At 40.7% G+C, this 144179-nt stretch overlaps 1 protein-coding gene across 4 annotated transcripts; it reads left to right on the top strand.

Moving 5' to 3' along the window:
- Positions 1-48344: 48344 nt before the first annotated feature.
- Positions 48345-142860, top strand: ZNF462 (zinc finger protein 462). 4 transcript variants are annotated; one of them, XM_033009238.2, is made up of 13 exons: positions 48345-48530; positions 88427-88678; positions 89269-94748; positions 95599-95763; positions 97545-97648; positions 100810-100928; positions 105082-105273; positions 120488-120752; positions 125209-125345; positions 131304-131527; positions 133887-134019; positions 138798-138912; positions 140119-142860. In XM_033009238.2, exons 2-13 carry the CDS (start codon positions 88459-88461, stop codon positions 140318-140320), a joined length of 7356 nt encoding a protein of 2451 aa, XP_032865129.1. In that variant the 5' UTR covers positions 48345-48530; positions 88427-88458; the 3' UTR covers positions 140321-142860. The 4 variants fall into 4 exon arrangements, with proteins under 4 accessions (XP_032865129.1, XP_032865131.1, XP_042643614.1 ...); XM_033009239.2 differs by lacking the exon at positions 48345-48530 and adding an exon at positions 75352-75408; XM_033009240.2 differs by lacking the exon at positions 105082-105273.
- Positions 142861-144179: the final 1319 nt, after the last annotated feature.

The raw sequence follows: 144179 nt of genomic DNA, 5'->3' as shown, positions 1-144179 counted from the left end.
GACATTAATGAATATGTAAAAACTCTTTATTAGTCTAGAGTAATCCACCAGTTACGTAGTTTTAAGCAAGCCTCAGCTGGCCATATAATGATTGCAATAAAACAACATGTCTTGCAAATCATGTAAGAGTTGTAGCTAGGATTCTTGAAAGATACAAGCTGATAGCTTGTATCTCTGTTGGCTTCTTGGGTAGTTCACCAGATTTATCAGGTTTTATGATCATATATGCAAGCTGTGATTATGCTTTTAAAAAATAAAGGAATTAAAATTCAAAATATTAAAAATGCTGGAAATCAAAAGTAAAAAATATTAATGTTCTTGCTCAACTTACAGAAAGCACTTAGGTTTTCCTTCTGCCACTTGAGTGGCGCACAGTTTAGAAATCTGTGTATGAATCTTACATGTGTCTGTCTCCCACTCTACAACAAAATACTTGGTGGTATTCTAGCTCTTAGAGAGCTCAGCAATTTTGTGTAGGGTATGTCAAGTTAAGGGAAATTTGGTAGGGGCTGAAGCCTACATAGGAAAGGAGACCACAGTTGTTGAGCCTTTTCTTAAATTGCAAAGCACAATACAGACTTACACAACACTGTGGTAAAGCAGTTCAACACTGTTTCAACCAGTTGACGGCATTTATGGGGTGCTTTAGCTTTGGCTTTATAAAAGCATATTGGGATTTGTTGACTAGCTCTAGCCAGAAAAAATGCACTGTGAAAAAACTGAGAGCCCTGGTGGATCTGCTCACAGCAAGCACTGTGGCCAGGATCTCTTCTGTGGACTTCCACCTCTGGAGGAGGTTCAGTTCCTGCAGATCTGGATGTAAGCACAACTTGGGGCAGGCAGCCTTGTCCTTCCCATGTGCTGGGGAAACTATATTGACCCCAGGAACAATGCAACTAAGCCCACCAGGTGTTTTGAAGGATGATGCTGGCAGTGCTCAGATTGGGGTTGTACTCATTGCTGGCTGTTGGCAAGCTTCAGCAGTGTGCTGGTACACCTTGTGCTTTTGGGCTGCATTCAGAGGTAAATGGGGGCTGACACAGAAGCATGTTACTTTTCCTCAGCATTTATGAACTCCCTTTAAGATGGTGGTAGGAGGTTTGCTGCCGGATGACAGAAAAGACAGAGTCATTACATGTCCCTCAAAATGCTGAGTGGAGGTTTCCAGAACAGGGTTTGCTCGAGAGAGCCATACTACCTGCTGTACAAACATGCCTGGAGGCAACCAGCCATAGCTATTTTGGGATTTCTTAAAATGTGAGAATTCAACAGTGAAACCACTTTTCTGTGTTTTAGTCACTTGTCATGGTGACTTTTGTAGGTTGTGACAAAATAGGAACACATATTAATGGAAACAAAGGACTTTCACTGGTTTGGTGGTTTTTTTTTTTTTTTCAAATATAGATTTATTTTTCTCTTCAGGCAGCAGTTTCTACCTGATTACAATATTCACCAGTTTGTCAGTATTTCATTTAATAAAAAAAGCCTTTTTCAAAAGTTGTTTTAACTGAGCTTTATAAACTTTACTGCTCAATGAAACTTAGTTTACAGGGTATGTGACTGGGAGTCATTTTTTAAATCCCAATTAAAAAATATATATAGTTTGGTATTTTTTAATTATCTAAATGTAAAACAAAATGGAGAGTTTATAAGTTTCAGATGGTTTCCTGAGGCTTTATAACTTTGATCTAAAGATGAAATTTCCCTCCTACCATTTTTTTAAAACAAAAAAAAAACAACCGAAAATGAGGAAAATGTTGTGATTTTAAAACTGATTATGGCAGGTATGCAGTAAATTTTGTCCACACTTTTTATAAGGATTTTTACTGGCATGGATCCAAGGCATGGCACCACATTGAAGTCTATAATCAGTCCACAGGTGCCGATCCATTCCCCCTACTCATACTGCACTCAGAAGACTTCTGGTAGTCTGTGGCTTCTGGGGCTGGGCTCTGCTGTCATGCCCAATGGTGCAAATCCACAGAAAGTTTAAGTAAAACCTAGAGATAGTTTATTCTTCCAAGAAGCAAAAACATGCAAAGCCACTGTCCTTGCTTTCCCTCAGATGCTGTCCCTCAGTGGAACAGACTATGGTGGTACAGTGGGGCACAAGGAGCTCTGTGTTATGCATCTATTCACTGGAAAAGACAGAAAATAGCCTTTGAAAGCAGGCCTTCACCTTCCATCGAATACCAGAGGTGAGGCTGGCAGATGTGGTGGATGAAGAGCTGGGCATGAGATGCGTGTAAGACAGTGGCAATTTTGGGATCAAGCCAGAGCAGTGTGTGTGAGAGGAGAGAAATGAAGAGCTGTCTGCTGGACCAAGCACAGGCTTTCCCATCAGACAAGAAATGAGCATCAGGAGGAATGCAGCTCATTCAAGAGTTTTTAATAGCCGGTTCCCAAACTGGCTGTAATTTTAGCAGCCAGTTTAACTAGACTGGACTGAGCTCATTCCAACATAGCCCTGTTCAAAGAGAGCTTAAGAAATCCCTTTGCCTGCTGTTCAAGACCAGATGAGAAGCACATTTCTCAAAGAAGCTTTTACAATAACACAAATGAGACCCAATACTATAATTACTGTAACAAGCTTCGTAGGTATCCTTCAGTTTGTAGCATTCATTTTCCCAACCTCCTAATCTCCTATATCTGAGATATACTCTTATGCCATGCATGCAGCAGTTTTAAGTTTCTGGTAGCATGCCTTTCAGGAGGGAATTTTTGGGAAATAAAGAAAACCACAGTCAAGGTTGGAGTATGAGATACAAATACTCTCCCATTTTGCAAGGGGCATAGTTTTACACCATAATCCTGTTTTGCCTGGAGAGCAGACACATTTCCCTAAGTCCTCTTTGGAGCTAACTAGAATCTTCTGAACATTTTTCAGAGTTCTGAATCCAAATGAAGTGTCTGAGAACACCCCTATGTGGACTAGGCTGCTCTCTCCTTATTCAACTTCATTCTCATGAGTTGGTATACCCATTTAAGTCAAAAGAATCTAGAAGTGACCAGATGATTACGATTTCGGTCTTTGCTGTAGACTTACAGCAAAGGTGGGAGGAAAGGGCATTTGGTAGAAGTGCTTGTCTATAAATGGGGCCAATACAAAGATGGTGGAAGTCTCGGCTCCAGTTCTTTTTTCAATATGGACAAAGGGCACAAAACTCACAGCCAGCTCATTTGCTGGTGGTCCCCAGCTTTGTAATTAATCTCATGATCTCCGAAGTTTTCAGTTCTCTAGAATGTGACTTGGCTGGTTGGCAGATCTAAGCCTGGGGCCATAGCCTGCATCTAAATTGCCATCCCAAATCTCTTTGGCCTATGTCTAAAATAAACACCTCCAACTGCATGTTTAATTAATGTCAGGGTCTTGGTACAAACTGATAAGAGCCAGAGAATTCAGACTAAAGGTGAATGACCCTGTTCTCTGTAACGTGTTATCCTCCTCCTCCTCTTTTTCTCACAACAGCCAAGTGTTAGCACATTACATCATCAAGCCTTTGAATTTCCCTGCTCTTGCCATGTTTAAACGCGATTGTCTAACACTCGCCTTTTACGCATTGCCTCTAAGCTCTTACAGTCAGCAAACCTACTGCTGACAGATGGTGGGGAAAAGTGGGCTGAGCTGGACTGTTTCCAAAAACTATGTCTAGCCACATGATATGTAAAACACAAGCTCTCATTTAAAATCTGGTCCATTTTTGTTTTTGTTGATCTTTTAGAACTATTTTTATTTTGGGGAGGGTTATTTTCTGTTGGGGATCGTTGTTTGTTTGTTTGGGCCAGTGACAGCAGCATACTTTCTGGCTTCTATGCCCTGCTTTTGGCAGTTTCTGAACTACCAGACAGGAAATTCTCCAAAGTATTGCAGCTGAGAATTGGCCCATTTTCCTGGAACAGAGATAAAACTGAATAGTTTTGTCAGGTTCTTCCTTTCATATGGAGAAACCCATAGTAATGCATATAAAAGTTTTCAGCCCAGAAATCCTCAATAAGGGCTACTGATTGATGAAATCTCTGTCAGCAGATGATTTGACCATTGTAAAGGCAGCATCTAGAGTTGTAGCTTATTGGTTCTGATTTTTTCCTAAATATTTCCCTCTGAACAGCATAATGCATCAAGCAGTTTCCGGTGAATCCTCTGAAAAGGCAACATTACTTCAACAGAAGGTATGACTTTCCATCAAACTTAGAAAAATATTTATGAGATGATTTTGTACGTATTTACTTATTTGTTCAGAAACATTTTTTTTTCTTTCCCAAGTTAAAATTAATACATGTATCATGAAATGTCAGATCTCACCTCCTTGAAAGACCTAAGGCTAGGAAGGAATGCAAGCATGGTAAATATTATATTGGCTACACTTTCATATTTTTAAAAGATCATCTGAACCCTCAAGATGAATGTATAAAATAAAAAAGAAAAAAAAAATCAATACATTACTAGTACAGTATACTGTAGGAGATAACCTTGAATGATGCCAGTTTTATTTTCTACCTGAGACAAGATGTGAATAGGACAATCCCCCTTTTACTTGTTCATAGGTACCTAATCGGGCCGCTGGATTGCCTCAGTGTGAACAAACATGATAGGTGAATACATATATTGGAAACCAACTCAAGGAGTAGATTGGTTCCTAAACAAATGAGTAATGAACAAGGCATTAATTAGTTGAGCCATCATTGCCCACTGCACTACATAAAAGATCTAACTTGTTGTAAAAATGTACATCTAGTGTAGGATTGTATGCTACTGTATATTTAATGATATCAGGCCATAAAAGTTGGTGCCATGACTAGTAATAATCAAACTTAACAGATATGATCAATTTTATGGTTCCTTCCAAAACAGCTGATTGTCAAGCAATGAAGGAGCAATAGAGATTTGGTGTGCTGAACAAACCACAGTTAAAGCTGATTGAAAAATGCAGATGGAGCAAAATATTCACAAACTTCTGTCCATTTGCAGAACATCTCTGCTTACTGTGTAGACAGAAGATGAGGGGTGGATGATATGGACATGGGGGAGCTTACTGGTGTACTGGTGATGGGTGGACAAGGCAGGTGGGGGCAGCACCAATGTCTGTTGGTCCCTCTATCCAGGGCTCTGCCTGCAGACCAGGCTGTCTGTCTCTGTGCAAGTGCACTATTGCCTGTTGATAGAATCCAAATCACAGATGAGCACCCTCAGTGCCAATACTCAAGGACTGGAGGGTCCTTGGGTCAGGGAAGTGACTGCAACACTGGAGTCTTGGTGCTTGGCTGGTCTGCTAGTAATATGGATATGGTCTTCTGGGAATATCATCTTTGTATAGAACTGGCTATGGAAGTAGAAAAGTAAGTACAGCTGGCAAATGTAGAGACCTTTAGTGTGGATAATGGACAGCTATGTTCATAGGGAAGCTCAGCATTTGTAGAAGGCAAGCTTGGCCTCTAACCATACTCCAGCAACACAGAAAAAATCACTATGATGGTATTACATTTATTCAATCCCTATTATAGTAGATGATAAAGGCCTGAGAGAGACTGGGACCCCACTGCATGATGCATTGAACACCAAGAATGTGATCCTGGGAACTTTTGTGCACTATTCATGCCAAGTAGAAAAGTCCTAACACCTAATTATGAAATACCTACATCATGTAAAAACAAAAACGGATCAGGAATTTCTCAGAAAAAAATGATTGCAAAGACATATTTCCTTGTTATTCATTTGAATGGTTGGAACTATGTCATTTTAAAAATAATTCCCAATGAGTAAAGAGCTTATTAGAATGTTTTCTTAAAAAGAAATCCAAACATCAAGCTTTTTAGTGAAGTTTTTAATGTCTGAGATCAAAATTATGGTGTTTCCATAAAAAATGAGAATCAAATTAATAATTAGCATAGTTTTCAAAACTTTTGACATTATGCTTTAGAAAGAAAAAATGAAGGTCTTAAGGAGTTTTGAAATAAATTCTAGAAATATTTTTCAAAATATTATTTTCAGAAATTTCTAAGACTTCTTGGATGACAGAATTAATCACTTTGTGAATGAATAATAGTGTTATAACATTCACCATTGTCTCCTACTATAGATGCAAAAAGCATGTTATGAAAAAAGGCATTATTTTAGAATTTAGATGTGTGTAGAACTGTGTTGTGTATGCTCTCACTTTTAAAGCCTCATTGGCCCTGGGTTGGATCCTGCGAAAAATTAAAATTGAGTGAGAGCTACTTTCAGAAGAATTTCCAAATTTAGAGGAAAAAATTAGGAAAGACATAGCAGTTTGAAGCTGCTTGAAAATTGTTAGTTTAAGTACAGATATGACGCAGGCAAAATCACAAAGCTCATTATTTATCCTCTGTGTGGCGATAAGATCTGTGTGATAATTTAAAGACCTGTACAATTGTAAAATGTATTCAGGACTTGCAAATACAGACACAGACAGTAAAAAATTGTGCTTTTTTAGATGCTGTTTTTAAATTTTATATTTTTTTCTGAATGTTTTTGGTTTATTTTCCCTTCTTGGTTTGCAAAAAACAGATGTTTTATTGGTAGTGAAATAAATTTTAAAAAAAGATTGCTTCAGAGGCCTAGACTCTGTTGCTCTCACATAACTGGGCTAATTTAAAGGAAAGTGTAATATGTAGGAAATGGAACTGTGGCCTCCATTACAAAGACCCTCACACACAGCTAAGAGAAATGGAAGAATTTGCAGAATAAAATCACTTCCCAGCTTGTGTCATGAGATGGCTTATTATATAGCTTTAAGTGCCTCATTTATCAGAAACTGAGGTGGCTTCTCTTTTCCAGATTGCCCTACTTGAACAGCTGGGTAAACAGAAGAGAAGGGACTACTGGTCTTTGTGGGAGAATTGTGCTGTGATGCCAGGAATGCTCTGCTATGGATGAGATCTTGGGCTAATGTAAATCAGGGAAGGTCCATAGAGAATGCACCTATCTGACTGTAGTGTAAAGTCCTTACCCTTTTTTGTGCTTCTTCTTCTGTTCTTACTGCAGTTAACCTCATGCCATGGTCCGAGAGGACAGGATCTTGTGAAAATAATTAATTACGAACATTTTTGTCTGTGTCCTTCAATCTTACCAACCACAGAGCACCATGAAGAGCGTTGTCTGGCAGCAGCACCCTGGTTGGATTTCATTACAGACTCTGCTTTATGGGCTGCTGCTTTTGGTGGTGAAGTAGCACCTTCCCTGGTGACATTTTTGTCCAACAAATACAAGTTCAACAAATAGAAGTTACAGAGCTCTGCTATATATTTGACCTATTGGAGCAAGAAAATAAAGATTGACTTGAGACAAAAAATGGACAAAGATATGTTTTAGGTCCCTCAGATTATCATCCAGACCTTCACAGTGGCCATTAACACTCCATGAAGCAGATCAGCAGCAGCACTTGACTATCACATGTGGTGTTGGATTAAATCACCTTGCTTCCTTGTGCCCCACATCATGGAATTCTTGCTGAATCATGGCCTTGCTGTGCATGAGCTGTGCTTTGCAAAGGTTGTGAAATACAAAGAGGGGGGAAAAGGAAAAAAAAAAAAAAAAAAGAGAGTAGTTGGTGAGTAACCAGAATCAGAAATGATCCTGTGAGAGTACAGAACAGAAAATAAATGGGGGAAGGGAAAGGTCAGGCAAAGAAACATCCCAGGGAGCACATGCATGTGTGTATTCCCTGTTTTTTTCACAGGCATCTGGCATAGGGTGTCATATGACCTTTAGCAAGTCATTTGAACTCTCTGTGCTTCTGTGTTCCTCCTCTTAGCTGTACAAACTGCAAATGCATTAGAGCAAGGGTTGTCTCTTACTCAGGGTCTGCTCAGTCACCACATAACCTTGGTGTGAGTCTGTTCCGTAGGTACAGATTGTAATTTGCTGGATAAACTGTCATTCAGTAGTGGAACACCATTAGGCTGCAGAAGAGTGTGCGTGAGTGTGAAAAAAGCAGCAGGCACATGCTTTCACCACTTTCACAACTTATTTCCAGTGCCTCAGTCATGTCATGTGTCAGGCTCATTGCAAGAGGAATTGGACCAACAGGACAAGTTTGTGTTGCTCAAAGCCAGCCCTAACATTCAAACCAGTCTTGCTGCCCATTCAAAGCTGTTTCTCCCCAACTCCGTCTTCACCAGCATCAGCAGGGACCCACCCTTGTTTCTCAGCGAAGGCTGCAAGGCCTGATGTCATCAAATTTTTAGAACAGGTGTGGACCTACTGCTAGAGAAGAGGCAGTGTGGGGGTTGCTGCACTCTGTCCTTTCTTATCAGCAGATGCTGCACATGGTGAAATGGCTGTGCACAGTGTCCCCTCGGCTGCCCTGTATATCACTGCATTGAGACCTGAAGAACCAATGGGAACATTATGATGCAAGGCAGGAAAATAAATAAAAAAAAAAAAAAAACAAAAAAAAAAAAAAAAAAAAAAAAACAAACAAAGTAATCTAATAAATAAATAAAATAAATAAGGGGTCTCAGAAGAACAGAGCTAGCTAAGGAAAAGTAGGCCCTGATCCAGCAACACTCTTAAGACACTGTAAATGACTCAAAGCATAGGAGGCAAGTACTTAGGAGCTGAAGTGTTTTGCTGGAGCAGGGTCTTTATACATAAAAGGACAGCTGGACCTTGAAGCTAGTGTATTATGTGTTTTTAGTGTAGGGATAGGTTAGCACTGAAACTTTCCATCTGAGTTATATATTATTTCCTCAGCTGGCTGGCTTTTGGCGGTCTGTTTGGTCCATGTTGTAGGAGATGCCTGAAGAAATTACTCTCCAGCAGGAAGCAGAAGGAGATTCAGCAGGATCAGAGGTCAGCTGCAGGAGAACAGCAGACGGGAGGACTCATCATCTTGCACCAAACTGCAGCTTTCAGCAATGCCAGTGAAACTCCTGCCAAGGAGACAGCCTCCCTCAGGGAATGTGGGAGGACTGATCCGTACAGCAGATTGCTGCACAACTGGCCTTGTGTCCCATTTCACAGGGACGGAAAAGGCAAATTCTTCAAATGGCCTTGCAATTCCTGTATTAGGTTTTTTGGTTTTACAGCTGACTGTTCCAGCTCTTTGATGGCACACTCAGATCAGTAATATTTCATGGGAAGCAAGCAGAAACAAATACACACTCGTCTAGTCAATGATTGCCAGTAAAACAGCCATCTCCCACTGCTTGCCAGCCATGTCCCTGGTGTGCCTGTCAGCAGCTATGTTGCTTGAGGAAACAGACAAAGAGGAAGGCAGGGAGGAGGATCCTCCTTGGTATAGTTTACAGTGATGCATCGTTATGAAACTCTCCTTCCAGTGCCAGAAAACTGACTTCAAGCTGGCCCTGTTGGTTACTGAAATGTTGGCAGGGTAACCCTGCTCCCATTGAGACTGAAAAGAGTTTTGCCATAGGCATGGGGAAGAAGAGAATAATCCCTTCATAGGAAAAGACATAGCCATAACTTAGATATGTTTTACAGAAGGGTCCTCTAGAAGCAGGGTTGTCCTCTGGTACTCTGAGGCTAGTGTTTACATGGTGGTTGGCTTCTGTAAATTAGAGTAGCTGCCATACCCTGGATCCTTGGTTGTGCAGACATTAGACTATGGAAAGTCTTTAGGTCACAGTAAGACGATCAAAATCTCTAGGGAATAACACTGGCTACTAAAGCTCATCAAATAACGGGCAAAAAACTGGAGGGCAAAAATTTTGGTACAAATCCAATAGCTTTTTCCGAGAGTTTGTTTGTTTCTCCTAGACAGCAAATGGAAAAACAAATTTCAGGCTGCTTCAACCCTGAATGCTTGATTTGCCTTGAAGAGGAAGATTTTGCTTAACTTCTTGGATCTTAGAAAGCTTTGGTGTGGCTGCCTCCTTTTTAATTTAGGTCAATGTTTTAAGTGACATTCACTTCTTCAAAACAAGAGATCCACCAGCTGCTTCTTCCTTGACCAACAAAACAAATTATTATAGCCTTTCTGGGGAAAAACAAAACAAAACAAAACAAATCAAAAAAAAACCCAGAAAACAACAAACCAAACCCAACGCAAAACCAAAATGTAATCAAACTGCTGGAACATAGTGTTACAACACAAAACACCCCAAAGAAAACAAAACCAAATCCTCTCTCACCCCCTTTCTCAGCCAGAATTATTTAACTGAATTTATGTTCTTGTGACCCAAGCTGTAAATGTTTCTGGTCACCTGTAAATTCCTAGTCTGGAGGGCAAAATTGCTATTGGTTTAGAGCTCTCCTCTCCGCTACGCTCTGGCCATTTTAATTTTTCCTGTGCCCATTGTGTGAATTTTACAGGGAGGGTGGACGCTGCCTCTCACCAAAAGGTGCTATACTGTGGCATTTGAAAAGGTGCTGCACTGCCTTGCCTGTCCATCAACAGCATTTCTGCCATGTGATCTGGACCTGCAAGTGCTGCCTACCTTGTTCCCACTGTGGGTCCAGCCTGCCCTCCAGGCTGGCAGCAGTGGTGGGAAACAAGCTGTGGAGACTAAGATGTTGCCAGAACCATTAAAAGGCAGGAAAAATTGGCTGACAAGTGAGGAGAGGCAGGCTTGGGCAGCTGTTGAAAGAGGGCTTCATCTCCTCCACTGCTTATACCTGGGGAGATTAAGGAGAGAGCAGAGAGGAGGGAGAAAGTGTTTTCTTAGGCTGTGAGAATGGAAAGCAAGGGCATCAAAGCAACAGGGGAGCGAGAGCCAAATTTTCTTGGCAATCATCCCTCAGCTTTAAATTCACTGAGAATTCTCATCCTCAGCATTTGTCGGCTTATTAATAGTTGTCCTGTAGTTGAATTTAAATCTGCATCCTAGGTTGTCAAGTCTGAATTAAAGAACCAAGTGGAAGAGGAGGAATGGCTCATGATGGGCCCTGAGCCAGCTTGGAGGGGTGCTGGTGGGAGGTTTCTTTGCCTCTAGCATAAGCTGGATCCATTTGATGTGGGAAGCATCTGCCGAGAGTCAAATGGATTGGGCTTGGGATGTCCCTGTCTAAAAATAACTGTCAATGAGCAGTTCATATCAGGGAAATTGCTCTTTGGTGAATTCTATTTTCATCTGAATTTGCTTCTTGGTTTTCCTTATTCAGCAGCAATTTCTGGTCATGTTTCAGCGCTGCTGATGGCACAGAGCAAGCAGACAACCAATCATCTGGGACATTTATTATATGTAATAATAGATATTGTTCATATATACTTCTTTTACCTATGTATGACCATTGTCAAGTGCCCTTTCTCATAGAACAAAGTACCTTAAACTACTTTATACTTCACAGTAGAAAGACACCCAGGATCATGTGTCTTAACCATCCAAAAAAGTTGTCCGGTGCCTGAATGTGGCCCCTACAGACTCTTCTATTCAAATCAGATTGTGGCATTTTCAGTCCACTTGGTAGAGGGCAGCAGGGCTCTTCGTCCCTTGAATCTGCTAGTCAGGGAGAAAGGGAATGAGCTGGACTTCACTTTGCCAGCAGCATCAGGAGAGGCATTGAAATGGTGCACACTGACAGAGAGAAACTGTATAGTGTTTTCACTCAGGAGCCAGCTCTGTATTAAAAACCACACTTTGCCTCTGATTCAGGGATAGTGCCAAAGCCTTCCCCAGAGAAGGTGTTTGCAAAGTCCTCGGAAAGCCTCTGACACAGTGCTGTTTAGAGTATGTGTTTTATTTGTAGAGAAAAAAAAAAAGAGAGACTGCACGATTGCTAAGGCTTATCTCTTTGGTAGAAAAAAGAAAAAAACAAAACAAACAACAACCCCAAACCACCTCTGAGCTAAACAACTCTACAAGAATCAGGGAGTGACCCAACACAATCAAATCCCTTTTTCTACATCCAGCAAAATGGCAAAGTTTCCTTCCTGACCGGCTGCATTCAGGATAAAATTACAAAGCATTGATCCTGCTAAAGCGATGTTCCTTCTTTGGGAAGCAATGGAAGGAATGCCCATTAATTCAGGTGAATAACTGATAGAATGACATTTCTTTCTAATCACAGCAGAGTTCCTTTGGAAGGCAAAAATTTTTGTTATGTTTGTGTGTTAGCGCAGCAGGTTGGTCATTCCAGATGCATTTTGGTTAATTCAAAGCCACAGACTGCCAGGATTCTGCTTCAGATTTGTAATGTTAGACTTCTCTGACACAGGTGGATGTCAGATCTGACCTGAGTGATGTTCACTGAGCCAATAATTTTCAGTCTGTGCCTGCACTCCATTTGATGGGACCTGGACGAGTTCAGGGCAGGCAGGCTTGCTGAGCACAGAGCAGCATATCTGTTTGATAACATAGCTGCCTTTCAGTAACTCAGGATAAAAAAGAAAAAAAAAGAAAAAAAAGAAAAGAAAAAAAAAAAACCCACCCCAAAAAAACCTCTCCAGGTTGAATAAAACATTCTGTTCAATCCAAAATATGTTACCTGAAATTTCAGAGTTTCTGAAACATTTCCAAACCAAGAAAAGGATGGTTGTTTGTCTTCACTTTGGGACTTTTATTTTACTGGGGTGCTTAGACTCAGAAGACCAAATGGAGGAATTAATGCCTTTACTCTCTCCTGTAAATCTCTGGGACAGTGGTCTATCCACAGAGCTATAAGGTGTTTGAGGTGGAGCGGTCTGAAGCCACAGGTCAATGAACTTTTCTTTCAATGGTAGTGCTGGCATAACTCACACCCACCTTCTGCTCTTCTCTTCCTCCTAGCTGCATCCTCCATTGTGCTATTACAATGGCTTGTGGGGTTAAGGATAAAAAAAAAAAAAAAAAAAAAAAAGGGGGTGTTTTTAACTGAGACAAATTTCCTTATTCTGTTCAGCTGCAACAAACTTGAGCTGGTACAATGGAGTGGGCAGGAGTGAGAGGTAAAGGACAAACTATGAACAAGTTGTCCTTTTTGGTAGAAGGGAGTGTTCATCAAATTACAGCCTTGTTTTTTTTCTGTTGAAGCTGTTCAGCTTTCTGCAAGTAGCTCGCTGTGTATGGGGACAAAAAGAGAGAAGGGCTTTGCGAGCTGGTGAGCAGGAAAAAGAAGAGAGGTGCATTTAAGCCTTTACTTGGCAAACCAGTAAAGCAGGCACTTGAACAGATCTTTTTCTGAGGGAAGAGAGGAATCACCTCTGGGATTCCTTCCCCTCTTCCCTGTGCCCAAAATAGATGGAAATTTGCCATAAGCAGCAAAAAAAAAAAAAAATATATATATTGAGAAAAACAGGTTTATGGAGGAAGAGATACTCAGAAGAAAGACAGAATCACAACAGTTTCAGTCATGTGCAAAAGCAGGCAGGCAGGCCTGCAGGTCTGTCACCATATACCAGTTTCTTTTACATACTTTATTTTACATGGCAGAGAAGGCAAAAAACAACACTGAGTGATTGGGACATGATGCTTGACAAAATTAGAGGAGAAATATGGGGAAGGACATCAGTGGAATGACTGTTTTAGAAATTTGCTGGTTTCTTCTTTCCAAAAAGGGTAAGCTACAGTTCAGGTTATGGATTTAATGGAGAAATTATTGGGATATACTCCTTGGATCATCTTAGGAGAAAGAAACAAAATAAATTGCTGTACTTGTCTTTGTGTGCCATAACATCCATGAGAAGCAATAATAAACAAATTTCCAAGAACAAAAGATGATTAAGAAAATCTTTCAGTTTTTCCAGTGCTTTCACTGAAAGCTCTGATCACATATGTTTTCTGCTTATGCTTGATAAACAGCAGTGGAAGCTCCCAGGAAAGCTTACGCCCAAGGTATTGGGACCTCCTTGCTCCCATATGCATTTCAGTACCTCCCTGCATTTACATTGCAGTAAGACACATTGCTGAACCTCCAGAAAGCAAGTTTTTTGTTTTGTTTGGATGTCTGAGTGTCTGGGTAGGATGGAGGAGGACAAGAAAGCCTTCTGGTGGGGGACTCATGAAAGGTGGGTTATGCAGCCTGTCCAGAGGAGAACTACTGGGTATATCTACTTAACAGACTGCAACAGCATGAGAAGACCTTCAGAGAAGATTACTCATACTAGAAAACAGAACTAGGTAAGGCCAGTGTGGGTGAGTTATATTTTATAACATATGACACTTAAAATAACTTTGTGATACTGCTGATAGGAAATTTTAGTGGTCCTTGCCCAGAATGCAACATTACTAGGATAATGTTTTTAGAATCTACACAGTATCAAATGAAAACATAAAGAAAAGAAGCTGCCTTTGTGCATCACCAGGGATTCATTTATGAAGAACTACATTTCCCCCCCCCCCAAAAAAAATACACTGACAAGTGTACATTTCACTCTCATTTAGGAGTTTACTTGCTTGTCCTCATATGATATAGATAGATGAACTGAGATCCCTAGTTTCAGTTTTGAATTATTTAACGCATATTTTCATATTCTCTTTGGCATTTCTGGTGAATAACATAAATACAGAGCATAATATAACAGTGTATGTTTACAGTTGGCACCGTAATGGAAAATCCAAAATGACTAATAAAATGGTATATGATTATAATTAATTATTAGTTACATTGTCTGTAGACTGAAGGAATTAATATAAGATGTCCATAGTGCCTGGAAGAGCTGCCAGAATACATAGATAGAAGGACAGACCAATTGTAAAGCCTGTCCATGTGGAATATTTTATTTCTGGTGCCTGCATAACTTAAATAGCTGCTTATTAGACTCCTTTTGCATGATCACAGATTTTTCAGGAAAGCTTACATGTAAGCTGTGGGAAAAGCCACCCTGCCCGTGAGGCCTTTTTGACTTATGCCCACTTCTAGCAGCACCCTTGAGAAGAAGGTATCTTTACCAACCACCTGAAGGGGAAGAAGTTACTTGGTGTAATTTGTCAAAGTCCTCATTAGTGACAACCAAAGCATTAGACTATGGATTTTTACTGGGTTTGGTTGAGGTTTTTTGACTACTTGAGGTCTTCAGTGTTGTAGGGCTGTGGACAGGACTCTCTAGAAGAAGAGTAGCTCAGTGGCAGTGTCTATTTGATCTCCCCATTCAGAGACCAGGAGATGAGGCATTTGCCTCTCATAATTTGTGGAGCGAGGTGAAACACACATGCTGGTTTCTTTCCTTTCACTGTTAACAATGACTTGCTGCTCTCAAAGTGGGTTAAAGTAAACTGAAAATGAGTGCTTATTCTGAATGAAAATATTTCTGCATGCAGCTGATTTGGAATAGATGCACGGACAGAAGCTCTTAATAGCCTGAGGACAAAAAGGAAAACAACCACTGGGAGGTGGTCTTATTCACTCAGAAAACCTATTCCTTAAAGCAACAAAATCAAAGAGAAGACCTGAAGTATCCTGACTTCCTGTTCACCTCCCAAATGCTAGCCCTCACCACCCTGAGGAAGAATGAACTGCAAGTATTTGTTTGCAAGCAATTTTTACAGAAAAAAACAATATGGCTGCCCATGCTTGTCCTGTGTAACACTAGCTTACATCAAATATGGGGTCCTCTTTGAACGATGATGTGCCTACCTAAAAACATACAGTTGACTGTGGTCAGATTTATATTCTGTCCCCAGCAGCAATCCCAAAGCTAACCCTCTAGCTAGCTCCATCTATCACAGCATGATTGATTTGCTATATATAAGGAGAGGAGGTAATTGTAGTATCTTAGCAGCTCAAATTCGCATATTTACCTTCAGGAAATCTGAACTGAAAATAATTGGAAAAATATAAATAATAATTCTGAATTCAGGACAGGGAGTTGTTAAATCTGAGTTTTTCCTTGATGTTAAACAAGTGTTCTTTGCCCAATCAAGTCAGCTGTGGTGTTTCTGTAGACCTTCATAGGCTTTCCTCTGGACCACCTCTGAACAGTATCCCAGTGCTAAGGGAAACCATATTCCTGTGATATACAATGCTGTCCTCCTAATATGTGATATTAACCTCCTCCTCTGTAATAAATAATACCAACAAATTGGAAATCTCTGTTGCTGGGAACTGTCAATGAAACAGTGCCTGCAGACTGATTAACTCAATGAACAAACCCAAATCATGCATAATCTAAGAATTTGACTGCTAAAAACAACACCATGAGTTATAATTTGAGAATGAGGAACACAGCTCTGAAGGGACTCCTCATGAGTCCACTTGAAGCAAATGATCTCTCAAGGCACTGTTGGGTTCTTTCCCCTGATCTCTGGTAGGTAGTTTTGAGCTAAAAAGAAGGGAGTTCATCTAATGAAAAGATGGATCTAACTGTCTAAAATGTTGAGTTATCAAAACAATCTTCTCCTTCTATCTTACATATTAAAAAGTCTCTGAGAATCCAAGCTGAATGAAAGAAACCGTATGAAATGCTTGGTTCAGCCCACAAAGCTGACCAATCTTAACAGTGGGGGAAAGAGGGGAGGATGGTTTTATTCTAATTTTTGGGTAAGGACTCTTCTTTTTAAGAGAAAGGAAACATCAATAAAAATTACTTCCTGACTGATGCTAGTGTGGGAACCATTGTGGGCCTTTTACTCTGGAGAAATTAAAACTAATTTCCCAAAATAGCTTTATACCCACTGCTATTCTAGGTGAATATTTTTACATACAGACAGGGAGCTGGCACACCAGACTGTGAATGGCAAGCATCACTGCAAACACTGCTGGACCAAAAGCAGGTCTGCTGGTGGTGTGGAAGGTCTCAGCATGGGGTGGAGGCTCTGCCATTCCTGGATACAGCTTTCCAAGTCTCTGCTGCAGCACGAGGAGTGCTTTTTCCAGCCTGTGGAGAGGAAGATTTGACATCTCCTGGCCTCTGTGCTTGAGGGATGGATAGCTGAGGAAGGAGCTACAGCTTTGCCTTTACTTGGTCTGGAGAGACAACCATAAAAAGTAGCATTTGGTATTCCGGCTATTTCTTAAACAAATGCCTCAAGCCTTTGTGATCTTGCCTGTAAGTTCCTTGTCACGTTTCTCTCCCTAGGGTTCAGAGGGGCCTAGAGGTGGAGATGAAACATCCTGGAGATACTTAATGGCCCTCTTAAACTCAACAACCAGCCCCATCCTCTCCCGCCTCCAATTGGGTCATTCTTAATTCATTCTAACCTCATCCAAATGATTTTGTCTCACAGACTCACAGTGATAAAAACACAGTACTTCCACAGTATTGCATAATTTCATGTTTGGCCAGGTATCACCACCCAGCAATCACCCTGACCCTCTGACATTACAGAATGAGTGGCTCATTATGGGAGCCAGTTTGGCACCCATTGTGAGAGAGAATTTGCAAAACAGCCTAAGGGAATTTGGTGCCCCATTCCTATTGAATTACAATGGAATTTGGGCATTGAATTTCCTTAGTTACTCCTTTTAAACTTCCCCTTCTTTTTAAAATAATAAAGGTGGGGTTTTAATAAGGAGTCTCTGTTGGCTTAACTTTTCTTCTTTTGAAGTTGATGAACATTTTACTGCTTACTTCAATCAAAGCATCATTTGGCCAGTGCTATGCAATTTTTAAAAACTCATGGTGGAGATTTTTAATTATTTGCTCTTAAATTTATGAGCTATAAGTTTATCCTAAAGATTAATTTAGGGAAAAATAAAAAATAAAATTAAAAAAGGTAAAGGGAGGAAATGAACACAGTGAAGAGAAGTGAACTTGATAAAATTTAATAAGTAAATTCCAAGGTGCTCTCCAAATGCAGTTTTGTTATCTCAGTCTCAAATAGCCTTGAAAGCCCTAATATTTATTTAACTGTAGAAAATATGAAGGGGTTTCCAATATACTTTCCAGCTACGGTACACCAGCATACTAAAAAACTCAGCTTTGAAGACAGAATCCAAATTAACTTTCTTCAAGATGCCTTATCAGCTTCATCTAGGTATTTGTTAAAAACCCTGTTTAAACTACATATATAGGTTATTAGCTATTAACTTAATTATGTGGCCTTTGGTCAATTCATGAAACCTCTTCTGAAATCAAATGCAAACCTGAGTCTACTTGCACAGTCACATATTTGGAAATAGCTTGAACTTCTTATTAATTCTGCTTGATAATATGGGACTTTCTTTGGCAGATGGGAAATTCTGTTTTGAAAGTAGGCAGTTATCCCTCCTGGTCATGTTTTTACCACCATTTTGAACTGAAATTGCACAGGGGGGTGACACATGGTTAACAATGGGAGATCAGTAACTTAAACTTCTTCCATTTATGAGAAAGCATCGGTAATGCAGTGGGAGTCTGTGGCCACAGTCCATGCCGAGGGCAGGCTCCAGGCAGTGGAATCTTCCTGGAGCCAGAACAAAGGAGCCAGGTATCAATGCAGCCCTCTAAAAAAACATAAGGGATAAGATGTGTGAAAGGAACTCCAAGATGAGGACCCCTGAGCAGGATGCATTTACTCAGCAGGTGGTTTTTGTTTACTTACAGGATCAGTCAAGGGAGAAGGAAGCTGGCTGGGCTGCCCAGAAAGCTGCTGCATGGTTCAGACAGAGGAGGACTTGTATGGAGGAGGGAACATCCTGGACTCCTTAATGGAGCCTAGAGCCAAAAAGGAGCAAGAAAGGTGAGGCAACCCAGCAGAACAGCATTTGTTTTGGTCTAAAGGTGTATTTTCCTCCTATGAGATAAAGTGTTGTAATGATGGTACGTAGCTCCCAGAAAGCAGGTGTATCTCATTGTCCTCATGTATCTCCAGTTCTAAACAATGCCACATGCTAGGAAATCAGGATGACCAGCATTGCTCCAGGACTCTGGACTGCTTGGATTGTATCTTCCATTTTTATGGAGATATGACATATGGAAAACTTCAACATTGTACCAAGCAAAGGGCCAAAAGAAGGGTGTTGTAACTTAAGCCACTGCAATTTTATGAGAGCAAAAGTCCAGAAATTCTATGAGCCCTAGGCAAGCAGCTCAATGAATTATCCAGCTCTGAAGAGTCCAACTGGGCCTCACTGATCGGTGTCTTCAACAATCAGAAAGTAAACTTGTTCTCTAATATTGAAATAAATGCTCCTGCATCTACTCAATTATTTTTCCCATACAAGTTGTGATTAGCATCAAAATGAACTGAGACTCATGGAGTGTATTCCATTATATGATCCTTCATATGCTGTATTCAGAGTTGGTGCACTCAGTTTTTTGAGTCCATTACCTCAGAAGACTATGGCCTTAGTTCTATCAGCATATTGGGTTTCTGGTACTACTAGTGTTTGGAAACAGGACCAAAGCAGGAAATAGTCTGCTTTAACTACATGCAGAAACCTCTCTTCTTTGTAGTGGACAGAAGCAAGCTCAATGCATAGGGAAATGTGTCCACTCTGGCAAATGTGCTCAAAAAGAAAAAAAGTGGAGGCAAGTATGAATTGCAAGAAGGTCCTCCAGAAAAAATTGAGCTAAAAGAAGAACCTTGAGATGAAGGAGAAACAACACTTTAGATGGGGGTGAAGGAAGGCAGGAGAACAATGTCTAGTTTTACACTTTTTCTTTCCTTAATTCTATAAAGATGAGAAATATAATAACTAAAAGTCTCAAGAGATTTTTAGAATTTAGGTTCAGCACCTCTCTTCAAGGCAATCCTTCAGTATTTAATGCTGCAAAAATACAGTCATGTGCAAACATATCCAGAGGAAGAAGAACAACTTCTCACCTACTGGCTGCCCTTCAGCTAACATGATTTTGTTTGTTAGCCTCAGATGCGTAGAGTTTCATCTCCTGTTTGGACTCAGCTCCAAAAAAAGAATTTGCACACAGGGAGAAACTGCAATTCAAGCAGAGAACTCTGATTTGGCACTAATGAACTCAGTTCTCTCTGTAGCTAGCAGTGAGGCACGTATCTACTGAATGTATGATACTGCAGGTTACGCTGACAGCAGCTCTCCTCCTGCATATTGCTGACCAGAGATGTTTCTTAAATTATGGCAAAGGCTGCTAGAGCAAATAGGACCCAAGGTCTGACACAGGCTGTCCCCTCATGGTCTCAGTTCAAGGCATTCTTCTCCATCTTCCATGTAGGTTTAATTGTCTGATGTGTCTGACTATGGATACAAGACATTAATTCTCTTTGATTCTTCCTAATGTGAGAGGTTAAAAAAAAAATGCACCAGCTGACAGTTTTAATAATTCCAGTTACATTGACAGTTTATTACAAGACTCCTTACTGTGGACAGCACAGCTCAAATAGGAGGCTATGCAGATTTCCTTACTAGTGCTCTGAGATGCCCAGAGATATTTAGTCACATTTAAGCTAAGACATATTAGTAATATATTATATGAGTAATATCTTTGACATATAGGTAGGTAGGTCAGCTGATATCTGTGTGTGTGTATAATGCTCCTCTATTTATAAATTGGATACAGTATTTACAGCCCTGGCAACCTCATTCAATATTTCAGGAGGACTAATGACTTGTAAGATTTTCTGCCACGATCTTGCTCCTCTCAGTGAAGTCACAATGTGTTAATGGGATCACGACTTCAGTCAGTGCTGCCTTATTTCCCCTCAGGTCTGTTAATTGTCCACTGCTGCAAAACTTTATGTTCAGGCAGCTATGGTTCTGACTCATTGTTCGGCACAAAGACGCTCTGTTCCTAACTGGTGTTTCTAGGTTCTTCTCCCATGCAAGTAATGCTGAGTAGATGCCATATCAGGTATCTTTTGCATAAACTTTTTCTTCCAGAACTCTTCTATGAGTTACTTTGCTCAGTCTTACATTTTCAGAGTCTTAGGATGAGAGGGCTATGTAGGGACCTTACTGCAGTCTTCAGGTCTTCAGGAAGCATATAGAGAGGATAGAGACAGACTTTTCCTGGAGTTGCACAGCAATAGGATGAGATGATATGGATATAAACTGCAGCAAGTTAAGTTATGATTACATATTTAGGACAAAAATAAAAAATTACAGTATGAGTAGTCAAACACTAGAACAGAGATACAGAGTTGTTATGGAACCTCTACCCTTGATGTTAAAAATTCAACTGATCAAGATCTAGGGCAAACTGACTCAACTGACCTTGGTCTGAGTAGGATGTTGAATCAGCAGATGACCTCCAGAGGTATCTTCCAACACAAATTGTTATTCTATCATTGTATGTCTACTTATTATCTTATGTATTTAGGCTGATAGGGTTTTATAGAATGTAATTATATTAAAAATTTGACAACAGAATGCACAAATGAATAAATAAACAGCTTTTTTTCTTATCCTAGCATTAATGCAGTTTTCTTTAAGGCTGAATGATGCTAATCCCGTTTTATAAAAACTGCAGACTGATAAAGAATAAGTGTGGGTTTTCCACCAACATACTTAAGAAAGATCTGCAGTTTCATTTTTTTCCAACTAGAAATGCTTTTATCTTGATTGGCATCATGTTTCATAACAGGACACTATGAAACCAGTCTGACCATTAAAATCAAAGGGAGCTGGATTTCTTGACACTTGTGGTTCGCAAATCAAATCTTGTTAGATGTTGTTTCTCAGTGGCTGTTAGGCACCTTTGGGATTTTTTGTTTGGCTTTCTTAAAGTGCATACAGAGTGGAAATGGCCATAGTAAATGACCATTTTTTCCATAATTTTTCATGCACCCTTCTTTTATTGGGAAATCCTAGTAGAAGTGAAAGGTTGCCCTTGAAATGAATGGGAGGGGCAGGATTTTTAAGACCAGTAACATGTGTTTGCTTTCTTAACTTCCCCTTTATGCCATTGCAGATTTTGCTCACTGGTTAATTTTAGTATAACCTGTTCCTCAAAGATACTATATATGCTAATTAATTAACTTCTGCTTTAATTTTTGAAATAGAAACTGAGCCAGCATTGACTTTGACAGTGATTCTCCCTGTGTTTAAAATGACAAAACACTAAACGATGGATTTTCATGGTGAAACTAATATGATAATGTTGCTAGGTGTTTTCCAAAACTCTTTGTAAATTGTAGCATAATAAACCCACAGCTTGCATACACTGAGAAATTGTTTGGATGTAACAAATAGTGATATTCATTTTGCTTTTCTTATCTCTAAAGGGGAAGAATCGGGACATTATGGTTGCTGGAAGTCTTGATAAAGTCTATTGGAATCAGAGGAATGACATTTACTGACCTCAGGGATCCATGAGCAAGAATAATAGTCATAATTTTGAATTTCTTATCTTTCTCTTTAATTTTTGTTTAATCTGGATGTTCTTAAAAGTTAGTATGAATTCAAACTATTCATTTGTCCCTTCAGTCTTAAAGCTTTGTTTTTTCCCCTCTCTTTGAATAGAAGAACAGACAACTTTATAAAAAAATAATTCACATAATTTGTGACATTCCATCAGTTGAACAGAGAGGTTAACTCTCATAAATTGCATGAAGCTGACTGCCTGGTTCCCCAAGATATCTTCTTTTTTTATTTGATAGAAACTGTACAAAATGAAACTAGATCCCCCCCAAAAAATTCTGTGGGAACCCAGCACTCCAGACATTGAGATTGTAGGAGAAGAATAAGCAGCCTATAGCCCTAGTCAGACCAAACCAATAGACAAATCCCTAGAGAACAGCTTTTTCATTCAGACAAGCTTGAGGAAGGGAGTATTTATACAAAAGCCAATTTACTTTGCTGGTAGCTGTTTTGTTTATTAATACCACTGAAGACACAAGTGTTTCATTTCTCCCAGCCCAGGTTTCTTTTCAGCCTGACCTTCTGTCACATGACTTGAATAGTATAATGTTGCAATGTGTTACCATGGAAATGATAGTGATGATGGCATGTGTTCAGCATAGCCAAATTTGAACCTAATGAGAGCAGATGTGACTTTGAGCTTTCACCTCTAAAGAGCAGACCTGGTTATATCATCATGTCTTTTCTTAGAAATCATGGAGAAAACTCTCTATGATGGCATTAACTGTGAACACCAATATGAATGTATGCAAATAATTTCTACTTGCTGTAAACATTCCTCTTATGAAGTCAAACACACCCACATCAGGAGAGCTGGGAAAGAGGACAAGCCATGAGGAAAACAAGAACTCTTAGCCATCTGCAGTTCCCATTACTGATGTGCATTATCTTCTCTAAACATAAGCAGATTCCTGTACGTCACTGTGTGTTATCAGTTTTGGTCTCTACACTTTCCTAAGAAAATAACTACTTCCAGTTGCTGCAGGCCAGTATGACATACTATGCAAAGCTGCATAGCACCATGAATAAATTATGGCTGTCACCAACTTCTCCGTCTAAAAAAGACTGTTACAAAAATAAATTAGCACTGCCCTTGAGCACTGCTAAGACTAAACATCTTACACATGACTTTGCTAACTAAAAGAGTAAGACCTCCATTTCACCACAGTGAAGCCTACACGAGCAATGCCTTCTCCACGTGAGAGAACAGTCACTGTGCTAACCAACTGCAGAATGAGAAAAGGTCCTAATGCAAGAATGGAGCATTCAAAACAAACATTTTAGAGCCAGTTCCAGCCCTGTTAACTTGGAGCAGGATCAAGAACTCAGCTGGATCACAATCAGGAGAGAAGTCTAAGGCTCCTTCGTAATTATTCTTGATGATGCCTTCTCTGTAGCTTCTCGGGGAGAGACTGAACCTCCAAAACTCCCCCTGCTCCCAGTGTGTTGTCAGACGGCGATGCCTGAAATGAAGTAGCTGTGAATCTCACCCATCACTGTGTGTGAATTGTCTTATATTGCAAGTATTGTGGCTTTATCTCTAGGTTTGTAAAAAACAAGACCAAGTTTGACTTCAGGAACACTACTTGAAAAAGTTACTTACAAACACTGACATATGTAACTGCATATTGAGATGGAATAAATCATCCTACCTTTGTGCGTGGAGCCCTCCTGTTTGCACCTTTTTTTTTTTCTCTTTGAGGTTTCCAAAAGTCCTGATTCTAAGACAGAAGTTCAGATGAAAATGTTCATTGCTGTATCTGTGAGAACTTTCTACTGGAACTCCCCACTTTCCAGCAGTGGTCAGACACCATCCAGAGACTATCTGAGAAACCAGTTTAATCCTCTTGGTATCACAACACTGGACCAAAACTAATTAGGGAAAATCTGGTACTTCCTCATCAAAAACTAAGGCACAAATGCTCCATACATGTTTCTAAACATAAAAAAGAGACAAGCTAAAAGAGGGAAGGAGAAGTACCATAGCATTGCCTACTCCCCTTAATGCCTATATGCATTATGTGGTAGAAAACATGCCTTTTAAAATGTGCAGCTTGGTCAAAAGACAGCTGAAACCCATGTTGTCCTTTCAAGCATCTGTTGCTGCTTTTCCTATTCTCCCTTGTATCTCTTTTCCCTGCCTTTCTTAAGAAATTAATCATAATCTTAAACCAACTCCTACTTCCAGAATCTAAACTTAAACTATAAAGTGATGTGTATCAGCAGAGGGAAGGCAGGTAAGCTGCACCTTCCCTTTGAAGCCTTGTCCCTCGCACTCCACTTCCCCATTCTCACAGCAGCTTCTGGGAAGATGCCCCTCTAATGCTGCTGGTAGTCATCCCAGAGAGCAGACTTCACTGTGCCTCTGCTGAGCTGCCTATCTGCAGCTCTCACCCAATCCATGAAGCTTTCACCATCCTCAGGTGGGATGGCATAGCATGGCATGGTGCTTGGTCAGAGAGCTGTCAGTGCATGTCCTGGACAGATGGAGTGCCAAAGACAGAATGCATGACCTGTAAAGAGGTTGCATTTCAGCACACTGGGGGGCCTGCCATCACCCTTCCTTAGTGCTGGCCAAAACCAACACAACTACATGTTCCCTGTGCACTTAATATTATACCAGTCAGGTGGATTATCCCATATGGTTCAGGATGATAGTGCTCTTTGCCTGAGTTTGACACCCCAGCGCCATGGTGAGCACTGAAGTATGATGAGTGATGACTGTAGCTAGCAGCCACAGAACTGCAGCAGGTGGGATGTATCACCAGCTACAGCTGAAATGTTAGCTGAAAGCTGGGTGAAAGGAATCTGTTTAACAGGTGTGCTAGGAGTCTGGCATGGAGACTTGGGTTGGGGCCAGTGCCACTGAATGTCTGCTGTGTTGATTCACTGGCTAGCTAGAGTTACAGCAGGGTGGAGGGAACCAAACGCAAATGCCTCTTCATCTGCAGTAGCTTCTCACTTGCTAGAAAATTCCCTCAGCTTTTAGAGTTACCTACTGCCCAGGAGCTGCAGGCCTCTTTTTCTCTAGTTTTCTTTTTTCCTCCAAGAACCCATACAGCTGTCCTTTGCCAGGGGTTGTTCCTCTGAAGTCCCAGTTTAAAACCAGAAAACACAGAGCAGCAGGGAGAAACAGTTCTGAGACTTGGCTGGCTCAGTGCAGCCATCAAAATCTTTCAGATATGACTTTGACTAGTAACAGTGGGCAGATCAATGTCTGTTGGTGAGATAACCTCAGACTAGGGATTTATGCAGCAGACTCATCTCTCCTGTCCAGTTACTCTCAGGATTGCCAGAACTACCTTAATCCTAGCAAGGAAATTACTCCAATTTCTAGACTGTCATTTCAAAGCTGCCAAGTCAACCTTCTCACCACACAACTAACAGATAACGATTAGAAGAGATCTAAACACGTTAGGCTTGATGGGTTGGGACAGTTTTAGATAGCAAGCTGAGTAAGAGCTTTCTGAGCCAAAGCAGTATTCTCTGCATTCTCATGACTTCAGACACATGTCAGCCAGCCCTAATGTGTGAGCATGTCTGACCGTGAGACAGAAGGCTTCCTGATGTCCTGTTGACCTCACTGAGAGTTCTGTGTGTCCATGACCAGGTGACAAAAGAACAGGGGAAGCTCTCTTTGATCTGGAGTTTTCAAATATACCATTACTGATTATTAAATAAAAACTTGACTTTGCATGCCTGAGATCAATAGGAGCTTTGCTTCTGATCTCAACGGCCTTTTGGAAGAGCGTTTAATAATTTCTGTGGTCCCAGCTGACAATTGCAAATACAGCAGAAACTTTTTGCCAAGTGCTAGTGCTACATTGAACAAATAGGGATGCTATGAAAGCATGGATTTGGTGTACAAACGGTCTGGTTGCCTCCAGAAAGAAGCTCAGAAGTGGGAAACAGCAAGTACCCCAGTATGCACAAATTCAGCTGAGTGTGGCTGGCCACAGTGTGATATATTCAGTCCACTGAAAATCTTTGGAGGACCAGAGCCATAATCACTTCAACTCTATGTGCTCTTACTCTCATTCTTACTATCCTACTTCTTTATTGATGTCCTAGAATGACGAAGGGTAGCAGAATCTGTACAAGAATTGTTAAAATCAGCACCTGAAAACAAGAACAAACGGAACCAGAAACAGGTTATACAGGTAAGTGTTCCTAAATGAGCTTCATTCCTTAATTCTTCAAAACAGCAAGCATGCAATCAGGTCAGAGAAAATTGCTAACCTGAAACAATAATTATGATTTGCCTTTTGTGATTTAGCAATTAATTAGCATATGACTAGTGAACATTAGGCTTATACAAGATTGCAAATCTGTAGTCCCAACCTCAGCTGGAGGCTCTGTTAGACTATACTGCTGACATAAGTCTTAATAAGTAGATTGGTAATCTTTGTTATGGGCTTCTTTCCTGTTCAGAGGGTAAGAAACATCCCATTCCTCTAGGTCTGAAGCAGGATTAATTGATTGGTCTCATATGAACCTGAAAGCCATTAAGAGCGTGAAGGATGAAAAGCAATTCAAACTGCTTTATTACCATTTTCTAGTAAAGTACCAGTTTAGACTCTGGACCTACTGTGAAGCAGCAGGTTTCCAGATATTGACTGTGCTGGCATGTGCTTCTGGAAAAGAGGAAACGACTGATTCCTAAAAGCAGAAACATCTGCTCAAGTCATGAACACACTTGCTGGCTGAGGCCAAACAGCAGGGTTGCTAAAGAAGTCCATGTGCTGCCAGCTCCATCAGCCAGTCATAGCAAAATGGTGGTAGGCAGTGAACTACACTAGCTGCTCCTTCAGCCTCAACACACAGTCAGATAAAAATTAGTATTATGGGGCTCACTGTAGTCCTTACCATGATGTCTTTTACAAGTAAGGCAAGGAGAGTGTTTTTTTCCCCCTGGTATAAGTGGAGGAGCAGAACTGTATGTGCAGGAGACTCGTGTACTTCAGAGAGGCAAAATTGGCCTAGTTGCCAGTCTGGGCGCTGCAGTAGGAGAGACCCCATCTTTGCTTACTGCAGTTCTCTTACACCACATTTTCACTTTTGGGGCTGTTTGTTACAGTTGTCTCACCATTTAAACCAGTATGGGTAAACTCTACTGAAGTCTCACTGATGGGGTAGTGACACAAGTAGAAGAGAAGTTGTCCCAGTGAATACAATACTGATATTAGGACCCCATTTAATATGTTTTCTTCATCTTTCCGGAGTTCAGTTTCATTATCAGAATGATGAAAGTAAATAAGGGAAAGTGACCATTCCTATTCTGGAAGACAGCTTTGCTCATAGCAACAGAGCTACAAAAATCGAGGTATAAATACCCAGTTTCTTTTAGTAGTTTAGCACCACCGGTAAGTGAATATGATTGAGAAACCTGACTACCATTGGGATATCAGTCTGAGGATCTTAGCAGGAGAACTCTCCCCATGTTTTATCCTGAATAAAAAGGGTGAGCTTTTCATTTGTGTCAGAAGGAAAACTTACTTAAAATCAAAAGAATGACAGCAAAGTCTGAAGAAAAGGAAGCAGACGGTAAAATGCAACCCTGTATCAATGAGCAGTTTGTGTAGACTTATGTTCTGCAAAAGCAGAGCATGAGTTGAATTTTGACCTGTGATTAGCTTTCTTACTGAAGTCATCAGTTACTGACCATAAGCATTTGTTAAGTCCTTGCAGAATGAGGGTCATAGGAATGAACACAGCCCAGAGAGAAAAAAACTGCACAACCTGTGGGGTATGCTTTGCAGTTTCTAGTACACCTTCCCTTACAAATTATTTACCCTTGTTCTCTGCTTCACAGTATTATGTGGACATTTCATGCTTCAAAATTAATACTGCAGTCTTTGATCCTGCAGTAAATGAGACCTACAGTAATGGTCTCTTTCTTCTTCTTGATTCCAGCACTCATGAAACCATTTCTCCATCCACACTTCAGCCATGCACTCAAGCACGTGCTTAACATTAAGGTCATCCAGGACTTATGTATGTGATTAAAATTAAGCATGCATTTAAATGCTGTGTGGAACTGGGACCTCAATGAGGATGGCTGTTGGATCAACCTGCTATGACCTCTGCTGAGCTGATTATAACTCAGCCTTTGTAGCATTCTATTTTTCCCCAAAAGTCATCATTTATTCACTGTCTTGTAACAGAAATGTAAACACTTTTAAAAAAAATTATTTTCTATAACACTATGAAAATTATAGTTATTTTTCTAGCCCTGTAAATATTTAAGATGACAGGAAAGATTTCCCTCATCATCCCCCAACACCCCCTGCCAATTCTGTAACATCTTTTGTGCACCAGGAAGGCATGTGAAGTTTAAGAATACTTTGGGTGCTTTTAAAGTTCTGGCAAAAAAAATAAAATCAATTTCTGTAAAAATTTCAAGTATCTGCAAACCAAGTATAAGAGGAAAAAGACAGAAGTTGGGTTTGTGTCTGCAGCAGAACAAAGAACAGCTAATCACCCACAGCACAGAGATTCTTGTATTGTCCACTTTTGGCCATTGAAAAATTTGAAGGCATAAATAATGAGGCAGATTTCCTTCACTCTTTATTCTGAAGGAACATTCCTTTCTTGCTGAGAGATCAGAGAGGACTCTGAATATGTTTGTAGGATTGAGAAGCAGAATGAGATTTTAAATTTTTGTTCTGCAGATTCAGATCTATGGATTATGCCAGTCTATTACCCCAAAGAAAAACAAAACAAAAGCAAAAACAAGCAAGCCATGAGATCATCTGCATCACTGCTGTAAACAGATTAGCCCCATGTCATGTGAAAACTCCTTATCACACAGCTGGGATTTAACATATGAAGACTCACCCCTTTCTGTGTGGCCTTGCATGTCCGTTCACCCTGTTGTTCCAACTGCAAAATATTTTAACAGTGCTTTTTCCAATTTACCTATCACCCATATTATGAACAGAGAGAGTTGATCTTCCTTCTGATTTTTAATCCTTCCCCCTTTCTGTCCAGAAGGACTGCTTAACCTAAAACCTTAATCCTTAAGCTTGGAAAGTCTGTAGTCACTTGTCTTCATAACCATGTTAGCTTTATCACTGCGTCATCAGAAGTACTATTTTTTTTAACAGAAAAGTCGATGTGTTAAGCCTCTCCTTCAGCACTGCAGCCTTCTGATATTTCACCCTGAGAAAATGCTAGTGTCTTTGCCTAGCCTCATAGCTGGGGCACTTTTTAATTTGAGATTATTTTAACTCATCCCCAGATAGCTGGGAAATCTTGGCTAATCAAGAATCAAAAGGCTATTAAATATTTCATATCTTACCCTGATGGAAAAAAGAAAGAGCTGTTTACTTTAAGCAGACAATTAAAAATAGGGATGAAAGCACAGTATTGTAAAGTCAATGAAATCTTTGCTATTCACATCAGCAGGCCATAATTTTACCTGGGATGTTTTATTTGGTTCCCGGATGTTCTTTGGTTCTACTCTGCTTCCACAGGCTTTACAATACCTTCAGCCCTTTTTTCCAGCGAGAAGCCATTCGTATAATCGAGTGTGTGATGTTTCCCTCCTCTCTCCCTGAGAGTGACTAATAACTTCACCCTTTATTAGAGATGGGAAAAAACACATAGGAAAGAGATACTGAAAACCAAAATTCATTATTTCTGCCACTCATGGAGGACTTTCTTCTTCATTAAGCAAAGTATCTTCAGGGCATGAGAAAGCTTTAAAATCCCTTTCCTCTGGTTCAGACTTCTGCTTATATCCTTTTACCACTCTATCCAACTATTTCTCCACTTACAGCACTTGCAATTCATATTTTGGTCCTTCCATTCTGCCTCTCACCAACTCACCCTTCCCCAGGACCTGTTCTTTTAAAGATATACAGCACTTCTCTACGATACACAACATGCTTCTGTTTATACATGATATACAAAATATATGCTTCACATTTTTATACTCCACTATCAAATTAGGTAATAGAAGACTAAATCAAGTGGGGAGCATGGGAATATTCTTATTTAGCTCTCTGGTATTCATGCTAATGAAAAGCTGAAACCTCTTTTTTTTTTTTTTTTTTTTTTCTGAATATTTACCTTCCAAACCTTAAACATATTTATAGCATAACTCTTCATAATTTCATTTCTTTCAGTCATGAAAAAAGCAGTAACAGACATTATATTCCACTTGTTTTGAGAAATGTTAACTTTTCATTAAAAATAGAGAAAGTCTGGAATATTGCTAACAAAGACTGGCAAGTTTAGATTTAAGTAGTTATTTCATGTGAACAACTTCATCTTGCAGAATTTCCATTTTTTTTTATTAAAAAGTCATGGGGAAAATGATGTTCTAGTAGTTAATATCTGACACTATAAATTTATCAAAAACTGAAGAAGAGTCTATAAAAAAATGGGAATTCATCACAGGACTTCCATGAGAAGCAAAGTAGTTAGATGTTCAGTCCTTAACATCTAGATCTTCATGCCTAATCAGTAGGGAAGGCATGCAAATATACAGCCTTCATTGCATGGAATTTTCTGGAATTAGAAATTATATGTTGCTGTCATGACTGCCTGCAGGCATCTGGGTTCCTGCAGTGGAACGAACAGTCACTTCATTAACCACTGCAATTAACTCAGCTCAGTTGAAGCCAATGTCACCACAGTTACATACTGGCCAAGGATGTGGGAACGTATCTGCAGACCTGTGCACTGTTGTTCCCTGCAGCACTGCCAGTGTGCCCACAACAAACATAGGTGGCTCGTGTTTCCATCACAAGGATGCCTGGGATTCCTCTGAAAAGATCCCTGGCTTGTTAGCTGCCTGGTAAAATAAAAACATAAGGCTCCACTTGCTAACCTATATTCTCAGCCTTACCTAGAGTTACAAAAGGACATGTTCTTCAATTTTAAGAGTTTAAGAACAAGGAATTTAATCTTGAACATAAGCATTCTTGATTAAATAAATAGCAAAGCATCAGGAAGCCTGTGTAACCTCTGAGGAAAAGGCCTACTTTGGCTTAGCTCAACATATAGATCAGTTTTGTATGTCAGTTTTGTTCCTAATGCAGAAAATCATGCCACAGAGATGTTGTAGTGCCAAGATTTTGGAATTTAGTATGTTCCCTCTTTCTGTAGTAATATTATTTATTTTAACAGCACCAGACAAGATCAAGACTGCATCTTGCTTGACCATTTATCAGAAGCAAAAAAAAAAAAAAAAGAAAATATGCAAATAGTTAAGGTATGCAAGATTTGTCATGTTAGGTCAGTTTGATCCTGCCTCTGACAATGACCAATAGCTGATTCTTGAGGAAGGAATATGAGGCCAGAATAGCTATCATCTTTTCCTGGTTCAGTCTTTCAGATTCTGAAAAAACCCTGAAAGTAATCTTCTACAAACCTGAATATATTACTACACACTGTGAGAATTAAATTGTGTACTTGCGTATACTTTTTAAGTATATAATTTAAGTATACTTGGTGTCATGCATGGTTGGTAAGAAGGGGCTTCCAGTCAATTTACTCCAGCCTCACACTTTGAACAGCAGCTGGCTTACAGGAAATCCAACAAAAAAATATCTGGCCTGCTGAACCCAGAACAGAGCTTTAAAACTGAAGTTTTTTGAATGTGGTATCAGATAATAGCACCTTGTGAAATCATTCACCTTTATTTGAACATAGCTCAAACTTTCAGCTCTGGCCAGACCAGTGATATTCACCTCAGGAAGCTTGAACACCACCACCACCTTCTCTGACCTCCCCTCTAAAACAGATTTAATTGAGAATGAGATAGAACACACATCTAAACAACAGAAGCAAAACCCACACGGGATCAGACTACTTACTGTGCAATGGAAGATCTAAATGCAGAGGAATCTGAGGGCCTCTGGGGGAGTTATCACCATGAGGATGGCAGTCACTCTTAAACCCAAGTGTTACTAATACTCAACCCTGTGAACTATTTGGCCAAAATAGAACAGGCAATCCCTTCATTTCTGTAGAACAATCCACACTATATTGAGCTTGGATTGAGGAGCCTGGAGCTTGCCAAAACTCTGACTTTATCAAATGTTCTTTAGTAGCTCAGCCAAAATCAACTTAATTTGACTGGCTGAAGAGCTTTCTGTTCTCTTCTGCTTGGGGTTCATATAGCATGTTCATCACTTGGGTCTCTGGATATTTCCAGTAGGGCATTAAGCAAGTCAGCTGAGGTCCGGTGCACATCTGTTCTCTTACTCTTCTCCAACAGGTTGTTTGGGCTTGCAGGTATAGTGCCTACAGAGTTATGTGTTTGCATGGATATAGCCTTCACATATGTATATGCTTGTGAACATATATTTGCATGAGACAAAGCAATTTCAAAGAAATGCAGTTTCCTTTTTAAACAGTGGTGCAGTTTGCAATTGTCCATATAAGGCCGTTTCTTATCATGGGCTCAAGCCCTGACAGGGTGCTCTGTTCTGTTTAGCAAGTGTTACCTTTGCAGTGTAGGGATCCACACTGCTACAGGAATGATGGGCACTTGTTTCCTGGGAAAACAGAGGAAAAGCGGATTGCGACCCCATGGAACATTGTTCCCCAGGTCAAAATCTTTTCTGAACTTAGGGATTGATGAATTCCTCTATAAAAGAGCAACGTGCAAGTGATCCTAAAAGGAAGCACATTTTTCACTCAGTTGGTCTAGAAGCACGTCAGGAAGGAGCTAATCTTTTAGAAAGAATCATCTGAAAATGCAACAAAACCCCAACAAGTAAGTGCAACAGGCATAAACTCTGCTCATCTTGCTTGGTTTTGTGCTGAAGCATTTGATGGCTTGCCTTGCTAGGTGAGATATGAAACAGAGTCATGGAGGAGAGAGAGGAAGCATCCTGTCTTTGCTTGTAAAGTTAAGGCCAAAACAGGCCTTACTGAAAATCAGCAAGGATGCTCTTCCCTCCCCAACTCTGCTCCTGAAGCAGGCTGTGCTTCCAGACCATGTGGCAGAAAGAGAAACAAGCCAGTGACTGAGGTGAGAAAGAGGTAGCAGAGGCTGTTAGCGAGGACAGCAGGACTGCATCCAAAGTGAAGCACCACTCAGTGCAAGAAAGAGCAGATGCATCAGGCCCTCAAGGTTTGAGTCAAACTCCATTGTGGTTGGTGGAAAGCTTTCCATTCATTTGAGTGAAATAAATAAATGATTCATGACAATTATTGTTTAGATGGTAGTGAGTGAAGAGTTCCCTAAGACAGGAATGAATCGGAAAGGTGAAAGCTCATGATGTGTATGAAGTCTTTTTTAGGTACAGATTGCACTACAGGAAGCCTTTGATCTTCAAGAAAAATCTTACTTTGCCTTCAGCAACACAGAGTACACCACAATGTAGCAGATACGTCCACTGCAAGCCATACTTTCTGTTATACTGACTTAATTTCTGCAACCAAACATGAGTGACAAAATGGCAGCGCTGAAAAATCTGGGGTGGGAGGAGGACAGGCATGCAGGTCAGGACACTTCTTTATTTATGAAACATGGCTTCCAGATTGATCAAATTTAACTAGGATTCATTTTCCCACAAATTGTTTCCTATTTTTGGCAATCCAATATCCAGCAAGCATCCTGCACCCAATCCAGCAAATTGCTAAAGGACAGGACTTGTAGGTATTCATGTGAGTGGGATTCATCAGGACCACTCACGTGTCAGAGGTAGCAAAAGACACTGGTGCTTTGCAAACTTGTACAGAAAGCAATGCAACTGCATTAGCAGTATGCAGATCAAGGATGGTTTGTGCCACTCCTTGCTACACATAGTAAAAGTAAAGTGCTTACAGCTGCCAGAGTTACAATAATTAGTGATTATTCCTCTCCTTCTTTATTCACTTACTCAGCCAAATCCATGTATGCCTTAAAGGAGGGTAAAGGGACACTTGTAGGTTGAGATAAAAATAGTTTAATAATTGAAATAAAACAATAACAATAAAAGAAAGTACAAGTGGGTAAAGCACAATGTGATTGCTCACCACCTGCTGACTGATATCCAGCTAGCAATCCCAAAAGACCAAGATGCCGAAATCACAATCCCGTAAGTGAGAGAGAACACCTCCTTCCTAGCTGACCCTGTATATACTGAACATGACGTTACATGATTCGGAATACTTCACTGGCCAGTTTGGGTCTTGTGCTCTAAACATGCTCCTTCCTAGATTCTTGTGCACGTGCACATGGACAGGACATGGGAAGTTGCGAAGTCCTTGATCTCTCAGCAACAGCTGAAAACGTCAGTGTGTTATTAACATTCTTCTCACACCAAATCCCATACCGAATCTGAAACACAGCACTGTTCTAGCTACTAAGAAGAAAAATTAACTCAATTCCAGTCAAAACCAGGACAGCCTTAAATCGAGTACAGACACTCTTTCCCTGCCAGCTGCATGTTTCCTCAGGCAACACTGGTATTGATAGGTTCAGTTTAGCTTTCTTGTTGTTTCACACATCACAGTTTTACGTAACTGTGGCCATTCATACTTTGCTTTGTTCACCTTCCTGTTTTACTCCTCTTCTCTCATTATTTTGAATATACTGGTAAGCAACCTCATTTTGACAACACTTGCCTCAGAAACTTTAGTTCCATGCGTATTAGTCTTCAGTATCTGCCCTACCTACCCAATTTTTCAAGGTACTTCATATTTATACTGAAGATTTTCATATAACTGTAATACAAATACTTCTACCAAACTTGCCATGATCAATGAAATACAAATTCCACTGAAATTGTTCTGCATATCTCAGTTATTGTGGTTACAATTTTCCTAAATTCATACTCTAGGGAATGAATCTGTTTAATAAACTGTGATGTTAATAACTTCTAAAGTGTTGTGATAAAAGTGGTGTGAAAATATTCAAACCATGTTTTAAAAATCTTTAAATTGCTACCTCTATATTCACAAAATCTTATTAAAAAGAATATATTTCAGTACAACTATTCTTCCATTCAGGCCTATGTTAGAGAAGACCAATAAAAAACAAAACAAAACAAAACAAACAACTATGTGGCTATCAGCAAGTTATTTGGATTCCATTTATATATCGCTAATGAATTATTTTTAAAATTGGATTGGCTAGAATTAGTTTATCACTTAGTGCTAGACACTTGCATAGATGCATACAAGAATTATTTAAATTACTTTTAAGTTAACAGTTTTCTTTGGAAAATACAATTTTACCAAAATGCTATGTTATGATTTTGGTTATTTTTAATCAGAAAATGAATCATTAAAATTAAATGTGTTGAAATATTCATAAGAATTTTTGACTTCATCTTCTGAATAAAACCAAAACCCAGTTTCAAAATATTTGAGCTCTCATGAAATCAGAAGTGTGTTTTGCAGCCAACTTTATTTAATGTTTATTAAACATAGCATACCCATTTATGAAAGGAAACCTAAAATAAGAAGTGCCAAAATTCATTGGTGGCCTTTTGTGGTGTGTTTTTTAAGCCTTTAGAATATGTTTAATTGGGTTTCATTGCATGACTGAAGTGTCCCAATATACCCATGGCTCTCAAAAAGATTAACTGAAAGCCACTGTGTCTTGTTCTCTTACATTTCTGAGGAAAGGAGAGACTAGAGAATGATTTATATTCCCAAGACCACAGAGAAGACAGTCATTCTGCCAATGGCAGGGAATGGGATTAACTGGATTTCTGTCCTCACCTGCAAGAGTATTTCTTAATAAACCAAAGAAAATAATCAAGAGTATTCAAGTTTAAAAATGTCAAACTTTTTTTTTATCTCTTATATACACTTTTTTGGGGATAGGAAATGGTTAGATTGACCTCTAGACACACAGTTCCTCATCTTTATAGCATTTGATTCCAACACTTTGTTCCAGGTCAGTTCTTTGGTCTTCAGAAACCCCTCCCAGGCCTGATTTCAACCTTGAATACTCTGTGGAGAAAAATGAGCTGCCCAAGAATGGTTGTTAGAGCAGGATGAAAAACGTTGTTGGAAGCAGGGAGACACCTCTTCCTGAAGTTCAAATGGAGAGTAAGTAGGTCCCTCTTAGGCTGTGCTAGCTAGTCCTGTTTGAAAGCAGATCCTTGTGAAGGACAAGTGAAGGCTGATCCTTGGTGTGATCCCTAAAGACTGGGTCAAATGGGAGAGGAAAGACCTGGCTGGCAGGCTTAAGCCTGGTGGCAGTCAGCAGTAGAGCTTCAGGAGATGTGGGGAATGCAGTAGAAGGCCCTGATAATACTATAGCTTTGCATTACTTGTATGATAAGGTTGAAATTTTGAGGAAAATAGCCTCGACTGTGATCTTGATATGGCGATAGTTTTTTTCTCCAGTAAGGGGACAAGCTGTCAGGCTGCAGGAGTTACCATGCTTGCTACTTGAGAGCATTTGAGCAGTTGGTTTCTTTTGTACTGGTGCATTTTACACAGCAAGAAGAATAATTACTGCTATACAGTGGAACTTGTGTGTTTATTGCAATCTTCTTTTTATAATGAATGTCCACAATGCTAAAATCTCCATTGATCTTGCTCTTGATATTCTGGCTGGGAGTCTAAGAAAAAAAAAAAAAAAAAAAAAAAAAAGAAGAAGAAAGGATAGTGTGTGAAGATCATTAAAACTGGGAATTACACTAAGTAAATAAAAAAAATCCACCCACCCTGTGATGTATACTTGCATTTAGGTGTCTTCATTAGATATATCTATCTACATCACTGCAACTCTGTTAGTATTTTCATGGTTTCTTCATATAATTTAATAACATAATGTGTAAAATAACCTAAAGCAAAAATAGTGGGATATAGAAAACTTTGAAATAAAGAATGCAGAAGAAAGGATGTCATCTTTGTCTGCTGTTTTCACAGAGGTAAGCTGATGAAATCAGTGTCTGGTGCTTAAACTATGAAAAGGATTGAAGATGAATGATGGAACTTCTTTATTTCATCAGGTCGTATTAGAGACAGTGGAGTATATCAGTGCCTTTATATCACACAACTCTCTCAGGAGCAGGGACCTCTACATCTATCTATGTAAAAGTTAGCAATGAGGGAAAGAAATAGACCTGTTCAACTTCAAATGTGCATTCTGGCCTCAAGCTGTCCATTGCTCAGCTTGTTCACATTTGAACAAGGTTAGATATCCATGGACAAAAGAACAGAGAAAGATTTTGAGCTTGGCAAAAACAGAAGCATCCTGGTGGCAGGATGTATGTGGCTTGGCTGAAGAGTCTTGGCTGGTGGGCAAAGATCTGGAATCAGATGGGTTCCAGGGCTGAAATGGCAGGAAGCCTTGGACGAAATGAAAAAGTTTGGCAGGCTTTATAATCTAGGAGTGGTCTAAGATCCCAAAACATGCTCCAGGGTTCCTGCAACTGGGGCTGTCGATCAAGCAAGAAGATTAGCCTAAGCTCTTGTCTACACAGAGAAAATTGACTGGTTATATTGAAATAATGACACTGATATAGCTTGGCTGGTCAGTTTTCCTGTGTAAACAAGTCCTTAGCAAGGCAAAGAGATCCTTGTGAGAGAGGAAAGACATAAGGTTGGCTAGGCTTATCCACTAGGCTAAACTGTGGCTATCTCAGAGATGGTTACACCAAAGATGGTTTTCAGTCCTTGTTGGGGAAGACCAAGGAAAACAACTTCTGACAGATGGACATGTTAGTTAGGAAACTGGAGTCCTTCTGGCTTGTGAACACTGAGACAAGAGACGCACCTTTCACAGGAATGGCAGTGTCCATCTCCTATGACTCATACTTCCTCTGTAGGTGTTCTTCAATCCTCATGCCCAAGGAATGAAGAGCAATTGTTTAACTTAAAAGAAGAGGAGGATGGATGTTTGTATAAACCTGAAGAATACTAATGCATTGTGAACTGATGTTTGGTCAGTGAAGTTTGGTAGTGTTTGATGGAACAAAATTTGTTAATACCAGTCCTCTAGCCCAGGGAGTGTAAGATCAAAAGCAAGAAAGACATTTAGAGCTTCATGCCTCCTCACCAGCAAACCACACTGGAGTTGGTATGCCAAAGGATTCCTGTTGCTGTGAAATTACACGGCAGCTTGATTTTACACTGAAGATATTGAAATCCATGATTAACTAGCTATGAAGGCAATTAATCATTCAGTACATTAAACCCAGGGACAATTAAGTACGTAGGCAAACCAATTAATTTATTGGAGTCCCTATGTTTTTTCTAGTACACCATGGGTTCTTGCACTGGCAATTCCCATTTGCAGCTTGAATGTTGTCAAGAAGTAAAATAGATATCATTGCAGCTCTAGACTTTCTCACCTGGAGGGCACAAGAAACACTTTGAAATTAGGGAATAAAAACTTCAGAGTGCTTTTGTGAAATGATCAAAAGAGAAACAGTTAAAAATGTGGGGGCAGCTCTAAAACTGATGATTAAGTTAGAAGGTGAAGAATAGCAGTTTAAGAACATATTGAGATGAATAGGAAGGTTCTAATCTCCTGGAGCTATTGCTCCAGGCTCTCTGCAGACTCAGAAGACGTACTTGCATCAGCTGGTGTTTGAGGTGCATTTATCAGAATTTCCTTTGCAGTCACAATGACTAGAAACACATGAGACAACATGCACACTTGGACGTTGGAGAACAACTGGGCATCAGGGAGAAACTTCCATAGGCAACAACACCTGCAGCAAAAATCACCACCTGAGAACAGAATAGTCAAGCAGCAACAACCATGATAATTCAGTCTGGAGTCAGGGAGCAATTTTCAGTGAAAATTCATCTGAACTGGATCCAACCTGCTGCAGCATAGGCCTGATTATATCCCTTGCATATGTACTCCACCTACTTTTCTTTCTGAAGAGATGTAAACTTGCTGCTGCCCTCAACTTTCATATCCAAAATATGAATCCGTACTGTTTTTCCTGAAGCTATTAATTTCTTTGTTGTTGTTCTGCAAACCTTTGGCTTGATTACCTTTGCTATAATCACTGTTCTGCTGGACTTCCTGATACCTGCTATGTCCCCTTCAATCTGTCCCAAATACTACTGCCAAATAAAAGCCTGTCATTCCAGCTACATCTCAGTGTTCTCCTAAATCCCCTTCTCTGTTTACAATCATGTAAAATTTGAACATTTATTTTCTTTTTTTTATTTTTATCTTTTTTCTCTTCTCCCTTCCCTTCCCTTCCCTTCCCTTCCCTTCCCTTCCCTTCCCTTCCCTTCCCTTCCCTTCCCTTCCCTTCCCTTCCCTTCCCTTCCCTTCCCTTCCCTTCCCTTCCCTTCCCTTCCCTTCCCTTCCCTTCCCTTCCCTTCCCTTCCCTTCCCTTCCCTTCCCTTCCCTTCCCTTCCCTTCCCTTCCCTTCCCTTCCCTTCCCTTCCCTTCCCTTCCCTTCCCTTCCCTTCCCTTCCCTTCCCTTCCCTTCCCCCCACCTCCCCTTCCCCCTCTCCCTCCCCCTCTCCCTCCTCCTCCTCTTCCCCTTCCCCTTCCCCTCCACCACCTTGCTTTTCTTTGGCACTTGTATGCTTTTCCCCTACCTCTACTTTATTTTTAATGACTACAGATGGCTGAACTCCTGTCTATTGCTTGCAGTACATTACCAGAAGGACTGTGGAAGTTGAACTGGATCCTGTCAAACTAGGCACTGTACATATGTCATAACAACCTCTTCTATCTGCCTACTTAAAATCAGGGCATTGTCCCTACATTGGCCATATTTCCTTTGTTTTCTCTTCCAAGACGTTCCTTAAGGTGCACTTTCCACAAGAAATGGTCTCACTCATCAAATGTGTGTGTTTGTCCCAGTTTCAGCTGGGTGAGAGCTAATTTTTTTTTTTTCCTTCTTAGTAGCTAGAATAGTGCTGTATTTTAGATTTAGTATGGGATTTGATATGAGAAGAATTTTGATAATGTACTGATGTTTTTAGATGTTGCTAGGAAATTGAGGACTTTTCAACTTTGCATGTCCTGCTAGTGTACAGGTAAACAAGAAGCTGGGGGGGAGTATAACTAAAGCAACAGACCCAAATTGTCCAATGAAATATTCCATATCCTATAACGTCATGCTCAATATATAGTTAAGGGTTGATTGGGTTGAAGCTCACTCTGGCTTCTGGGACTGTGGCTTCAGGAATCTCTGGTCTCTGGGATCACCAGGCGGGAACAGACTGGGCAACAGTCAGTGGGTGGTGAGCAATCACACTGTGCATTACTTGTTTGTATTTTCTATTCTTACTATTATTATTGTTGTTATTACTATTTTAATTTTATTTTATTTCAAGCTGGGTTTAAACTCTCTGTGTGTGTGTGCATGTGTGTGCATGTGTATGTGTGTGCAATCATGCTAACATAACATAACTCAAATATCTGCTAAATCTCTGCTCAATCATATCACTTTTCATTACATTCCATATCAACTTTTGATGCTCGGCATGTTTTACTATTAGAATAGTAAGTACCAGCTTGATTGCAGCAATATCTTTTGTAAGACTACACAGAAAAGAGTACCACCCACTTGCAGTTGTCAGATTTTCAGATAAATTAGTTCATTACTGAGGAAATGATGGCTTTTTTTCTGCCATCTTCTTTTGAAATTAATTCAAATATTAATATATTGATTGGACAGGTGGCATTTACATGGAGACTGATATGTATAAATAATTGTTACCTTTCTGAAGACACAATGGAATGCTGAAATGTTTTTGTAATTATAGGTGAAGATTTTTTTCAAGTGTACTAGTACTATTTATGGACTTCCTTTTGTGTTCTTTGTATCTTTCTTTTGTCCTGCCTTCTCCCTATTAACATGGTCCACCCCGTCACCTTGAAAGTTGAAATGTAGCCTAGGTTTTCATAAAAGAGCTTGAAAATTCTGATACTGAAATGGTGCTACGCAAAACACCAAGCCATTTCCATGTGTTAAGTGTAGAAACTTTATTATGGGCATTCTCAAGACAGATAAGAATGGCCATAGGTTATGAAATATATTTTGAAATCTGCACTATAGTACCTGCCTTCTTATATAGGCAGTTATCTTTCATGACAATATGACTGCCCACCTCTGACTAGATCAGTATTTAATGAGCATTGTAAATATAAATTCACATTGAAAACGGTGTCTCTTCAGTTCTAGAGAACAAAACAGCTAGTCGTAAATATGAAAACTGGAAACAACATCTTCATAAATGGCACAATACTGGTATAGATGAGATATTACAGAAGAAAGGCTTCTTTGAAATATACCATATTGAAATAAATTAATGCAGAGAAACTCAGCAAAATGCTACAGTTTAAAACATAGGAAGTGAAGGTGAGCGTTAGGAAACTGAATAGCTCTGGAGAGATCAGAAAGGGTTGCAGAAAAGAAATGTAAACTTTAAAAACAGAGTAACACGTTATGAGATACCAATGTATCATAGTGACAACATCAATGAAGAAAAACATGTAATTTCAATATGCAACAGCTACAAGTAAAAAGAGAAATATCTGAACTACTGAAAGTAATTGGTAAAGATTATTAACCCAATTAGATGAAAGAATGAGCCAGGCAGAAGGTTTAAATTAGCAGTTTATCTATTGGAGTCAATGAAGCCAGCCAAGTGACATCAGCTGAGGATTTGGCGGATCATGTGGAGATGTGGAACTGAAAGGAAAAAAAAAGTGCCATAAATACATGGGTGTAGGAAAAAAATCAATCTTTTAACATAGATATATGGACAGCAGATGGAAGAGGAAAAGCTTCATTTTGTGTTGGTCACAAAGTTAAGAGCATGAGAAAAGTCTTCAACAGCATTTGTTGAAATATCTCCAGATTAGCAGTAGCAGTGACAAGTTCACATATAGGAAAGGTGTGCCCAAAACAAATGACAGTATTAGAAGAATACAGTTTGGCACACACTTTAGCAGTGTTCAACTTTCTGCAGTGTGCATCATTATGCTCACAGGGAAAATGAACTGGAATTGACCCATATGTACAACTGGGACTTCAGCAAAAGCTGAAGAAGAGGCAACTTCATTAGGAAGTAAACTGTAGGCTGATGCAGTTCAAAAGTAGGAGATAAAATGCATTGTTTCCTTTTTATGTCTTCAAAGACATGCAAGATGGGAAATCAACTATGCCTGAAATGCTTCCACGGGAAATGAAAATACCTTCTGGAGTTGCTTCAAAAAATGAGACTTGGGCTAAATTTGTAATGTATCAATAAAAATGTCATCAAACTGCATATACCAGACAGATTATTCAGCAGTACCAGGCACTTCCCTACAAAGCCAGAGATGGCCTTGTTCAATTTTATGGTGGGTCTAGAAAAATTAGATACCAGAAATACTGGCTAGGAAGTGGAATTCAAATCTATCAGAGGTTGTATATTACACAGGTTGAATAGGACATACAGAATAAAAATTATTTGACTGGAATTTAAGAGTTTAAGTTTTAAAAATACTGGAGTGCTATAGAGACATATTAAGAGATGCAAGTGTTGCATTTAGACCTTAAAAAGGGAGGAAAATGCATTTTACAAGGGTATGCAAATAAGAATAGCTTTGTATTGAATTGCATAAATCTAGTAAAATATACAGGGTGGGGGCACTGAATAATGACCAGTAAATATAGCCACAAACCATTTGTATCTGACCAATAAATTAAAAAACAATTCACAAACCACTTAGTACCTATCTCTTCTGAAGACAAAATCAAACTGTTTCTCTCCTGAAGTCATCTTAGAAGTGAGTATGTTGGGATATAATGTTTCTATACTAACCAGCAAACAGTTGTCATGATCCAGAAAGTCAGATGTAAAGTGACTGCAGTTTCAATCTCATTGACTACATCTAAAACCACACGGAAGTTAAATGAAATCCAGCTGTGTCTTTGGAAGGACTGAATTTCACAAAACCAAAATTGCACTTATAGCAAAGAATATTTTTCTTCTAAAGATTTCAAAAGTGCAAAGTTAATATAATTAAGCTTCATGGTCACTGGTTTTTAACAGTAAGAAGCGAAGTCAGGATGTGTCTTTAGTTGCTTGGCAAACCCTCATCATGGTAGTTATGGATTTCCCCAAAATCAGTTACTTGCCTGTCTTCTGGTGATGGACAAAACACCCTTTTGACTAGACTACATTTCATTCTTTTATTAAATCAAATTGATCATCAAAAAGAGAATATATACTGATGAATTACTTAGTAAAGATCTAGGGCCATTTGCAATTCCTGTTTCGGTTATTAAGGATGTGCTCTGTTCAGTTCCAACCCAGTTAATTTTAACACTGAAGGAATTTTTTTCACTAACTCTACTGAGAGTTTGACTGGAGTCTCAACACAAGGTTTTTGCTGCCTGCACTATTTAGGCATGTTCTTAGCTTGGAGAAGTGATGATCTGTGGCACCCAGCAAATCTACCCTGAAGCTTACCATAGCATTCCAGCACCATATACCAAATATTCTTGACTCATGCCTAAATTAAAAGATTTTGGAGCAGGACTGTTCTCTTTGTAAAGTGAAGTCTTGGCTCCTGGTCCTAGTGTAGAGTTTCTGAGGAAGCTTGGGGACAGGTACTATAAACATAACTATGAGTTCATTCAAACATCTGACTGCTAGGGATTCAGTTTTCTCAAAGGAGCAAAAACTGTGTTTCTAACGGTTGCAACCTATACACCAATCAGTCAGATAAGGAAGTGACTTCCAATATCCAGCCTGGTCCTCACCAGTATACTTAAGTATTCCCAGCAACATAAAAATGTATCTTTCTATGGGTCTGCAACACGTGTACTACATTGTGAGGTGTCCTTGCAGATAACAAGGTGATCTTATAGAGAAAAGCTTGCTCTTGGACATTTCAGTCCAAGCTCTGCCAGAAATAAAACATTCCAAATTTTATTAGCAGGCTGAAAGTTTTAGGTTTTAATAGAATTTTCTGAAGGGTTCTTATGAGCCTAGATTTGGATTATTTACATGTAAAGCCTCCTGGATCCACTGTCCTCTGTAAGAGTATTTGCTAAAAGAAAATTTTGCTGTTTAGCTATCCCTTGTCTTTCATGGATCAGAATAGGATTTCTCTGCTTCCAACCAACCCCTTTCTCCTCAAAGTCCTTCACAATAAGGAAACCCTTGGAGGTTAACGAAATAAGCGAGTTGCCAGAGTAAAGGTCAGAACAGCACATTTCTAATCTTCTTAGATAGGAAAGTTAAATTCTCTCAATAGCTGCAGAACATAATATTCTAGAGAGGGAGTGATGCTCAGTTCTTCAGTTAGTTGATACAGTGCTTGTCTTGCACAAGGACTGAGAAACCTTGCTCTGGTAGGATAAAATAGCCATGAAGAAATGGAGAATAAATAGTAAATTCACCCAAACTTGTTGAAGGAAAAGGAAGAAACTCTTCCAAAATTGGGGAGGAAAAAAAGAAGACACTCACTTCTGTGAGTGTACATTAACAACATTGTCTCACTGTTGATTATGTATAAAGAAATGTGACTTCAGCATCTTATTTTCCACATTGCTTTCCTAATGTCTCCTGCTCACTAAGGTTGTGTTCACTGTCCATGCTAAATGTAGCAGTTTCCCATCCTGAGGAGCTAATTAGAGCCCATGGAGAAATGGGTTTGGCTGAAAAAAAAAAAAAAAAAAAAAAAGAAAAAAGGGGGGGGAGGAAGGCAAAATAGCACCATCCTGAGCTTGCTGTGGTCTTCTCATCTCTCTGCCTGTGGCCTTGCCTTCGTGAGGCTCACTGTTCAGCCCCCGTGGGCTTCCAGTCGCTGCAGGAGGGGGATGTGGGTGTCAGCCAGGGCCATGCAAACCTGAATCATTGCACACCAGCAAAGACCTGGCCTGAGGATGAAGTGCGCAGGCCCAGGTTGGTCAGGTTTTCTGGGTAAGGAAATGTTTTTTGCCCCACCCCGAGCCCTCCTTTCCCTGGATACAAGGTGAAACATCATCCACCTACCCCAGGTCCATGGGGAGGGTTTCATTTTTTATTTAAAACCAGGAACATCCCCTTCCTGTGGCTTCAGCCTACACGGCCGTGGGATACAATCCCTGCTGGGAAGACGGACAGAGGCTGAAATCTCTCGCCCCCGTCCCTCCCCAGCCCCGATTGGGGAGCGGGGTGCTAAGCCCCACGGTGGGGGCTCCGTCCAGGCTTCCCCACTCCCGTCCCGCAGAGGAGATGCCGGCGCCTTTGTCTACGCCCCAACGTCCCCCAGCGACCCAAACGCCAGCACCCAGCTGGGTGCCAACTACCTTCCTCCCCCTTAACGGGACTGTTAACCCGCCGGGGTAATTAGGACCAGGGAGATGTCAGCACGTTTAACCTCTTTATTGCTGGGCACGGTAGCGGGGCGAGCCAGGGGGACTGTCCCGCAGCTCAAGCCCTCCCCCGCCCGCCCAACACCCGTGGAAGGTCCTGCACGCCCCGCACTTGCCCGCTTTGCCTCCACTGGAATTGGCAGGCCGAAGTGCCGGTCCCTGCGCGCAACCAGACGGGGGGCTCTGGGAAGGCTTCCCCGTCTCTTTTCCCGGATGATTGCTTCTTGGTGGGGCTGTCCTAGCCCAGAGTGTCCACGTCCCTGGTGGCTTTCCCTGGAGGCGCTCGGAGCACGGTGGAGGTCGCAGAAAGACTGCGGGAGGAAGTTATGGACCACCCGACCCCCAGGGAGAAGCCTCCCTCCATGAGCCCCCGGCACTGCCCTCCAGCGCCGGGGTTCCTCTGGCCTCCCCGACCTCCTCCTCGGGACCCCGACTGGGTGCCCGGGCACCCGCGCTCCCCACCGGAGCACGAGGGTCCCCACGAGACCGCCGCAGGAGGGACACCCCCCCCCCCCCCATCTCTCCCCCCAAAAGGACGGGTGGATAGGGCGGGAAAACGTTTCTAGGCTACCTCCATAAAGATACATTTTCTTTTCCCCGCCCCCCACTCCCCCTCTACCCCCCCGAGGTTTGATGCCCACTCCTCCCAAGAGCCTTCATTTTGAAATGGGATTGTTTCCCTGGAGGGTGGCCGGTCAGAAGTCAGGTGTTTGGGGATTTGTGGTTGTGGAGCTGCTCTATTTTCCTTTTTTTTTTTTTTTTTTTTTTTTTTTTTAATTTAAAATGTAATGCTGAGAGACAAAGAGGTGAATTATCTGCCTCGGCGTTGATGGTACGTCAAAGATTGCAAAGCCCAGGCGCTCTCTTCCTGTGAAGAGGATGATTTATAGAAAATTGCAGGCAGAACACATGCACATTCTGGCAGCCGTAAAGACAGTCCCTCCCTTTTCCTTAATGTTCTTTTATCAGCTTCTTAGGAGGTGTCCGCTTCATTTGTCTGCATGAAACCAGTAGTCTTAGTAGGAATCATTGGTTTTGATGTTTTTTCCCCTTTTCCTTAAGCAGGATTCTCTCAATCCAACAGTGCTCCTTCTGTCCAGATATTATTCTTCTTCCTATTTCTCACAGCACTTGTTTGGGGCGAGGAGGGAGAGAGCGGGAAGAGGGGAGAGGAGGAGGAAGATCTTTCTCCTGTTCAGTGATTAACTTGCACGGCTCAAAGAAAGAGAAGATTTAATGGGAGAGATCCTGCCTAGATGCTTTGCATTCACGGCAGTCTTGCGTATGGTAAGATCAGAGAGTGTATGGGTTTAATATTTGACTATTACCTGGGCGACCGATTTTTGTTATTTTATTGCTATTAGCATTTCTGCATTTGGTCTTCAGCTGAGCTGAGAGAGTTCAGACAATGAAGTTCTAACATGCCTGACCTCTACCAGAGCCAGTAAAATCTGGACTCTTTTAAGAAGATCATCTCAGCTTCACCACTCACATAAAACTTCCTCGGAGTAGAGGAGGGATATCCTCCTTCACCCAAACTGGAGCTTTGTGGTTCTAGTCTCTCTTCCAACCATGCAAACTGCAGTGCTGGAGGGCTTGAGACACCCCAGTGATGTTCCAATACCAGTCATGCCCTTGCGCTCAAACTGATTTTGCCTCACTCCCATGTATTGATTTCCCGAGTCTGCACATAACCCCTAATCCTCGCCCCCCCCCCCCCCCCCCGCCTGCCCCCCGCCCCTCTGCAGTGCTAGACATAACCCTAGAAAGAATCTGACCTGGTGCTGTAGAAAGATTGGAGGGGGAGGGGGGAGGAGGGGTATCGAGCAAAAGAAGTAGCTCGGCACAATGCTTAATAGAAACGAGACTACATAAAAATTCAGGGTACAGCCGCTTTGTCTTTGCCTGCTTGCCTTCATCACCAAGATACCTTTCTTTGTGAGCCTTGAATGTTAGTTTCCACGGTTTTAAATAATCAGTCACAAAGGAGCAGACAACTAGGTGTTGGAAGGCATAAAAGTTATTTTAAGTAGAATTATTTATTTTATTTTGCAGCCAAAAACGTTTCACCAATGTAGGAAGTGATTTTGGTGCTCAGTAGTACAAGCTCTCTTTTCTCCTAAATGCTTGTGAGAAATAAAAAACCTGGAGATGACTGTCTTTATTACTGGGAGTAGACTTCAAAATATGTGCCAGAAATGGACAATTCTAGTGTCCTTTCTCCACATCAGATGCGAGCTGGAAGGGGGATTAAACACCAACCACGTGGTAGATCTAGTTTTATACTTTGCAACCTCCAGCTCCATTTATGTTCTTTACCCTGCTCAGGGAAGATTAGCCTCTAGATGGATGTGTCTGAGGGATCACCTCAGGGGCAGATCTGCACGCAGAAACCGGTTTTTGCCATGGCTGGAAGAGAGCTATGACCTAGCTGAGCGCTCCATCTGAGCAGCTCTCTGAGCATCGCAGGAGCTGCTGAGAGCTCCTGCACAGGAAGCTTTGTGAAGGCAACAGCTTGGAAGGGGAAGCTCTTCAGATCTTTCCCCCTTCTTCTCTTCCTCCCTGGCCTGTGAGTGATTCAGTGTCCCAAACCTTAACTTTTTGTTACCACCTTCCTCCTCTTAATCTCCTTCATCTTCAACACCTCCTCCTCTATCACTACCATCATCTCCTCCATCTGTCTGCCTCCTGGATCTCTCTCCTTTGCTTGCTTTCCCCCCTCCTCTTCCACCTCCCTCCCTCTCTTTCTTCTTGCCTTTTCCTCCTCTCTTTTCTTCTCTTTTCTTTCTCTTTTTCCTCCTCTTCCCCTACACGTTGTTGTTGTTGTTAGAAAGGATTCTTGCACCCCCTGGTGCTCTTGCGTTTTGTGTGGTAGGAGAGGAGATTGTCTTCTTTCTCTCTCTCCCTCTGGTTGCTCATTATTCAGAGAGAGACACAGAGGGTGAGTGAGAGAGAGAGAGAGAGACGGATATCTCAGGTCATCTGCAGCTGCAGCAAACCAGTGAAGGAGAGAGAGAGAGGGAGAGGGAGAGAGAGAGAGGGGGGGAAAAGCAGGGAAAGATGGCGATCCTCCATTGCTGAGACCTGGCAAGGAGCACATGAGACTCACAAAACAACTTCCACAACAATAACAAGAAGAAGAGCTAGGCAGAGAGGAAGAGGAGAGGAGGCAGCAGCAAGAGCAGCAGTGCCGGGACGCTCCTGTAAGTTCTTGCAATTAAAACCCATCTCCGGTTTGGCATTGGAGAGATCATCTCTCGTGTGTGTGTGTGTGTGTGTGTGTATGTGTATACACACACATGTTGTTTGGTCTTTTCTGTCTTTCTTTCTTTCCACCACCTTCCTCTGAAATCCATTCATTCGGTCAACGGAGGAAGAAGGAAGAAAGAAAGGAAGGGAAAAAAAAAAAGGAGAAGAGAGGGGAGCGAGAGCGGGGTGTTTTGTTTGAGCGAGAAGTCTCTTGCATGGAGGAGGAGAAGAGGAGGAGGTGCTGCTGGTGGTGGTGGTGGTGGTGGGAGGAGGAGGAAGGCGGTTAATTAATTTTTTGTTGTTGCATTAAGGGAGGGGGGGGTGATATGGGGAGATAAGTGAGATATCAGCCGAGCTTTAAGGGTGGGGGGGTGCCCGAGAGGATATATGTGTGTGTGTGCGAGGTCTGGATGGTGCTGTGCGTGTGGACTTGGATCAGAGACGGGAGAGACACGGAGGAGAGAAAAGCTCCGTGCTGGCACGACCCAGGCAATCGGGTGACCTCTTCCTTCCTTCTTTCCTTCCTTCCTTCCTTTCCTTCCTTCCTTTTTTACTTTCTTTTTTTCTTCCTTCCTTCCTTACTTCCTTCCTTCTTTCCTTCCTTCCTTCTTTCCTTCCTTCCTTCTTTCCTTCCTTCCTTCCTTCCTTCCTTCCTTCCTTCCTTCCTTCCTTCCTTCCTTCCTTCCTTCCTTCCTTCCTTCCTTCCTTCCTTCCTTCCTTCCTTCCTTCCTTCCTTCCTTCCATCCTTCCATCCTTCCTTCCTTCCTTCCTTCCTTCCTTCCTTCCTTCCTTCCTTCCTTCCTTCCTTCCTTCCTTCCTTCCTTCCTTCCTTCCTTCCTTCCTTCCTTCCTTCCTTTCTTTCTTTCTTACTTTCTTTCTTTCTTTCTTTCTTTCTCTCTCTCTCTCTCTCTCTTCTTCTCCTTCTCTTTCTCTTCGTCCCCTCTCTCTGCCCTCCTCCTCGCTGCTGGCGAGGCTGGTCCCTCGCCCCGGCGGTGGTGCCTCCACCGCGGCTCTCCTGGAGTTGGGATGCGGGGGTCCCCGGCTGTGTTGGGGCTGGGGGGCTGGTGGAGCCCGCAGGAGGTTTCTTGGAGGAGGACAGCGTTCGGCTGGAGAGCAGGAGCCATTACACACGCTTATGCTCTCCTTTGAGAAAGAGAGCGAGAAAGGAAGAAAGGAAAGGGAAGGAGCCCACTTCTTCTTGCTCAGTTCCCCGATGTCCCTACCTTTAAACCAGGCGAGGGAGAAGGCGCTTTCTCCCCTGTTCCTTTCTCAACCACCCGGAGCAGCTTTCTCCCTATCTCTCCCCCCTTTCCCTTTCTTTATCTCCCTGTCCTCCATTTGCAAGCTGTCTGCTTTGGTTCCAGTCCAGGCTCCCCAACACAAAGCTTCTCCTCACTCTCGCACACATGCACACACAGAGTCTACAGACTCTTTATGTCTTCTGGAGTAACCTTCTTCTCCCCCCCCCACCCCCCGCTCCTCTTAGCATTGTGGTTTCTATTCTCCACACAGAGAGATCCTCCTGGAGCTTCATGTAGTTGTGATCTGATAGGATTTCTCCCCCCTTCACCTCCCTCTTTTTGGGGAGAAAAGGGAAAAGTTTCATTCGTTTTTCTGGTGTTTGGAAGGAGAAAGACCTTCAAGTTTCAGTGCTTTCTGCTGCTGCTTTTGTGTGTGTGTCTGTGGGGGTCTGTTTGTCTCATGAAGCTGCTTGCATGTCTAAGAGGAAGTGACTAGTTTGGCAGAGAGCTGTGATCTGAGTCAGGTAAGCCATGTCATGTTCTCTAGCTCCACCAGAAAATGGAGGAGAGAGAGAGTAGACAAAGCTGAGATGGGAAGTGCTCCTAACATCGTGGATGTCTCTCCATGTTTTGAACCTTTGCTGGCAGTAGCTGGCTTAATCATGATTTTTTCCCCTAAGGTTTCTTCAGTTTTTTCAATGCACAACATTGTGATGGGTCTTCTCTCTGACTTCATGCTATCAGGAAATGAGGATTGGAGGAAATTGATCATATTCTCCTTCACTACAGAGAAACACATCCTCAGGCTTTTTTGCTCTTATGCTTTCATGCGGAGGTCACCTTTCTATATATTTTTCTTTGGTTAAAGACCACAGAATTTAGGAGGTTGATCAGTTGGCCAAAGAGATAGTGCATATATGCATACATTTATAGATTTTTGAAAGCATTTGGAGGTAAGTGCATGCAGCTTGAGGCTGCTCAGGTTCTTCCAGAGAACATCATGAAATGTCATTTTTTTTTCTAGGTGATGATGGTGATGCCTGATTTTTGGGATTTTTAACATCTGATTTTCAAGATCATTCCTTCTTTTGAATGTACTTTAAATTAAGATGGAATATTTCTCCCCACGAACTAGGTTGCATTAAAATGATACTGGCAAGCTTTTAGTAGGTTCCTCAGAGCATCATAACATACATAATTTCTCTTGGAAAAAACAAAGCAGTTTTCACAGCTGTCTTTTTTGGTGTCTTAAAATATTTTTTTCTGAAAACTTACGGCAACATTCTTGTTATGGTTTTAATGTCATTATGGAAACTTAAGATCTTTAAAGTGAGATAGCAGTTGGACAGGAATTTCTCTGCTCTTTTTTAACCCACCTTTTAATCTGAAATGCTTTTGAGTAGACTCTAAACAGGTCTCACTCTTTCCCCACCAGCCTAAATTTGCACATCAGTTGCATAGGAGATGCAGTTCCTCAAAAAATTGAAGCTACCTGCTGAAATGCATGAGGGGGGATACCACAGTGCAGTGCTACTGTGCTTGAAGGCACAGCTCCACAGAAGGGTATCAGTTATGTTCTTTCTTAGGTCACTCTGAAGAGTTTAGGAAGAAATGTGTGAGATATGGGAGGTGTGACACGACCAATGAATCCAAATCAGAAGATGCTCCCAGATGTGCAAAAATAATAGATTTGAGGATTGCAATAACTAGCAATGAACTTGAGATCCAACTGCTGCAAGGTTAAAGTCTGCCCTTGTTTTATTTTCATTACGAAGAAGTGGTTTAGTATGTAATTTAATATACTTGGGAAGAATACTGCATTATCAACTGTGCATTTCCTAAATTTTGGCTGCTGGTATGACACCAGAATTACTGAGATACTGTGCTCAGTCTTTCAGAAGTGGGCCATGGAACATACTGTTTCAGGTATTCTGACAAAGTAAAGAGGGAGGTTACATTTTGACAAAGTAAAGAGAGAGGTTAACTGTTTATGTTTTTTTTTTTTTTTTTTCCCTGAGGTGATGTTCTTTCATGCTCTTTGCAATCCCTGCACAGGTCTAAATCAGCAGCCACTGAAGAAACTGAAAAAGACCATGCTGACCTTTGCTTGTTTGTAGAAGATCCTAAATATTTGTCCCCTGTATGAGACTGTATGCAGTCTTCTTAAGTATCTGCTTGTATTTCATAGTTCAGAACTGTGAATTGCCTCTTCTTGAGAGGTCAACTCAGTGCTTGCACTACTATGTGCCCTACAGATACATTGGTTTTGAATGTGACATCTGCAATCCAAGAAGGAGTTTGAGATTTAAGATGAGGATCTTTATGGTAGGGCCTCTTTCTCATCTCCTGTTGTGACAGACACCATAGAAAACCAAATGTCATTGCAATAGTTTGAGTTGGAGTGAGAGTGGTATTATTTCTATGGGGGGGTTTCATCACTAGGAGACTGAAATCCCCTTAGAGAATGATGATCTTGTTAAGGATGTTTCTTGTAGTTCTGCCCAGACAGACTGAAGTTCACTTTGGTGTTAAAATACTATCAGAGGTACTTCTTTAATTTTTTGAAAATGAAACAAACCAGAACTAATGTAAAAAAAAAAACCAAACCCCAAAACAATGAGTCTTAAAGGAGCTCTAGAAAGATAATTAATCTTAATTCATGAGATGCTGGTGACTTGAGTGTTTCTCATAATCTGGCAGAAGTTTCTTCATTCTGACAATGGCTTTCAATTGCTTTTGGTTTGTGGACACCCAGAACTTTTTCATGGTGCAGGCTCTAACAGAAACTGCATTCCTAGCTTATTCTTTAGTATATAAACTTGCTTTTCCTAATTGCTTTTCTCAACCCCATTAAACATAGCCTACGGACCACTGCTTTAAAAATGTTTAAACAATGATTTGGTTTCCTTATACATTTTTACTAGGTTCATCATGGATTACATTGTTGAGAAATTTAAAATGTCATGTTTAGAATTTCCATCATTTTAAAAAATTATTTTGTAACAGGAGGAAAATTAAAAATATGTTGTGTATGCTCAGACTGTGAAGAATATGAGTACAGAATTGGATGCTGGAAATGGGAAGTAGAATAACTGTGAGTAGAGGTGGAGAAAAAATATTGTTTCAATTCAGTAAAGTTTATAACATTCTTTAGTGTTGTGAGCTTTGACTTAAAGGAGGATTACTTCTATGAAGACATGACTGATTGAAAAGAGAGTTGATAAGTAGATAAGTATTGGAGAAGAACTGTGTTCAACATAGCTAGCTGTCTGGACATCTGGCAGATGTTACTCTGGGCCCCAAGGAATGGACAAGTTTAATTTTAGCCTTAAAAAGGAAACGGGAAGAACTAAAGTCTTATAATAGTACAAGTTACAGTTTGAAGAAGGTTACCTCAGAAAAGCACAAAGATGTCTCTTGAAGTTTGGAACTTCCAGAAACAAGTGTAAATGAGTTTTTCCGATTGAGTTTTCCTCGTATTCCAAACAACATGTGTAGAGTTACAATATAGATTGAGATTGCTCCAGTTTGCTGTAACACCCTCTCTGCATGGTGTTGTGGATGACATCTGAAATTGAGCAGAAGAACACTGCTTTGTACTAAGAAACTGCAGAAAAAGGACCTCAAAGTGTGAAACTGGTGAATAGCTGTGTAGTAGTCATTAACATTGCCTTGTTATGAAGCTACCACTAAGCAAACATAGGGACAAAACCTGTAGTATCCAAAATCCTGCAGTGAAATGCTGAAAAGACTAATTTGAAGAAGCATATTGGTAGAGGAAGGAGATCCTGTTTTGACAGATCAGGAAAGGTCTATGAAGGCCAGTATATCTTTGTGTCTTTTCACATTTTGTTTCCATATCTTGTATTATACTTCCTATCTCTTTTAGTAGAAAAATAATGTAAATGCTATCTTCAAATATACTTCTCTATTTTGAAATTAAATAATGTATTTTGTGAACTTGTTCTGGATGAAAACGGTCTGCTGCTAGTGCCGGAACTGTATGATTTGCTTAACTTGCATGCTTGATCAACATGTGATCAAGTATGAACTTCTAATTGCTGGCTTCAGTAAAAATATTGAACCAGTCTAAATGCTTGCTTGGTTTTCAAACAGCTACCTCATTCTAGAATACTAAATAATCAAGCAATCCAGCCAAAAGGGTTTGTTTAATGGAAATCTTTCAGGTAGTGTTAAAATATGATATGGGCCCATAGGAGGTGAGCAGGAGGCCTGTGAAGTGTTAATTGAGGAGGGGGATGAGAAATGCTGCCTTACTCTTTGGAGAGCGAGAATAATTTTGAAGGGGAAAAAAAAAGGAGTATGATGAGAAGGAAGGCTGCTTAAACATCTGCTAACCTCTCAGAGAGAGGAACTCAAATTGTTTAATCAAGAGGTGCTGGAGAAGGTGGTGTGATGCAAGTCTTCAGCTGCTGGCAGAGACACAGTTAACATTGTAAACGGTTGAACTTCAGCATGGCACTTCTCCAAATGAGTTGACTGTTGAAAATAAAATGTTCCAGAAGAACTGGGAGAACAGGAAAGAAGTTAAAATAGCATGGTTTGTATGCCAGTGCTGAAAGAAGAAAAGGGGGGAGGAAGGGAGATAGCTCAACTTAAGATAATTATCTTGTTGGTTGTAGTGAAAAGGCTTTAGTAGAAGTTTCCAAATGAAGGGACTTAGATTTAATAGAATGATGTCTTCATTTGTGTCCTCAGTTTTGGAAGTATTCTTCAGCTTTCAGCTTGTGTTTGGGAAGTTGAACACACAGGTAAATAAAGAGTCACATGAAATTGTTTTGGGTTTTGGTCCATTTTGTTCTTTTGACTTTAAAAACAATACCAAAGATCTAAAGTTTGCCCCTCATTTTTTCAAGTTTTATGAAGCTGTGCCAGATGTTGCAGTACAAGCACAACTCCGAAGGAGCCTGAAAGAGAGGGTTTGAGATAGGGAAAGGGGAGTTATTATTTCTGGTGTCATATGTGAAATGCACAGTCTTAAGTACAATTTTAATTTTTTCCCATGTTCTCTTCAGCTATTCAGGAGGTGAAGATCTTGGTACAGTTGTTTTGTTCAGTTGAGGCGGCATGTGTTACTGCAGTAACTCAAAATATCCTTGCCTAATCACTACTTGAAAGAACTTTTCTTTAAGCTGTGTTTGGAAAAGAGTCTTCCCTCATTGGTTCTGATTGTGATTTGTAGTAATTTTTGAGACACATTGGTTATCACAACATCAGTCCCAGACCTAGCAACAGTGTTATGCTTTTTATTTCCCATAGATCTGAAAGACTCTTTGTTTTTGGCTAGTCTTTGTGATATAATTATGGACCTCCAGAGCTGCTGTCTGGAGGGAATACAACAGGTTTGGGCCAAAAGTGGCTTTTTGGTTAGAAGATGGTCAGATCCCTCAAAAAAACCATCAGTTTACATTTATTTGTTAATTTGAAGAAGATAGAAATGAGACATCTCAGGATGTGCAGACATTGCTCTTGAGTGGAGTCAAATACAGTCTCTTTAAGAATACCTGTTTAATAATGTCAGCATAAAGAGCTGTAAGCACAGCATCAATGTCATGAGTGATTAGGGAGGACTTACTGAGAGCTTATAGGGGTAGCAATCATTGCAAGGCCAGTGTGTTGGGGACAAATGTTTCTGAGAAAACACTTGGTTCACTGAACTACTGTTAGTTTTGAAGTAGTTAAATTAAGAATTTGGTTGTTGAAGTGTGTCACTTGTTACTTCATGGTGGAAGATAAAACAATCTAATTGGGATTGTGCAGAAAATTGGAGAGTTATTTAATGCCTTTGGGAGAAGAAGCTAAGTGCTTGCATTGTGTGCCTGTGTTTTTCCTTCTCCTTTCAATGCCAGGAATATGCAATTAGTAACTTGCTAGTCATTTAGATAATGGGTGGTCAACAGTACTGGATGGTGTGTTTGCAGCCCTTGTTACAGGTACAGCCTCTATGTTGACCTGAAGATTAAGAAGTGGGATGTTCAGCTGTGGCATTACTGTTGCTATTAAAAAGCTCTGGAAAGGGGCCTGAGAACCCCAGCTGCTGTTGTCGTGGAGGAAGTCAGGCCTTCAAAGGATACAAGGATTAGAGTGTCAGGAAAGTAAATGGTAGCATCAGCACAAGTAGAAAATAGGCAGTGCTATTCAGCAAACAGAAAAGTAGGCTAAGGCATGCCATAATTATGTGTAGTGGAAACTTGCTGCTAATAGAGCAATTGCGTGGGGTAGAGAGGCAGGAGAATGATTTTTCAAGACAAAACAAAGCAGACATTGCAGGGAATGATATAGGAAGACTGCGGATTCAGTGTGCTCGTGATATGTGAGAGAGAAGACTTTGTTTTGAAAGATGCTAAAAATGGAATCTTCTGATGTACATGTGGTCACTGTTTCCGTGGCCTTGTAGGACAATAGGGGCTTCTTTGCACTACCCAAATGAGCAAACTCTTCCTTCCCTCTTGTAGCTCTTAAGGTTCAAATAGTGCTGCTTCAGGGTGGTATCAGTGGTTGTGGAAAGAAGGCATCACAGGATATTCCTTTTGGAAGGAAGATGGGTCATGCTGGATTGGACTGTTGTCACGCTAATGGATTCAAAATACAATAGCTACTTATCACAGGAGCCAGGCAAACACATTCCTCCCACACATTGTCCCTAGACATTGCTGGCAAAGAAAAGAGCAGAATGAGGGAATGTGAGACACAGAACCTCTGATGCAGCAGCCCATATTTTGAGTTTTATTTTTGAGATAAACAGGGAGGCTAAGGGAAGACCACATGCGCTGGAAGATTTCGATCCAGCATGAGTATGACATGCAGAGTGGTGCATTTACCTTCTTCACTTTGACTAGCTGAAGACTTTAATTTAGTGTCTAGCTGGGTAACAAATCATTAATGAAGTCCTTGTTGTGGTCCGAATGTCAGAATTCAGCTGTCTGATGATGCTGAGAAGTGGTTTTTTTTTTTTCTCCTTTCTGCCTCCCTCTTGTTGATCTTAAATTGACAGCTCGAATAGATTCTAGGTCAAAAGCTATAGAGGGATTGGTGAAGGTGGCTTACATCAGCGGTGGTTGTTTAACAACTTCTTCCTTTGCTTTTTTTCTTATTTTTTTTCTTATTTTTTTGGTTGTGTTTTTTTTTTTTTTCTTTTTTTTTTTTTTATCCCTCCAACAAAGTGGACATTCCAGTCTGGGCTAAACTTGTGAGACATCTTGGAGGAGTGCTGGTCTTGAGGTGGATGCAGTGAATCAGGCATGAGTGTTCATCTCTAAATGTACAAACTGCTTCTGGAGAGAATTTAGAGAGGCCCCATAATATTTATTTATTTTAACTCAAACTTGGATTGTTTAGTTCCAGTCAGGCTCAGCTGTATTTGTTGGTGTGTGTAGCTCACAATAATGAGGTTTTAGACCTCTCTGACCAAACACTAAGGACACCAAAAAATTAGTGTCCAGGCCCTAAAATCTCATTCTTAGTTTTTTTAATTCATTCAACCACCCATCCCTCTACCCAGTAAAATAGACATAATTATGATTTAACAGGGATGTTGGAAATTGAGACCCGGATGCTGGATTCTGCCACTCTGTTGAAACAAACCATTATGTAGATAAGAAAAGAAAGATCTCCTTTTGGAAGTGGTTCTGATGTGTGAGACTGGAGCAGACCTGCTCTGTTTGCAAGCACTTGAGAGATGGGAAGTATTGTTACTTGCCTCTGTTTCTATGTCACTGCTGTCATTCTGACTGATCATGTGTTCTCAGGTGTGTTGCTGTCTGCGGTGAGTATAGAAGAATAGACTAAATATACAGTGTCTACACTTAGTTCAGTTGGTAATGCAGCAAAGTTTGGAAGGCAATGACCATATGGAGTTATCTTGTTTTCTTCTGTGTTGTGTGGCAAGTGGTGCTGTCAGAAAAATAAATAAATGTCAATATGAACAAATTTGGAATGACTTCTTTCCTTATTTGATTGGAAGCTCTTATCTTGCATTTCAGTTTTTCCCTCATCTACATTTGGGTGGCTCTGGCTGCAGGATATAGGACCTCCAGCACTGGTGGGCTCTGAAGCTGTGCTTCTATCATGCTCAGCTAAATAACTTGACAAGTGTAAAAATGTTACCAAATGGCTGATGGAAAATTGAGAGCAGCCAGACAGCTCTCAGCCTGGTTAATCAGCTTCTTGACTGCTGAATAGTTCCTGCCCTCTCATATGGCTGTGGCTTACAGCCCTAAGAGAAAGGGTTAGGGTTCCTGGCCAGGAGTGAATCCCAAAAGTTGAATTCATGTAACTTGAAGTCAGTGTGGACTGGTTCCTTGTTGGGGGGAGGGCAGTAGGGAGAAAGCATATCAGCTTTCAGCTATGTCAGGTCATATAGAGGTCAAGTTCTCTTGTCTGTGATCAAGCATATGGTGTAAAACAGCCCAATGTGCAATAGCACCAGGATCTGGGAAGAGGAGAACTTTATCAAGCCTCCTGGAGGTAAATACAACTGAAGGCCATGTCATGAATCGACATATATGATGGCTCTCAGCTCAGGGCTTGCAAGGTTCCTGCATTTAACCCTCCAGTGGTGCTGGCTCCTGATGTGTTTCCACCTTGTTAGGTTGAGAAGAAGCTGTTGTTTCTCAAGAGCATGCAGATTTCTCCTGTCAGGCTATCCATGCATGTGTGAGACCTTCTGAAATCCCTGGTTCCAAGGGCATAACTGAATTATTCACTGGAGCTGCTGAAAGACTGAGTCAATATACTTGGGTCTCCCAGCTGCATGAATAAATGAGTAAACCTGAATTATTTTTAAATGATCAGATTACAGATGTGATAACATACTACAATGAATTTTCCACTCCATGCCCTCTACAAGTGTGCTGTTCTCCTTCTGCTGTGGAGCAGGGGGAGAATACAAGATTTTCAGTGTGTTGTTCTCCCAAGGAACCACATAAAAACTGCTGAGGTTGCACTCAGAAAATATCCTTCAGACCAAAAGCCTTGAGTCAGAAGTTGCTTGGCAAGATGACAGGCAGGTTGACCAAAGGTTGCATGTGGTGTGCTCTTGCAAAACGAGCACAAAATGCTTGTCACCCTCCATGATTCTTCAGTGCTTCCACAGGTTCACCCATGTCGCTTGAGTTGTGTACAGGAACATAATTTGCTTGCTGGTATTCTGGTCTTATCTCTGAAGATACTTATTTTAAGAATTTGCGTCTACATAGGTTTGTTAATACTGTACTGTAATATCAGATGGGCTGCTGAGACCTCAAGGGGGTGAGGAATCTATTTTTAGTGTGTTTGAAGGGTAGATGATGTTTCAGGTTGTGGTATGACTTTCTGCGGGGCCTGTCACCATACACTGAAGTTTTGTATGTCATGGCAGTGGAGGCCAGTCATATGATGATGAGTTAGTAACTTAAATGGGACATAAAAAAAAATACTGCTCTTTGGGGAAATTTTGAAGATAGATGGAGCTAAAATGCCACACAGTCTGTTCTCATGCTTGTTTCCTTGATGTGCTGAAGACATCTAATCCTCTTTACAGGTGAAATAAGCAGTCTGCTTATGAGTTGAAGGCAATGCCTGCTGATCTGTTGACATCCAGATTGGAGGGTTATTTGTGTCTGAGTAAGAATTTTAGTAATGGGTGACCAGAGGAGTGTTTTAGTTGCCCAAGTCATGTGAAGAAGGTGGTTTGTGATCTCCTTCCCCATCAGAAATTAGTCACATGTGGGAAGTTGGATAATAGAAGTGCAGTCCTATTTAAGCATATTTGACATCCCAGCCGGCAGAGATTTGGAGCTTTAGGTTGAGAAGACGGCCTCAGACAAATGCGTGTGAAGCACTGCACTGTAATGGTAGCCATGAAGAACAAATTTTAGTGATTTATTATGGTTAGATTTTATGTGGATTGGCTTCCTATTTTCTTTGGAAGGCAGTAAAACTGCAACTTTCACAGGATTCTTCTTACATTCCTAGGATTTTGTTTTGTGTGCAGGCATGTATGTTTTATTTAATAAATCCTCACTGCCACTGTTAGGAGCATTAATAAAAGCTTTTTAATAGGTCAGACCTCAGCTACTATTGCATTTTCTTGTTACTGTAGTACATTTGGTAAATAATAGAAGATGGGGGCTAAAGCCCTTATACTGTAAAAGCTTATTCCTGTGAATAGTCACTATGATCTGATTTTGAATTTCACTGCAGCTACTCATGTGAGTAAAAATTTGAAGATCAAATCCTTAGCTGCATGGATTAATTCATGTGGAGTTTTGAGGGAGGCGTTTGGAAATTACATCTTGAATAGAAGATGCCCTCAGCTTTCAACAACTACCACCTACATACATGAGATGTTCATTTCTGGTTGCATGTGAGGGCATGGTTGTAGCTGATTTGCAAGATCCAACAGGAGCTTATGCATTAGATAATTCTTTCACTTTCATTCATGTGCTCCTTTTCTTTCATTCTTACTCTTTGTATTTTGACAGGGAGAGCATGTATGTTATAAATACTCAACTTTGACTTCATTGAATGCTGGCATGTCCCTGAAATACCATTTCATATGTGTTTGTGGGTGTTCTAGTGAGAATATTCATGTTGCTGTGCTGCCTGTAGATGATGGTCATGCATTCTGGAGTTCCATCAATAACTGTGGTGTTTTTGGAAGCCATGGTTTTTCACATTTTTTTTTTTGATTAAGGGATTGGTTTGAATAGATACTAATATGGTAATTACCTGTTCAAGACAGGTGCTTTGGATCAGGGAAAATGCAACCTAGGCCCTTCTACAATAACAGGAGCATGTATCTTTGCATATGTGTACATAACACAAGTTGCAACCCATGTGGTTCATACTGCTATGGTAGTTCAGCTGGCAGATCGTTTAAATATTTACTCTAAAAGATCTTGTTCTCTGTTGGTGTGAAGCAGCGTTTCCAGTTATTTTTAGGTCATTTTCATCTTAGCAACCCTGACGGAGATAAACCAGACACAAATGCTGTAAACTGTCCCTGCATTTTGGTAGAAATTAATAAAATACATTGTAACGGTTTGATCCCAAGTGGAGAACAGACCATATGGTTAACAGAAGCTTAGACCAAGTAATACGGTGCTGAGAGTGCCACAAACCAACCCAGAATATCTGGTAGTGTGTCCAGTTGCTGCATGTATTAAGCATTGAAATGGTGCTTTCAGATCTGCAGAGCCAGCAGTTCTGTTACCACTGCTGTGACGCAGGAGATAATTCTGTTGGGCAAGCATCAGCATGGGGGTGGATCTACAGTACAGGATGTGTAATGTCAACATGAAGCATGGGAGCTGGCAGTAAGAAGGAAAGCAGCCATTTCATGCCAGTGCAGGAAGCCTAAATAGATTTTTTTCCCCTCTGCATCTTGTCCTTTTATGCTACTTTCATACTTGGTATTAAACGATTACCTTCTGCTTTGTCATCTGAAAGCTTCAGCCCAGCAGGGTTTCATTTCTTTTTCTTTTTGAACCTGTTTGTTTTTTTTAAAACAAGTGAAGTGCACTCCAAAAGCATGTCTGATGGATTATAAAAGAAGCTGGGGGAAGGCTGAAGGGCTAAGCAGATCTGGAGAAAGAGAAGAGTTCAGTCATGTGAAAGTCCTGAGCTTCAGATGAAGTTTCATTGTAGATCCTTTTGGCTTTAGTGCAGAGACAGTTTGTTCAAAAGCTCTAACCATTTGAGAACATTGTAGTGAAGCTGCGAAATGCAGAAGGGTATGAAATACTGCAAGTGATACTGTGTAGACTTTGAAACTGTAATTACTAAGAAACTTGTAGAAAGCTATTGCAATTCTTTCTGCTTTCTCTTTAGCAGGAATGTCCTATTAGAATATCTTTTTCCTATTTGGTTAAAGCTAGTGGCAAATTACTGTGACACCATTTTTAAAAGAGCCAAATACAGTTACATGACTGTCTAAATCTGCAGAAAAAGAATTTCTAAATAAGCTTGCTAAGCATTCTGTGGACTTAAAAATCCAGTGGTATGTTTTCTGTCAGCTCAGTCACAGACTGGTCAACGGGTTTGGAATTTTTTGTTGTTGGGTGTTTTTCCCCAAAAAACATTTGGAGATATTTTCCTGTTGCTGCAGCCTGGGAAGCTCTAGGATACCAGAGCTTGCTTCCTGATGAGCATGGCAGAACTAAACTTCGTATTTGGAGCTCTCATGGTTTCTATTGCCTGTTCAGCAGGATTTTCAAAGAATAATATTACAGCTCCCCTTGAATGAATCCTTGTCTTAGATGCTGTTCTGTGGTAGCCCTGCAAAGGTTATGTCTTTCTTCATATGTTCCTAAGAACTGGAGTGGGAGTGTGGGAGTAGTCAACCCACAGGTATGTTTTCCCAGTTGCAATTTGGTGATGAGAGGAGGGGATGCATATAAAACACGGCTTGTGTGTGAAGACTGTTCGTTCTGTTCTGCAGTAACTTCATCCTTGCATAGTCCTTGCTCCATTGGCCCCATTCAGGAGATTTTTTTGGTTGAAGCTATGGGAGCCTAGCACTTCTGCACAGGGCACCTGCAAAGAAATGTCCCCGAAGAATTATGTGAAACTCGAACACCATCTCTCAAAGCAGAACTTTTTCTTGGTTCCATACATAACCCCATGTTTTAGCTGTCTCAGCATCAGAAATATTAAGGATGCAGGCAAATCAAGACACTTTTTCTAAGGTATGGTCACTCTTGTCATGTCTGTCCATGTAATCTCCCTTGCAGGTTTTATGTTCTAGTAGCTGGTAATTTTGTGTTTTTTCTAGTGGTGTTGAGCAGTTTTTAGAACACACTGGAGGACATTCATCAGAAGTGTTTCTTCATATGCAAATTAGTAATGCTTCTAGATTTTGTGTGCACCTTTTCTCATAGAACATCTCTATACTGCAAATAAAATACACTGTCCTCAACTTTTTCATACCGAAAAAGGTGCTACTTGCTGAAGATAGTTTATTATAAATAACTACTAAGATGATAATCTCACCACAGCATGCTTGGCAGTCTTCCACTGAGTTAGCCTATTTCAGCAAGGAGCTGTCGCTTAAGATACAAAGCAATCTGCAGGGACATATGATCACCCACACTGACTGTTTTCTCTGTCATCATGGATGCCTCATAATTTCCTGTGTCTGATAATTAGGAACTGGAATTATTATCTGGTAGACCAGGAGAATCTATCACCAGAAATATGGACTTGAGTTCCCATCTCATAAACATCAGGTTACAGAGAAGTTCTCAGTTATGGAGGCACTAGTAGGAGAATATCTGTTGGACATGGTTGTGGGGATTTTTGCTCTTTTGTTTTTTTGTTTTTTCTTTTGACGTCACAAGGATAGATGTGACTACTGGGGAAACTCTTGATATACATATTTTCTATTAGAAATCGTGAAGAAACATGAGTCTACCACTGCCAGTGGTGTAGAGAGGATTTTTTTTGTGTTAGCTTTGTTTCGGTAAATAATGACTTCAAGATCTCTGGATGTTTTGTTTTGTAGAAATATTGCCCAAAAGAAAGACTACAACAAAGAAAAGAGTCTGCATCCATTTTTCCGAGAGTATTGGAAAACTAATAATACCCATTTATGCTTAGTGTCAAGATTTCACTGCAGTCACATAGCTTGATAGTGACTTTTTTGAGTTTGAAAAACTGATACTGCCTTGTCATACCTAGCTGTTGAGTTATCATGTTATTGCAACAGTTGTGTGATGGATATCAGTGGCTGTTGTATGCAAACTTCTTTTCAATTAGAGTGCTGGCAAGTCTTTGTGTTTTATTTGTTTAGAAACAGTTTGATCAGGCCATCTCTACTGATTTGTTAACTCCATAATATGAATCAGAACTATTTCTAACCTCTGTGTTATGAATGGATTCTGTTCCTTGGGGCCTGATGCTTTTCGGAGTCCTAACAACTTCTATTTCAAGCCTGGGCATCTATGGTTGCTTGAAAGTATGGAATGTGGTTATTTAGTGGAAACAATTAGTAAGAACGAGATGGAACAAATGAAGGTATCAACAACAATGTTGGAATTTTTTTCTCCCTGATTTGACAGACCATGTTAAATCTTGTATGTATCTCAACAAGATTGAGAGGAAGACAGGGCATGAATAATTTAGTCAGACTTGAAAGCCTTGATATAAGTCCCTTTTTCAAACCTTACAAGTGCTAGGAGTTGACTCTCATCTGGGATGTAATGTGCCATCCTCTGAAAGGAAAGCATGGAATGAAGCAGAGAGATGGTAACTCCTTATCTAGTGATGGTATCATTCCCCACAAGGTTTACAAAGGCAAATTCCTGTGTTCTTTGCTGAAATTGTGGGAGTAGATTAATGATGGGATGGGTTCTGCTCACAGATAAGATGAAGACATTATTGGAACTGGTTCCTGATGTTCTGTGACCCATTCATGATTGTGGAGTGTTCTTCATCTCTTAACATCTGACCTAGATGTCTTTAAACTTCAGGATGGCTGTTCAGAGCCTGTCATGTCCAGAAGCCGCCTAATGTGAGTGACCTTGTGGCTTTAAAGAAAATCCTCTGGAACTGTTAGTTTCAACCTTACTGAAGGACACATTCTGAAGAGCTAGCTCATTAAGCGAGCTTTGAAGGGTGTGCTCTGCAGAGCAGCTTCCTGTTATTTGGTTAATGGTTGACCTAGTTCTATTGCCATATGCCTCCTGGAACGCATTCTAATATAAAATATGTGCTAAAGCTAGTCTGGGATAATAGAAGGAAAGTCAGAGCCTTTATGAAACAGAAATCATATAATGCTGTTGCATATTGGAAGGTATAGTAGTTACTAAATACGGCAGTATCTTCATGGAACTGTATTAATTCCAATGGCAAACTCAGGAGTGTTAATCAGACCCTTTTATGTATTTTTTTCAGACTGGCCTTGTACAAAACGTTTGTATCAGTAATTCCCTGTGCTCCATATGCGAAGCTAAAGTTAGGGAGTGAAGCGCTCAGTGGTATTATAGCTGCAAGGAAAGATTAGATTAGATTTGGCTAGAGGGAGGAGGATTTTTCCCCCATGGTAGGTGTTTTTTTTCATTGCAAACTATGGATTAGCATTTTTTTTTCCTCTTTAAATCCTGGCTAGAAGCCAGAAGTAGGGATTCAAGCTTTCACCTGGTATCAGACAACACCACATACATACTTAGGCAAAAATATAAGAAATTTGGAGGTACTAGATAAAGCTCAGCCTCCAGCCTGAATGAGTACTTTCTGAGAGGCTGAAGTTCTGAAGAACCTGTATGCTGCGTTTTCTGGTTAATTTGATTTTCTGCCCTAGGAAAAGGAAGGGTGTGTGATAACAACTGTTTTCATAAGTAGTCTGTATTATGGTAAAACAGGGGGAAGGCAAAATTGAAGCCATGCTTTGTAACCTTTCGGGAGCTCATGTCTCTATCAGTATACGTGGTGATTTATTATTCTGTCAATGTGGGAAACTGAACTGCTTACCAGACTTTACCACTTTGAATATTAATATAACCTGGCAGTGGCTAACCTGTGTCTCTTCAGCTGCAGATGGCTTCCAAGCAGTCCAGGTGTGAATTCTGGGCAAAGGTATGTCACCACAGCAGTGCGGGTGGCTGGGGCCAGCCCAGTTTGTCTGTGTGGGAAGAAGTAAGCTGTCAGGACCTGTAAAGGCAGCTGTTGCTGATCAGCATGGGGAGTGCCTAACCTGCAGAGAAGTCATGGGATGTCTTGTGGTGGGATCATCTTGTACCCCTGTAACTCCTTCAACTTGAGGCCCCTTCATGTGCTTCTTATGGCTCAGGGCTCATTTGGTGAGACTATGAATACTTTGTCTTACTTGGCTAGGATACGTGTAGTGGCAGCATTACACAGTTTCCCCGTCTTCCTTAGTGCGTAACACTGAATGGCATATTTGTAGGAGAACTCCTGGATCCGGGGGAAAACAAACTGCAACATTTTTAGTAGGGCACTATGTGTTGTGTGAACTGTAATCGTATTGGTCATGAAAAAAATCTCTACTCTGGGGACTGACACAAGCACAGCTATTTGTGCAACCTGATCAGAACAAAGGATAATGCTTCTGCTGCAAGATCAGACAGATCTGACGTTTCAGCAGGCTGAGCAAATGAATGGAGGAAGTGGTCCGCCTCCTCTTATCCATTGTCTCAAAGATGCAGGCTCATAGAGAAGAAAGGAAGGTTGAATAGAGTTTCTGAAGGAATATGTTCCTTTGTGTTCTGTGGGAAGAGAGCAAGCAGGAGTTCTAGAAGTTCTCTGCGTTGGCAGGCTGACAAGCCAGTAATAGGAAAGTGTGGCAATGGACTACTGGTATTGAATGAGTACTTTCTCTTCTGTAGCCCTCATAGAAAATCTTAACTGTTATTAGGGAGCTGATTAAATGTTCCAGGCCTGGAATATGGGACCAACCCTACCTTGAAGGAAGCTCGGGGGGTGTAGAAATCCAATTAACTCTGACCTCCTAGTAAATAATGATTTAAGACTTTTTCTATACACGAGGAAATGCAGAGTTTTTTCCTTTTTCCTTTTTCCATCTCCCCTGAATATCTCATCTGCATGTTCTAGGATACCTCTCAGTTGTGTTCCTGATGGGATTTTTACATATGGAGAGCTGGGCTGATCAAATTACTGTGACAGACAGAATCTTACTCTGCTTGGGAGAATTGTTCTGTTGCTCTTGCTCCAGCTGTCAAGCTGTCATAGCCAAATTAAACCAAGTGGATTTTTAGTAGCAAGCTCCCCTTTTAAAGGCATAAATGAGGCCAAGGAAACATGAGAAGAGAGGGAGTAGGACATGGGTTTTTGATAGGCTGGGCAGAATTGAGGGTTACTTCATGTCCCAGAGCTAGAATATTTGACTTCCAGCCTCAAGGGGGATTTCAGCTGAGAAAGGAATACTTTAGAGGGAGGGTTGTACAAGTTCTATCAGTATCATAGCTGGTTAGGTCTCTCTGTATTACCTTTTTGCATGGTCACTGGACTATAAATTGCTAGTAGTTAGATTTCTCATAATTAGGAGACTTCCATATGGAATCAGTTTTCTTTAAAATCAAGCTTTTCTTGGCTCAGGGGCTCATAGTTGTCATTTCTTTATCAAGCATGCTATTTTTCTTTAAGTTAATGGAGATTATATTTGTGTCTGTGATAACAGAACCAGTCTTGGTGATCCATGAGATCCCTTCCATCCGTTGTTCTCCCACATACTGTCTAAAAGGTTATGTCAATTCAAAAGAGAATTAGTTCCACAGGATGCTGAGAGAATCCATCACTAATGTACAGTGGGGAAGAAGATGCTGCTTTAGGGAGCCCACTTATAAAAGCACATTAGAAAGTCATCAGACGCCTTGAGTGGAAGCCTGTATTGAAGCTTTAAAGTGTGTGATGACTGGGCTACTGTGATTGGCATGTTTAGTATCCAAAAGCAATTGTGAAAATTCCCTCTGTTTGTTCTCAGGAGAGGGTTAAAATCCATCCCTGAGGATGTGCCATGCAGGATTTGACCCAACAGAACCTTCAGTATGGGTCTCCAGCCACTTCAATGTAGATGAAGTACTGTTGGGGAGAGGAAATAATGATACTAGTTGCTCTGCGTCTTTTGTTCAACTGCAGTTACACTGTGTCTAAACCAAATTGGTGTTATTTGGGCAGGGTGATCAAAAATGCATACATTCAAAAAATGCCTTATGGAAGAGTGCAGTGAGCTTTCAAACAATGCCTGGGTGTAAGGAAAAGAGGAAAAATCTCCAGTGTGGACATAAATATCACAAATAAATCAAGGAGCATTCTCCCATGTGCTAAAGATTTGGGTCTGAAAGCAAGTGCTTTCTGAAAGAACAGTATCAGTCTGGTGCTAAGCACAGATAAAAAGTAAATTGTCTAATGGTGAAAACTGCAAAAGAATTTGTTATCTTCTGCTTACTCACCTCTTCAGGAAATAGAAGGCATAGCAAAGGATCTTGTCTAGTTTTGGAGATCTTCAGAAAAGCATTCTTTGAAGCTGCTGTATTTCTCAACTTTATATTAAGCAGATCTTATCTTTGTTTTATGGAATGTTTTTTATTATTTTCAGAATAATAGAACTTCTTAAGATATAAGTTGGACCAATCACTGGTTTTTGAAAAGTCAGAATGCTGCACCAATCACAGAGTTGATGTTTTTACAAAAATGTCTATATCATTTCCTAGAGAAAAGAGGAACCACAAAGGGTTGGCTTGCATGAAACTCTGAACAAGAACAATGTGCTTGGTTTCTCAGTCATCTATCAGGTCTGAAGCTCCTGTGGCCAAATATTTAATTTTGGAATGTAACCATTATACTTAAAAGACAACAGCAAAGTTTTGGGCTGTCATCAAATGTTCACAATGGAGTAGAGCTGAAGAAGGGAAATCATCAAAACATGTATTTGTACAATCTTTAAATCTAAGTCCAACACTTTTGATGCTTTATTTATTCCAAGTAAAAGGGACTGAGAATTGGGTCAGTTCCTCAAGGATCATCCAGATGGAGGCACCTGCTTTTGCAGTTCCAGGAGAAGGGGACTGTGGGATGAGAAAACCTCATGCAGAGAGTGCAGATAAATCATAGGTCTCATTGACGGTTGGCTTTTCTAGTGTATCAGAAAAGGCATTTGAGGCTTTCCATGACCAAAGTAAATAATGACCTTGCTTTGGTCGATCAAACAAGTAACACCAGTTTTGTGCCTTTGAGAGCCCTTGATTCCAAAGAGAAAAGCAAGGGTTTTCCTTTTTATTTTGAACCCATTCCGTTGCAAACAAAAGCATCCCACAGGTCAGACAAGAAGGGTATCTGACAGAATTTAAAGTGACTTTTCCTTTTTCCTTCTGTTCTCTACACCAGTAATTTATATTTAAACACATACCAGATCTAAAAGCTCCTCATTCAGTTTGTATCTGTAATGCATGGAAAATGTGGAACGGAAAATGCTCTGTGACTCACTCAAGAAATTTCTTGGCTTTGTAGCCTATGTGGACTTCAAGAGTCCGGTCTTCCTTTTAAATCAGAAAACAGTGATCCTGCAAAGCGGTATATATAATTCAAAATGTTTAGCTAGGTGGACTAGTACAGCATTTAGATATATAAACACAGGAAATACTGTCGTACCTCTGCTGATCTGTGCAAGTACCTCTCTTGGAATACTAAACTTGTTCCTGAAGTTGGCATGTCTATAAAAATGGCTGTGGAAATGCTGGAGATAGTAATGATCTGAAGTCTGGAAAATTGTGTTTCACAGTGATAGCTTTCAGGTAGTCCACTTCTCCCTTTCAGGTTTTCAGAAGTGACATTTAGAGGACTAAAATCAGTTAATTTGCCAGGCTATGTCCAATATTGTAGAAATTTGGAATTTGTACCAAGCTGTAACAAGATGTAGTAGCTGGAATCTTAAGACTAGAAAATGTTTGCTATATAATTCGTTATTTCAAATTTAATAGTGGAAAAGGGTTAAAAGCTAATATATGTAACTATTGGACTCTGTAAAAAGTACTAAGTCATCAAGCCTAAGTGTAGTTTCTCTGCAGATGCTGTGGTGGGAGACAGGCTTTAGATTGTTACTTTTCAGTTGGATGTGGACAACTGTCTAGTTGTAGAAAGTGAACTTTCAGCAAGATGACTTCCACTGCCATTATCTCATGTCAGGTCAGGGATTAGTTGTCTTAAAAATCAGCTGATGGGAATGCTGTAACTTGGAGGTGTATGGAGTATAAAGAGGTGAGCTTTACCAGAATGCACACCTGGCAAAGAAAAGGGAAGCAAAAAACCAAGTTAAGTGAAATGATAAGGCTGACTGCAGGGTTGTAGTTACCAGTGCGTACTTGATCATCTGTAGCTGATGTTCCTCCATTTCCTTGGTTTAGGCTTAAAACTATGGACAAATGTCCATAGCATTTTGTTCTCAAAATGGAATCTATGCACAAGGTTGGTGGAAGCTGCCTTCCTCTTAAATTGGATGTATTTTCTTGTTTGTCTCAACAAAGAAGAAATGGAACAGGGTTTTTGTAGTCCTGACAGAGCTACTATTGACTTTCACATTGTGGTTTCCAAAGGATAAGTAAATCCCTCAGACAGAAGACTCTGGTTTCCTCTGGACTCTACAACCCAGCACTTTGGTCACCCAGAACTTTAGTCCTGGTTTTACAGACAGGAACTAGAGACTTTGGTCCTGCAGTTATCACAGAGGTGGTTGTGGCATAAAAACCCAATCAGAATTTCTCAACATGTCAATTTCCTAGAGTAACCTAACTTTCTATTAGCGATATCTCAGCAATTATATTATGAAAGCATTTCAGTCGATTCAAGGGTCTCAACACTTTCAGTAGTAATGTTTCATTTTTTTTTGTTAGACACCTCTCAAAATCTTAGACTTTAGTCTCCTAAGGATGATAAATCTAGGAAAATTAAGAGGTTAACTCTTTGTCTTCTGTGCTAATCAAAGCCTTTAAGAAGAAGCACTATCATTAGATATTCTTTTGATAACTGATGCACAAACAAGTCAGTTTCTGGGAAAAATAGTGCACTAGCTTGGTTTCAAAGGTCATGCTGCAGTAGAGGCCTCACTGTAAATGCCTTTGTTTTTAACTTTATGGAGCAATTAGTACGGCAGGATGAAGGAGAGTTTTGATTCCCTAATTGACAAATTATTTTCAGTTCTTAATTTGTAGTTTCAGTTTTGGAAGACTGCTTTCAAGACTCAGAACTCTGTATTGCAGTAGTCTAACTGAAGGAGTTAGAAGACAATGGGAGAACAAAGGAGTTCAGGAGTAAAGAAGGAGAAAAGAGGTCTGAGCCGTTTCCTGTTTCTTGGTTTTGGAATGAGTGACTATTTTAACCTGTAAGTAATGCTGAGATTAGTGGCTGTCTTCCATCATGAAATGCAAGTAAAGTTAAGATAAGAAGGTAACTTCCTCTTGGCAAACTGTTCCCTCTCCGTTTCTTTCCCATATTCTGTGTAAAATCTTTTCTCCCAGGCATGGGTGCAAAGTAACCTTCTTGTCTTTAATTTGAACGTTTCCTTTCTTCTAGTAATCAAGCCTACAGATATATCCTCTGTGTGCTTAGCTGAAAAGGAAACCACTTTTTTTCTGACAGTGAAGCTTCACTGCCAAAATGATCTTGTACTGCAGATGGCTAGAGGTATATGATACAAGTTAGTTTGTCAGCTTTGGAACACATCTGAAGGGCAGGGTCTCCAGGAAGGGTGAACGGTAGCACCAGTCCTATGATTAGCAAGTCTGGTTCTGCCTCCTTCAGCTTCTGAGACCTTGATGATCCGTTACAGGTTCTGCTTTCAGGTAAGGAGAAACTTATTCCTGTTTTGACCCTCCACTGTATTAAGTAGTGATCCACATAAAGGTCTGGTCCTCAGCTGGGGAAACTTGGCAGAACTCCAGCAACTTTCTAGAAATAAAAACCTGGAGAAATCTCTAAAAGCAGAGCAGTTATTGTGACTTGCACAATATTCTGCAGCTTGTAAGAATACAGCAGCAGGAAGTTGGAATGACACTGATGGCTTAATCTTTCTGTGATCTCTTGTTTTCTTATGAGGGAACGAAAATCTTTAGGAGAGAACTTTGCTCCTGTTCTCTTGGTGGTATTGGTTTGCATGGCTTTGTTTTTCTTTGAAAACTGATAGCAGAAGACTATCCAACCTTCAGGAGTGGAGCCATTATATGTGGGGCTGTGCAACAGGAGCCAGAGTTTAAAAATAAAATACCAGGCTGCCTTCCTGAGGATCCAGACATAGCATACACACACGCACACACATATGCAATATCTTGACTGACCACAGTTATATCAGTTACTGAGTTCAGAGCAACGGACAATGAGAACCAAAAAGGGAGTCTTGTTCCTCAGAAAGAAAGAGGAAGAAATGTAAGACTTCTGCAGTCTCAGATACCAGTTTCTGGAGTGCATGTGAGGCCCCTCAGCAGCAGCAGTGTTGAGAGACAGTAGGGCCAGATGACTGTTGGTCATTGGTGGTGGTGTCTGCTGTAGCCCCTTTCCAGCCCTCCCTTTTTTCTTCCTCATTTTCTCTGCCCTACTGAGCAATGGTTCTGGGCAGAGCAGTCTTCTTTGAAAATGTGCTCATTTCTTAAGAGATAAAAGCAGTGGATTTTATTTCATACTGAGTGGTGAGTGACCAGCACACCAGACATCTTTAGAAGAAATGAAAGAGCAACTCCTTTGACTTCAGAGCTACCTTATCGATGCACATCACCAGCATCATTCTCTGCTGGGCTGTGGAAATAGAAGATAATCAGTTTGCATCTTTCTAGAAGATGTGGAGAAGGAGGGGTCTAGAGAGAATGTAGTAGACTAGAAATAATTATGTAAGGCAGAAAAGCAGAAATTTAAGGTTTAGTGCCAGGAATACAGCTTGGAAGGTGAGGTAAGTTATGTTAGAAAGGAATTATCTTTGGAAAGAAATGGTGATACTACTTGGACAAACAGTGTAAGAAAATTGGAAGATACAATTCTTGATCATTATTGAAGGTAGACAAGGATGAAGGAGGTGAAAGGTTTAACACTTTTTTGCCTGCTTCCCCAAAATATCGATGTCATATCAACTTCCAGACTTCACTTGATAATTGTGAGCTGGGCTGACAAGGGTGAGAAATCAAGGTTCCTCCAGTGGCTTGGTGTGAAGCAGCAGGGAGTGTGCTTTTCTCAGGTGACATGACAGAACCTCTGTGCAGGTAGCAGCTGTGCAGAGTCTTACCTGCCTGTATGCTGCCTCAAGCTAGTGTGCTGAAAGATTGGAGCCTACGCTGTTGACTGCATGGAGTCGGCAGATGCAATTTCCAGAAAAAAACCCTGATCCCCAGGTGCACCTCATAGTAAACGCAAACTAGATTTTTAGCTAGGCTTCTTCCAGCTGCAGCAGTCATGTTTGTATATCCCAGTTGACAGCTAGAGGGGAAAAGGAAAAAAAAAAAAAAAAAAATAGAAGAGGTGTTACCACTTTATCTCTGCCCAGGCAAAGTAACAGTCACAGCTGCCCATGACACGCTTGCCTTTTAGCAGAGCTCAGGCTGGTTCTGCTCTGCAGACATAGGATGAAGCATGCTCAGTATGCTTCCTTCATCAGAAATGCCAGCAGTATCTTGGATAACTACAGAGGCTGCTCTGTGTCTGTGAACTCCTGCAGAGTTTGGGTTAACATTAAACAGGATCAGGAGTCCTTGGTAAGCTGTGCATGGCTCTTAGTACAAGCCAGTCACCTTTTTTGGAAAGTTGTGTTTTCTTAGACATCCAGACTGTTAAACTGGAACACTCACTTTATTGAAGTTTTTCAGAAGCACCATACTAGCTTTGCATACTAGTTGAGCATACACTGAAGGTTATGCTGTAGCTTAAGACTTTTGTAGGACTTGATTCTCTTACAATCTGAATGGTTTTTTTTTTTAAATCCATAAAATATCTGGGTCTTGTTTGTGGTGATGTCCTAACAATGAAGGGTAGGTGCAACTGTCTGCATGTGAAAACTAACTGCTTGGTTTGTTCTCATAAATTTTGTTAGCCAGGGTGGAGTGGAAGTGTGCACACACTTTGTGGCTCCAGCTAGCACGTGTGAAAGAGAGGTCTGATTAAATCAAACTTCCTCTTCTTCGGTCATGAATATCTCCTGCTTACAGAAGACACTGAGGAAGACCTTGAGTTTTCCTCTTACAGATATTTTTATAAAGGCGCTGTAATGAAGACTCGCTTTGATGACTTCTAGTAAGTTTTAATGTTTTTTGTCCAAATATTTGCTAGAAGAATTATTAATATGTTGCCTATTATTTAGAATAGTTTGAGAAGAGAGTAGAAGGATTCAGCAGTTTGGGCAAAGTCGTATTAAGAGAAAAGCCTCTCAGACCAAGTAAGAATTTCAGTTTTTCTAGCTTTCAGTCCTTCAAAACAAATATCCTTCCTCACCCTCATATAAAGCTCCCTTTCTGAATGGTCTCACTTTTTCCCATGTTCCTTGTCCCACTGTGATCTCAAGTAGTGTGAGGGTTAGACCATGTTCACCATCACTAAACTCTGTCTCCCTTGTTATTCTTCTCCTCAGCTCTGCAGACATTTTGCTGAGTTGACCTAAGTTCTTCAGCAAAAGTCCTGGACTCTCTGCAGAAAGCTGGAAATGGCAACTCCAGTTAAGAAGTAAATACAAAGAGAAATAAAAAGCATCAGTTAAACCCTCATGTGTAGTGTATGATTTACTCCTGCTCCTGAAATTTTATCTTTCACTGTGCTGGAGAACTTTTCATTTGTAGTTGTTATGGGAAGTTAGCACTGGGATATCAGGGACCATGGCACAAGAAGGTAGCACGGCACAACAGGAAAGGGTTGGAGTCTGGAAACCCACTTTCTGCTGCTGGCTGTGCCACAGATGAGCTGTGCAACCTGAAGCCAGGCTGCTTCACTTCCATGTGCTTCTCCATTACCCGGTAAAGGAGGAAGATTCTCCATGCTGCAGACTCACTGACATTGCTTTTCACATGGACAGAACCTACAGCAGTGTGGCCTGAAGCTTCATGAGTCAAATAAGTAGTAACTGCATAGAATAGAGCGTCAGTATTGCTACTCTGTATGTTTAATTCTGCCTTTTTGTTCCTTACATATTACATACAGATTGTGAAATTTTGTTCAGTAATTTGAAGCTGTTTGAAAACCAGGGGAATACTTCAGTCTTTTCTCTCTCTGAAAGCAAGTCACTTATGCTGATTTAAATGATACATTTGTGATAAAAGAATGGAAACCTGAAACATATGATACTGTCTTTTGTCTTGTTTTGGTGCTCCATAAACAACAGAAGGAAAAATAAAATTTCTTCAGAACTGATTATATACTTTTGGCATAGACTCTTTTGTCAATGAAGTCCTAAATTAATGTGAAACTTCCACTCTGCATACGTTCCTGCAAACAAAAACCCACGCTTGAATGAATGCTTGTTGCAAGAAACAAAGTACAAATGCCTTTTATTCAAATGAGTTTTAAAGGGAAGAAAAGTCTAGAATGTACTACAAAATACATTACGTCTTGCTTTTTTCTCATCCATACTGTTAAAGGATGTTGGCTAAGATAAATGAAGTGCCTCAAAATACTCTTTATATTTATTTTGGTGTCATAAGGTTCATGTATGCTTCTTTTGGGATGAAAAAACAGGGAGGAGATTCACCTGACTGGCAAGTGGTGTGAATGGTATGTCTGAAGGGCTGTTCACTTAGCTGGACTCTTACTGGAAAGAGACATGTGTTTATCTCTTTGATTGTCCATGTCTCCTCTTCATGTGTAGTTGAAAAGATGCATCTTGTCCCTTTCAGCCATCATAAATCTGAGCACATACAATTTGTAACAGTTGATTCTATGGTCTTTGTGGTTAAATTTTTTTTCTTTTTGCTTGCTTGTTTCCATCTTTGTTCCTTTAGTAAGAAGAAGAAAAAATAACATCTTTATATGGTTCTGCTTTAAAATAATCCTGCTTTATTTTAAAACCTCTTGACCTGGAGGATTCCATGACACTTGATCTACCTGAAGTATTATTTATGGCTACTTCTTGGAAAAGCAGCAAGTTGGGAGATTTGTAAGTTTCTTCCCTTTAAATCAAACTTTGGTTCCTTTTTTTAAGTGGTTCTATAGTCATCAATAAAACCAATTTAAATTATGTACCCCTTTGTTTTGTAACTGTAGAACACAGCATGTGTGTCTTTGTCATTACCATACGTGAATACTCTCTGTTGCAAACATTGTGAGCCAGACTACTCTTCCTTTGTTTTCTGAACATTACTTCTGAAGTTTTCAAATTAATTAAAAGGTACATTATATTATATAATTGATCAGGTTGAAAGTTCTGTTGGGTGTTTTAAACCATCACAGGTCTTGAATCTTCTGGGTTCTTTCAGGTATTTTTAAAAATGTTGTTGTCATCTTTATTAGCTTAAATATATATCTTAGCCACTTTCATCTACTTTATGCACAGAGTAAATGTCAAGGTTTGTCTACCCATAGAGTTATTTAGACAGAGCTATTACAGTTTCAAATCCTCCTTAAGGACAAAAGCATGTCCAGGTGAAGGTACAACCTCACTTCTGGTTCTTCTCACACATGGCTTGGTGTGACATGCGGGATGACCTGGAGGCTCAGTGGAAGTGTTTGCAGGAAGACATGCTGAGGTCAGTTACAGAGGGCTTCTAGTGAGAACGGTAACACTTAGTGGATCCTTCAGAACCAAATGGATCTGCTCTATATGCAGATACACAATGACCCCATGGTACTTCTGTGTTTTGGTTGTGGAGCTGTTGTCAGTCAAGATGTTCTGTCCCCTCTGTTCCAGAAAGGGAATATCTCTGGAGCAATTAACTCTCTGCAGCTAAAGCAATGGCTAGTGTACCAATGGGGAGAGAGAACTGTTGCCCAGACTGCTTTCCTAGAGCCAAATATAGATGGGCTTCTGGTTTTTGCCAAAAGCAGAATACCTGTTCTGAAGAGTTACTATCCCATGAGTTTTCAGCAACATACCTGCATTTGCAGTGAAAGTAGAGATTTTCTGAGGACAAAGCTTATGAGATAAACCATTTCTTAATTGTTTATCTAATTCTTCTCTTGAGGCTTCTCCTTGTCGCTTCTTGATGTTTATGTGCAAAACCAAAATCCTGATGAAGTCTAATATGCCACTGGGCTACCTTTTCTTAAAGTTGTTTAAGAATCTTGGTGGTTTTCTTCAGGGCACTTTTTTTCTATTTGGAGAAGGTCCCATTTTTGACTAGGCACATACAAGAGTGCTTTCTAAAAAGTCCTTCCACTTTGATTTTACAAAAGAAGTCTCTTCTTTTAGGCCAGGACAACTGAAAATCTCTGACTCTTCCCCTTGCTTTAGACAGAGGGCTCTGTGGGGTCCTATGTTGAGTTTTCTGCATCCTGCCTCTTACAAAAATCAAGCATTTGGGTTTAGTTTACAGGTTAACACAGATTCCCAAAGGTTAAAGAAACTAATTTATTCACAGACTTTCTCTGAAGTGGACTGTACTATGCTTTTATTTTTTCATCATGAAGATAGGGCATTTTCTTTCAGAGTGTTTAAATAAAACAGGATGGCCAGGTTTCATATGGGTGATTACTTGAGGTAGCTAAAATCTTTAATAAACTTTTGTAAATTATGAGAAGTTACTTTAATTCACTAGATTAAATAGGAGTGGGTGGCTGGAAAATAAAAGAACAGGGTGTTCATGGTCTCAATTTATTTTTTTTTTTCAGAGTTCTTTTTTATGTTGATGAACTAGCTTTCAACTGAACTTTCCTTGTGACAAGAGACATTGTTTTCTTTATATGTAGTTTGGCAATTGGTTAGGTATTCTGGGATAAAGTTTTGGCAACTAGTTTCTCTTTTATTAGCTTTCACTCTGTATCTTTAGGGTAAAGCGAGAATGGTTCCCCTTTCTTCAAAATGAGAGTAATCTTATGACAATGGGAAGTGATTATTTTGTTCTAAAATTGGATTTTGTTACCTTCCTAGTGATTTAAAATGCTCAGATTTTTTTTTGTTGTTTTAAATGGCTAAATGTAAAACATTTAGAACAGCAGAATAAACCAAGGTGTTGTGTAATGGACTTGCAGAAGAGAAAAACACTGCAATAGTTCTGTAATGTCTAAACACTTGCAAGAATTGTAGCTTTTGAAGGATGCCATTGGTTATAATCTCAGCTACTCTTAGCCATGGGCCTTATTACAATGAAAGTCTTAGTTATTTTTTATTCTTTATGGTCCATTTCCTGTTTGATTACTTTTTAGGAAGAAGAGACAGAAATTGGATCTTAGTGGCTAACTCAAACAGCTTATTTAAAGTAAAAGGGATCTATTAAGAGATTCAACATCTTACCCTTTTTGATACAACCCAGCTTTAATAATAGTTTTCTTCTTAATTTGAATACATCCAGAGTAGTCAGGGGAAAGGACTGTTTATTATTGGAAAGGCAAGACATAAGGTTAACAACAGGTTGGTTTTTTTCTTTTTGTGAGAGAGAGTGTTCTTAATTATTGCCTATATAACAAAGCATGTTGCTTTCATAGACAGGGAACAGCAGCTTTTTCCTGTTTTTAATGTAATAGTTTCTAATGCCTCTTTGATCCAAACACTTTCAGGCTGGAGAACTTCCATTAAACTTGGTCAATTCATAGATACTGTCATCCATAATCTTAGGATCACTCTGAATTCCTTGCCCGCCTCTGAAGTGCACTGTAGATGTTCCACTTAGTTTCCTCTAGAGACTGTCTGCTATCTGTGTATCATATAAATGATGACAACTGAGCCAGTATGCTATTTTAAATATTCTGTACTTGGACTTTATATATTATACCAACTGCAAAAACTTCTTTCCTGGAAGGACCAAGTGGGTGGAGATGGAGGTTGAAGGGGAAGTAAAAAAAGCAAAGTTTTAATGTGGACCCAGGATACTGCATTCCAGTGTGTATATATTGCATCCCAACATGTAATCCACTGGAATGAGATAGATAGAGAGAGAGATAGAGAGATAGAGTTATTTGGGACAAAGTAAAGTATTCTGGACAACATAAGTGTTAGCTGCAACTTGTTCCTTCTTTTCAGCAGTATCACTTTTCAGCCATCAGTGATAGGACCAGCATCTTTCTGCCACCATCCCAAACAGACAAGGGATCTTCACTTGCACAGGTGGAAAAGATCATTTGGGAGGGGTGGCAGCCTAGTGGTAATCTCTAGTCTGTCAAATACTGGAAAAGTATGTATTATGCTACCTGGGGCTGAGATGCTGGCTGCCATACTGTGAGTGAGTCAGTGGGCAAATAAACGTGTGTATTCTGTCTGGCATTATAAATGGGTCAGTGATGGATTTGTATTACCTGAGGAAATAAACTGGCTGACAGAGAGGCTTCTGCGTGCTGCCCAGCAAATGTCAAATATAGCAGGAAGCTTGGGGGAAGGGGAGACAAAACTGGAGACGAAGGTGGTGTTAAAATAGCTAGGATGTCAGTGGAGCACCTCAAACAAACGAGTGTTTCTGAGAAGTAGACCGGGAAAGCAGAACAATCTTTAGGCTTTGTTAGTCAGCATTTTCTTGTTCTCCAGTAGGGTTTCAGCCACAGACCCTGCTGGGTCTGCATGAGGTGATCTGCTGTTTTACTCAGCTTTGCTGGTACAGAACATGACTTCTGGCACTTTGATTTTATAGGGTTAAACTCATTCCTCTGAATGCCCTTCTTCATCCTCTCCACATGCTCTCTGCACAGGGTTAACCCTTTAAAGGAGTACCTCTGGAGCACGTAAGATCTCTGGATGGACTGAGGGAAAAGGCTGCATCATTCCCTGGGTCCTCACTAAGCTGAGCTCATATTCGTGATGAAAGGCAGGCAGTGGGCTCTGGCTCGCTTGGATCTGATCCATGCGACATTTCTTTGATTCCTGACTGCTCTGTGAATTTCTCTAACTTGGAGAGTCTTGAATGTCCATCAAACTGGGTGCTGTATTACGGAAATGATCTCGTGCTGAAAGATTACTCCTCTCACAAGCCTAGTTCAGTCTCTGTCACCACTGCTATGACACAGGTCCAGTCTCAGCACTTAAAAGAAAAGAACATTTGTCCAGGAAGCATCATTTCACATCCATCTTTCATGATGGTGATAATCTCTGTTTTGCCTTCTTTGAGACATATTTCAATAGCAGTCCCAAAGCAGAACTTTGCCCTTGGCATTTATTGTTTCTGAGTTCTAGTGACTTGATTTCTACTTCTGTGACTACACTAAGAGTGCCTGCTTGTGTTTTAAACCAGCTGTGTTGGCTGGTCTGATCTCGTATCTTTAAAATTCTGTGGCCCCTGAAATAATCCAGCACTTCAGATGTTCCCATGCTTTAGCTCTGTCACCAGTTTATAAGCTGTATTTAGTCTCTGAAAACACCGTGTTATTTGCAAACTAACATTGGTCCTCTCTGAAGCATGCTTGCAACTCACCAGCTACAGCACTGTAAGTGACCATAGAATGGAGCATGTTCGGGTTTTGGGTTGAATGGCAAGATTACTTTTAAAGGCACTGCAAGTTACACAAGTCTGATTTAAGGTACATTTAAAGGCAGAAGGCCATCAGGATATAATCTCTTCTGTCTGCAGTCACAACTTTGCTCTTTCCCACTTCATTTCATGGTCTAGCAGGGTATGTGGTTGAGTTTGTCATTTCTGCTTTGCTGCTGGCAGGACCCCTTTTATAACTGCTCTGACTTTACTTGGCAAGTAAGATCTTTGCTGGGGCTATGCCAGGCTGATGAGTCTGCTCCTCCCCCTGCTTCTTCTAGGGTGAGGCTGGTAATGCATCCTTTGTGTAAAGAGCTCCTAGAAGATGTTATTTGCAATGCATGAGAAAGAACTGGGTTGTTTCTGGAGTACCGAGGCAGAGTGCTGCTGTGTTCTTCAGCACCACCTACTGACATCTTCCTCTCCCAAGTCCAGGTACACAGGGGAGTTCACTTCTCTTAACTCGCAGGAACTGGATTTCTTGAGGTAATTAACAATACACTCTTGGCTGGAAATTAGAACCCCCAGACCCAGTGCTTTCAGTTGCATTATACCATATGGGGAATTGTCTTTGGTATCTGTTTTTGTAGGTTGAGCCAGCTCACTTTGCCTCTTGAACACGTATTTCTATGCAGAAGGACATTGAGAGAACTTGGGTTGGGTCAGTGGGGTGGATGATGGCTCATTTCCTATGAGCATTTAGTATGGCAACCAAGTGACAGACAACATCTCTACTGTAGAATTTTGCCCTATGCTGTTCCATCTTCCTGTTAAATCCTGGAAGGACTTAAACTGGTACTTTCTTTAAAGTTTTTGACTGGGAAAATGGTTTAATGTAGTGTGGGTTTTGTTTTGTATGTTCTCATTTTTTCCTCTTTGTCACCTTCTGGTAAGAAAGGAAACTTAAATTTATTCTGTAAAAAAAAAAAAAAAAAAAAAAAAAAAAAGTCTATCAGATCCAAATTCCCCATTCCTAGTAAAATTGTTGCATCTTCTCATAACACGTGGCCAAAGCAGTATTATGTTTACTGACTGGTGAACCACAGGAAGGCTTGACAGAACTGTCTGTGTCTGCATTTGTAACTCCACAACTACTTCCATGCAGTAAATTAAGTACCTGGCATACTTAATAAGGGAAAACATCCTACTCTGACCATATAGTTGTTCAGATTCTCACATAGAGTCTTTTTGATTTCTGTAGGAATTAATAACTTGCCATAAAAGCAATTATGATCATCAGAAAAAAACTATCCTAGTCTTTCTTGGAGCAAAAGCATTTAATATTTGAGAGCCTTCTCATAGGTGAAGTTCTTCATCCTAGGACTCAGTTGCTCATGCTCCATACCATGTAAAGCCTGTCACAGCTAACCTCTAGGAAAGAAAGAAAAAAATGTCAGAATCATACTTTGTGTGACACTGTCAGTTTATCTTTTGAGACATTTAATTTTCAATCTATTTTTATTTTAAAAGTTTGAAAATATACTTCAGACATTTAGATAGCCTCCTTGTGTATTTTTTTACAAAGAACAGAGATATATGTAGACTTCAGGAGCCCAAAGAAAGAACAAGAGACATTATTTGTGAGAAATAGAAAAAGAGTGATCTGCATTTAGGTAGCTTGAATCAGCAAAGTCCCAGCCTGATGCTCTTTGTAGTTTGGTTACTTATATCTGAATTATCTTTCAAATTTTATTTCCTTGCAAGTAACACGTGGATGTAAAATCAGGTATTCCATCTTGGACTTTTGTCTTCCTTGCTGTTTTCACAGTGAGACAACTATCAGTTTGCTGTGTCTACTTGAGGCTGGGGACTACAGCCTCAAGATACTCACAGAAGCTGACACTGTGCTCCTATCTGTGACTCTCCTTTATACTTCCTTGTAAAATCTATGCTGTGCCTTTATTCTCTTAGGGTCTTACAGTGAGATGGCTAATATGCATTAATGTTCAGTAACCATGTTTTTCTGTTTTGTTTCCCATTTTTTGAATAGTCATAGTCTTGGAGAACGAGTTGAGCTGATAGCAATGTATCCATTATCTGGACCCATTTCAGGGAATTTATGTATTAAGTTCCCAGAAAGAAAAATAACCACAGGTTCTGTAAGTCCTTGTTCTCTTACTGAACTGAAAAACCCATCTATCCTTCTGGTAGCTCTTAGCACTGTGTAGCCTCTCTTCCAGAAGTTTTAAGAGTAATGTGGTTTATATTTCCTTTAAAATGTAGAAGATTTTGCAAGCTATACGGTAGCTTTACAGTGATGCATATTATGGTGTCAGGTATGATAAATGAATGCAAGTATTCAGGAACATAAGCAAATAGTAACTGTATAGGGATCAACAAAATTAGTCATACTGTTTTCCACGATGGGGGGATTTCTGAAAAGTTTGGAGTATAGTGTACAAAGAACATGTAGTAGAAGACCTCCTTTTGTGGAATTGGACCTGGAGCCCACTTCAGGTTCAAACAATCTTCTGGGTGGCTGAATAAGTACATTTTAGGAAAAAAAATAGTGTGTCTCTGCTCAATTTAGATCATTGTTTTTACTGTTGAGTTGTAATGCATCTCTAATAGGTGTTCTTTCCTGAAATACCTTACACTGTAATAAGCATTTCCATGTAGGTCAACAGAAATATTTACTGGAAGAAATCAGTGACAGGATCACATGTATCAGCTTATGTATTTCTCTCATGGGTATAACTGTTGAGTTTCAAAATGTAATAAACGACCCAAAACTGGACATCAGTATGGAGATCTTGATAATAAACGTTGTAACTGGTGATAAAATTTTACTGTAGGTCCTTTACATGAAAATATGAACCACAAAGTAAATTGGACAGTTGCAACCTAACCCATGGAGTTCTATCAAAATCCAGTTTTAGCAAATTAAAAAAAAAGAGTGAAAAAAGAAATGGTATTTCAGTTTCATTTATTTTGATATCAGCTTGGAGGATTAACTGCAAAGACACCCTCAGAAGACCAAGAATCCCAGTAGCTTGACTGGAATTTGGTCATTGAAAAAGACCCATGAGTTGAGTAGGTTTGCCTGACTGTAGTTGAGAGTTGAATTAATTCTTCGAATTTCTCATGAATTATGATTTTTTTTTTTTTCATAAACAAAAGATGAGGCTGACCTCCTCCAGTTAGAATAGCTTTCACGTTTCCAGTTTCTCAAATGTATAATTTTTTGCACTGCTCCTATGATTGTACTTGGTTAGTCCTCATTTCTCCTGTGGTGATCTTAGGTTATAAAAAGTTTTTAATTAAAAAAAAAAAAATGGACAAAACAACCCCATACCCAAGGATATCAGAGCAGCAGCTCCATCATACTTGAGCTGAATCTGGCCAGGAGCCCACGTGGCGTGGCTGGAAGGTCCTCGCTGCAGCTGTAGGCACTGGTGCATCATAAAACCCAGACTTCTCTGGCAGGGAGTAACGCCTGCGGTGTTACTCATGAGAGTTTTGAAAACTTGTTATGTCTGTAATTAGCTGCTCGTGAATTGCACTGCCGTAGAGTTTGGTAGTTTATTTCTGGTAGGTTGATCTCCAACAGCAGGAAAAAGGCGGTGGGGAGATTAGATCAACAGTGAAGCTTGCTGCATGTTTTGAAGGGAAAAGATGACTCTAGTCTGTGATTCCAGGCCCTGCTAAGACATTTTGCTTGTGCTGATCTCTGACCCAACGTGCAGTGGGAGCCATGGGCGCTCCCCATGGAGAGGCAGGTCAGTGCCTGGCAGCCTGAGCCCCTCCCACCGCCCCAGCAGAGAGTGGGGCAGCCTGAGGAGCAGACTTGGCCCCTGATTTTGGGAGCCTCTGTGGGGCCCGGCTGGGCTGTGGGTCTGCAGGTGGGCCTGGGTTGCTTGGGCCCAGGGCAGGGGCTGATGGGGCCAGGGGGTTGAGATGGGGCCCTGGGACATGGGGGAACCCCTGACGGCTGTTCGGGAAGAGTGAGGTCTGTGGGTGCCCACAGGGCCCCAACAAATTTACATCACCAGGTCGACTTTCTGCAGGTGAAAGGTGTTTGGCAGTGTTTCTCACTGTGTGATGAGGTGTGTAACACCATAGAATTGTGGAATCATATAATCATTTAGGTTGGAAAAGACATTTAAGATCATCCAGTCCAACCACTAACCTAACGCGTCCAAGTCCACCACTAAACCATGTCCCTGAGTGTCACATCTACACATCTGTTAAATACCTCCAGGGATGGTGACTCAGCCACTTGTCTGTGCCTCCTGTTTCAGTTCTTGATAACCCTTTTGGTGAAGAAAGTTCTTTCATCTCCACTTTGGCACAGAGTAAAATGAAAGCTGTGTATGCAACCTGTGTGTGGGAGGTAGGGATGAAGATGCCTCTGATCATCTGACAGGAGGAAGGCTTGGAGAACTGCAGATTTCTTTGTTTTACATGTGATGTTACTGATACTGAGCTGGAAGTTCACGTAGTGTGTGTGGTCTGATTGACCTTTCCAGTTGTGGTTGTGCATGTGCATATTCTTCCAGAAGCTCTGCTGACTCCATCTCAAAACATAACGGATGGGTAGTCAAACCACAGAAGCTCAATTTTGAGGTCAGTGCCTTGGGCTTCACAATTAGTTTTGTTATTTTGAAGCTTTAAAACCAAATTTAAACATAATGATTTGTACTACTTTGCCTGCTGCCAAATTATGTAATGACTGTTGTTCAACAAGCAAAACTACCTTTTGTTCTTGATTTTTAAAAACCTAGAAATCTAATGCAACTGCGTCTCTGATGTTCTCACATGTTTATGAGTGTAGAGAACGATGTTGAAGTCAATGTGAGACTCCACCTTGGCTCTTTAAAAATGTGGCTTTGAGAATCTCTTGACTAATGTTTTGGAAGCTTTCTGCTCCTAAGGAAAATGAGAATACCTCCATGCTAAGCATTTAAGCCATATATTTTAAGAAGAGGTTGTAAATGCAAATTAGTCAGACAATGGCATTTTAATAATCTGTTTGGTGAGGCTAGCATTGCCTTAGTAAGAGTATTTTAGAAGTCACAGTATTTGTAAGCAACGTGGTGTCAAGAGATTGGCTGTGAATATATTAGAGGGCTTGTGGGATTTATGGATTCATTTCATGGTGGTTGTGTTTGATTGTCTTTAGCTTTTTTTCAGACTTCCTGTTCTGCTGTTAAATTAGTGGATTTGGTAACTCCTCTCACACTCCACTCCCCTCTAAATTGTCTTATGCTGTTTGAAAATTTAAAGGATTATTGGATGCGTTGCCTTAGCTGGTCGTGATGGAAATGTGCAAATTTTGCTTTGTCTCCTTTGCCTGGGGTGTGTGTCTTGCCAGTGTATTAATATTTGCACTTGAAAATGTAGGTGGGTCTCTCTGTTTCATATCCCATGCAGACAAAAAAGAAGAGAGAAAAATGCACATTGTGCTCCAGTTTCTTTTGATATATGAGCTCAAACTAACAGTTTATGTTTTTCTTCACCTCTGTGCAATGCCTGAATTTTAAAGGAAAATGTGGAAATGGTAGAGCTGAATGCCTTACAAAATGCTTCATCCTGCTTTCAGTATGATGCATGCTGAAAACATCAAATGGAAGTCCATTCAGCCATACCTCATGTTTGTTCCTCATAACTGCAGTAAGATTAACGTTTTCTCTGATTTGGTGCAGCCTTTGTGATACAGACCCTGCTGAAATTCAAGGTGGAACCAATAAGAATGTCTCCACCACTTTTTGTAATAAGCAGCTATTAAAGATATCCCAACTCTTCATTCTGATTTGTAGCAGAAGGGTACTGTTGGTTTGTCTAGACAGAAACCAGCATCCTTGAGGATACCTTCTCCAAGCATCAGTGTACGGTGACTGCTGGGGATGGTGATGGTGGTGGTTTTTACTTCAAGCGGCCAGGGTTATCTTTTTTCAGAACCTCAGGTTTGCTCTCCCTTCTGGTTTTCTGTAAGCCTGCCTGAAGTTCCCAAAAGAGAGCTGAAAGCGTTTTGCGGTGGTGTTTCTAAAGGGACTGAAGTTTTCCGGGGGGGTGATGGTGGTGGTGGTGAGGGGGGGGAAGAGCGATATTTGTGTGTGTTGTTTTCCCTCTCATCTACACAATGGAGCTTTCAGAGAACCTCTCTTAAAAGGCATAGCTACAGTCTTTGTGTGAAGGGTGTGTCTGCTGGCAGGGTTTGCTGATGCAGACAGGCTGGCTGGTGATTAACAAAGGTCATTAGACTTTGGAATCTGGTAGAGGAGTGGGGTGGTGCGTCTCCTGCGCCAAGCAGGAGGGCACTCCAGGGAAAAGGCAATCTTGAGGTCCCCCGCCTGCCTTTACCCCCCTTCTTCCCCCCTCCACATCTTTCTCCTCGGAGGCTCGGCTGTGTGTTGCCTCTGCCGGTAGGACAGCTTGGACCACTGTCTTTGATGCTGTAATGCTGTGTTTCTGGAACGAATGGTCACATTTGTCATCCATGGGACAGGGGAACCAACCCTAGGAGATGGTTGTGGGTGATCTGCTCAGGGAAAGAAGGTGCTGCTTGGGCAGTGCAGGGGGACAGCAGCGACGTGATTTGGGGAGCCAGTCATGCAAGAGAAGGGGAGATGTGCTCTGGGGATGCTGATTTTTCAAGTATCACCCAAGGAGGAGGAGGAAAAGACAAAAAGCCTGGTGTGCTTGAGATGAAGCTGAGATAAGTGAGGCCATGTTGTGCACAGGCAAGAAGCACTGAGTCTCTGAGTGCAGGAGTTGTCTGAGCTAAAATGGCTGCTCCCAAAGCTCAGAGGACTAGGGCAGCTTAGTGAGTCTTAAAGCTTCAGTGACGCAGGGGCTCATATCTCTTGAAAGTGTGATAAACACATTCAGCAGAGCTGTGGCTTGTTTGGCTGAGATGAAAGGACTACGCTTGGGGGATGGGTAGTGAAAACTGGATGATCTGCTTTTCTGTGAAGTGCTCTAAATGCAGGAGTCGTCTGCTCCATGGAAAAATTTGTTTTCAGGTCTAATGGACTGTGCTAAAGGAGACGTGGGGTGGGGCTTCACTCACTGCTGTAATTTGATCCAGAGCAGATAGCAACCTCTTCCACACAATTTGGTCTGGTGCTTGCACATAAAAGCTTGAGTATTTCGATTATTGTAACTTTGTTAGCTGAAGGGAAGCTGGTGCAGCGTTCATTTTCTTTATTGGTAGTGGGAGGGAGTGGGGGGAGAGAAAGGATACAGTGCAGCCTGCAAAGTAATGTAGGTAAGTATGTGGAGAGCCTCCGTGCTCAGACTGTCCAGAATTTGACTTGATAGAAGTTTATTTTAGCAGGCTATCAGAAGAAGCATTCTTTATATAAAATCCTGATGCAGTACCTTCTCTTGTTTCTGTGCCCTAATGTTTTGGAGCTTTCTTCTTGCTGTGGAAGTAGCTTCATACTCTACATAAAGTAATCATATGGAATTTTCAGTGCTTTGGGCTGCCCTTGTGTCTTGGACCTCTGAAACTCTCAGTTTATCATCCTTTGCCAGCGCAGCACATGAAAGCTGAAGGAAGTAATGCCTGTATTAACATAGGAAGGTTGCTATTGTGCCTAAATACTGCACAGGGTAGGAAGGTGTAAGTCTTTTGTCTTGCTTGTACTTTGTGTCTCCTCTCCTTTATGGCAGTGTGTAAACATAAACTTTCTGCTGCAGGATTAACTGATCACAAGCTGAACCACTATACTTCACGTTACCATATTTTATGCTGCTTTGTACGTGAAGCTGTGCAGGGCTTTTGGATACATCAAGGAAGTCACGATGTCTCTGAGTCTTTGTAACTCCTATTTCCATTGTACTTTCTCAGTATTCCCATGCCTGTTGCTGCCCATTTCTTCCTCCAGCCCTTTCCATCCCTCAGACTGTTAACACACAGAAGGTCATGTTCCCCAAATAGACTAAAATGAAACTGTAAACACTTTAATAAAGAATGGAGATAACCTTACAAAGCTTGGTGGAAGTAGGGCAGAGCAAAGCATTCCACCTTGGGTTCACATTGCAGTTATGTCTAGGTTTTCCACCAACATCAGGACTGATAGCATATTGAGAAAAAAAGGCACATTTGTTCATGTGAAGACTTTTCATCTATGGTAGTGAATCAGGCAGGACTTGTCAACTTCCAGGGAGGTTAGAGTAAGTCTGAGTCTCATAAAGGCAGAAGCCACTGTCTTGTGATCATAAATTTCAGTGGATCACTGGACGTAATGTGCTGTTTCTCTAGTATATGAGTTGTGGTCTTTGAACAAGACAGTCTTCTGAACAACAGCTCTGTCTTGTGTAAGGGAAAAGCTAGGAGGACAAAGTCCATTGTCTCAGTAGTCACTTGTCAGAAGGTTGACTGTTTGTAGAGTTGAGTCAGCAACTTGTGAGCTGCCTAGGTAGGATTTTATGTGAATCTGAATAGATGCTTCTTAGTATGGTAAGCAAAGGTTGAGTTTTATGCCACAGTATTTGTGGAATCTCTGAAAATGACTTGGTTGATCATAAGCTTGGTATTAACAGTTTCTAGGATTTGTTACAATGACATTGCTATAAAACACGTATCTTTCTTCTTCTCTTCTTCTGTTTTTCTTGCAGATTTTTCTAATGTAAAAGCTCATCCCTGAACCATGGAAGTGCTGCAGTGTGATGGCTGCGATTTTCGAGCTCCATCTTATGAAGACCTAAAAGCTCACATTCAGGATGTTCACACTGCTTTTCTGCAGCCAACTGATGTCTCTGAGGAAAGTCCTAGCCAGCCAAGGTCTGGTTCCATGAATGCTAGCAACCAGACTGAGGTTGAATTTTCTTCTGTAAAGGATGAATTTACAATTGCAGATGAAATAACAGGTAAATCTCAACTGGAAGATTGATCTCAGCTGTAACCCTGTGTTTTATGTGTGGCTCATTTCATCTTGTTTTAGTTTCTACTTTCAATGTGATTTTAAAAACTTGCATAATCTTTATTGCTATGTCAGCAAAGCAGGTGTCTAGCTTCAGCCATATTGGTTTTGACCACAGCTTTTCTGTAATTGCAAGCATGGAGAATGGTTTTATTTCCCTGCTGCTTTTCATGTAATAATCCATATTGCTTTTTGGTTTTCAGATTTTCATGGTGGTTCTTCACTACCATGAATCATCTCAAAATTTTCAATTCTATTAGTGTAGTAGCTTTCTTTTTCCCCCGATAAGATTATTTTATCAATTATCTATCCCCAACTGTACACCAGTCTACATATATATGTAGAAATTATGCGTAATGGTAATTTTTCTGACCATTGCTAGTTATGTAGATCTCACCATAAGTAAGTGAGGGAATCCTGGTGTGATTATTATCTATTCGGGATGTGGTTGCATTCTTACATGTACAGGGTGAGTGGAGAAAAAGCCTCTTTATTTTATTTTATTTATTTACATACACACCTTAATTCTCATTTTAGGGCAAAATGCAACAAGTCAGATGGGAACTGGAAGTTACTATAGCCAGAGCCAGACTTTCTATGGTCAGCACATAGCTCCAAATCCTAAACCAACCAACAAGTTTTTCCAGTGCAAGTTCTGTGTGCGTTACTTCCGTTCCAAAAACCTCCTCATAGAGCACACGCGCAAGGTTCATGGAGCACAGGCCGGGGGGAGCTCAGTGGGGCCACCAACTGCTAGTTCCCTAAATTACAACATCATCATGCACGAAGGGTTTGGCAAAGTTTTCAGTTGCCAGTTCTGCACCTACAAGTCACCCAGGCGTGCGAGGATTATTAAGCACCAGAAAATGTATCACAAAAACAACCTGAAAGAGAGTTCAACTCCTCCTACAGCTGCTGCTGCTGTGTCTGAATCGACCTCTGCTTCTGTGCCAGTGCAGGAGCCCTGCAAGGAGCTGCCTGCAGAGGTGGTGGAGCGGAGCATTTTGGAATCCATGGTCAAGCCCCTGACAAAGTCTAGGGGCAACTTTTGCTGTGAATGGTGCAGCTACCAGACACCTCGAAGGGAGCGCTGGTGTGACCACATGATGAAGAAGCACCGCAGCATGGTAAAAATACTGTCAAGTCTGAGGCAGCAACAAGATGGAACTGGTACACCTGATGTACAGAATAAGAGTGCCCAGAATGCCTCTCCAAACTCTAACTATATGTCCATGAGTACAACGGGGCGTGAGATGTCGAATGCTAATGTGGGAAACTTCAGGAACTCCATGGGCAATTCCCTTATCAGACCCAACTCTTCTACATCTTCCAAGTTTTCTTCTGTGTCTTACCCTCAAATAAAGCCTAAGTCACCTCACAACTCGGGCATGGTTAATTTGTCTGACAGATCCCGCTATGGAATTGCTGATATGACGAATTCTTCTGCTGACCTGGAAACAAGCAGTATGCTAAATGACTCCAGCTCAGATGAAGAGCTAAATGAAATGGACAGTGAGAATGGCTTGAATTCCATGGATCACCAGACCTCAGGAATGTCTGCAGAGCAGCTGATGGGATCTGATGGCAACAAACTATTGGAAACAAAGGGAATTCCCTTTAGAAGGTATATGAACAGGTTCCAGTGTCCTTTTTGCCCTTTCCTGACAATGCACCGCCGAAGCATTTCCCGTCACATTGAGAACATCCACCTGTCTGGGAAGACAGCTGTCTACAAGTGTGATGAATGCCCTTTTACCTGCAAGAGTTCATTAAAGCTTGGTGCCCACAAGCAATGTCACACAGGAACAACATCAGACTGGGACACCATGAACTCTCAGACTGAAAGCATTGCTTCGTCTCTGAATGACAGCACAGTATCTTATGAGAGTGGAAATATAAATGGCAGGAAGTCAGCTGGGATGATGGAACCAGTGCAGCCACAACAACAGCAGTCACCCCAGCCCCATTCACAACATCCATACAAGTGCACAATGTGCAACTATTCCACTACAACTTTGAAAGGCCTCAGAGTTCATCAGCAGCACAAGCATTCATTCTGTGACAACTTGCCAAAATATGATGGACCACCATCGAACGCACCCCAAGAGAGTGAGGCAGATGCTCACCCCTCTGCAAGCACAGTGAAGAAGAGCCAGACCTCCATCCTTGGGCTCTCATCTAAAAATAACTTTGTTGCAAAAGCACCTCGGAAGGTGTCAAATGATTTCCCTTTAGATCTGTCTCCAGTGAAAAAGAGAACTAGAATTGATGAAATAGCAAGCAACTTGCAGAGCAAAATCAACCAAAACAAACAGCAAGAAGATGCTGTGATTAATGTAGAGGATGATGAGGAAGAGGAAGAGGACAACGAGGTGGAGATAGAAGTGGAGTTAGACAGAGAAGAAGAGCAAACAGAAACAATGATAGAGGTTTCCAGTTCTTACGCACCCCAGCAAATGTGGGGCAGAGAGGCTAATGATTCCCAGAAGGAGACAAACTTTAGAAGCATGCAGCATGACTACAATTCCACCAATGGAGCAGAGATTGAGCTCACTTTATCTGAAGATGAGGAAGACTATTATTCTTCTGTCAGCATGAAGGACCATCAAAGCCCTAATGCCTCTGTTCTGGGGAGCCAGTCAAACATGTATGGTACCGATCAGAACAATGAGAATTCAGAGTTTAACGAGTCTGGTAGGCTTTACTATTGTAAACACTGTGATTTCAGCAACAAATCTGCCAGGAGTGTTAGCACCCACTACCAGCGAATGCATCCCTATATTAAATTCAGCTTTAGGTATATCCTGGATCCCAATGATCACAGTGCAGTATACCGGTGTCTTGAGTGCTACATTGACTACACAAATTTTGAAGACCTACAGCAGCATTATGGAGAGCATCATCCTGAAGCTATGAATGTACTGAACTTTGATCATTCTGATCTGATCTACCGCTGTCGCTTCTGCTCTTACACAAGCCCGAATGTTAGAAGCCTGATGCCACATTACCAAAGAATGCATCCCACAGTGAAAATTAACAATGCAATGATATTTTCAAGCTATGTTGTTGAGCAGCAAGAAGGGCTGAACACAGAGTCTCAGACACTGAGAGAGATCTTGAATTCTGCTCCAAAAACTATGGCAACCTCCACCCCCGTGGCTCGCGGGGCTGGTGTGCCAGCTGGTTTTAACAAAAGTGCCGCCAAGAGTTTTAGTCCTGAATGTGAAAATCAGAAGGAGCCTTCAGTCAATACTGTGGTTGTTTATGACTGTGACGTGTGTTCATTTGCAAGCCCTAACATGCATTCTGTTCTGGTGCATTACCAGAAAAAGCACCCTGAAGAAAAAGCATCATATTTCAGAATCCAGAAGACCATGCGTGTAGTCTCTGTTGACAGGGGCTCTGCCCTGGCTCAGATGTCCTTTGAGTTGGGGACACCCGTCTCCCCAAAATTGTCCAATTTGGCTTCTCAACCTCCACCTCCCCCACCGCCACCACCAGACCTTTCTACTGAACTCTACTATTGCAAACACTGTTCATACAGCAACCGATCAGTTGTGGGAGTGCTCGTCCACTATCAGAAAAGGCATCCAGAGATAAAGGTCACTGCCAAATATATCAGACAGGCACCCCCCACTGCAGCAATGATGAGGACTGGTGAGTTGCCACCTGGTATTCAGAGGCCACCAGTGTCAATGCAGCAGTTGAGCCGGGGTGGATCTGAGACCTCTATGAATCCTCCCGAGAATGAAATGTTCTTCTGCCAACACTGTGATTATGGAAATCGGACCGTGAAAGGCGTGCTTATTCATTATCAAAAGAAGCATCGTGACTTCAAAGCTAACGCAGATGTGATTAGGCAGCATACAGCCACCATTAGAAGCCTTTGCGATCGCAGCCAGAAGAAATCAACTGGCAGTGTACCTGCTCACACCTCCAGCACAGAACGGGACAAGTCAAAGCTGAGAGCTCTCAAATGCAGGCAGTGTAGCTATACATCACCTTACTTCTATGCGTTAAGGAAGCATATTAAGAAAGACCACCCAAATCTGAAGGCCACAGTCACATCCATTCTGAGATGGGCATTTTTGGATGGCTTGATAGAAGCTGGTTATCACTGTGAATGGTGCATTTATTCACACACAGAGCCAAGTGGTTTGCTTGTACATTACCAAAGGAGACATCCCGAGCATTATGTTGACTATACATATATGGCAACTAAACTCTGGGCAGGTCCCGATCCTTCCCCTCCTGCCTTAGTGATGCCAGCAGAGATAAAGACCTATAAATGCAGAGACTGCATTTTTGAAGCGTCTTCCATTTGGGATATTACTAATCACTACCAAGCATTTCACCCTTGGGCCATGAATGGAGATGAATCTGTGTTATTAGATATCATTAAGGAGAAGGATGCTGCTGAGAAATCCATCCCACAGCCTGATGAAGCTGGGGCCAGGATGGATTCTGAAGACCAGATAACAACATCACAGATGGATCAGGATGCAGAGTGTGCAGAGGATCCCAGCCTTTCCCAGGAAAAAACTGTCCAGCTGGCTTCTGCAAACCCTGCCATCTCCTCCACTCCATATCAGTGTACAGTTTGCCAGTCTGAATACAACAATTTGCATGGCCTTCTGACACATTATGGCAAAAAGCATCCTGGCATGAAAGTGAAAGCTGCAGACTTTGCTCAGGATATAGACATTAACCCAGGGGCTGTATATAAATGCAGACATTGCCCATACATTAATACACGTATTCATGGCGTTCTCACACACTACCAGAAACGGCACCCATCAGTAAAGGTCACTGCTGAAGACTTTGTGCATGATGTGGAGCAGTCAAATGATATTGCTCAGAATGATGTGGAAGAGACAAGTAGGATTTTCAAGCAAGGCTATGGTGCTTACCGGTGCAAACTTTGCCCTTACACTCATGGAACACTCGAGAAGCTGAAAATTCACTATGAGAAATACCACAATCAACCTGAATTCGATGTTTTTGCCCAGTCACCACCAAAAGTGTCTGCCTCAGTGGAGCCAGACATGGTGACTGAAATCAAGGCCTCCCCAGAAATTGCTGCTGAGGATGTTGGAGAAGTCTCTGTGCCGGCACCTCATTTCTCTAGTTCTCATTTAGTATCTCACACAGTTTTCCGGTGTCAGCTCTGCAAATATTTCTGTTCCACCCGGAAGGGAATAGCTAGGCACTACCGCATCAAACATAACAATGTCCGGGCACAGCCAGAAGGCAAGAACAACCTCTTCAAATGTGCTTTGTGTTCGTACACCAACCCTATCCGCAAAGGGCTTGCAGCACACTACCAGAAAAGACATGACATTGACGCTTACTACACTCACTGCTTAGCAGCCTCCAGGACAGTAAGCGACAAACCCAATAAAGTGATCATTCCATCTCCTCCCAAGGATGACACTCCTCAGTTAAGTGAGGAGCTGAGGAGGGCAGTAGAGAAGAAGAAATGCTCTCTTTGTTCCTTCCAGTCGTTCAGCAAAAAAGGTATTGTGTCCCACTACATGAAGCGTCACCCTGGTGTTTTCCCTAAGAAACAGCACGCGAGCAAGCTGGGGGGTTATTTCACTGCCGTGTATGCTGATGAGCATGAAAAGCCAACTCCAGCCGAGGAGAGGAATGACTTTGAAAAGCCTGAGGTGGAGACTGAGACTCAGGAAATTGAGTGGCTTCCCTTCAGGTGCATAAAATGTTTCAAGCTGTCCTTCAGTACAGCAGAACTGCTGTGCATGCATTACACGGACCACCACAGCAAGGATTTGAAGAGGGACTTTACCATACTGGGAAGTGGCACCCGCTCTCAGAACCCTGTCTACCAGTGCAAGCACTGTGATACGAAATTGCATAGCACAGCAGAGCTGACCGCACACTTGAATGGTCACAACGAGGAATTCCAGAAGCGTGCCAAACGTCAGGAGAGGAGGAAGCAGCTTTTGAGCAAGCAGAAATATGCAGATGGTGCTTTTGCAGATTTCAAACAAGAGAGGGTAAGGGTTTGTGTGTCTGGTCTTTTTCCCTGCTCCCCACTCCCTGACAGGGAGCCCACTAATGTTCATTTGCATGTTGTCTTTGACAGCCAAATGACCGCAGGCTAATGAATGACTCAGTGTGCCAGTGAGCTCCATAAGTCAATTACACATTCTGCTTTAATTTCCTCCTCCATCCTCCACGTCTCCTTAGGTTCTGTAGGAAGCCCTGCTCCTTCCTACTGCTTCCTTCAGTATTTTCTTTATCTCCTTTCCTTCCTCCCACCCTTCTGGAAGGCCATCTGTATCTGACAGTCACTTTTCTTTTGTGGCAAGGCTGCCTTTTACTTTGTTGCAGATTCTTTACGAAATGTCCCATCCCCCTTTTCAGTGTGTCTCTGAATAACACATCAGTTTCCTTCTCAACTTTCTCAGTACTTTCTCTGATTAAGCACTTAACATGGCTTGAATCTATCTGGTGACTGCAGCTTTGGGAAAGCGCCCCATAATAAGACCAAACTGTGGTCCTTTTCTTGCCCACTTTCCTCTTCTGCTTCAGTTTGAAATATACTTGCTGTGGAAAAGCTGTTGGGGAAGTTGTGGTGTCAGGGAAGAGTACACTTTCAGGCCAAACTAGGTGGTCTTGTAGAGGACCACTGTTATGCAGAAACTGAAGGTTTCTTCTGCACATATGTCTTGTCCGCTTACTCTGGAGGCATTAATAGTTGTCAACAAAAATCGACCTTGCAGTTCTGCAAAATAGGACATGTACATCAAGCGTAATTTCCCTTCAGGTGTAAAATCTGGTCTGTGTTCCTAGAAGTGAGATACAAAGCACACGTCAGTGATTTAAGTCTGTGTACTCAAACAGGCTTTTGGACACTTGGAAGATGTTTCGAAACTTAAGGAGAGAAAGGTGGTTGGCTACAAATGCAAATTTTGTGTGGAAGTCCATCCAACACTTCGAGCTATTTGTAATCATCTCCGCAAACATGTCCAGTATGGGAATGTTTCTTCTGTGTCAGCTACGGTAAAGGTAAGAATTTTAAAAAGGTGACTAAAGGTGACTACTGCTACTTCTTGCATTGTTTAAAATAAAGGACTTGTTGAAAACCTATGGAGAGCTCTTGTGAAATTGAATGGGTTTTAAACTGGGTATTACAATTCAGCATGATGTTTTAATCTACACTAAGTTTTTGAAGTGCATTTGGTTTATTTTGTTTTAACTTTTTTCCACTCTTGATCCAGGGGCACGAAGACTATTTAATTCTCATTTCTTCTCAGCTACAAAGGAGTTGATGTTGTTGATGACCGAAAGACTTGGTTTATGAGCAGAAGGATTTCTCTCAGCTGTTCTGTGCTACTTTTTTGCTTAGTTAAACCCTAAAAGAGCTGCTTCTTTTCTTTTTTCTTTTGTAATTTTTTTTGGTTTTGTTTTTTTGTTGAAGAAGAGGAAGTGTGCACGTGCAAATGTGCGAAGTTGCTTGTGGTACACCTTTCCACATGAAATTCGCACACTGGCTCCAAACAAAACATTCAATGGCCAGCTGAGACAGTGGTCCCATTCAGGTGATTAGGTGTAAATGTGTTGTTCCTTTCTTCCAGTGAAAGGGGATGCCTTCTAGAACACGTCCAAGGATAGGCCATACTCCACAGCCCAATTTCCAGGTTATTGGCAGTGGTAGCAAAAATGCAACAGGGCTGTGGGAACTAGCTGTGTGTCCCTCCTCGTGTTGCAGTGAGCTCTTGGCAAAGACTCCTGCTGCCAAAGGGTGCTTCTTTCTTGTTTTCACCTGCTTGTTGTGAGGAAGTAGAGTCCTTCATAGCCTAACTCATGCTACCTGAGAGAGCTTTCATTGCCCTTCCACTGACCTTCCTCCACCTCACCTGGTACTACTGTCAGATTCAGGTGATTCCCGCCTAACAGACCTTTTCTCCTTGCTTCTCAGGTGAAGTTTACGAAAACTCAATGATTTCTTCTGAGTAAATAGAAATTTTGAAGCAGGAAACAAAAGATGAAATCCATGACGGAAAGAATGTGATGGAAATGCTCTTATAGGTTATTAAAGTCACTGAAAAAATGCATGCTTTGGTTAGAAAAGGGAAAGGAAGGGAAAAGGGAAAGTTAGGAAAGGGAAAAAATACTTTTTCTGTTTGCTTTTTATTTTTAAAGAGGATTCTGGGGTCTTAGAGTACTGACTTCTTGTGAATTTGACACTGATGGACAAAGTCTACTGTAGACTAAACTACTCTCTTAGTCTGCAGAGTAGCTACACTATAAGAGCTAAATAAAATGAATTTGCTCTATACGTTAGTAATGTTTATCTGATGAAATTTAGAAGATTCCTATCAAGACTATCAAAACATAGTAGATTTGTTTTCTTGTCTTTTTACATTATCTGACACAAATTTCATCAAGGAGTGAGACTTTTTTTTTTACATATGCATGTATGTCTATAAATAGACATTTTTCCCTCCCAAGAGTAGGCCCTTTTTTCAGGAAGCCATTGATGTGGAGTTTGTGTAGGGATATTTTTAGAAAAATAATACAGTGGGAAACATAGGCATTATAATGAACAGAGAGGAAAGGTTGAGGGGCGGAAGGGGGAGTGAATTGATGGATTTGGGGGGATATGTGTTTTTTAGCAGGAAGCTGAAGATTCTTCAAACACAACTTTGATGGAGGGTTGTGAGGGAGCCAAAGACCCTGGCATTATGGAATTTACAGAAGCTGAATCTGGAGCATCCTTGGAAGATGAAAACAAGTCTTGGGGCTACCACTGCAGCCAGTGTGACCGGGTTTTGATGTCTATGCAGGGTCTACGATCTCATGAGAGGAGTCACTTAGCTCTGGCCATGTTTACCCGGGAAGACAAGTACAGCTGCCAGTATTGCTCCTTTGTCTCTGCTTTCAGGCACAAGTAAGTTGTGGCTTTTTCCCCTCTCCCCCGCCCCCATCCCCTCCCCCAAAAAAAGAAACATGAACTAGCACTACTGTTTCGTAGGCTGACATTGAAGAAGAGCCCACTCAATTTGCCACTTTCCTGAGCATTTAGGTATTTTCCATGCTGCAAAATCTTTGGCCACCATGAGTGGCTATTTATAAAAGGTTGCATTTTTATATCTTCTTGAATTTATTTAAGCCCTTTTTTTTTTTTTGCATGTAGGGGAAAAGCATGCAAGCAAAAGAATAAGACTTCTTTCACTAGGCAAACAGTGAAGCCCACCACTTATGCAACCTTGTCAAATGCATGAGACTTAACAAGCCGGGAAGAAGAGAGAAAAGTATTTTCCTTGTTAATCTTTCATATATAAAGAACTTCTGCTGCATAATTATCTTATTTATAATTACTACAAATTCTTGATGATTGAGTTTTCATTTCTAATGTTAAAAAACTGTCATAAACTTACCTTCAAATTAGATACTTTTTAAAAAATTTTCTTAACTATGGTATGCAATTTCAGTCTACAAGTATTTCAAGTTCACACCAGTGTGGTATACTAGTGACTCCTTCAGCCTGCTTCCTTATCTGATGTTGCATGTGAGGAATGCATAGTTATCATTAATAGTCACATTTCTTATGATTTGTTTCCCTAAGGTTGACTTTGCCCTAAGTTGGGTAGTTTTAAAAATTATTTTAATCATAAATAATCATATGGCATGCCCCCCAAAAATGGGGTTTGTGGGATATTTCCCACTGGCATCTTGGACTGACTTATGGGTACTTGTTTTCTCTAATTCTGGGGAAAGAGCTGCTTATTTAATGTTTTAACAAAGAGATCCAGGTGCTCATTTGATGTAGACACTCATAGTACTGTCAGTAGCACTCCTAAATTTGGCAAAGATGTCACTGTTTTGCAATCAAATGCACATGGGAGAGAAAGTGTGATAAAAAGCATGTTTTAACTCCTCATGTTAAAAAGCAAGATTTCTGCTAGTGTCACAGCACTGCAAATTGTTGCCACAGTGTGGTCTGCCTTGTTGAAAAGGTCTGTGAAATTGAGCAGCCAACAGGAAGAAAAGGACTGAGGGAAGGACGGTACTACTGGGTGTATCCCACCCTGCTTTGGCAAGGCTGACAGTGGGGGACACACCTGTCTTACATAGCTTACAGAACCTGCTGTTTGTATAGTAAACTGGTTTGCTTCGAAAATCAAACTTGTGTTGAGTTTGGTCTCTAGTCACTGTTTCCTACCTCAGAAGTGAATAAAGTCATGTCCTACAAGTAGAAGAATGGATAAGTCAGAAAGTGGTGGATGGCAGGGAAGAACTCTACAGGTATTATATAACTTGATACTAGGTGGTGTTGCTGTCGTTGAAGTTGTCTGCTTCATCTTTTATTATTGTTTTGGATGCAATTACTTTCTTGGGGAGATAAACCAAACCAAATGTTTAAACAGCCCACTGTTCTCCCAAATCTGACCAAAAATTAAAAACCTGTCTTTGGAAGAATTTTGCTGGCAAAGTGTGTGGTTGTGAATATAGTTTTAATTATTACTGTGTAGAATACCTTACAGCATATATGTAGAATAGCTTGATATGTATTACATCTTTGGCAGTCTGCTTTAATTGTTAAGTAAGCTCATTCCCTGTCAACTACTTAAAAAAAGTTTTGTTCTATGAAGTATTCACTGCAAGTGTTCAATGTCACTCATTTAGGAGACTTTTTTCCCATGTCTCTGGAAAAGCTGCACATTTTATATTGCTACAAACTCAATTCCAGATTTCTATTAAATTGTATTTGTATGAAGTGGCCCTGAGAGGAGACATAAGTTCATTATTTTTTTTTTTTTTTGCTGTCATCAGATCTTTGAATACACAGACTTCAGTGTTATCTCTCGTAAACAGGGATTTTCTGGCTCAAGCTCTTGTCAGTGTGGGACTAAAGTTCTCGTGACAATCTTGTGAAGTGTGAGAGGGCTGGAACAGCTGCCACTTGATCTACATGTGGATATTCAGTAAAAAAGAACAGGACAATTTCGGAAAAATAAAAGGAAATCTGCCTGAAATATATCTAGAATTAAGGTGGCAGGTGGGAATTAGTTTTGGCAAATTGCCGCTCCTCTACCGTGCTGTATCTGCCCTGTTGTTATTTCATCACCATACATAAGATGACTCAAACTAACACTAGATCACAATGCTTTAATGTGTCTAAAGAAGAGGCTGTACTGGAAATGTTTACAACCTGAGCTGAAACTACCTGCCTGTCACTTGGAGTCTGTGAATTCGTGGCTGTCAGCCGCAGTGTAGGAAGTGCAGAGCTCTGCAGGACTCACTCAGATAGAATGAATTTGATCTTCTGTCAGAAAATGTGGGAAACATCCTTTTTTCCTTTCCAAACTTTACTGAGCTGTTATGAGAAACCATGGAGAGAGAGCAGGTTCTGATCACCCCCACCCCCCACCCCACCATATTCAGGTTGTCAGTACCTTCCAGTTTCCCTGAAGAAAGTAGGGGCTGGTCTTTGCCACCCCTTTTTCTCTTGTTGAGCTTCATGCAGAATCTCCCACATTGTTACTTCTGAAACTCTGCTGCCTTTTAATCCTGGAACTCATCAACTGCAGCCTGCTGGCACCCTCCCCAGAGCAGGATCTCTAATCTGCTTTTGCTGCTGTAACCAAAAGAAGGCTTCCTCAGTAAAGCTGGTCAAAAATACTTTTTTTTTTTTTTTTTCATCAACAGGACAAAAGGGGACATATTTTCACAAAAATGTTTACCAGGAGAAAAATTCTGTAATGATAATTTTACTGTTCTTGTCTGTTTCTTGTTTCTTCAACTGCTCCTTTAAGTCTGGATCAGGTATAATTTAATTTATACTAATCTTGCCCTATAAGTTTATTTAAGTGGCTTGCTTTCTGCATAACAGAATTGGTGTCAGTTCTGCTTCTTTTCCTCAGATTAGATTCTACTTTACTCTGTAAGCAGACTGATTGAATTTTAAAAGAGAGTATAAGAAGGGACAGTTGAGCCTAGTCTGCTTCTTACTTAATTTATTATTGTTATGTTTTTCTTTGCACCTGTAGGAGTAGTTGAAATAATTTACTCTTTTGTGTTTCTCTTTTCTGTCTTTCTCTTTTCAAGTCTGGATCGTCATATGCAGACCCATCATGGACACCATAAACCGTTCCGTTGCAAACTGTGCCCGTTCAAGTCCTCTTATAACAGCCGCCTGAAAACCCATATACTCAAGGCTCATGCTGGTAAGTTTTCTCTCTCAGTTTTGCAGTGCAGCAGCTGAAATGGCCCATGTATTCTTGTTGCTGATCAGAGATGCTGGTTTGAACCACATGTTTTGTCACCAAATTTGGGTAAGATTTTCAACGTCAAGTCAGCACTGACTACCCTAAGCGCCTGTTGGAATCAGTGGGAGTTTGGATAATGTTTTTGAAAGGGCAAGAGTTTAAAAGTGATGAGTACTGTAAGGACTTCTGCCTTTTCTTCTGTTTTCTTTTATATGAATGATTTTTTTTCCTTACTATTTCTGCTTACTTCCAAGAGAATTTAATCAGTCTGCTTATACCATCAGTGTCTTAATGGATTGGTAGTGAGTTTTGCTCCGTTATGTTTGTATTTATGTTTGTGCTTTAGGTGACTCTGGGAAAAGGATAGTGGATTGTACCTTGGTTTTGGTAGAGTTTTATGCTGGCTTTTATTTTAAAACCAGACACTGCAAACTTTGGGAGTCAGGTCTCTGTGCATCAGACTGAGAATGGCATGATTCCATTATCGTACATGGAAATTTGTCTTGCAAATCTCTGTATTGCAGTACAGAATCCATACAAACAAGCAGACATATTTGTGATGAACGGGAATTGGGAAGGTGATGTGGTCACCTCAAAGTGCTGCACCTTTGATTATTAAAAAGTGTGAGACTCAGAATTTGCTCGTCCTTATTCCTTGGCCCTAGACTCTTGGCATCATCATATATCATGCATTGAAAGGTTATCAGAAGAGTGGAGTAAAAAACCACTCCATTGGTTATAGTTGTATCTTTCTGGTTAAAAGGACAAAAAGTCAACCATCAAACCACAGTCCAAATACGCACTCTGATGCAAATTACAGAATATTGGCCAATCTGAAGAAATGCACACTACCCCAGTTGTTCAAAACTTCAAGTAGAAACTCCTGGAGCAGATGACAAAAGGGCTAGAAGTATGTTCCTTTCTTTATTATTTGTTTACACTATGTCATATACTCAGGTTGGGGTGAAGGAGGAAGATGGGAAAACGGGGAGAAAAAGCAGGAGGAATTTGTAGCTGTCTGCTGATTAAAAAAAAAAAAAAAACAAAAAACCAAACAGGTAATTGTCACTATTGATTCAAAGGCACTTTTCATCAACAAAAATGTAGGAGGGACTGATGGTCACTTGCACTTGGTTGCTTATATTGATTTTTGGATTTCACAGAGCTTGTGCCAGGACCATTTTCTGTACTTGGATGGGCATTGTGGGTTAGCTTAACTTTTGCCAGCATCCTGTAGTATGGGACCATGGCATTCTGTCCCTTCTAGAAAATCTAACTGTGTGCAGCAGTTTCAGATTGCAGAATCCCACATCCTGTGCAGAGGTGACATGGTCCTTTATCTCCACCAACCATACAAGAATGTTTTCTTTATACTGTTCCACAGTTGGGCTACTTTGTGTTACCTTGTTTGAACCTGCCAGATTTTTAGAGCCAAAGTTAGCATGCAACTAATACTTACTTCACACTCTTCTTCATGTAAGTCATTCATTTATTTATTATGAATTCATGCTCTTGATCAGTGGACACTCCTTGAAGGACCATGTTTTTGCATTGTACAAGAACAAAATTTCGTGGTTGCCTAGATAGTGCTTGCACAATGTCAAGTGTAATAGGGTTTCCAAAGGCTTATGATCTGTTTCTGCCTCAGTCCATTTCTACCATATGAATATTCACTCAACGGAAAATTTGTTTGTATGTCTTTCAGTCAGAGCTTTGCTTTGTTGTATTTTGACTTAATCCTTCAGAAATATATTCTACTGAATAAACATGTTCTGGAGACTTTTCCTCAGACTCCCCAGTTTTTCAATAACACAGTGGTTCTCTGAACATCTCTTCTGTTACAGTTTTTTGGTCTCTTGTCAATCATCTCATTTTATTTAGAAGTGGAAACTTCAATCACCTCGAATTTTTCTGAAGATCTCTAAAACGTGGTAAAATCCTCGATCCAGAAGTCTTTTACTCAGTCTGCCTCTCTCCCTCATTTTCTGGGGATGGGTCAAAATTCAGTAGTCTAGAAAATGCGTTCTTGCCTAACAGCTGGTGCCAGTCAGTATTTCTGACATTTTTTTTTCATCTAGTATATGCCACCTCCTTTGGCATGGAGCAGAACAGTTTACAGTATCTCTAAATGGGCTCTCTGTTTCTTTTCATCTGAACTTTTTCACCTATTCTTTTTTTTTGCTTATATTTTTTGAGGGGCCATTGTTAGCATTTTCTAGTGTCCTTGCTTCATTAGTAATGACATTGGATGCACTGTGTGCACAAATGGATGATTGTAAGACATTGTTGACCTTGCTCAGTTTCTGTGTAATCTGGAACTTAATGCTTTGTGTACATACTGGGTGTTGAGACACACTACATACATTTTTAGATTTATTTATTTGTATGTTTATTAATATGATAATTTTATGAAATACAAAACTAGCAGTTCACCTGAACTGTTATGGTAGAATAGTGGTTATATTTACTAGTTGTGTCTAGACTGCTTAATAAGTAATTATCCTCTGCTTAATTTATTGTGGTGCTTTTAAATTGACTGTTGGTGCTTACTGTGGTCCAGGAATCTCTTATACTGACAAACCATGAAGGTCTATATCTGTATCTCACTGGAATCTTAGACCTTGGAGTTTCTTTTGTCTGTATTATCCTGTTCTATTGAGCAACTTGTTGTATGGTACTATACAAAAAAAATGTTTAATTTCTATTTGTAAAAAGGTGATATATAACTGATATAATATGCAGGTGAGAAATGCCACTCGAAAAAACATGTGGGACAATTTCTTGTTTCACCATTTCAGACTCAAGTGATCTGTTCTTTTCCAGATGTACCGAAAGACGCTTTTTAAGAGTTTGTATTTTGTCCACATGATTAGCATAGTTTTTCTGGAAGAGAGGGGCAGGAGTTAATTTTGTGTAGGATGGTTGCTAATCTTTTCAGGTGCGCTTATTCTGACTTGCTGCATTACGAGTGTTTTCACATTCTCTTTTGGTTCACTTATTTCTGGTGTTCAAAACAGAGCTGTTTGAGAACCTCATTTGCTAAATTTGTTGAGAGATGGGAAACATGTACTGCATCGTTCATTACCAGAACTCTTGTTCTTCTGTTACTATTCATTAATATTTCACTCCTATATTAGTTTTGGCACTTTATGTACAACTCACATGTGGCCAGTGTTACTCTTGTACATGGAAGTGGCACTTCCAAAACAATTACTTGGCACCTGTATATTATCACATTGTTTGTGTTGGGACAGTTTCACTTTGTGGTCCAGTTACCTCTGTGCTTAATGCAAAACAAATCTTGTCTCAGGATTTGTTTCCCTTTGTTTGCTGTCTCTATGGCTCGGAATGTATGAAAAATGAAATTCACTACTGTTCATTACTTCTGTTCTTTCAGTTCTTTTAGTGCTTTTTCATAACACTTTCACATAGCCTTACAGATACGCACTGTTCTTGGTATTGCCATGTTCACTTATAGTAAACCAACCTTGACTTGGTCATTGGTTGTATGAAGATTACTCCTGCCTAACAGCAGGTTTTTCATAAGGAAAATGCGACCTTCCCCAAATGTAAATTTCTTTCCCCAGTCTCCCTCCTTTCCCCCCTTTTTCTTTTTTTTTTTTTTTTTTCCCTTTTTTTGGGGGGGGAAATACCTTTGTTAGCATTTTGTAATGTCTTTCTTGCTTCATTAATAATGACTCTGCATGTGCTGCATGCAGAAACAGATGACTTCACCCTCTCTAGTTGCTGTGCTCCTGAAGCAATTTGGAAGTGCTATAGCTAAGTGACTCCATTTTCATCCCAGAGTCTGTTTTCTTCTCATACCATGCAACACAGGCATGCTAAGAGTCTGATCTCTGTTTTTTGGCATCGGTCACTTTACAAGGATCTGCAGTTGTCAGAAAGTGATACTTTGGTCCACAGCAGGTGTCTGTACCAGCAGAATCCAGACTACTCCAACAGGGAGACGTGCATAGCTTATTCTCTTTGGGATCAGTCTTTCATTGACGAGCCCATGGGAATTTTACTGCTGAGTTCAGTAAGTGAAGTATGGGGGCCCCATTTTGTTTCTTTTGTGAGCTGATGACTTGCCTGTATTTCGCTCACCCAGGTGAACATGCCTACAAATGTTCCTCCTGCTCATTTTCCACCATGACAATCAGCCAGCTGAAAGAGCACTCCTTGAAAGTGCATGGGAAAGCACTGACACTACCAAGACCCCGCATTGTCAACCTTGCAGCCTCACACGCCCACCACACCTCCAGGAACCACATTCCTGCTGAAGAAGTGGAGGACTCTAATGGTAAGAGGTGCCTCAGAGCAAGAATTTAATTGTCTAAGGTGCCACTTAATATTTTTATTAAAAAAAAAAAAAAATACAGCAGGCAGCTTGCCCAAAAAGCAGCTTCATTTGATCATTAAAAAAACCAAGAAGTCGGAACAAAAAGAACAGTAGATGTGGTGTTGTAGGAAGTGACCTGCTTTAGCTCCTCACCAGTTCATACTACATTAACTTGTCCTGTCAACAGTTGACTTTGGATTATGTCAGTGCTGGCTTTACTTCTTAGCAGAGATTTAAATTGTAGACATTTTTCAAAGGCAGAGCTTCTATTGGTAGCCAGTGGGAAAGGGATCATCAAATTCCACCCATGCTCCTGAAACCCCCACTTTTATCTTGTCAGTAGAGAGAGCACTTCAGTGCAACTACATGATTACGCTTAAAATGTAAACCTGTAATGATAGTAAAAGTAATTATTTTTCTTGTCCTTGCTACAGAGGACACCAAAAGTACCTTCAGATATTAAGCTGCATCTGCAGGAAGGAGAATCTGAGAACAATTTTCTTTTCCATGCTTTCTTTGAAAGCTGTTAATCCCCTTGTGCTGGAGAAGTATGCAGAAGATATCTGGAAAGCAGCAGATGAAAGGGCACTGTTAGCAGAGAAAATGCAGACTCACAGAAGAGGTGTTGTATGATATCACGGCAAGTGTTAAGGCTTTTTAAGTAGTAGCTTATGAGGCATGTTTTGGGTGTCACTTCCTGCCAATTAAGAAAAGAGCTCATCTTCAGGAAAAAAATCTTAATTCCTGGATGAGTTGCATTGACATGAGAAGAGAATGTGGGTGACTATAAATAAAAGGTTCAGACCTGTGGATGTTCAAGGAACTGGGATGGAGGGGGGCCATATTTGAAGAGTGGAAAAAATACCTTTTATCCAGAAGTTTGGGAGGTTCTTAGGGGTTTTTGTTGTTGCTGTTTTGCTTGGGTTACTGGTGAGCTAAGGATTGGAGGTAGATATTATCATTTTGTAGTGGTTTTGGTCTCACATCTTCCCTTCCTTCCTTTCTCACCAGAAAGAAAGTGTGAAATGAGAAAAAGCAAAAGATAGGAAATAAGTTCAGAAAATGTCAGAAAGGAATTTGAAGACATAAGTAATCAGTGTAGAAATACTTTATTGAAGAAAAAGAGAGATGTTAATAATATTTTGTGATTCAGCAAGTCACTTCTGAGGTCAGAATCAGAATCTTACCAAAAGATTTTGACCAGCTGCTCTCAGCACATGAAGACTTACTAAGTGAGCTTTTGTTTTTGATAACCCTAGCTTAAACTAGTCCAACAAGCAGAGTACATCTTGTGATGTATTCTGCTGCTTTTTTATTGCTTTTAAAAAAACCTGTTTGATTACTCACTATGAAGAGAATAATTTTCAGTGGCCCTCTGGTCTTTCCTGTGTGTTAGCAATCTTCTGGTAGCAATGGTGTGTTGAGAGATACAGGAGAACAATATCTGAATTTGGGAAAGATGGTTCATTTACTCCTTGTTTTGCTTATCCCAGGAGCTCAGTCATGATTACTAAAGTTAAAATTTGAGTGCAGATCTCTGTAGAAGATAATTTTACAGCCTTTAGGAACTCTTCCTAAAAATACAGAACATGATTCTGTTAACAAAACCATTTCTTGAGATTGACTTTATTACCTAGATTTTTATTGCAGACTGAAACGAAGGCAGAATTTGTCCCAATTAGCTTGATCATCTTTAAACAGAGTTAATGGTTAAGACACTTTGACAATAATAGAAGCCACCCACTGAGGAGCTAGTCAGACGAGTACAGATGTTGTAATAATCATGTTAACATTTTCAGCATTGCTTGAGGAAGGAATAAACTGTTTTAAGTATTTTTTACATTAGGAAGTTGGCGGCAGGTCAAGTTAATGATTGCTGCTTGTGACATTTTTTAGTTCTTGTTTTAGAAGGGAGTAAATCAATGTCTCTGTAGCCTAGGCCTGCAAGTTGCAGGTGGTACATAAGACTAGATAAAAGACTGATCCCAATAATAGGAAATACAGGTCTGTGTGACAGGCACTAATATGTCCAACTGTCACTGATATTAAGTGGGGCTCACATGGTGTAGCGTAGTTGGATTATGCCTGTGTTAGTGTGCATAAATGATGTGCAGTGTAGGCTGTGATCAATTCACCAGGGATGCAAAATAGGGCTGGGGTGAAAGGCAGCCAAAAGTGGCCTTACATTGTTATAAACTTGTTTTGTTGGTTGGTAGCTATGTAGCAGGCTAGTATAATTTAAATGGTTGAAGAAAGGGTCTGTTCTTGTCTGTGGATGAACATTATGGTTGGAATAGGAAACAGAGCAGGATGACTTGGGGAGATTTGAGAAGCTATCAGAACTCATCTTGCCAATTGTTGAGCCCTGTACAAATGGAGAAAAGGGAAGAGAGTATTGAATTATAATAGCAGAGTGCATGTCTGAATAGAACTGTTCTGGGACAACAGCCCAGTGGAACTTCTGATCATGCCTTTTTTTTCCTGCAGAAATTGTTCCCTGAGGGGCCTTTCTTAGAACATTTCTTTTGTTCTTTCAGATTGATCCATTCATTAAAAGAGGCAAATATATTTAAATTTCTGTGACTCATCTCTTTTAGTCCTGTGTCAGTAGCAGCAACCATATCTGAAGTGTTCAGTGGTATATCCTGGAGATGTTTTGGGTGCTTGATATACTTCTCATGGGAGTGAAGTTAAAGTGAAATAGATGCTGAACGTTTTAGGTAGGCCCATCCCTGGCAAGTACATTTTTGTTGGCAAGCATAACAACCACTTTAGTGGTTGTATGCCTCTTTCAGGGCAGCAGTGTAAGAAGGTGATTGTGTCAGTCTCAGTGAGTCAGTAGAGAAGGCTTTCTTACAGAGATATCATTGGAAGATGCTGCTTTTTGTACCCTACATCTCTTCATGTGTGAGGTGATATTTTGATATGTAAGGAACCTGTTTTCATTGTATCCTAATCTAATTAAGTTAAAGCACTCAGGGTTTTTTTGAGGGTGATGGTGATGATGTTTTGTTTTGGGGGTGTTTTTCTTACAAACAGCCACAAAAAAAAACAGTAAATCTTGGTCACCAGTGCAACTTTTATGTTTTGCATAGCATAGGAGCACTAAATGGTTTGTGGTGTCCAAGTCTTGTTGAAATTATAAGGTTGCCATTGTGGTAAAATGTTCCTTTGCTCTCCTGATAGTTTACAGGTATTTTTCTTCTTGCAAGAAAGAAATGGCGGTGTTTGGCTATTTATTTGAATTTGTGTGGTTGCCTTGTTTGTTTGTTTGGATTGATTTATTTGCCCTTTAACTTGAAATGTGTCTTAACACTTTTGAGAATTTATACAGTAAAAATTCAGTGTAAGTTGAAATATTACAAACTACTAGGAATATTGGTTGAATCGCCTACCAAGATCTGCTTCTGTGTTGTTTCACAGTTTTTGTGAAAATCTGAATTTATATTCATGTTATTCTCTGTCTGGAAGGATTAAATGGATTTATTGATGATACTGTTATCCTGTGGGTCAGTATGTGTCACAGATAAGGGTTTCCAGTGTGTTGTACTGTTGCAGGGTCAGCTCTGTTGACTTGAGTGCAAGGCAATGGAATCCCACACTCTGTATTGTCAAGGCATAACATTAGAGGACATCCACCTCTTTCAATATGGAAGAGTTGGAAGCGAGGCAGAGACACAAGAATTGTGTGACTGAAGGCTAGAAAACGGGAATAGGAACAATAGCAACAGGTGTTACCTGCAAAGTGATCACCAGCTAAGGAGAAAGTGCATGGCAACAGATGCTGCTTGTACAGGCATGTGTTTTATGCATGTCTGCTTGTATTTGAGGGCTGTGGAGGTGGTGGACTGGCTTCCTCTTACAAACTGGAGAAATCCATGTGTGTGACCTATTGTCATAAAGCCCATAAAACAGAATGACTCAATAGATCAGTAAACAGTTTCGTGTTATGACTCAACCATCAGCAAAAGCTTCTTGGGAGCATGTAAAATACTTGCCCTAAATTGTGCTGGCTAGTACTGCTTTTCTGAGTAGCAATTTGGTGAAAATAACCCCTTTGGCCTAACTGTGTTGTAGAGCAAAGTACTAGTCTTCATTCATATGGCTGGCAGATTTGGAGGCTCATAAATTTGTTTGTATCATGACTATGTGCAGTAATTCAATAGTTTGTTAATTTAACTGATTAAGAATGTTGAATTGTCAAAATAAAACAGTAGAGTGAAGGTGATAGAATAGACAGACCTGGATGTGGCTTCTAGTATCTTCTCAGTAATGCTGCTATTGTAGAAGATCATTCCAGTTCTTGATATGTAGAAAGCAGCACACAGTGTGTGTGTGTGTGTGTGTGTGTGCACGCGCGCGCACTCATGAAGCTCAATAATCATGATTTTCACTATTACACAAACCAAGCAGGATCTATCGTTGATACCAGCACACATCACAAAACATAGGCAGGCTCAGAACTAGAAGATTTTTGAGTTTCCCACTATATGGTATGTCAACAGTGTCATTAAATTTAATTACTTGCAGCAGCAAATGCAGCAGTTGAAAACTGCTAAGTGAAACACCCAGTCCTCTGTTCCAGCTTTTTCTGAACTTTAGCCCTTGCCAGTGGAAAAGAACTTTGCCTCATCTAGAGACTGAAATATAAATACATCTGCTTGCTTTGCCAGAGCTAGGCTGGGTACAAAACTGCTTGACTAAATCCTGTTTCTGGGACTGTTGTTAAAGAGTTGTAAATCCCTTCTAATTTAGGTATACTTTTTCAAAGTGGGTAAGGCATAATCAGGATGTGTGTCTTCTGTGCCACTTGACAGATGAAATCCTGAGGGGTGCAGAGGTTTGCTAACGGGTTTGCTAAAGCAATGTCATGTACTACCAGGAGGAGAGAACAGTGGGAAGCAAGAAGCCTTTTCAACAAAATTCTCTCAGCTGGTGCCAGTGAAGCAGGATTGTTAGTGATCCACTCAGCCCTAGAGCTACACATCTGCCTCTTCCTTCCACCTTTCAGAAGAGAGGCAAGATTTCCATATGCTCGCACATACCACCCCTGATTTTTATTTTTTGTAATCCATCCCATAGTTTGTGGCTGACTTGTTTATTTCTATTTGTGTGCACTGTTGCTCTTGATAAGGGATATTTTTCTAGCCTTTCAATCAGGGCAGAAAAGTTCCTAAGGTGTCCTCTTCACCTTTGGTGCTGTTTCTCTCTCACTGTTGCTACTGTGTCTTAGTGTTTTGTGGCTGCTGCTGTTTGGGGAAGACCACAATGGTCAGAGTCCTCATAGACTGGGAACATTGTATTGGAGCAGAATAGCCTGCTCCTTGTATTTAGTTTGGGGTTTGGTTTTGTTTTGTTTTGTTTTTTTTCAGGGGGAGCGGTTTGGACCCCAGCATTTTGAAGTGTGAGACCCTTTTATTTGACTGTTGTTTGACTGGGGAGGCAGAGAGCCAGTAGTGACTACAGGGCAAATTCAGGCCAAGCCTCAGTACCTAATTGCTCTAATTGCAAGGTGAGTTGGAAGGACAGCATCCATGTTAAGGTTGCAAGATGATGTTATACATACTGCAGAAGAGAAGATGCCTCTGCTTTTGTAGATACAGTCAGGCTGCAAAGAGCTGTCTACTTGTTCTTCCCATTTTCCTGCTTTTGTGCCCTATAGGAGTGATGCTGCATTCGATGCTGCTTGCTTACACTGAAGTATCAGATTAACCCTTCTTCCTTTCAGGTTGCTTTTTTCCACCCGACCATGTTCCTTCTTTCTCTAACCTACAGCAATTTTCTGCTTTCCTCCGAGACTTTACCTATCTTTCCTTCCCAAAGGTGGTGCCAGTAGCCACACTGCCTGCCAGTGCTTGTTAAAACTCTCTAGTACTAGGTGGTGCATCTTACTTCTTGTGGTCAGTGTTAAGCTAGTTATCAGATGTTGGATCAGATGGGAACTTTTCTTCTGTATCAGATTGGCAGGAAACAGTGGAACAAGCACAGGTCTTGTTCACCTCCAAGTTTACTGAACAAACTCCGTACTGTTTCAAGGACCCAGGGCACTGGGGATGACCTTGTTCTCTGCAGCTCTCTTCCACTGGTGTATAGTTGTTTCACTTTTGGCCTTTTCCTACAGTGTGTTGAGAACAGTTTTGCAGCTAGTGGAACAGAGGGAGATGTTTATTCTGTCAGTGACTGTGCTCAGAGGGGCATCAGTTTACTGTTTGTTGTGCTTTTTTTCTGGTCCTGAGCTCTTTGTGCTTGAACCGAATGGGTAAAGGCAAAATTGAGATTCAACAGGATGGAGACAGGAACTTATGCAGCTGGGAGAAGGTTGCTGTCAGTATTTGTATGGATTTGGCCAGCCTGCTGTGATGGGATTGCTGTGATACTGAAAGATTTGCCTAGGGTAGAGAGAAGACAGAATAAGTTGGGTGGATCAAGTAATGAATGAACATCTTCTGGATTCCTTCCGGCAGACAGAAATGACCTGATTGCACCCACAGGGGAAAGAAAGAAGCATATCTAGACTCCTGTTGTTTTTTCTTGAGGTTTTTGCTTTCTTACTGGCTCTGATTTTTATATTCAGGATAGGGGACAAAGTGGTAGGTGATGCTCTCTTGGCTGTCATGTACTACTGATGTCCCTGGAATTTATGATCACTCTATACAGAGTAAAAAAGATGCTGTTGCTGTGAAGGGTTACATGGTATGACTTAACCAATGCTGTGCAAAAGAGCATTTCTGCAGGATATCATTCCTATGTGTTAGTAGCTTTCTTGTCTAAGCTAACTGATATTCTCCCTATGCCCTGAGACTCCAGTTACTTTCGACTGATCTAAAACCTGCTAGAGGGATTTGGTGCTTGACAGAGTGGTAAAACTCATTTGCTCATTTTAGCTCTGTTGAAATGGACTTGTGTCATCATCACAGTTGATGGCCCAAAGTTTGACATTTAAGTTCCTGGTTTTATTTATTTTTTAAGGGACATTGTTACTACATTTTGGTACCAGTGCTTGAAAGTACTGCCCCAAGTGATCTGAGCTCAGAGCTCGTGATAGAGACGAGACCTTTCTGTTGGCAATAATAATAATGATGAGATCTCAAGCATACACCTTGACATCATCAAGAACAAATTACAAGTTCCTGTGCTATATGATTAGAAGGGATCCTCAGTAGACATATATTGTTACTGTAATTTTAGGCCAAATTTTAAAGCAGAATGCAAAAATGTAACACTTGATAAAGCTGGATTTTCCCTCTTCATTTGAAGCTTAGAGGCAAGCAAGCATTTAGGTGACAGCAGGATGTGTGTTTGTGGCTGTGTGTTTGTATTAATAAAAATACTTAAAGGCCAGAGCAATAGAGGAGGTAATGTGGAGTGATCCTGAAAAACCTGATGAATTGCCCTGAAAAATGAGAAGGAAATCATGGTGCATAATAGCATGAGGTTGGTTTGGTTGTTGGTGCCAAAAAAATAAAATAATTGTTCAATAAAGCAATTATGAGTGAAGAATCAACCAAAGTAGGAGATATATGTAAATTCAGAGAAGCACCTGTTACCAGTAAGTCCTTTCAGCAGACTAGTTGAATCAACATCTTCCTAAAGCTATTTCCAGATCTGTTTGTGTTCCTCTCTTCCATAAGTCCACTTCCATTTATGAGGCTTGAGTTTAGCTCACCAGAATAAGGAATGGCTGGGCAACTTTTATGCATTTTACAGAAATAAGTAAGCACATAGAGATCCCATTGTTTGACATTAGCACAAGTCTTGGTTTTAAGTGCAACCCTGTATTTAAACAATGGAATTTTATTCCTTGACTAACATTATATATAAATTATAAGGATACTGGGTTGAAACATGACCAACAGTTTGAACTGTTCACCTGCTATAGGTTAGTGGCAGCAGATTCTCAGTCTGCAACATGCTTTAAAAAGAAATCAGTGGATATTCGCATTGTTTCAAATCAGTTTGCATGAGCAAGGGAAATGCAGTGCACTCCCATGCATCTCTGTGTGGTATGTGAAAACAGCACTGGACAAAGCAACCGGTGGGGTTGGAGGGCTGTCATTTTGGCACTGGTGTTGCAAGTGGTAGAGCAGCTACTGAAAGAGCCTAGTTTATAATGAGAGGGTTGTGTGCAGCCTAAATGTGATTAGTATATGGCCAAGTCACCTAAAAAACTGCAGGGAAGTTAAATTGAATCAAAGCCAGGAAAGAAATTTTGTTGTGTGGAGGACAGATGAAAAGAAGAGGTAACTAGAAATTAAATAGCTGTATGATGAAGTGTTTCCTGACCCCTAAAACTGATCCTTGCAAATCACGGCATTAGCAGAGCAGGGCAGGGATTCAGGCAGTGTTCAAGACCAAGTTTTATCTGTCTTGAAAGCTAATGCTAATAGCAATTCCTGGTAGTGTTGGATACTTAAAAACAGGAGATCATGGGAAGACCTTGGACTGATCCTTCTCTTCTGATGGAAATAACATGGTATAACTTCATCAATTATGTTAGTCCTTCCTAAGACTTGTACAATTCCTACTGTTTTCCTTTGCATCATCTTATACAGAGTATCATAGCCACTCTCTCCTTCATCTGAACTATGAAACTCTAAGATTTTTCAGTGGGCAGCAGTATGAGACTCTGTGTAAAGGAATTCAGATGATAAAACTATTTATTATTTTCTTGTTCTTTGATGAAATCCGTGTCCCTTTGAAATTATTTTAGTTCTAGCACAAGACTGTACATAGGATATATCCTGTCTCTGTTCCATTCAGGTAAGTCAAAAGGGAATCCAGAGTTATAAAGAAACATCAATACAGTTTCTCACCTTTTTTGAATAAACAAGATTGCGTAGACCATATATCTTTCCGGTTTCCCTTTTCTGAGCCTTAGACATATATGTAATATCTTTCTCACAAAAGCTGGTCTAAAATGTTCCAAAAAGTGGCCTGTGCAGATAATGCTGAAATAAATTCCTCCAACAAGGTGTTTGGTGGTGGTTTTGATTTTTTGTTGTTTTGCTTTTTTTTTTTAATTATTATTATTATTTTTCTGTGTGTGTACATATTTTAAATGTCAATTTTATTACAGGGCTTTATTTTCTTTCCTCTGTGGTTACTCTTTTCCATTTTGGAGTGGGCGAACAAGGACACCAAGTTTTGTTTCTGTTGCTTCTTGTTCACAGTATCCTAGCAATGTAAAGGTTCTTTAGTAGAAATCAGAATTTAGGTAGAGTAGTAGGTTTATATTCTGTTTTTAAACATGCAATAAATAAAACTTCCTTGTACTGTATGTTTGCCTTAGCATCTTCATGAATGTTCTGTTGCATCCCTGTGAATCTTTGTCTCTTCTATCTTCCCCTCCCCTCAGCTTAATTTATTGCCAGAACATTTCACCCTCCCACATATTCTTGGTTCCAGGTCAGTGCTGCAAGGCATAAAGTGAACAAATGTGTGTAGTCTTGAAAATCTTTGTATGACACCCTGCTTTGCCACCTTCCCACTTTTCAAGCTGTTGCCATTCATGACTATATGCTATCCTACCACTCAGTGAGCTAGTAATTTTATGTTCTGTTGAATTTTGGAAGGGATTATGTTTCTAAATCTAATAAATTCTACTCTTAGACTTATTTTATGTCATTTAAAACAATAATCATTATTAGTTCAATCCTCCATGCTTTTGGCCGTATATTTTGTGTGTGTTGATATTTTTTGGTATAATATTGCATCTTGATTTGGTTTCAGAAATACGTTTCTATCCAGAGGAAACAATTTTCTGCTTTTTTCCTAATTCCTTGGAATTTTTCTGTCATTCTGCATAGAAATCTTCCTGTTATGTGAATTAATTCATAGAAAATAAAAGAGCATTCGAAATATTTTCCTTTTAGTCTGTCTTGGACTTTTTCTCGCAGATGCATAGTGTCCTAGGCCTGTATTGTTACTACATTCCTTTCTCCCCACAAAGTGTTTTTAAAGATTTTTTTGTTATTGGTACATTGTCTTTGGTTTTCTTTTTTCTTATCTCAGGAGGCAAAATCCACTTCCCTAGTTTCATTTGTCATATAAATGCTGATCTCTTTTGGCTTTGGTTGATGTTTCTGTGTGGATGTACCAGGAAAGCATGTTGTCTTAATTTTTATCTTCCCCTGTCTCCTGATCATTTAGCTATTCAATTATTAGTAGTTTGCAAATGCAATAAGCTCACTTTCCAGTGTACTCAGAGTTACTTTTCCTGAACGGTGTTTCTCCCACCATCCCTATCCCTTGTTGTGCATGCATGCAGGTACCTGTATTAGATATATCTAGTTCTGTTCACCCTAAAAGGATGAAACAATGGTTTGTTTTCTTTCCTTTGATAGGTACTTTTTTCTCTGGTTTCTTAACTGCTGCTCAGTGTCTCTCTTACTTAGACATGTCCAGGTGTATTTCTGTTCTGTTGTTTGGTTTAGGTATCTTTTGTTAGTGTGTTTTGCTATTGCATATGTGTTCATAGATAGCTCTCAAAATACCTACAAATAACTAAAAAATAATTTCATTTCTGAGTAAATTTATATATATGGATTAGAATATTTTGTTATTTTTTTTTCTTCTGAAAGGATCCTGAGTTTTTCTTCTTTTAGGTATCTGAAATGTTACATGCTGCCAAGGACCCATGAAAACTTGGGTATTCATTTTGCTTCTGTGGTGGGTTTTCATTGTATATTTTTCCCTAGTGTATGATCCCAGGGCATGCAGGTGTGTATCAGGTTACATTTTCACCATTGCATTGCATTGCACTGTAGTGAATACCCCTTTGGATGAATTAGTAACTTCCAATATTGTTGACAGACTCACTGTGTCGGTCTTTGTGTCTGTCCTCTGAATAGCATTTTCAGAGTGGCAACATCACTTACCAGGCATTTAAGTGTTTTAGGCACTCTGGAAATGCTGTCTCTTTTCACCCCATGCAGAGACATTAGAAGACTTACTTATGTATTATTACCATCACGCAGTAGTGATTTAGATATGGCTGTGTTGATGACTCACCATGTGGACAGTCATTTCTACTGCTTTCCTTTCAGCTAGTCATTTCCACATTTGGATATGAGGATGCTATTGTATATTGGTAGATTCTGCAGTCTTTTAGATCCGTAGGTGCTGGCAGGGATTACCCTGCTTCCTAGCCTTGTTATTCTTCTGTGCAGGTAGTCTGTAGGTAGATGTGATGTGTGAAATCTCAAAATTGAGATTTGCAGCATTTCTGTTATTCTTTCATTTTTGACTACATCAATTACTGTTAATTTTTGCTTCTTGGCATATCTGTAGGTGTCCTTCCTTTTACGTCAAATCATCCCATGCTGTTACCTTGCTTTTGGAGTTGCATGGTGAAGTCCTTCCATTCATTTTGGATAAGATTATTTTTAAAAATGGATCTGAGTGGTTTTGGTATGGGTTTTTTTGGTTAGTTGATTGTTTTAAATTGGTCAGGGATAAGGATTCTGTTTTCTCTCAATTGCATTGCATATATGAACATGCATTATTTTCTTGTGCTGTCTTTACTCTGTTTTAAGAACAAAATGCCTTTTTTTTCTTTACCGTATAATCAGTACTTCCTGATGTTTCAATTTTCTTAATTTTCTTCTCCTTCATGTCTTCTCTTAATAAAAATATTTTTAACTCTTCCCTTTTCTTATTTAATGTCTTTCTCCTGCTTTCTGACTTTGATGTAGGCCTCTAAGGCCATTTTACTTTTTTCAGACATGGATGGCTAGACCCTCTTCTGCTCCAAGCCGAGGTTCTTAACACTTTCCTGCAGTGCTTCCAAGCCTTTGTGCTTAGATACAGGAAAGACTGAGGTGGAATTTACATTGTGTACAGCCATGACTCAATTGATGGTCAGTTCTGAGGGAAAAGCTCTGCTTTCTTCTTCCTTCATTTTCCCCTTACATCCAGGCAACCTGTTGTTGCCAGCAACACTGACAAAAGGTGTCCAGCAGTTTGGTGCACAGCAGCTCAAGGCTTGTGTATTCACTTGGTCAACATCTTAAGTCAGCCCACTATTTGAGCACATGCAGAGCTGTTTGGAATATCAGCCCGCTGTTCCAGCAGGAAGAGAGGAGGTGCCTGTGTAGAAGTGCTCTGCTGAGTTAAGGCAGTCCTGTTGCTCCTTGGCTATGCATTGTCCTCCCTAGTCCTCCTCTCAGGTACTGCTTTTGAAAAATAAACAAAAAATCCAAAACATCAACCCCATCATCTGTTTCTCATTTGCTGGAGTTCCTTATGTGCTGTGTGCTGAAACGCATGTCTGGAAGCAAACTCAAGTTAGTTATTTTTCCACTGCCTTCACTGGTTTTGGAGTGGGCATAAAGGATGGTTCACTGAAGTTGGTGGAAAACCTCCCATGCCTTTCATCTGCTTTGGACTCTGTCTCCTGGTGGAATTGGATTGCACATGCATGTTAGGGTAGCTGTCTGGCAAGCTGGTTCTCAGAAACCAACAGAAGCCCTATACATGTGTTAATCCTGGGTGTTCTTCAGGAAGTGCTAAGTCTTGCACTCTAGAAGGACTGCAAAATAATGAAAACATTTGGCAAGGGAAAAGGGGAAGAATATACAGGCAGAATCAGGGACATACATGCTACTGTTGTTTAAGTGTAAGATTCTCTGTATAAGCTTTTCAGATTACTTTTTTTCTGTAAATATCATAACATCTTAATTGTTATGGAACAATACACTAAAAATAGTAAGATGGCCAGCATGAATCCTGGTTGAAAGTAAGTAAGAACTTAAATACTGAAGGTAGAATTTGCTTTTGGCGATTCCTGATGACAAGCCACTTTGTACTTTTTTACTGTGGGAATAAATGTAACTATCTACCTTTGCGGTTTTCACATACCACATTCCACAGAAATATCTGACTGCAAGTTTGAAAGCTGGAAGAATAATAGGTACTAGATGATGGGGGAAGTAAAGATATCTGAAGTATAGTAGATCTTCCAAACAACAACAAACTTACTTGTTCTGAAAATAGTAACTTTTAAACCTGCAACTTTTTTATCAATGGATATCACTGAGGCTTTGGCTAGGAACCGATGATGTGATGGAAATTCTTGATCTCTTCCTCCTGAGGAAGAGAACAGTAAGCTACAAACTAGACTCTGATCAGTATCCTACAAGTAATTTGACTGTTACACATACAAAAAGAACTGTTTCCAGTGCCATGGACTTTTCTTAGGCTGTCATGTCCTTGTCAGGAATCTGTCTGTGTTTCAAGATTTTAAAAGCATGGAACCCCATAGCCCAGACACCAGGCTGCATATATGCAAATCTGCTCTGAACGATGCATTTTTTTTGGCCTCACGGTCCTGTTCCAAAAGAGGGTGAGCACACGGTTGCTGCCTTAGAGGAGAAGAGACTTCTGCAGAGGTTTGCAGCTGCTCAGGCCTGTCCGGTGCCGAAGTAACAGAAGTGGGGAGCCTGTTCCAAACACAAGGAGAAGAAAGCCTTGACATTTGAATAGATGGAGCTCACTGTGAGCCCTCACGGTGAGCAGACCTGCTGTGGGAGAGGTGAAAACAATAGATGATGAATGCTGCATTGTAATCCAGCCTCAGTTCGTGAGGCTTGGATATGAAAAACAAAAATTACTTCATTTATTTTACCAGAATCTTTCATGTCTTTGCCATACACCTGGTGATGAAGCCAGGGGAGCCCGAAGCCATTAACTTCCTGCTTGTGTTTTGTTCGTGTGTTTGGGGTTTTTTGTTGTTAGTTTGCTTTTCATTTCTCGGGCATATACAACCCCCTACTGTGGTAGTGAGAAAAGAAAGCAATCATTTTACTTCTCTGAAGACAGGTGAAGAAGTCCCCACACTGAGTGCTGTATAGGCCTGTTTGCCTTTTGTTTCTCTGTACTAATTGGTTAGAATGGATGGTGTTAAGTTCCCGCAAGTGTGTCTATTAGCGAATTCATACATATCTAGCCTCAGGGAATTAAGCTTTGGAAAATTAAGTACCCATCAAAGCAGGAGCTGGCTGGTACAGTTTGTATCCCAACTTATCCCCTCCTTTCCCCTTGCTTTTCCCCCTTTCTCCCCCTTCTTCCAGAAAGCTTAAGAAAAGAGCTTTTTGTCTTCTTTTCAGGAAAGTTACACTGAAATTCATATGTGCTTTATTTGTCTGCTTTCATTTGTGCCATTCATGGGCAGCTGTGGGTTATATAGGACAAAGCCAGATGAATTCCTAACCTCCACATTCAAGCAGTGTGTTGGGAAAGGTTCAGCATCACTCTCCCCTGCTCCATTTTTTTGGGTCCAACTAAAGTGTTACAGCTTCTAGTTTCGGTACTGAGATATATCTGAATTGTGTTTTTTCACATGACATTAAAATGTTGTGACACAATTCTGCTTGGTTATAGAAGAGATTCATCTATTCAGACATATCAGACATATCTATATAGTGATCTCTGTCTCAGTATAGCAAAACTTAGCAGCTTCTAAGAAGATGTGGTTTAGAAGTTTGCTTTACTGGAATTTATGATTAAATATCTTTTTTTCCAATGATGACTTAATTTCATACATCATCAGCTAAAAGAACTTGAATTTATCTTCTGTGAAAACTGCTTCAAATGTGACAAAGTAAAATTATACCATTTCACTGAAGTTAACTTTGATGGGGGGTTCTTAAATAATTTCATGAATGAGTAGGAAAGAATATCCATTTATTTTTCCTTTTTTTTTTTTTTTTTTTTTTAATTTCCTTTTAGATAGGCTATTTATTTACATGTAACCTGTGCCAGATCTTCATCTGCTGTAAATTGTCATGACATTTGAGAAGGTCTGGTCTGATTTATGCACCAGACATGTAAACAATTGACAGTATGATTAATGTTCTTTACCTTCGCAAATTAAAAGTGTCTTAAAACCAGATTTCTTTTTAGGCAACTTTTAATTTAAATTTGTCATTTCTTTCCTCCTCAAATCAGATCTAAAAAGCATAATTTATACTGGTCACCTTTTAAATTGTAGAATACACAATAGATTAGATTAAGAAGTGCTTATACCTCTTAATCCCTTCAGAATGCTGTCGGCAGACTTCATAACCAACATCTAGGTCAACCCCCTCTGAAAGCCAACAGGTGCTGGAGCAAGCCTCAAACGTTTTTAGATTTCTCGATGCACCTGGAATAACAACTTCCCTCTGTTTCTCTACAGACTCTTCATACTCTGAACCTCCTGATGTTCAGCAGCAGTTGAACCACTACCAGTCTGCAGCTTTGGCCAGGAACAATAACAACATCAGCCCGATCCCACTTTCCGGCAGTGCTGCAGGAATGGAAAAAACAGAAGCCATCCTTAACTGTGAATTTTGTGAATTCTCCTCGGGTTACATACAGAGCATTCGGCGTCACTACCGTGACAAGCATGGAGGGAAAAAACTCTTCAAGTGCAAAGATTGTTCCTTTTATACAGGCTTTAAGTAAGTACTGTGCAAAACAGGTGAACTGAAGCCATAAGGGTTTTTTTAGCATTTGAAAAGACTTCTGAGATCTTTGAGAGCTGGCTGTAGCTAAGAGAAACATGGCCACTGCTGACCAGGGAGAAGAACATAAGAAATGCCATGCCAGATCACAGCAGCATCCATGTAATCCATTTTCCTCTCTCCTACAACAGCCACTGCCATCTGCTGCAGACGAAAGCACAGTAAGTCCTTGCAGTAGGTTTTAGAATCACAGAGTTGTTTAGGTTGGAAAAGACCTTTAAGATCATCAAGTCCAACCCAGTCTAACCAAGTTAGGTTAATACCTAACACTTGTCAAGTCCACCACTAAACCATGTCCCTAAGTGTCACATCTACATGTCTTTTAAGTACCTCCAGGGATGGTGACTCCATCACTTCCCTGGGCAGCCTGTTCCAGTGTATGACAACCTTTTGGTGAAGAAATTTTTCCTAATATCCAATCTAAACCTCTCCTGGTGCAACTTGAGGCCGTTTCCTCTTGTCCTATCCCTTGGTACTTGGGAGACTGACACCAACTTATCTACAACCTTCTTTCAGGTAGTTGTAGAAGATGATAAGGTCTCTCATGGGCCTCATTTTTCTCCAGGCTAAACAAGCCTAGGTTCCTCAGCTGCTCCTCATAAGGCTTGTGCTCTAGACCATTCACCAGCTTTGTTGCCTTCTTTGGATGTGCTTCAGCACCTCAATGTATGTCTTGTAGTGAGGGGCCCAAAACTGAACACAGAGCCGAGTATAGGGACACAGTTACTTCCCTAGTACTGCTGGCCACACTATTTCTGATACAAGTCAGGATGCTATTGGCCTTCTTGGCCACCTGGGCCCACTTCCAGCTCATATTCAGCCATCTGTCAGCCAACACCCCCAGGTCCTTTTCCACCAGACAGCTTTTCAGCCATTGTTCCCCAAGCCTGCAGTGTTGCATGGGGTTGTTGTGACCCAAGTGCAGGACCCAGCACTTGGCCTTGCTGAACGTCATACAGTTGACCTTGGCCCATCAATTCAGCCTGTCCAGATCTCTCTGTAGAGCCTTCCTACCCTCACACAGATCAGCACTCCCACTCAATTTGGTGTTGTCCTCAAACTTACCAAGGGTGCACTTGATTCCCTCATCCAGATCACCAATAAAGATGTTAAACAGAGCTGGGCCAAATACAGAGCCCAGGGGAACACCACTTGTGACCAGCCGCCAACAGATTTAACTCCATTCATCACAACTCTTTGGGCCTGGCTATCCAGCCTATTGTTTACCCAGTGAAGAGTGCACTCATCCAAGCCATGAGCAGCCAGTTTCTCCAGGAGAATGCTGTGGGAGTGTCGAAGGCTTTACTGAAGTTCAGGTACACAACATCCACAGCCTTTCCCTCATCCACTAAGCAGGTCACCTTTTCACAGAAGGAGATCAGGTTAGTCAAGCAGGACCTGCCTTTCATAAACCCATGCTGACTGGGCCTGATCACATGGTGATTCTGTACATGCCGTGTGATGGCACTCAAGATGAGCTGCCCCATAACCTTCCCTGGTACTGAGGTCAAGCTGACAGGCCTGTAGTTCCTCAGATCCCCCTTCCAGCCCATCTTACAGATGAGCATCACATTTGCTATCCTCCAGTCAAACTGAGACCTCCTTCGTTAGCCAGAACTGCTGATAAGAAATGGCAAGTGGCTTGGTGAGCACTCCGCCAGCTCCCTCAGTACCCTTGGATGAACAGTACCTGGCCTCACTGACTTGTGTGCATGCAAGTGGTGTAGCAGGTCTCTAACCATTTCCCCTTGGATTATGGGGGCTTCATTCTGCTGCCTGTCCCTGTCTTCCAGATCAGCAGGCTGGGTACCCAGAGAACAACTGGTTTTACTATTAAAGACAGGCAAAAAAGGCATTAAGTACCCCAGATCCTTTATCACTGTGTTTTCTAGCACATCCAAAAAAGAATGGAGATTCTCCTTATCTCACCTGTTGTTGCTAATGAATTTACAGAAACATTTCTTTATTGTCTTTTACAGCAGTAGCCAGATTAAGTTCTACTTGGGCTTTGGACCTTCTACTTTTCTTACTGCATAACTTCACGACACCTTTGCAGTCGTCCTGAGTGGCCTGCCCCTTTTTCTGAAGGTCATAAACGCTCTTTTTTTCCCTGAGTCCCAGCCAAAGCTGAGTTCAGCCAGGCCAGTTTTCCCCACCAGCTCATCTTTTGGCACATGGGGACAGCCTGCTCTTGTGCCTTTAAGATTTCCTTCTTGAAGAATGTCCAGTCTTTCAGGACAGCCTCCCAAGGGGCTCTGTCAGCCAGCCTCCTAAGCAGGCCAAAGTCTGATTTCCAGACACCAAAGGTAGCAGATCTGCTGACCCTCCTCCTTACTTCTCCAAGAATCAAAAACTCTATCATTTTGTGATTCCCTGTGCCCAAGACAGCCTTGAACCATCACATCACCCACAAGTCATTCTCTCTTGGTGAGCAACGGTCCAGTGGGGCACCAACTTACTTGCTGGAGAAAATGGTATAGGTAGTGCTTTTTCCTCAGCATAGGCAATTAGAGGGCTGTCTTTATCATGAAGTGTGAAAATTTACTCTACAAAAAATAAGGTAAATTCCTGGTGCAACCACCATGAATCATGGGACAAGTAAGTGTCTGAGGAAGACAGGAAAATTTATATCACATTTCTGAAGAAACCTCTCATGTAATTGTATTTCTTCCACCATCTATCTAGCTGGAATGCAAAGCATTCTCTAGGATATCTGATAGCATATAGAGACATTTCAGAAATTTCAATTAGATGTGCAAAATTTAAAAACTCGGTGCTGTGTGTGTTTGTGTGTGTTTTTAGCTGCTGTTCCATAAGGAAAAGAAAGGCCTGTGCACCTGTGCTGTTCATCATTTCCACCTAGTATGCTGGACCCTCGAGCATAACACCCTCAGCTGACATTTGAGGTCTCAAACTTGTTAAGTTCTTAGGAGACTGGTGAGAGTAAGCAGTATGACTGGATGAAGGGGAAGAGTTCTGTTGAAGAAAATATTGAGCACAAACCTGAGAGACTCCACACAAGAGCAACCTCTAGTTATATGTGTCTAGCCTCTATGGTCAAATTTGCTGCTTGTGCTTTATTTCCTGATTGTACAGATTACCAGCAGTTGCCATTCAAGGTGTGTTCAACGTGGAGGTCCATTCAGTCTGCTTGTATCTTGCGAGTGCCATTTTCTTCTACCTGGATGAAATGAAATAATCTTAAATCAGGCAGCATTTAAACACTTTCATAATTGTACAAGGGAGTAATGTTCTTTCATGTGGTGTGCCAGACATTCAGGAATTAAGCCTTGCTGCTTCTAGAAGCACAGCATGTTTTCTTTCTTTAAACAGAGGAGGGGGAGGGGACAAAAAAATCCCATACCAATCCCCTCTTCAATTCACCATAGTAACTTAAATGTCTGAAAGCATTCACTGAAGTTGATAGAAATACACCTGTAGAATTCAGTGATCGCTGGATTGAGCTCAAAGCCAGTTGTGTTAGTAAGTTGCTTTGTGTTCAAACTAACAGTCTTGAAGAACTTCAAAGACACTTCTAACTCTTCTTCAATGTAGCAAGCTCCTTAGCTTTTGCAAGCTTTATCACTGCTTTAGGAAACAATGACCCAATGCCCGAAGTTTACAGATTCCTCTCATTTCAGTAGTTGAGCTTATGGTTAGATAGGTGTACAGATAATTTCCTCTGTATGCGTGTCTCTTGCAAATTTTAAGTATGCAGCCAGTGTAATGCCAGCATGAATTTTTTTGTTCAAAAGTACTGTGGAGTATTCACTGATACCTCCACATTAATAAGTCGAGTATTCTTAGTCTTGGGTTTTCGGATCCTTATAGCTGATGCTTTAAAACTTAACTACTCAGTGCCAAATTCACTGTGAACACAAGTGTGTTTTGTATCAGTCTAAACATTTTAGCTGGTTTGGGGCTTGTCATACAAAGACAGAGGTGATTAAGGATGTTATCTGCCTCCAGAATAGGTCTATCCTCTCCTCTGCAAGTCTAGAACAGGTGATAGATTTTGTTCAACTTGCTAAAAATCTAATTGTTGCCAGAGAGTACACTGAATATTTCAGCCTGAAGACAAATAGTGAAGATGAAAGATGGGAATTTCTTTGCTGTCTTTCTTAACTATAGCAGTGTGACTGTAGAGCAACCCGTGAAAAAGAATATCCTGTCAGAATGAGTGTTTGTTACCTGAGGACAGAAGTCTGCAAATACCTCTGCTCACGTGTTACTCACATGAGTAGCCTCAGTGAAATGCCATGTGGTACTGTGAAGACAAGGCTGAGTGGTATCTGTAGCATTTTACACGACACGTCCGTTATAGAGCTGTGACACTTCATCGTTCCCTGCACACCTCTTCTGACTGTTTCCATCTCTCCATACTGTTTCACAGATCTGCTTTTACTATGCACGTGGAAGCTGGGCATTCGGCAGTTCCTGAGGAAGGACCCAAAGACCTTCGCTGTCCTCTTTGCCTGTATCACACCAAATACAAACGCAACATGATTGACCATATAGTTCTGCACAGAGGTAACAATGTCCCTGTGTGTGTCTATATCGGATGAGGGGAATGCTGGATAATGCCCTTGTTGCATTGTTCTTTCAGCCTGGTTTCATTAAATCTTACCTTCTGTACATAAGGACAAGTATGTTGAATAAGTCATCATGACTGAGTATCTTTTGTTTCATTTCTAAATGATGCATCTTCTTTATTTCCTGTAGAATTCAGTGTTAGACCTGAAATGGGAAGATTTAAAATTGTTTCTAAGCTTTTCCTCTAGAGAGGTTAACAGTCATCAAACACCTGTTCAGCAAGAGTTGCCCAGATTTGCAGCTCTGATCTAGGCCAGAGTTGTTTCCTGCTTATGTCCTTGTTACCTTAAAGGCCTTATTATCATAAACTCTGTGGCAAGGTATAACAACTAAAAGTAGAGGCCCCAAAATACCGCTTCATTACTTGCTTTAATTTCTTCTCTTGTACGAGAGAGAATGATCCAGCGTTCCTAGGATCAAAACAAGAATTATAATATTTTTCTTTCTCTTTAAGACTCCTTTCTATCTCCACCTCTCCCTTCTTTTTTTTTTTTTTTTTTTTTTTTTTTTTTTAAACCAGCTAAAAGTGGGATTAGGGATTTCTATATTCCATTAACTGCAGGCTTGCTAGCTCAGAAGAGACAGCTGTTTGGGCTCTCTGGGCTGGGATTCCTGCCCATAGCTATCACACTTGATGCTTGTAGATGGTCTGTTGGCTGCCGAAATCCAAACCCATGTGTTGGGATGGCACTCTGCCTGCTTGCAGGTTGGGCAGAGTTTCACAGTAGGGTATTGGTGGTGAGCAAACACAAATTTTGCATGCCATCTTTTTCCTGGAGGAGATCCTGGTGTGACAAGCGCTATCATAATTCCTTGTAACATACCACTTTTCAATGTTGGTAGTTTAAAGTCCTCCTTATACCAAAGCAGTGAGGTTGGCAGAGTTCATAAAATTTTCTATCTTCTAACAGGGCTATTCTGAGGGAACATCTGGGAAAATGGACCTGTCGGTGATTCAGAAAGCACATTACAAAGCTGCCTTATTTGGTTGTAAGAGTTTGGCAGATGCTTTAGCTCTTATTTCCTGTCTTTGAAGGTGTTGCTGGGTAGGATTTTGCCCAGCTTCAGGGCATACTCCAGAATTAGCTCACTTTAGAGGAGAGGGGGGTTTAGTTAGCCCTCGAACAGAGGACCTGACGGTTCCAAGAGCTGCTGAGGTGTGCTCTGTTTCGTGGCTGTGCCAGGGCTCCAGTGGACACTGCCAGACCTTTAAAATACAGATAGACAGGCTGAGGGAGAACTGTATGGGCTTAATTAGGGTATTTTCCATCATGCATGGACTTGATGTTGGGAATGTCCAGCTGCAGGAGTGGAAAAGCACTTCATGAGCTCAAGCAGCTGTACAGTCTGTACAGAGCTGTTTCTGTCCAATTGCAAGGAGGTAGTTGCCTCCTGAGTAAGTGACACTGTGGATCTGTTCTTTTGTTGAGCTCTTGCTTCAGTTGCACTAACCAACCTCAAGCCTTTGTGCTGCTGAAACAAAGCAAATAGCAAAGGACCCACTAGAGCACTGGGAGAGGTAAAACAGAGTAAAAGAAGTTTTAATGCAAATGAGATTATAGCTGATAAAGAATCTCAGAGGCCACTGAGGGAAGGATAAAGGTTTTCTCTGTCATCAAGCATCCAGATAATAAAGGAAATAGGGTCCTTCCTTAAAAGTTCTTTCTGGTGCATATATCCAACTAAAAAAACTTCCACCATTGTGTTTGTGTGGCAGCTGAAGCAGACAATCTTGACAAGATTTAACATGCACTGAAAGAGTCTGAGAGATGGTGAATGTAGTCTGAGATAGCCTTCCGTTTTTATAGCCCTTGCATTGGTAAAACAAGGGCATAGCCCTCAGCTGTGGTCCAAAAAAATTAGTTTTGAAGTAGATGGAGTGGTGCAATGTGTAAAGTCAAGAGTGAAGGATTTGATCCATTCTTAGTTAATGTTCCTTCTGTGTAAAAAGACATGTTTACAGATGCATGACTCTTACATTACTTCCAAGTTGCTGCACCCATAATCCTTGGTGAAACAGCATGTGCTTGAATAGAGAGTATATTTGCCTCTAATGTGTCACTACAGAAGCTGAGTTTTACAGGGCTAAAGCATTATCAGCTAGAAGCCTGAATGCCCGGCAAGAAATTTGTTTGCCATTAAGAATGAGGGCAAACAGGAAGCTTCCAAGAGCCCCTCCTCCATGTATCACCTATTCCTCATTGTTGCTGAAACTCTCAAATAAGCAAATAACAATCAAAATAAAATTTATTTTTCAACACAATTAACTAGCACTCTGCAAACATACAAACAGCAGGTTCAAATGTCCATGAGAGGAGAACAAAACTATCACCACACAACCTCCTAGTGTTTAACAACAACCCAAAACACTCAGTTGCTCACAAAAAAAAAAAGGAACCTCAAGGAGTTTCCCGGGGTGGCGTCCCAACCCAAGGGGAGAGTCCTTTCCCTCAGCATGCTGCTCCGGGCAGGACTAGCTCAAAATGGCTCCCCCGGGAGACTCCATTTATATCCAAGAGGAATCTGACCTGTGGTCAGTACCAGCCCCAACTACCTCAGGGCTGAGGACCCCAACTGCCGTAAAGCCCTAAGAAGAAGGGCACAGGAAAGGTTCAACAGCCAGGGAACCACATTTTCTTTGGGCGGTTGTACCTGCCACACTCATGAGTGTAAAAGCAGTTCACCATCCCTTCTGCAGGTACAAAGGGAGCACAGACTCATTGCAGGTGGCCTGTACCAGGGGACTGACACAGCTAGAGGCTGCTATACAGGCAGGTGAAGAGGTTTGGCTCTCAGGTTCTTGTGGTCTTCGTGACAGGCAAGACTGGGGAGAGGAGACACAGAGGAGACAGTGAAATCTTGCTCTGTGGCCAGCAGAGGTGCTGGCCTTTAATTAGGTCTGGACAGTGCAATTAGTTTTCATTACCCCTTCCAGTAGCATTCCCATCACACATTTTGAAACACATTGGTATTTTCCAGTACTGAATGCAACTTAACAAGATTATTATTGGGTCTACTTTAAAATCCTTGGGACATTATTTTTTCTTCCTTTAGCAATCATTTTAGTCTCTTCCTGGTACAAAAAGTGATTTTGTTCTTCCATTTAATAGAAATCAAACCCATTTCTCTTGAATAGTAACTTTAAGATAAAAAGGTCAAATTTTCAAATACATCTACCTCCCCAAAGGCTTCATTCATCATGATTCTTTGCACATGGTTGTTTCTGGCATTATCCCTTTTGCACACAGCTTCATTGATACACGTAGAACCCTTGTGCTGTGCTTGCTTTTGACTACTGGAATGCAAATGGTACATATTCTGTGACTGTAACTTGGATTTGCAGGCAAAAATGCCTATTTTCAAACACCCAACATGACCAAATAATTGGTATGTGTCTAGATAATAGGACTGTTTTGTTTGTACTTGGTTTACTTTTAAGGGAAGGACATAACTGGTGTATGCTGTGGTGTGTTGCTGAGTAAAGATTTTTCCTTACTGCTAAGGAATGATAGAGACATGGGCTCTTTTATGCCTTGATCAAAAAAATATTTCTGCTTTGAGTTACTGTACTGCAAATACCTAGTTCATTAATGGACTTTCAGTTTAATCTCTGATCTGCATTACAATTGGCCTGAATATTTCAGTCTAATGGAAGGATTGGATTTTTTTAAACCAAGATGATGCTTTTTAGGTGTTTATTAGGTTGTTTTTAATTATACCTCTTTCTAAATTGTTCCACAGTTCAGGACATCTTTTTGTGAGGCATATACAGTAGTCTTTGTTTAGACACTGCTGAACTTTGAAGAAATCTAGACACAGATAAAGAAGCTACCTCTTTCAATCTGTGTATGGGGCTTTATGGTTTGCTGTAATTTTGTCAGTTCCCCAGATATGATCAGTGCATTCTAAATGAGTAATTAAATAAACAGAGCTTTGTAGGGGCAAGATGGAGATGAGAACATTGCCTTAGAAAATGTGAGGTTCTGGATCCAAATAACCCTGCAAATTCCAAAATCATTGCTTGGAGGAGCTCACTGACAAGAATACATCATGTAAAAGTTTTAAATCATCCCATGAAAGTGAAATCCTTCAGGTTTGAATTGATGTTTATGTTTAGATTGCTTTTCTCATGTGGCTGTGCTGCCTTTAACTTGGGGAGTGTGTGTGCGATTGTGAAATAATAGGTTTTGCTAATGTGAATTAGGGAGTGCTGCATTACTCCATACCAGTAGATAAAAAGTTTTATAGTGTTACATGTTTTAGTTTTTTAAATCTGTGCTAGGTTCTAGAGGAAAAGTGAATTTTCAAATATTTTAATTAGTATTTCTCTTTTGAAAACTTCACTTTACTCTCAAAAGCACACAGTTGCAACAACCTTGTATAAAGTCTTATGACCTCAGAATCACAGTTTTCAATTCTGTTGTCTCTTAAACCCTATTCTCCCCTCCCCTTTTCCCACCCTGAATGGCCGCAACTTGGTGTCTTTATAGCTAGGGAAACTGTTGTTGGTGTAGCAAAGAATTATGAGTCTCCGGGGGGTAAGGGAGGTGGGGGTTTGGGGGGGAGGGGGTTTAAGGCATAGGTTTGAGGAAAACTTCTACTTTTTGAAGTGGCTAAAGAGAAAGTTATGAGGTAGGATAACTTTGTGCTCCGGGAGAAGCTAAGCAGGATGGAATATTTTGTTGGGCTGTAGAAAGTGGTGGCATGTGAACTAGCCAAAAGTGAATGAACAGTGGAACTTTTGCCACCTTCTAGAAACCCTAAGGGAGTTTCTATTTTTGCAGTTGTCTTTGGATGTGGTGTCACCTTCCTCACTAAAGAAAAGGGCCCATTGGCTCAGATCTATATGTGGATTGCCATGTCTCACATTCCCCTAGCCTTCATGTCTACCATCTGAGAATCAGGCCTGCTTTTTTCGTTCATTTGTTTTATTCTGCTGTTAGGGATGAACCTGCATGAGAAGGGTCAAACTCCTCCTTTAATCTGTGGTCCGTAAGGAGTAACAATACTAAACCTCATTGTTCTAGTTCAAAAGGCCAGTTGAGGAACAAAAGCCCATAATGAGGATCTACTGGTTACCCTCAGCTGGAGGATGAAATTTGGGGTTTCCCTTGTGCGCACGGCTCAAGGAACCACAGTGCATGAACGTTACACACATCGGATTCAGGCTCTGTCAAATGGCTGAAATTAATTGCTGCTCTGTTAACATCAGTGCTTTGTTTGAGAAGTGGAGAGTTTAAAAACTCAGCAAGAGCATTTTCAGTACATCATGCGTGCAGATTTTGAATCTGAGCTTTCTGAAAGCTGTGGGTATGTTGGGAAGTTTCTGCCCCTGGCTGAACTGCACAGCCTCTTCCAGGAAAAGGTGCTGCTTTGTTTACCCTTTCAGTCCCCAGAAAGTGGTTTTAGATGCGATGGTGAGGATACTAGTTCCAATTTTTATGGAGCCAGCCGGGTGATGCATCAGGAAGCACCCTGCAGCTTCCCTGTTTATTACATTTCTAGAAGCTATTGCTAGCTGCTGTCAAGTACTGAACCAAAATGGACTTTTGGTCTGGCTGATTTATAGCTGGTTTTGTATTCTCAGGCTCTGCTAGTCTGACTCACAGATGGAGTCTCATTTGCCCCAGAAGTTCCACTCCCATCCTCTTCACCCAATAAGCAGTTACATTTGTGAGGAGACATTTGTAGCCTTGGAGGATTAACGCAGTCATTGCAGGAAGAATTGTTGTCTTGTGATTTTTGTGTTGGTCCAGGTTAGCTCCCATTCCTTTATAGATGGACTGCCTACTAATATAGCAGATACTATTCTTGAGTGGGTGATAGTACCCAAACTGTTGACATGTGGGCCTGATATTTCATAAAATTTAAGTGAATGTTGTCCTGTCCCTACAGAAGAGCGGGTTGTTCCCATTGAAGTCTGCCGTTCCAAACTGTCAAAGTACTTGCAGGGAGTTGTTTTCCGCTGTGATAAGTGTACCTTTACCTGCTCCAGTGATGAGAGCTTGCAGCAGCACATAGAGAAGCACAATGAACTGAAACCTTACAAATGCCAACTCTGCTACTATGAGACCAAACACACAGAGGAACTGGACTCTCACCTTCGAGATGAGCATAAGGTAACATCCAAATAGTTTTAATCTGTAGCAGTCTACTCTTTGCAAATGCTGTATTAGTTTACTTGCATGTCAACTCTGAGTAGCCAGCTTGCTGTTGGCTGTTTTGTCCCTCCCTCCCCAAGTCTGGAAACTAATCCCATGTTGGGCTTCACTTCCTCTATTTTCTATTATTTATTTTTTTCTTTAGCAACTCAAAATTGAGGGTTTATAAAGCTGTCCAGATTGATCAGAGTTGGCAGACTGGTATATGCAGAGTATGATTATCTGGAAAAGGCACTTGTGTATGCTCCATTTATTTAAAGAGGAAAAAAAAAAAAGGTTGTGAAACAATATTAAGACTGTGTGATTCAGCCTTTCTAAAAGGCAGGAGATTCCAAACATAAGATTGCTCTGGCAACTTCAGCAGTGTGACATGCCATGCATATTTTAATAACAAAGAGGGCAATACATCCCTGTTTACATTTAACAAGGGAAAGATAAACAGCAAGTATAACCAGGTCCTAAGTTAAGACTGCTTTGGAGTTTTTGTGGAGTGCCTGAGTCCAGACCTAATCCAGTCTTTGAGGCTTTCCACAGACTGCTAGCTTTGAATTTAACTGTGAGCTGTGTAGCTGAGAGACACTTAAGTTCTAGAACTAAGATGTGTTTTGGAGTATTTCTTAAGAGAGCTTTGTTGTTGAATTTTCAGGGGAGGCAGCCATATGCCTCCACCTGTTGGAGCTTAACTGCCCAGGTCCTCACTGAAAGCTCGCTCCTACTTCACTGACTGAATGACACTTTCCTTACAGCCAAATATATTTATGTTGACAATATTAGCGGCAGAAGTCCCAGCAAAACTTAATGCTTAAAAAATATTTGGCCTGCTATGCTTATCTGCCCTCTTTATTACTTCTGGAGAGTCTTCTGCAATTCACATGGTACGTGAGATGCTCCACACTTCCTAATCACCACAGCAACATGCCTGGCCTATCCAGGAGTCACTGTTCCTCATTCTTTTGACACAGTGCATCACTGGGAAGCTTATTCGCTTACTTAGCTCTCCCTTCCAATTGGACCTGCAGTGATGGTGCCAGTTGTTTAGGGTAACTTTTCTCCATTTCTGTGTGGTAATTTGTGTTGCTAATTTGTGTCCAAGCTCTGGGCTCATATACCCAGGTGATATATTTGCACCTTAAAGAGTTTCTGTGCATGAGTTGTGTTGAACTAAGTGCCTTGCATGTGGTCTTGCTTGTTTAAATCTCAGTGAGTAACATCTTAAGTCAGAGAACCTCATCACATCTGTCTGTATGGAGTAGTGCTAGGAGTCTGCATACCACCGCATCTAGGATAGTTTGCTATTTGGAGATACACTACAGTCTAATTCACATGATCCTTAAGTTCATTCACATTCCCTTTCCCGCAGAGGGATAAAAAACAGTGGGTGTTGATATTTCATTCAACATCTTGCAGGAGGTGTTGTACTGAGCTTATTCCTCCATCTCCATCCTTTCTGCCTCTGTGGCTCAGTGCCTGTGCTGCTGGAGGGCTGTCTCTTTGCATGAAAGATGAATCCAAAATCCTTCCCAGCAGTAATCAATGAGCTCAGAGGGCACTTGTCATCCAACAAGTATTAGCCCTAGCGTCCTGGTCATGCTCCACACTCTCCGCCGCTACTTTAAATCTGGATTGCTCCTCTGCTGTTTCCGTGGGATGTGGTGGAGTTCCTGACTTCCATGCCCTAAGCTGCTCCTTTCATACTGCTGCTATGAGCTGTTAAGTAGCTGGTGCATTTCACCCTAGGGTTAGCTGAATTTGACTGCTGGGTGAAGTGTTCCCATTATAGTCTTTGTATCAGTTTGCAAAGCACTTTGCAGCCCTTCATAATGAAAATTAAATCTGTTATTAATGAGTGAAAGTGTATGTGGCACACATTAGCCATGTGCTTAATAAAAACCCCATCCTTTCATGAATGAAGCTGAATGAACCAGTCACAAAGAATTTCCTTCAGTGTGCATATAGTGCAGTAGCAGTGCTTGATCACAGCGGTTGAACTGTCCCATAAAAAGAAGTTACAACTTAGTGTTTTGTATTTCTTGGATTTTTCTTTTTATTTTAATACATCAAAATGAAGAAGAAATGAGGGGGTTTTACCAAATGTCATAAATTCTTGAAAACAAAAAAAAAAAATGAGAAATGCAGAATAAACAGCAAAAAAAGAATTACTATTGTTGAAAAGAAATGAGTGTTAATTTGATTAGGTGACTGCATGTCACCTCTAGCTGAGCAGGCTTTGGGATGTTCTCGATTTTGCTTTGCATATGTGATTTTTCCAATTAGCTGATGATTGTGCTGATTGCTGATGAAAGTGTTTCTTTCAAAGGTGAGTCGTAATTTTGAGCTTGTTGGACGGGTTAACTTGGACCAGTTGGAACAAATGAAGGGGAAAACAGAGAGCTCCAGCAGTGATGAAGAAGAAAAAGAAGAAGAGTTAAGCCCCAAGGCTGAAGAGAGAGGTCAGTGCAGTTCTTTTTCCTTTTTTTTTTTTTTTTGGCACTGCAACATGCCCCACCAGTCTCATCAAGCAAGGTCAGCTGTTGACTCTGCAGCACATTCCTTTAGGGCCACGCAGTCATGCCAGCAGGAGCAGAATGGAGCTTTTGTGAACATAGTGCTCCTGGGGGAGTCTCGTGTTTCTAATCCTTATTACAAGTTTTCTGTCTGTTAAGAAAATACGTACTATGAGAAAACACAGATAGCATCTGTGACTTATCTGCCCATGCAGATAACATCTGTAGGGACTTGGAAAACTACCTAAGTGGAGTATTTCAGTGGTCTGTCAGATTTTCTGTTTTGGTAACCAGTTTTCAGCTTTTCACTCAGCATTGTTCAAACAAGAGATGAAGGGGTCATGGCCAGACTTTCTTATGGGCTGTTCTTAAGCCTGTGCCCAGCATTCCTTGTCAGACAGAGTCAGTCCTGTTGCAGTTGGCAGCTCTGGGGCCTGGGTAGGTCCATGTCCCACCTGTAATATTGTGTATTTAAACATGTGTCTAAGTTCGTATCTAAGACTAATCTCACTGACTTCAGCAAGGCTAGGCCATGTGCTTGCTAATGCTTTTGGTTTGGTTGAAGTTAGATCAGCATGGAAGAAGTAGGTTCTCTGTAAATTGAACTAAGGGTTTCTTGTCCTTCTCTTCCAACAACCTTCCCACATGAAAACCAGGTTATTGCAGTATGTGGTGTAAACTGCATGTTGTTTAGGCTGCTCTGGTTCACAATATATCAGTCAAATGCAGTAAGTTCACAACTCTTTTTAACATCTTTAGCCCTGTGATGTCTGAATGTCAGACTCCTGGGGTTATCCACCATCTTGATGCTGACAGCTGCAGTTAGCCAAGTTCTGTGTACTTTAACTAAAGGCACGCCACCATGTTTACTTTTTTTCTCCTGAATTTTCAGCTTTCCAACTCACTCAGCTGCTCACAAAAGAAAATGTGTCTCCCTACATCTTTTCAGACATTGAAAAATTCCCATTTCTGGATTCACAGGTGGTTTGTAGAACCGGAGGGGCTCAGATCATGCTTGTTGCATTTTCATAGCAGGACCCCAGCCTCTTGGCTTTTGTTTAGTATCCCTGTAGCATGAATTCCGTCTGCGCTTATAACACTTCACTTCAGGTGTGCTTAGTGATATCTTTTATTTAGATAAGGAACAATGATTGTGTAATGATTTGACTAAAGGACCAGCTCACCTTAGTTGCAGATGTAGCAAGCAGGCTGATTAATGTTTTGTATAGACCCACAGCTAGCAGGGGATGGAAGAGTCATGCTGTCCTTGTGAGGATTACCTTAGCATTACATACAAGCACAGGTGCTGCAATGACCTTGAAAGTGATGGTATCGAGTCCAAGGAGAAGAAGGTGCTATCTGCCAAGCCTTACAAGTCTCTGTAAATGCACTATGGGGAGGGGGACAGCACAAGGTGAAGTTCATTGTTTAAATTGGCTTTAGGTTACACTGTGAAAATATAAAAATATCACTTTCTGTGCTGGAGATTTAAATTTGGAAGGCTAATAGATAAGTGTTATCCCCATGTTTCAGGTGATCAGTAGATACGCAAGAGATAGTGTCTTGATAATTCTAATTTTTGTTTTGTACTTTTTTCACCTGTAACTGTTTTTTTAATCTGTGACTGGCTAAAATGATTTCTGCATGATCATTCAGATGACCAGTCTAAAATCAAGCATGCATTTTTCCAAATGTGTTTTACAGCTATTTTTTCCTGACTGGTCTTCAGGGTCAGTGTTTCACCATTGTTGTTTTTCTCATTTTTAATCTGTTATCATCTGTAATATATTATACTGAAATGGGTAGAAAATGCAGAAAACCCTTTTGCCAACTACAGCAAGGGTGTTTAGAAAATAACCAGATGTATTGACTGTACTTTTCTGTACAGGTTGTGGATTACCACTATAAGGTGTAAGAAGCAAGGTACACTTTTGAAAAATGTCCCAGCGAGAGAAGAGCTGAAGGTGTGGTTACATGCTGACATCTCCCTATGGATTTTCATAAGATAGTTCTAACACAGAAATGGTTTGCCCTATTAGCAGACGACCAGACCTATGGTTTTAAATGTAGTCTGTCACAGTGGCTAATGCTGTTACAGCTTTCAGACCACATTAAACTGTGTAATCCTGTGTGCCACTTGGGTGCTTTTGACAATTCTAGCCATTCTTGTGGTGTTAGCAGGAAGTGGGATTTGCTGAGCGTGCCTCTGTGTGCCTCGTGTCTGGAAGCAAGTGCTGTCTGAACCCTCTGAAGTCTGTGACTTTGGGAGAACCAGGATTTCTTCCTGTGAGTCAAATAGCTGCCTAGAATCACCACTTTGACTTCAGGCTGGTATGTGCCATACTGAATGTGCAAAGAAGTGTGTATTTCTTCTCCAGACGGATTGTTGGACAGTGAACCAAAGGGCTCTTGCCCATGTGAACAGGCAGAGCTGGGTAGCAGAGCTTAGCAGAGCTGAACTGCTATCTTGGATGGGAAGGGAAGGGGGTTGATGGCTGCTGGTAAAGGATAGTAGAAAATAGATTGAACTGGAAGATGATGAGGGGGGAAAAAGAGGGTGTCTGGCCTACACACAGAAAGAACAGCTCCCCCTTGTAGGGGCTGAATCCCAGAGGGACTGTCTGTCTTTACTGACTTTTATGTCTTGGGCTTAGCAGAAACTGGAATTGAGAGTTGTTTTTCCACAGTAGACAAAAATAAATGATCATGAGCGCTTGTATGTGTGACGCAGGAAAACTGCAGAGGTGTATGTTAACCTCTCTTCTTCAGGCCCCAGACAAGAGCAGCATCTGATACTCCTGCACAGAAGCAGTCCAAATTCACAGCCCTAGAAGCAAAACTGGTGGGGAAGTAGGGTGAAAACGATGGTGTTTTCTGAAGAGGTGATGGATTTACTGGAGTAGCACTTGCTAATCTTAATGGAAGTTGCAAGTATAAATCATGGACATGGTTGGGTTGCAAGGGACCTTTAAAGATAATACAGTCCAAACCCCCTGCCATGGCAGAGAGACATCTTTCACTAGATCAGGTTGCTTAAAGCTCCATCCCACCTGACCTTGAGCACTTCTTGTAATGGGGCATCCACAACTTATCTGTGCGACCTGTTCCAGTGTCTCAACACCCTCATCTTAAAAAATCTAAAAATTCTAAGTCTAAACCTACCCTCTTTCAGTTTAAAACCATTGCCCCTTGTCCTGTCACTACAGGCCCTGGTAATAAGTCTCTCTCCCTCTTTCTCATAAGCCCCCTTTAAGAATCAAAAGGCCACAACGAGGTCTCCCTGGAGCCTTCTCTTCCCCAGACTGAACAACCCCAACTCCTTCCTGTTTGAGCAAAACAGCTTCTGTGTTGTGTATCCCCTCTCTTCAGAGGCCCAGAATAAATTTCCTATTGTGTACTATACAGTAGGTATGTTCTGGTACAGAACAGCAGCATTTGCCTCTAAAACTTTTACCCTCCATAAATCCTTGTCCCTGTACCATGTCTAGTTTGTGTTTTGCAGTGTGTTTATAAATTTATACTACATATAAGGTATTAAAATCCAGATGTAAACTGAAGTAATGACATTGACTTACTTTCTGGTGTTCCTTCTGACAAAGCACCTTGCTTTGTGATACTTAACCACATAATAAATCACTGACAGTAAGAATTGCAAAGTGTTTTTTATTCCTTCAGGGGGAAGAGGCAAAAAATTATGTTAAGAATCATTCCATACAGAACTTTAGTAAAGGCTAACTAGTGAGAAATGTGTCACAAAAATACATTTACAGGACTTACATACAGATAATAGGGAATGTGTGAGCAATTTTAAATTCATAGACTGGTCCTGAACAGAATAAATCTGGGAGTAAGGAAATCAAGTGAGCAGAGATCAGAACCAAAATGAATCAAAATCCCTTTTATTATGTAGTTTGGGAGGAGTCAGAAAGACACTCTGTTGCTTTCTTGCTTAAGGAATTAATGCTCTGAGCAGATGGTGCTGTCTCATTTCCAGCAAAAGAATCAAGTGAGATAGTCCATGCAATTATTTTTAATGGCTTGTGTGGTGATCTTCTTAATTTGTGAGAAAATGTTTCATCTTTTGTTAAAGCTAGCTGTGTTCATATGGAGCTTGGCTTTCAGAAATACCACTCCCTGAGCTGCCGGCGACTTAACTCATAATGCTAGTTGCTTGACACTTCCGCAAATGAGGCTACAAGCACTTTGTATAAAAGATTAGGATGGGATGAAACACCTATGCAGTTAAGATGCAGGACTTAACCCATGAGACTTCATGATGAAAGAATATCTATTTATTATGAGGATCACATGTTAAATATACTAAGTCTTTGTTTCCTCACATTTGTACTACCAACTCAGAAATTATCAATGGGCTTTAGTGGGCTTTCTGATTTTGCTTTCAAGCCATTTCAGCCCTAAACTACTCAGTTCCGGTTTTGCATTAAAACTCCACAGTTTCTTCATCTGTTGAAATACAGGAACAGGGAGAAGTAACTCGTTACCCTTATTTGCAGAGATATTTTAAGACTTAGGATGGGATTTGTTGCTTGCCATGTCACTTTGCATTGGGAGGGTTGCATTTTCACACACACGGTTGTTTGGTAGGTAAGTCCCTTTGCTTCTCAGGGATGAGAAGGTGCAGCAGAGGGGATCAGAGCAGGGTTGGAGTGGTCCCTTCTTGCCCTGGCACTTCTGAATTCAAGGGCTACACTGTCTTCTTCCAGATCCCATGATGTTTCCTGACAGCGGTGCTCCAGAGAAACGCTTCCCATGCGAGTTCTGTGGCCGATCGTTTATAGAAGGCTCTGAGTGGGAGCGACACGTGCTGAGGCATGGCATGTAAGTTGGTTTACATTCCTTTGCCAGACAGCCAAAGGTAACAGTAGACTTTATGCATTCTCCCCACCCTATTCCTCACCTCCCCAAAAGCCCTGTGATGAAGGTAAACCAGTTCTACTAAGAACAATTCTGTCTATCACAAGTGTGGATAAAGTCATCAGATGTCTCTGCATGGGGAGTTACTGTTCATCCTTTTTAACTCTGCTGCTCAGGGTGGCTGTAGACTGTCGGGTTTAACTGTAATTCTAAAACTTAATATTGTCCCAAGGTGAATATCCCTTGACCAAGATTAACTTTACTTGAGTGTACTGTTGATTTTTCCTGCCAGCAGAGCAGCATAAAACCACCAGAAAACTATACAGAATGTTCTAGGAAGGAACTGGTGCTTTTGTCCCCTTTTTTCTTATATCTCACGTGTTTGCTAAACTTGCATAGCAGTGCAAAGCATTATGTGCAGAGAAATGTCAACACTTCAGGGAAGTAAAATCAACCTGAATTAACTCCTCCTCAAATGTGCATGGTGAGGTTCACTTGTTCATCTTCATAGTGAAGTTCTTTGCATTTCTATAGAAGTTTGGACACTGTGGGATGATGCACAGCAGAGATAAGATAGGCATCTCTGGAACAATAGTTACTATTCTTTTGATTAAGATCTTCTTGGTAGCAGAGGTCTCTTTGCTGACCAGTTTCTTCAAAGAGTAGATTTTATTGAAGGTTGCTGACATGTGGAAGAGATTTGAATACAATATTGTAGGTTAACTGATAGGATGAGAAATACTACTTCTCTTACCCATAATCTTGTCTGCCTAGATATGACTACTTGAAATGTTGCAACCTATAAAAAGTTTTATTGGATCACTAACTCTTTGGGAAAAGTACTCTTTTCCTGTGCCTTGTACATCTTGTTTACAAGGAACTGAGGAAAAGGGAATCAATTTTTTAAAGTCAGAATGGGGTTCTTCCCTCTCATCTCGTATCTGTCCCAGTGTAGAGCAAATAAAGATTTGGTTTCAAAGCTAGAATGTCATGGGTTCCCCTGGTAACCTCTGCCTCTCCTTTTGAGCATGAAGTGGCAGTGGTGTGGCTGCTTGTGTCTACCATGTAGGAAAGTGATTTGGCTTTCTTCCTGATGTGATACGCAGGTTGGCTTTGCTGTTCTCTGTATCGACTGTAAGTGTTTTGCTTTTCTGCCCCTTGGCTTTCCAGGGCACTGAACGAAAACAAGCACAGGACCAGTGAGGACAGCCAGCCAAAGGAAGATGTAGAAGAAACTGTTAGAACACTGCCAGAAGAAAAAGAAGGCATCGAGAAACTGGTAATGGACTATTCTCACAGCGCTGAAACAGCAGTTAGTGTGGTAGCTGCTGACAAACCTCTCCAAGACAACTCGGAGGCCAAAAACGAATAAGCATTTGGTGTGATTCTAATCAACGTACTTGAACAGTGATGAACGGGGTAGGGTGGGCGGGTGGGGTGGGCAGAAGGAAGAAATAAAGCTGCTTTTGGGACTGAATGATCTATTTTCAAAGCACTGGTACCTGTGTGAGTGTGTGTATATTAAAGTTATTTAAGTGATGGAATAAGTGGCTCCATTACATCACTGCATCTTTTCTTCTGGATCTTGACAATGGGAAGTTACATTCATCTTGGACTAAAGAAGCAACTCCCCGTATTCCTACATTACACATCGTGCTTTGCAGTGGAGACTTGGATTGTTTGTGAATGGAAGCATCGTGAGCATGGAAGAAGTGGGGGGGACAACTTTTCAACGCACAAATTTGTGTGCGTTTTTCTAGTTTTAATACATAACGCTTTTCCAGACTGAATGCAACTGCTTTAGAAAAGATTAAAAAAGAGAAAAAAAAAAAAGAAAAAGGAAAAAAAAAAAAACAACAAACAAACAAATAAACAAAACAAAACAGAAACTGCTTTGCTTAAAACAGTCACCTGTTTCCTAGTACCTCAGAATTAACCAAGGGAGATCTCTGCATTTGTCAGTACTACCTGTTGTTGTTGTGGTTAAATGTAGAGAGACTGCTGGGCAAGGTGGTGAATGGAGGAAGAAAAACAGTTTTAAAGAAAGGAAAACAAATTGTGCTTAAAATCCCAGTGTGGGTTTTATTTCTTAAAATACTGTGATTTTTTTAATTATTTTAGTAAAAAAAAAAACAAAAAAAAGAGAGAGAGACTTTAATTCCTAGATAACTGTTTGTGAATTGTCATCCTTTATTCCAGGTAAGCTGTTTGTTAGTATTCAGTTATAATTTTAGGATTTGATAGATTTCATGTGACTGATTGTGCGGTTTTGTTTGCCACATGTTTATTTTCTGTCAGCCTGAGGTGTTACAAATACAGCACAATTAAGTTTCTCATGTAAAATGACTATTTCTTTTTGAAGGGGGGACAGGGAAAGGAGACTAGATCTTGTGAATGGAACTTTTTGTTGTTGTTTTTAATTTTAAACATAAGGAAATAACAAAGAAGTTTTAACTTTTTTTTAAAAAAAAAAAAACTAAAGAACCAAACTTACGGCACAGCTATGCAGCTCATGGGCCAAACACATAGGTCCTCATAACTGTTCTGTTGCTTGTCATATTAACATCTATCAGTCTCACACCAGTAACTTTTCATTAAGATCGGCTGCCTTTTTTTCTTCCGTCTGTGGTGTGTGTGTTTTCTTTTTTGATTTAGTGTGGTGGGAGGGAGGGGTGTCTGTTAACACATCTTTTTGCAAGCGAAGGTGAAATAGTTACATACGACACTGAGCCTGGAGAACTACTTTTACTCGATTCAAGACGGAGTTGCTAAGTTTTTCCCCTCCTCTTTAGCTTTTAGCGTGAGGGGAGCAGAGTAGAAAGAATAGAAACCTGCATACCTAAGTGGCCGATCCTGCACTACTTCTTGGGAGGAAAGCCTGACAAAGTCAATAGGAATTTTGCCTGAGCAATGAATACAGGATCAGGTGCCCAGGGTATGTTCTGATTGTGAACAAAAAAGAGTTTCTTTCCAAAAAGTAGAAAGTACTTGACTGAAACCTAGTTTTAGAAATGCATGTGTCTTTGTTTGTTTTTTTTGTTTTGGGGGGGATCTAGGGGAGGGGGAGGGGGGAAAATAGGAAGCTGCTGAGGAAACAGTGTACTTAGAGAGCTTCACATGAAATTGATGGCAAAAATGTTGCATTTGTGGAATAAGTGCTACTTGAGAAGCATGGTGTTTTGCTTTTGGGGATTCATCAATTGTGTGTTAGGGGGATTCTTTTGATTTTTTTGTTGGGTTTTTTTTGCTTTGTTTTTTGAAGTAGGGAGGGAACATCATAGAATAACACATTGGAGGGACAAATATAAATACACATTTTGTGTCTGTATTTGTTTTTTAATTGGCCTCATTTCAAATGTATTTAAACAGTTCCATACCTGGATTGGGTGTTTGTAATGGTTACCAAAAATGAAAAAGAAAAAAAAAAATCATGATTGTGACATGCTTTTATCACTACTTTATTTTTCAAATAACATGTAAATATTGTAATCCATTGGATTTTGTTTTGCTAACCTGTTAATAAAAAAATATGGGACCATTATCCTTTTAACAAGCCTAGAATGTCATATTTTTTTTTCCTTTTTTTCTTTTCCCAAAAATGTATACCTGATATATTGTGGACACACATTTTAGATGCATTATTATGATTCTGTTGACTGTAATGACATAGAATTGAAAATAACATTTTTTTCATTGTTTAATTTATACAGAGGACTTTTTCAGAGTTTGACAGAAGGAAATAATAGCAAAATGCTAACCCATTGGCTTCAGCACTCGGTATTTCCTGATTTTAAAATTACTGCTTACTGATGGGGGATAGGAAGGGGATACTGAACTGTTGCACTGACGGGTTTGTTTTTTAAAAAAAAAAAAAAAACAACAATGAAAATTAATAAAAACTTTTTAAGAGTGTGTGCTTGTGTGCGTGTGGTTTTGTATTTGCTATTCTGGTGATAGGTCTGTACAAGTGACTGGATCTGCAACTGGGCAGGTCTAGGAGGGACCAAAGTGTCCTTTTCCCTCTCTGCTGCACCCTTTCCTCCCCTAGTTCACAGGGAATTGGGGAATTTGGGATTTACAGGTGTGGAGGGATTGACTTCCCCTCACTCATACAGGTCTAGGGTCTACCCCATCCCCAAAGAATACGTTGAATACCCACCAGCCCACCATCCATCAGGGGTCAAGGGCACAGTGCCAAGGTCTGCTGACTCCTCCTGAACCCAAACACAGGAATGAAGGAATTTTGCAGGCTGTCTTGAAAGATCAAAATAGATGGAGGCAGGCTGGTATCTGGATTATCAACTCAGTCTCTTAATGAGTTGGGATACTGTAAACTCCAGTATGTGATAACCTGCTGGATGCAGCATTGAGGCTGTGCTTAATTAAAGTCAAATATACACCCATTAAGATAGAGCAGGAGACATTATTTTTTTTCCTCCATCAAAAACTTAAAATGATGCTTGTGGTGTGTCTTTGAAACTTTCTTTACTAAACACAGATTTTTAAATACAGATTGAGAAGATGTCAGAGGCCTCTTTCTGGTTGTGTTTTAGTAAGATCCAGTTTCCAGTTTAAGTATCTTTTTGATCATACTGGAAGTGGTTCTCAACTAAATGTGTATGATGTTAAACAGTGTGAAAGTTTTGATCACCCGATAGCTTTACATGCTTCCACCTTTCTCCCTAGGAGTGAAAATATTTCTCTGTTAAAATACTTATTCCCTTATCCTATGTTTACTGAGGGGAAAAAAGAAAAAAAAAAAAAAAAAAAACAAAGTACATTTTAGGCTGTGAGACAGTGCCTTTTTTCCGTGGTCTCTGGAAACATTTGCTCATGAAGGAGACCTACAAATAATTTGCCCATTGGAAGTTCTAGCCCAGAGCCAGTCTGCACTTCCACCAATTAAGAAGAGAAAGGGTTGCTCAGTGGTACGTCACTAACAAGAATTACATAACTGATGTAATGAAAGACTTTGGGGTGATTTCTAGAGTAGTACAGTTGCATTATTCCATTCACCTCAGTGGCAGGATTGTGTGAGTTTCAAACAAAGCCCTCGATCTTCCCAGTTTTCAGTTTCTGACTGAATGTGACTGGATCACTTGCCTTGAGTTTCCTGTGCTGAATTGAAATACAAGGGGGTGGGATGAAAGAGGCAAAGGAAATACTAACATGATCCCTTATTCGTGTTATTTCTCTGCCTTGCTGGGCAATTCCCCTTCTTGTAACTGGGA

The sequence above is a fragment of the Tyto alba genome, unplaced genomic scaffold (assembly GCF_018691265.1).
Source record: "Tyto alba isolate M040663 unplaced genomic scaffold, T.alba_DEE_v4.0 Super-Scaffold_13, whole genome shotgun sequence".
Classification (NCBI taxonomy): domain Eukaryota; kingdom Metazoa; phylum Chordata; class Aves; order Strigiformes; family Tytonidae; genus Tyto; species Tyto alba.
Note: the sequence above shows the minus strand (reverse complement) of the source record. Positions and strands in the feature narration are given on the sequence as shown.

Coding starts and splice junctions, on each gene's coding strand:
- ZNF462 (XM_033009238.2), top strand. CDS start 88,459: ATGGAAGTGCTGCAGTGTGATGGCTGCGATTTTCGAGCTCCATCTTAT. Junction 95,764..97,544: donor CTGTGTCAGCTACGGTAAAG/GTAAGAATTTTA, acceptor ATGTCTATGCAG/GGTCTACGATCTCATGAGAG. Junction 100,929..105,081: donor TATACTCAAGGCTCATGCTG/GTAAGTTTTCTC, acceptor TCGCTCACCCAG/GTGAACATGCCTACAAATGT.